The 114,685-nt window shown below is 47.3% G+C and overlaps 8 protein-coding genes, 3 non-coding genes and 1 pseudogene across 11 annotated transcripts; 2 read left to right on the forward strand and 10 right to left on the reverse strand.

The window, feature by feature from the left end:
- Positions 1 to 666: 666 nt before the first annotated feature.
- LOC137911827 (small nucleolar RNA SNORD22) lies at positions 667 to 791 on the reverse strand. The gene has a single exon (XR_011106144.1). It is a non-coding gene; the product is annotated as a small nucleolar RNA SNORD22 (small nucleolar RNA).
- Positions 792 to 960: 169 nt separating this feature from the next.
- Positions 961 to 1,025, reverse strand: LOC137911821 (small nucleolar RNA SNORD30). The gene has a single exon (XR_011106139.1). It is a non-coding gene; the product is annotated as a small nucleolar RNA SNORD30 (small nucleolar RNA).
- Positions 1,026 to 1,221: 196 nt separating this feature from the next.
- Positions 1,222 to 1,287, reverse strand: LOC137911819 (small nucleolar RNA SNORD29). Its single transcript, XR_011106137.1, has one exon. It is a non-coding gene; the product is annotated as a small nucleolar RNA SNORD29 (small nucleolar RNA).
- Positions 1,288 to 14,101: 12,814 nt separating this feature from the next.
- Positions 14,102 to 19,436, reverse strand: b3gat3 (beta-1,3-glucuronyltransferase 3 (glucuronosyltransferase I)). Its single transcript, XM_068755710.1, has 7 exons — positions 19,343 to 19,436; positions 18,490 to 18,658; positions 18,209 to 18,392; positions 17,252 to 17,413; positions 17,078 to 17,164; positions 15,832 to 16,035; positions 14,102 to 14,260 (listed from the first exon to the last, which is right to left on the reverse strand). Exons 1-7 carry the CDS (start codon positions 19,434 to 19,436, stop codon positions 14,162 to 14,164), a joined length of 999 nt encoding a protein of 332 aa, XP_068611811.1. The 3' UTR covers positions 14,102 to 14,161.
- Positions 19,437 to 25,351: 5,915 nt separating this feature from the next.
- Positions 25,352 to 26,041, reverse strand: LOC137911512 (endothelial zinc finger protein induced by tumor necrosis factor alpha-like). Its single transcript, XM_068755890.1, has 2 exons — positions 25,796 to 26,041; positions 25,352 to 25,627 (listed from the first exon to the last, which is right to left on the reverse strand). The coding sequence occupies exons 1-2, from the start codon at positions 26,039 to 26,041 to the stop codon at positions 25,352 to 25,354; spliced, it is 522 nt and encodes a 173-aa protein (XP_068611991.1).
- A 2,565-nt stretch (positions 26,042 to 28,606) lies between these two features.
- LOC137911509 (uncharacterized) lies at positions 28,607 to 33,650 on the reverse strand. The gene is made up of 3 exons (XM_068755888.1): positions 33,392 to 33,650; positions 29,783 to 30,136; positions 28,607 to 28,942 (listed from the first exon to the last, which is right to left on the reverse strand). Exons 1-3 carry the CDS (start codon positions 33,630 to 33,632, stop codon positions 28,680 to 28,682), a joined length of 858 nt encoding a protein of 285 aa, XP_068611989.1. The 5' UTR covers positions 33,633 to 33,650; the 3' UTR covers positions 28,607 to 28,679.
- Positions 33,651 to 47,520: 13,870 nt separating this feature from the next.
- Positions 47,521 to 66,357, forward strand: mep1ba (meprin A subunit beta a). The gene is made up of 15 exons (XM_068756180.1): positions 47,521 to 47,676; positions 47,781 to 47,808; positions 47,973 to 48,023; positions 48,109 to 48,152; positions 48,863 to 48,941; positions 49,024 to 49,141; positions 49,720 to 49,898; positions 49,968 to 50,186; positions 53,144 to 53,293; positions 56,755 to 56,964; positions 58,597 to 58,853; positions 59,678 to 59,888; positions 59,967 to 60,143; positions 60,357 to 60,607; positions 66,250 to 66,357. Exons 1-15 carry the CDS (start codon positions 47,635 to 47,637, stop codon positions 66,355 to 66,357), a joined length of 2,124 nt encoding a protein of 707 aa, XP_068612281.1. The 5' UTR covers positions 47,521 to 47,634.
- Positions 66,358 to 68,948: 2,591 nt separating this feature from the next.
- uhmk1 (U2AF homology motif (UHM) kinase 1) lies at positions 68,949 to 74,579 on the reverse strand. Its single transcript, XM_068755886.1, has 10 exons — positions 74,078 to 74,579; positions 72,808 to 72,915; positions 72,625 to 72,629; positions 70,360 to 70,539; positions 70,079 to 70,276; positions 69,819 to 69,913; positions 69,669 to 69,745; positions 69,493 to 69,591; positions 69,317 to 69,405; positions 68,949 to 69,095 (listed from the first exon to the last, which is right to left on the reverse strand). Exons 1-10 carry the CDS (start codon positions 74,403 to 74,405, stop codon positions 68,949 to 68,951), a joined length of 1,326 nt encoding a protein of 441 aa, XP_068611987.1. The 5' UTR covers positions 74,406 to 74,579.
- A 335-nt stretch (positions 74,580 to 74,914) lies between these two features.
- Positions 74,915 to 85,572, reverse strand: c23h19orf44 (chromosome 23 C19orf44 homolog). Its single transcript, XM_068756181.1, has 10 exons — positions 85,329 to 85,572; positions 82,304 to 82,414; positions 82,045 to 82,154; positions 80,130 to 80,610; positions 76,977 to 77,250; positions 76,606 to 76,685; positions 75,911 to 76,388; positions 75,741 to 75,830; positions 75,307 to 75,473; positions 74,915 to 75,205 (listed from the first exon to the last, which is right to left on the reverse strand). The coding sequence occupies exons 1-10, from the start codon at positions 85,440 to 85,442 to the stop codon at positions 75,131 to 75,133; spliced, it is 1,980 nt and encodes a 659-aa protein (XP_068612282.1). The 5' UTR covers positions 85,443 to 85,572; the 3' UTR covers positions 74,915 to 75,130.
- Positions 85,573 to 85,849: 277 nt separating this feature from the next.
- On the reverse strand, positions 85,850 to 89,974 carry LOC137911798 (zinc finger protein 383-like; annotated as a pseudogene).
- A 14,295-nt stretch (positions 89,975 to 104,269) lies between these two features.
- cd248a (CD248 molecule, endosialin a) lies at positions 104,270 to 106,718 on the forward strand. Its single transcript, XM_068755885.1, has one exon. The coding sequence runs from the start codon at positions 104,270 to 104,272 to the stop codon at positions 106,658 to 106,660; it is 2,391 nt and encodes a 796-aa protein (XP_068611986.1). The 3' UTR covers positions 106,661 to 106,718.
- A 4,691-nt stretch (positions 106,719 to 111,409) lies between these two features.
- Positions 111,410 to 114,679, reverse strand: LOC137911511 (zinc finger protein 16-like). The gene is made up of 3 exons (XM_068755889.1): positions 114,545 to 114,679; positions 111,916 to 112,115; positions 111,410 to 111,867 (listed from the first exon to the last, which is right to left on the reverse strand). Exons 1-3 carry the CDS (start codon positions 114,612 to 114,614, stop codon positions 111,430 to 111,432), a joined length of 708 nt encoding a protein of 235 aa, XP_068611990.1. The 5' UTR covers positions 114,615 to 114,679; the 3' UTR covers positions 111,410 to 111,429.
- Positions 114,680 to 114,685: the final 6 nt, after the last annotated feature.

The following is a 114,685-nucleotide window of genomic DNA, read 5'->3' on the forward strand; positions in this document are numbered from 1 at the left end:
CATGATGTTGCAGCTGATTCTACAGGCGACCGCCCGGTTCAGGGGTCAGGAACCTCTGGCTCGGGAGCCAGATGCGGCTCTTATGATGGCTGCATCTGGCTCAAACCAATCTTTAATGTTACACTCCTTTGCGTGAGCGAAAGCCGGCTGGCTACGAGGCAGCGATCAGGAAGTCCGGCTTATAAACGGCGTTCTGCTCTCTGGGAACGGGACAAACGGTGATTGATGGATCTGCGTCAAAAAACACACGGCGCCATCTATCCATCAATCGCCTAGGCAACGCGGATGAGACACTGTTCAAGTTGGGCCGCTGTATTTTGCTGTCAAAAATAGCGGTCAACGTGCAAAAGGGTCAGGAAGTAACTTTAGAAACGCTTTGAAGAAAAAGAAAGACTTATTGTCCTTTAAAGTGTCATATAAAAGATATTTCACGGCTCACGGAATGACATTATAAATACGTGCTGTTCACAGCTCTCAGCTAAAAAGGGTCCCGACCCCTGACCTAGCGCGAGCAGCGACGAGTCTCAGACCAGGGCGGTAGAACTCACCGTCCCAGAACTCGACCCGGTCGTGATGCTGACCCGAACCCGCCGGCCTCGTCTTCAGCCTGAAACGGAAACGGACAAACCGTCACGCTGGTAAAGAGGCGTCAGCCGCCGCTGCGCCTCCGTTCAGACGGTTGGAGCCCCAACGGGTCTTCCCCTTCTCGCCCCGGCGGCACCAGTGGGTCCACCTTTTCAGGCTCTGGCGCCGGGCGGGGCGTAAGACGTGTGCGAGCGTCATCACCAAGGAAACGCAGCGGCGGCGACAGAATCAGGCGCAACAGATGCACGGAGCGCTCACCCAAAGGGGGGGGGGGGGGGTCTGCTCAGGGACGGAGGCACCTCCACACCTGCAACACACGACGTAGAACTCAGAACGCAGTCCAGCAGGTTTCAAACCAGCAACCTGAAGCACGGCCAGCGTCAGATGTTTCCGTTTCTCAACAGCAGTTCAGACGAACGAGATTACAAATCATCATTCAGCAGAGGGAGGGGGGGGGGGGGGGGGGGGTCGGACGGACGGAGCAGGGGCTCACCTGCAGCCGTGGGCCCCCATGGTGGAGCGGCAACTCCCCACCTGTCAAGATAAGACACGTTTAATGTGCACCCGGCTCACACTGGCATCAAACTGGAGTCGCACCGGTTCCCGGTCTGGACCGGACCCGGAGCGTCCCACGCGGCTGCTCAGATGTTCGTGTCGTTTCACAGGGGGGTCAAAGTGAGCTAAGTATCATCATCAGCGGAGCTGCGTCTAACCGATGCGAGCTAACAATACAGGGGGGGGGGGGGGGGGGGCTCACCAAGCAGAGCCAGCGGTGCGTCCCTCCTCCTCCTCACGGCTGCTCTGCGGAGACAACCCACGTTAGAGGCCTTCAATCATCGTCGTCGTCGTCACGGAGATTCAGCGTCCGATCAGGGCTTTGGTGACAATCCGCCATCCGACCTCGGCCGTCCGTGCGTTGATGGGCGCTCGCCCGCTTCATCCTCTCAGACGCCAAACGGAACCCCGTTCCTAGCGGCGAGCTAACACTCACGCCTGTCGGGATGCCCGTCTGTCCACCTGGCAGAGGACAGTCCGACCTCGGAGACGAGGACGGTCCAAGTCACGCTAGAAAGGAAACGCGGCGTTAGTGGCGAGTCGGCGTGCTGATCCCGTACGGCGGCATCTTAAGGGGCGGGGTCAGACTCATAACGGCATCACGGTCATCAGGCATATGCTTGTCTATTCATGAACTCATCACTGCAGCCCGGCAGGAAACATTAAAGACATGAAGACCAAGGTCACCTCCAGACGACCATCATCAAGGTCACCTCCAGACGACCTTCATCGCCTCTTCATCGTTGACCTTCAGAGAACACAGAAGTTGATCGTTTTTAAACGGGCATGATGTTTTCACTACTGCAGGGGGGGGGGGGGCGTGTGCTACTCAGAATCTGGTAAAGCAGCTTCTTCAGAGGACGATTCAGTAAGAGAGAGTTCAGCCATTCATCACTGCAGCACTGAGCCCAGACCAGCCTACAGATCTGCTCACCTCTGGGGGGGGGGGGGTCCTCACTGCAGCACTGAGCCCAGATCAGTCTACGGCTCTGGATCTGCAGCGGAAAGAAACATCAGGAGTCATCGGGCTGAATCCAGATGTGGAGCGCTCCATTAGCATCATGCTACTCAGTACAGTTAGAGATTAGAGCGTCTTCAACAGTCAGTCAGTGAGAGAGTTCAAAGAGAGCATCACAGTAGCACGCGGCCACCAATCAGACTGATCATAATCAATAAGTGTGATTATTACCTGCGCAGCCAGCAGGCCCGGGAACTGGAACTGCATCTGCAGGCACAAGTAGAAACTGCTGTCTTAGCATGCTAAAGCTAGCAGGACAACCACGTGGCCGCGCTGCACGTGCACTCATCGATTTACTGTTTCTATATTATAAAACGTGTCGCTCGTCAGAACTTTTAGGTCCAATCACAGGCAGTCAGGACAGGTCTGTGAGTTTCATCACGGAGAGACACGCAGCCGCCATTACACGAAGCTTCCCGCTGGAGCCCAGCAGCCGCCATTACACGAAGCTTCCCGCTGGAGCCCAGCAGCCGCCATTACACGAAGCTTCCCGCTAGAGCCCAGCAGCCGCCATTACAAGAAGCTTCCCGCTACAGCTCGGCAGCCGCCATTACACGAAGCCTCCCGCTGGAGCTCAGCAGCCGCCATTACACGAAGCTTCCCGCTAGAGCCCAGCAGCCGCCATTACACGAAGCTTCCCGCTAGAGCCCAGCAGCCGCCATTACACGAAGCTTCCCGCTAGAGCCCAGCAGTCCCCATTACAAGAAGCTTCCCGCTACAGCTCGGCAGCCGCCATTACACGAAGCTTCCCGCTAGAGTCCAGCAGCCGCCATTACACGAAGCTTCCCGCTAGAGCTCATCACAAGCTACAGGAAATGAGCCATCGAGCATGTCACCAATCACGTCCGCGAGGGTAATGAGATGCAGCCGCCGCGCCGTCCGTCGGCGGCCTGCTCGGGTCACGAGCCCACCCTGAAACACTACAGGTCAAAGTTCACCCACTGGCTTCCTGTCAGAGCTCCAGCGCTACGCGTTTAGTAGTAACGCGTGTAATAAGACACAAACATGCAATAACACAGACAGAGAGAACAACACTGCTCACCTCAGACACGAGGAAGGCAAAAGAGGACGGAGAGAAAGTTCCGACTGTCTTTTATAGCCTGCCGGAAAGACTCCTCCCACTGGGAGGACCCGCCTTACTCTGGCTTTGATTGGCTTACCTCGATAGCCAATCAAGACTCTTCATCCCTCAACCAATGCAGCCAAACCAAGTAAAAAAAGAGCAAGGGAGATTCAGAGATTCAGACCTGCCACAAGCATTGGAAATATGAGGGTGGCGCAGTGGGTGGCGCTGTTCCCTCACAGCAAGACGGTCACAGGTTCAAATCCAACTTGCTGCCTTTTCTGTGAGGAGTTTGCATGTTCTCCCCGTGTCTGTGTGGGTTCTCTCCGGGTTCTCCCCGTGTCTGTGTGGGTTCTCTCCATGTTCTCCCCGTGTCTGTGTGGGTTCTCTCCGTGTTCTCCCCGTGTCTGTGTGGGTTCTCTCCGGGTTCTCCCCATGTCTGTGTGGGTTCTCTCCATGTTCTCCCCGTGTCTGCGTGGGTTCTCTCCGTGTTCTCCCCGTGTCTGCGTGGGTTCTCTCCGTGTTCTCCCCGTGTCTGCGTGGGTTCTCTCCATGTTCTCCCCGTGTCTGCGTGGGTTCTCTCCATGTTCTCCCCGTGTCTGCGTGGGTTCTCTCCGGGTTCTCCCCGTGTCTGCGTGGGTTCTCTCCTGGTTCTCCCTGTGTCTGCGTGGGTTCTCTCCGTGTTCTCCCCTGTGTCTGTGTGGGTTCTCTACAGGTTCTCCCCGTGTCTGCGTGGGTTCTCTCCGTGTTCTCCCCGGTTCTGTGTGGGTTCTCTACAGGTTCTCCCCGTGTCTGCGTGGGTTCTCTCCATGTTCTCCCTGTGTCTGCGTGGGTTCTCTCCGTGTTCTCCCCTGTGTCTGTGTGGGTTCTCTACAGGTTCTCCCCGTGTCTGCGTGGGTTCTCTCCGTGTTCTCCCCGTGTCTGCGTGGCTTCTCTCCTGGTTCTCCCTGTGTCTGCGTGGGTTCTCTCCGTGTTCTCCCCTGTGTCTGTGTGGGTTCTCTACAGGTTCTCCCCGTGTCTGCGTGGGTTCTCTCCGTGTTCTCCCCGGTTCTGTGTGGGTTCTCTACAGGTTCTCCCCGTGTCTGCGTGGGTTCTCTCCGCGTTCTCCCCTTGTCTGTGTGGGTTCTCTCCATGTTCTCCCCGCGTCTGCGTGGGTTCTCTCCGCGTTCTCCCCTTGTCTGTGTGGGTTCTCTCCATTTTCTCCCCGGTTCTGTGTGGGTTAATAATAATACACCAGGAAGTATAAAGACAACAGTCATATTCTTTATCCATCTTGTCATTGCATCGGAAAAACAAAAGCCCCGCCCATATCCATTCTGTCCAGCGGGGCGAGTCGATACCCGATCACCCGGAAGTAGCGTCACAGACAGGAAGTAGACGCGCCAACACATTTCTCTGAAACAAACGAGGGAAAGTTAAATATGACCGACGTGGACGAATTGAGAAGAGAGAATTATCAATGCAGTTTTATTTCTATAGCGCCAGATCATAACAGAAAGTCATCTCTCCGGGTTCTCCCCGTGTCTGTGGGTTCTCTCCGGGTTCTCCCTGTGTCTGCGTGGGTTCTCTCCGGGTTCTCCCCGTGTCTGCGTGGGTTCTCTACAGGTTCTCCCCGTGTCTGCGTGGGTTCTCTCCGGGTTCTCCCTGTGTCTGCGTGGGTTCTCTCCGGGTTCTCCCCGTGTCTGCGTGGGTTCTCTACAGGTTCTCCCCATGTCTGTGTGGGTTCTCTCCAGGTTCTCCCTGTGTCTGCGTGGGTTCTCTCCGGGTCTGTGTGGGTTCTCTCCATGCTCTCCCCTTGTCTGTGTGGGTTCTCTCCGGGTTCTTTGGAAACGGAGGAAAGGAAAAACTTCCTTTAACAGGCAGAGACCTCGGACAGAACCTAGGATCATGGTGGACGGCCATCTGTCTGACCGGCTGGGTAGAGAGAGAGAGAGAGAGAGAGAGAGAGAGAGAATGGCAGGTCGGCTTCCTCCCACTCCCCTGCTTTGTGAAATAAATATATTGATTTACAATTTGAGAATTCTCTGTATTTATTTTAGATTGTTTTATATTTTTGACGTTTTTTTATGTGTTGGACCCAGTAAACATTACATACATATACTTTATATAAACACAAACATTTCGACATTTAAAGCAACAATGTTTTATTTTTTAATCAGATGTTTGTTCCTGTGCAGGAATCACATGGAACATTCTCGAGATGGACAGCAGGGGGCGCTGCAAAAAACCAAACACCCAATGCATCATCAGAGTCAGACTTATTCATTACTATAACTGGGGATTACTATTTATTACTAAATAACTGGATTTTCCCAGACTTCAATGATCAATACTTGTGGTTAATCAAGTAGTACTTGTAGCCTATAATTGCCCCTCAGGGATAAATAAAGTATTTTGGATTAGAGTGATGCATAATAATATTTATGACATGGATAATAAAAAAGAGACGGTATTTGCACGCTATTCATTCTTGTTTACATGTAAATATTTTAATCTTTATTTGTTTCTGATCTCAAAAGCTTTGACGAGGATGCAAACTCTTTCCATAAATATCATCGTATACAACCAAAGCAATCCACAGGAGGTACTACAAACAGCTTATAAACAGCTTATAAACAGTTTATAAACAGTTTATAAACAGCTTATAAACAGCTTATAAACAGCTTATAAACAGTTTATAAACAGTTTATAAACAACTTATAGACAACTTATAAACAGCTTATAAACAGCTTATAAACAGCTTATAAACAGTTTATAAACAGCTTATAAACATTTTATAAACAGTTTATAAACAACTTATAAACAGCTTATAAACAGTTTATAAAAAGCTTATAACAGTTTATAAACAGCTTATAAACAGCTTATAGACAGCTTATAGACAGCTTATAAACAGTTTATAAACAGCTTATAAACAGTTTATAAACAGCTTATAAACAGCTTATAAACAGCTTATAAACAGCGGATAACAAGAAATTACTTTAATGCTATTGTAAACATTAATAAATAAACTAAAATAACAATCCTGAATCATTTAAATTGTGTATTTTTTCAATTGCTATTACTGACAGTGCCAATATCTGAGTTTTTCAAGTAAATCAAAATTACTTTTGAAATGAGAATATACGTAAGTATATAAAAAGTGTAGCTGCAGTCCTAACAGTCAAAAACTAGAACTCGAGCGTTTGCTGTTTGAAGTGCTGATTTAAAGATGGGCGTGTCCTTTCAGGTGAAGCAACCTTCACCTGAAGATAATCTGTCAAAGCCAAATGCTGATAAATCAGCAGCCAGACAGAGATAATCTGACAAGAAACAGAAAACAAACGCGATTCCATCCAGAGGTCACGTCGCCTACTTGTAGTTTCTCTTGGTGACACATCAACACTTTCATTGTTTCATGGTGTTAAACCAAAAGAAGCAAAAGGAGCTAAAGAAGCTAAAGAAGCTAAAGAAGCTAAAGAGGCAAAAGAAGCAAAAGAAGCGGATAAAATCTGAAGTTAGCCACACGCCAGATTTAAACTCGCTCCGCAGCATCATTGACTTCAACGCCGCATGAATCACAATATACTGGAATTCAAACGCACAAATGAAAAGTAATTAATCTGAATGAATTCGAGCACATCCTGTAAATGAGTTTACGTTTCTGACCCCCTCGGTGTCGTGAGAGTGGGAACATTAAAGATGTCGCTGCCCAGTTCTATCGGAACTCGGCCAACGCAGATTTGTGCAGCAGTTCCTCCTTCGGCGGCGGCGGGGACGACGTCACAGGCGCCAGCGTGACGCTGTAGAGGGCGGCGACGAAGGCCTCCCAGCCACGGCGAAAGGCTCGGTCCAAGGTCTGAAAGGGACAGAGGCGTCGCTATGGTTACCTGACAGCTGCACACGGATCAGGAACCCTGCCTTTAAACGGTACTTCCCTGCAGACAATGATCAGCTGACCCGACCGTTTCCAGGAGGCCGTTATGAACGGAAGAGGAAGTGAGCTAAAGAGTCGGTGCCATGCCCCGGCGGTTGCTGCACCTCAACCCCGGTGGCTGCCGATAGTTGCCATGGTAACGAGTGTGAGGTATGTGGATGATGCTGATCAAGGAGCTTAAACTTTAACCAGCTGGGGGCGTGTCTGCATTCCTTTCCTACAGCTCACCTTGCCGTAGCGCTTCACTGCGCTCCTCTTCATCGCCAGCCCCTCCTCCTGCTCTCTCTCCCTCCTCTCCTCCTCATCCTCCCGAGCCAGCGTGGGGTGCGTCCCACCTCCTGCTGTCCCATCCTCTCCCTCCACCACGACCTCGATCGTCACCCTGGTGTCGTCCGAGCAGTGGGGGCCGACCGGCCCCCTCCTGGAGCTCCTCCTCCACCTCCTGCTGAGGCGGCTCGGTTTCCTCCTGAGGAGCGTCTCCCCATCGTCTCCCATCATCCCTTCGTTGAAGACGAACGTCTCCGGTTTGTCCGTCTCCTCTGCTCCGGAGACTCGCACCTCTCCTGGGGTGTCGCTGCTCAGGCCACCCGCCTCCTCGCTGGCCTCCTCCACCCCCACGCCTCTCAGCTCAACCTCCTCCCTGCCCCCCCCCGGCTCGTCCAGGCGGCCGTAGAATCCGCCGGACCTGTCCAGAAACTTCGGAGCCCGCTTGGAGCTCCGCGGCCCTTTCCCGGAGTTCTTACCAATCGCCATTTTGTTTGCGTTGGCCTGTCGTCGGCTTTTCTTTATCTCGTTTCTTTGCTTTGCTTTTCGGGCCTCTCAGTTCCTAATTTTGTTATGTATGGAAGATAGAAGGAAAGAGAGATTAGAGATTAAAGGCCTTTAATACCCCCCCCCCCCCTTCATAATTTTGCTGTGTGCTTTCTTTCTTTCTTCTTCTTAGTTTAAAGAAACAGTTCTATTTATTTAATGGTGACTCGGAGAGAATTGTAAAGAAGAAGAGTGAGTTAAAACAGGAGAAACGCAGCAGCAGTGTCACTTTAGACTGTGTGTGTGCGCGTGTGTGTGTGTGCGCGTGCGCGCGCAACGTCAGGGATATGAAGATGATAATGTATCTTTAACTTGTGTTTTTTTTAATAACAAACATAAATGAGGGCGGCTCGGTGGCGCAGTGGTAAGCACTGTTGCCTCACAGCGAGATGGTCGCAGGTTCGTCTCCGGCTTGTGGCCATTCTGTGAGGAGTTTGCATGTTCTCCCCGTGTCTGCGTGGGTTCTCTCCGGGTTCTCCGGCTTCCTCCCTCCACCAAAGACATGCAGCTTAGGCTGATTGGTGACACTAAATTGTCCGTAGGTGTGAGTGTGTGTGTGGCTGGTTGTATGTCTCTGTGTTGCCCTGCGATGACCTGGCGGCTTGTCCAGGGTGTCCCCTGCCTCTCGCCCACTGACTGCTGGGATTGGCTCCAGCTTGGCCCGCGACCCGACAGCGGATTAAGCGGTTAGAAATGAACATAAATGACTGTTAAAAACTTCACTGTTTAATCTTTAGACATTTTTGTAAACATACATTTTTAAGTTTTGGCGAGTTTGAGAGGATCAATACTGAATCGCAAATATAAAAATATAAAGCAAAGCTTTTGTATTATGATGATGTACAAAATCAATGCAGTATATGTATATACAAAATAGCTGTAAGTAGGAAGTTATTAATGATTTTAATGTGTGACTGTGGTAAAAGAACAAATATACGTATAGAAATAAAAAGAGTCAAACTAAACTAAATGAATAAGAACAACGGGATGAAAAGAATGAGAAATCATTTTTGAGAAGAGCGTGACATCAATCTCTTCTTATATATATATATATACACACACACACATATATATATATACACACATTAATTTGAACTATAAAACTCTTATAGTGCAGTAAGGAACAAAATTCAGCAGCTTCTAAAAGGAGCTGCAGCTCTTACCTGAACTTTGTGCGTCGGAGCGCAAACAGAGCGAGAATGAGCTCAGGATAGTCCCGTCAAACACACACACACACACACACGCACACACACACACACACACACACACACACACACACACACACACACACACACACCTACACACACACACAAACACACACACACACACACACACACACACACACACACACACACACACACACACACACACACACACACACACGGACACACACACACCTACACACACACACACACACACACACACACGGACACACACACACCTACACACACACACACACACACGGACACACACACACCTACACACACACACACACACACACACACACGCACACACACACACACACACCTACACACAAACACACACACCTACACACAAACACACACACACACACACACACACACACGGACACACACACACCTACACACACACACACACACACACACACACGGACACACACACACCTACACACACACACACACACACACACACACACGCACACACACACACACACACCTACACACAAACACACACACCTACACACACCCACACACACACCTACACACACACACCTACACACACGCACACACACACACACCGACACACACACACACACCTACACCACACACACACACCTACACACAAACACACCTACACACACACACACACACACACACACACGCCCCTTTACACCCTTTACACACACTGATTCGGAGATTAAGTGCTGATTTTAAATCGTGGAACAAATAGAAGGATGGATGAACATGTTCCAAAAGATAAAAAGCCCTTCAGCTCACTAACCCCGCCCCCCCCCCCCCAGAGGCAAACGGGCTAATCTGACCCGCCGTCAGTTATTAACTACGTCTGAGCAGAAACTTTAACCTCGCAGGCTGAGTCGTCCTCAACGTGCACCTGAGACAGACGAGGACAGACGAGGACAGACGAGGACAGACGGCACATCTTCTAATCGCCGCACAATGGAGATGAAAGCAGGTCAGCAGCGGAGCATCGTTTCACAGTCCAACGGGTACAAGCTAAATGCTGGACCGCAACATCTTTATGCTCCTCTTAGACAGGATGTTTGACTTTATTTGTACTGTAATACATGCTACTGTGTGACTGTACTTGTACTCTAACATTCTATCTAATAAATATATTCATCATCATCATCTGGAGAAACACGTGTGTGTACTGTGGGTATTTCAATCACGTCAGAGAAACATTACGATCGAGTATTTACATAATGCAACTGTCTTTGCCTTCACGCCTCTACCTGAAGAGTGTAGAGGTCGCAGCAACGTTCTCCTGACACAGCGCGTCTGTGCTCCAGGTGCACGGTGAGTCAGAGTCCACTGTGAGTCAGAGTCCACGGTGAGTCAGAGTCCAAGGTGAGTCAGAGTCACAGTGAGTCAGAGTCCACGGTGAGTCAGAGTCCATGGTGAGTCAGAGTCCACGGTGAGTCAGAGTCCACAGTGAGTCAGAGTCCAAGGTGAGTCAGAGTCACAGTGAGTCAGAGTCCACAGTGAGTCAGAGTCCACGGCGAGTCAGAGTCCACGGTGAGTCAGAGTCCACGGTGAGTCAGAGTCCACGGTGAGTCAGAGTCCACGGTGAGTCAGAGTCCACGTTGAGTCAGAGTCACAGTGAGTCAGAGTCACGGTGAGTCAGAGTCACGGTGAGTCAGAGTCCACGGTGAGTCAGAGTCCGGAGTACAGGAAGCAGAACCATTCCTCTAAAGGACAGCGACGCGTTTCCTGATGCTCAAAGCTCAAACAGTTCATCGACAAACAGGAAAGACAGTGATTCTCATGAAATCAAGATTTAGAAGGTGTCAAGCATAATAATTTTTTACATGCCCTTGAATTTTTTTTTTGTACATATAAGATTATGGGGTGAACTCACTAAAAAGTATATTTTCAGAATTTAAAAAAAATATTGCCTTTAGATGAAGTCCATAACAAATTATCATTACCACAACTTAACATTACATGAAATATATGGTTAAAAATGATTCTTTTTGGCCATTGTTACAGTAGACTCTTATTACTCATGCTAAAACCTATATATAACTCTGGAGAGATACATTTTAAAATGTTTTAATTTAATGTAATTTCCTATTAATTCTCATTACCGAAACATTTGTGAGGATTTACAATTGTGTTTAATTACTTTTGTAAAAGATAACATACACATTTTGTATGTATCGGTCACTAAATAACTAGTGTTGTATAACTTGTCTGTATATTTTAAAACAACATATGATAATATAATTATTACTTAATTTGTAAAACAAACCAGGTTGCGGTAATGAGGATCAATATTTCAGAAATGAGAATTATATTAACTTTGGACAATGGGTCTGATACCCAACCATATTTGACACATTTAAACACATACCATTTTTAAATGAATGTTTATTTCATAAACCCCACAAAAGCAAGACCCTCCCGTGTGTTGATGACTCCTGGCTTTGAGGATGTCACCTGATGAATCTTCAGCATCCCAGGAACAGGCCCTCAACTGTTGCGGTGGATGATAATGGTGTTGCGGTGAATGATAATGGTGTTGCGGTGGATGATAATGCCGTTGCGGTGAATGATAATGGTGTTGCGGTGGATGATAATGCCGTTGCGGTGGATGATAATGGCGTTGCGGTGGATGATAATGCCGTTGCGGTGGATGATAATGGCGTTGCGGTGGATGATAATGGTGTTGCGGTGAATGATAATGGTGTTGCGGTGGATGATAATGGTGTTGCGGTGGATGATAGTGGTGTTGCGGTGGATGATAATGGCGTTGCGGGGGATGATAGTGGCATTGCGGTGGATGATAATGGCGTTGCGGGGGATGATAGTGGTGTTGCGGTGGATGATAATGGTGTTGCGGTGAATGATAATGGTGTTGTGGTGGATGATAATGGCGTTGCGGTGGATGATAATGGTGTTGCGGTGGATGATAGTGGTGTTGCGGTGGATGATAATGGCGTTGTGGTGGATGATAACAGCGTTGCGGTGGATGATAATGGTGTTGCGGTGGATGATAGTGGTGTTGCGGTGGATGATAATGGCGTTGCGGTGGATGATAATGGTGTTGCGGTGGATGATAATGGCGTTGCGGTGGATGATAATGGCGTTGCGGTGGATGATAATGGTGTTGCGGTGTATGATAATGGCGTTGCGGTGGATGATAATGGTGTTGCGGTGGACGATAATGGCGTTGCGGTGGATGATAATGGCGTTGCGGTGGATGATAATGGTGTTGCGGTGGATGATAATGGTGTTGCGGTGGATGATAATGGCGTTGCGGTGGATGATAATGGTGTTGCGGTGAATAATAATGGCGTTGCGGTGAATGATAATGGTGTTGCGGTGAATAATGGCGTTGCGGTGGATGAGTGACAATGAACGTTTATGCTAACGTAGTTAGTACATGATGTGCTAGCTAAACTATTCTTAACTGCTTATGTTTAGACCATAATTGCGTATATAATAATAATAATAATAATAGAATCATCAACTCTTTCTTTAACTTCAAAACTTCACGTTTCGGTAATGAGAACTAAAAAGTTGTGTAGCTACTTAAACATACAAACTTTGAAATTATATCTGCAAAAAAACAAATGCTTACCTGGTAGCCATCTTGAATGTTACAGTCAATACTGTCCCCTCCAACAAAATTCCTTGCAAATGTAAGTTTCTTGAGGACTTAAACAATGATTGAAAATTGTTGCGGAGAATGAGAAAATGAGTCTTGGACACATTTTTATTCCTTGTTATTTTCACCAACTTTACTAATATTCTTCAAAGACCACACGTCTCTTCACTGTAACTGTTTATAGTATAACATGCACTAAAGTTTATTCTTTTTCATCTTTCTTAATTACTAATATTTCCATCTCATAGAACCCAAACCCAGTTACGGACACGTTGCGGTAATGAGAAATTTACCCTTAAATGTAAAGAAAAACAACATCATTTATATTTATTATGGTAAATTTAAATCAGGAGCAAATAGTAGATTAGGAGGCATATAATGGTATCCTTGTTATTTTGATAGCATTAAGTTTTATGATCAAAATGCTTCATGGCTCCTTGTTAGTCTGGTTTCGTGAGAATCACCCATTTTGTTCATCAGCCTCCCTTTATTTTCAGGACCAAAACCAGACAGCATCACATGGGACAACTGAAAGGACAATATAAATACATTCACAGTATACAGTACTGTCATAAATACCCACAGTATACAGTAACACGTAAGAGGCGTGTTCTAATCTACAGGGTCGGGCTAGCTTGAGCTGCAATGCTACTGAACATTAGCAGGAATACAGCGACTGGGTCTGCTGTATTCAATAAATACTTGTTTGCAGTAGCAGCGGTACATGCAGTACCACATCTCCCTTGCCTCAGCTAAATAATTCATTGATCCATTATCGGCCGTTTCCGCCTCATCCGCGGCGCTTCCTGCACGCTCATCGGTCGTGCTCCGACCTTCGGTTCCCCTCGACCTACGAACGTTCAGAGACACGAGCAGCTTCCGGACGCTAACGCTAGCCGTCCGAGCGCTGCGTGCGAGACGAGGATGCTCCGACCTTCGGTTCCCCTCGACCTACGAACGTTCAGAAACACGAGCAGCTTCCGGACGCTAACGCTAGCCGTCCGAGCGCTGAATGACGACGACGGAGACAAAGCATGAAACGATCCATCGACGTGACCGCGGTGTCCGTAAGTGACGGGACACGAAGCCTTCCAGAGGCAGAAGTACTACGTCTACGTTTATCTACGAGTACCAGCAAGGAAGTGCAATCGCTTTGAAAAGGGGCGTAGAGATTCTCCTCTGTGGCTGCGTGGGGACTCAGGAACAGGAACAGGAACAGGAACAGGAACAGGAATAAAGTTCTCCTACTACCGTCACCGCAGAGTTCAAAGGGTGAAACTTCAGGATCACCGAAAACCGAATCCGTTGCGCTGTGCAGCACTTCCAACACAGACGTGCACGTGGCCCTTCCGACACAGACGTGCACGTGCAGCCTGGCGGAGGCCCCTCAGACCTCCACTGCCGGGTCTGAAGCCAGCCCGTGGCCCTTCAGAGACTCCTCCCTCTTCATCTTCGGCTTCTCCGTCCGCGTGTGCCACACCAGCACCTGGGAAGACACGGGCAACGAATCAGCACAGCGGAGCCGAGGAGAGGCGGAGCCACGCGGAAGAAGGCGGAGTCTAAGCGAGCAGGGTGAGCTCAAGTCGACCCGCTTTGTTCTCGTTAGCTCTTCGTCGTAGATCCAAAGAAAGGCAGCAGGGAAACTCCTGGAAGAGGAAAGAGGAAGTAAGAGAGAAACTCTGAAGGAGGAAGAGGAAAGAGGAAGGAAGAGAGAAACTCTGAAGAAGGAAGAGGAAAGAGGAAGGAAGAGAGAAACTCTGAAAAAGGAAGAGGAAAGAGGAAGGAAGAGAGAAACTCTGAAGAAGGAAGAGGAAAGAGGAAGGAAGAGAGAAACTCTGAAGGAGGAAATAACCTCCAGATATATAAACGGCGTCCGTGTCTGCAGGACGGGACGGAGAAATCAATGATTTAGACGTTACTGGAGAAAACTGAGCTAAAGAGGACTAAAAGCCAGGAGGACTCCCTTTAGAGGAATAGCCCCTCCCCCTCGACAACGCTACGTAAACAGAATAGAATAAACTTTATTGTCATTGCACAATGTACAACGAAATTACACTGAGACAGCCCTGAATGTAGAATAAGCAGCTCAACACACACACACACACCCACACCCACCCACACCCACACACACACCCACCCACACCCACCCACACCCACACCTACACACACCCACCCACACACACACCCACCCACACCCACACCTACACACACCCACACCCACACCCACACCTACACACACCCACACACACCCACACCCACACCCACACCTACACCCACCCACCCACACCCACACCTACACCCACCCACCCACACCTACACACACCCACCCCCACACCCACCCACACCCACCCACACCCACCCACACCCACACACACACACACCCCCACACCCCCACACACACACACACACACACACACACACACACACACACACACACACACACACACACACAAACACACCCACACACCCCCCCACACACACCCCCCCACACACACACACACCTACACACACACACACACACACACACACACACACACACACACACACACAGGTTCGTGTTGAACCTTTAACAGACACTTTGAAACGTTCTTCAGTTCCTAAAAAGCATTCACAGCATGAAGTATTTACGTTAAGCAACACAATAAATGTATTTATACTACATCCTAGTTTGATATTCTAACCGTTAGCGCAGCGCTAACGGTTAGCGCAGCACTTCACGCATGAATTCCATCTGACCGATGCGCCGCCCTTTAAATAGCAGAAGCTACTGGCTAGCACGGCGAGGCTTTAGCAGCACTCAGAGTCTACGCCAGGGGGGGTCAAACCTGGAGGGCCGAGACGCCGCGGGTTCGACCCCCCCGGCCCACGCTGCGGGTTCAACCCCCCCGGCCCACGCCACGCTGCGGGTTCGACCCCCCGGCCCACGCTGCGGGTTCGACCCCCCCGGCCCACGCTGTGGGTTTGACTCCCCCGGTCTATGCTGTGGGTTCGACCCCCCCGGCCCCCGGCCCACGCCACGCTGCGGGTTCGACCCCCCCGGCAGACACGGAGTCCTACTTTGGAGCAGCCGTCGGCTTTGGGCTCGAGCTCGTTCAACGTGACCAATCCCTGCAGCAAGCTGCTCTCCAGGAAGCCCGTCGGCGCCTCGCCGTCGAAACACGCCTCCGGGTTGGCGAGGAGGAGCCGGAGCGAAACGGCGAAGCCGGCCATGTCCATCGGGAAGGGACGACTGGGACGCCAGCCGGTGTGGAAGCGAACCACCTTCAAAGGCGAAATAAAAGGGCTTCAGATGTAAAGAACAGAACCGGATACTTCACTGAAGTGCTTCAGATGTAAAGAACAGGACCGGATACTTCACTGAAGTGCTTCAGATATAAAGAACATAACCGGATACTTCACTGAAGTGCTTCAGATATAAAGAACATAACCGGATACTTCACTGAAGTGCTTCAGATGTAAAGAACAGAACCGGATACTTCACTGAAGTGCTTCAGATGTAAAGAACAGAACCGGATACTTCACTGAAGTGCTTCAGATATAAAGAACATAACCGGATACTTCACTGAAGTGCTTCAGATATAAAGAACATAACCGGATACTTCACTGAAGTGCTTCAGATATAAAGAACAGAACCGGATACTTGACTGAAGTGCTTCAGATATAAAGAACATAACCGGATACTTCACTAAAGTGCTTCAGATATAAAGAACATAACCGGATACTTCACTGAAGTGCTTCAGATATAAAGAACATAACCGGATACCTCACTGAAGTGCTTCAGATATAAAGAACAGAACCGGATACTTCACTGAAGTGCTTCAGATATAAAGAACATAACCGGATACTTGACTGAAGTGCTTCAGATATAAAGAACATAACCGGATACTTGACTGAAGTGCTTCAGATGTAAAGAACAGAACCGGATACTTCACTGAAGTGCTTCAGATATAAAGAACAGAACCGGATACTTCACTAAAGTGCTTCAGATATAAAGAACATAACCGGATACTTCACTGAAGTGCTTCAGATATAAAGAACATAACCGGATACTTGACTGAAGTGCTTCAGATATAAAGAACATAACCGGATACTTGACTGAAGTGCTTCAGATATAAAGAACATAACCGGATACTTGACTGAAGTGCTTCAGATATAAAGAACATAACCGGATACTTCACTGAATTACTCCGAAAGTATTTAAAGATAAAGAAACAGCCGAGTGGAAGTTAGTGCAGGTTTATGCTTGACCTTCAAGATCCTGCTGTCCAAGGTCACGACCCGACGCGCTCCTTAGAATATTTACCTTCCCTGCTTCAACCACAGGACGCTCGTACTTCATTCCTCCCACGATCCCCACCGGCCACACCGCTACCCGCTGCGTACTTCTCATCTGAGGTGAGACCAGACGAGTTATTGTTGCCGAGCAACCATCTGCACATTTAACCCCCCCCCCCCCCCCCCCGTGGATCGCACCGACCTCGTCGAATAATTCCAAGCTGTAGGTGTTGTCGTCGTCAGCAAAGTAAACGACTCCCTGCTGCTGGTCTCCCGCCGGCGCCGCCCTCCTGGCCTCCCGCAGCCACCGCAGGCCCTCGTTTCGCTGCTCCACTCCACGAGGCTTCAGCCAGCGGGGGTCGCCCTGAGAGAAGAGCAAGCAGTTCCACTGGGAATAGGAAACTATTCCTCGTCGGGAATGAACTAGGAGCGTAGCGGGACGCTCTGAACCGGTTCGGCTCGGTTCGGTTCTATGCACGTTTGCTCATTTAGTTCATTACGAGCGCGATCAAAGCGGAACTAAAGTCCTGGGCGAGTTTCCGCACGGACGCTGGAAGCTCGCAGGCACATAGCAAAGCTAGCAAAGCATTAGCTCTGTTGCTAGTGAGCGGGTTCTCCTCTGCTGAAGACGTTGTCATGGCAACCAGATCTGTGCTTTCTGCAGGAAATGTGGAGAAGTTAATCTTTCTAGCCAAAAATGTTAAGCTTGAATATTTAGTAATAGTACTATTACTACTACTATTACTGTAGTAGTAGTAATAGTAACATTAGTCATTCAGGCTGTTGCTGAATATTTACAGTTTTAACTTATTAATAATTCTATGAAGATTTTTAAATTGTTACAGTACAATGATAAAAAAACTTGAAATATCACCCAAATGGGTAACTTTTATTTATACAAATTCTATCGTTTGCATTTTTTTATTACAAATAATGTAATTCTTTTCTGCTTTTTTTGTACTGAAAATGAAGCAAACTGAAAATGAAGCAAACTGAAAATGAAGCAAACTGAAAATGAAGCGAACTGAAAATGACATTTTAGCGTATCGTTCCGCTACAAACACCGAGATCGTAAAATGTAGTCGACTTCTATCCAACAAGACCGAAACAGGAAACGCGATTCGATTAGTTTGGTCTGCGCTCTGCGCTCTGCGCTCACCTCCTGCAGCTTGCTGTCTTTGGGGGTGAGCATGTGGAGGTGTGTGAAGGTCAGACCGCTCTTCAACAGGAAGTTCGTCACCAGCGGCGTCTTGTGTGGCGAGTCCTCGACCACGATCCAGTGGAGCTGAGCAACGTGGAGGAAGGTCTGAGCCAAGCGAGTCAGCTCCGCCTTCTGCACCAGCCTGGAGAGACACAGGCCCACGGCGATGTGTTGGGGGGGGGGGGGGGGGGGGGGCAGTAACAGTGGGGGTAGCGGGAAGGCAAGAGGAAAGGAGGGACCTTGTGTACGTCGGCGTGATGACGAAGATGGTGGGTGGAGACGGTTTCTGGGGTCGCTTGGTCTCCTCGGACCTTCTCATCTGGTCCTGAAGGTGGTGCAGCTCTCCGCGCAGTCGAGACAGGGCCCGGTCTCTGGGCAGGTCGTGATCCGTGCAGTCGCACCGCTGACCTGAGAAAACGGGTTCCCTGCCTGTTCAAACTGGAAGCACATGGTCTCCACCGGGTCCTGGGCGGTTCTAGATGGGAAGCGGGTTCCACGCGGGGACCGCCCAGGGACACACTTTAACGGGAGGCGCTAGGTCGACCCCGAGAGCAGCCAATCAGGACCGTCGTGGGCGGCAACGGGATTTCAAAAGAAAGAATCAACTGGACGTGTTCCAGTTTGATGGAACACGCTTCAGGTAGCGGGTCCGGACCCAAAGGACCGAACCCACCGGGACATCCGACTCCTCGGGGTTTTAGTTCTGTTGGGGCGGGTCACCGGTCCGGGACGGATCTCCACACGTGCCTATAAGCGTCGGTGGGTTTCCATCCGGACCCACCAGAGGACAACGTTTCAGGATGAATAGCATGAAAGTAGCTTTTATACACGCAAACGACTTCTCAAGAACAAACGGTTCCCCTCCTGATGACGTCACCGGGGTGTGATGACGTCACCGGGGTGTGATGATGTCACCAGTACACGCTGAGACACGACTAACAGGATTTGTCTCCCCGTTTAACATCTAAAACGTGCAGTTAGCCAGCGTGGAACCGGACTAAAACAGTCCGGTTCCACGCTGGCTCGGGTTCTCAGGGAACCTGAGAGACTCAACGCGGGACCGTGGCTGCAGGTTGCCTAGCGACCGCTTACCAAGCTGCATCAGAGCGTAGATGAGGCCCAGGAGGGAGACCATGAAGTAGAGGACAAACACGGTCTTCAGCTTCAGCTTCATCCTCGTCGCCATGGCGCCCTAAAGATGAGAGGATGCTCGTGGGTGCGCGTTTCGGGCGCGTGGCCGAGGACCAAAGTGTTACGATGATGCAGCTAGCACAGAAAGCTTTGTTCATAGCTTAAAAGTAGCGATTCAATAAGGAATTATAACCTTATGACCGAAGAACGTGGGGCTCTGTACGTCAGGACGAAGCGCTGCTAGCCTGGATATGCTATGCTAACTATGCTAACCCTGCCTTCATTCCGATCTGTTGGCTAACCTATGCTAACCCTGCGATCATTCCGATCTGTTGGCTAACCTATGCTAACCCTGCATTCATTCCGATCTGTTGGCTAACCTATGCTAACCCTGCCTTTATTCCGATCTGTTGGCTAACCTATGCTAACCCTGCCTTCATTCCGATCTGTTGGCTAACCTATGCTAACCCTGCGATCATTCCGATCTGTTGGCTAACCTATGCTAACCCTGCCTTCATTCCGATCTGTTGGCTAACCTATGCTAACCCTGCCTTCATTCCGATCTGTTGGCTAACTTATGCTAACCCTGCGGTCATTCCCGCGCCCTTACCTGAGGCTGACAAACGCGGATGACGTCAACAGAAGAATGTTCTCGCTGAATGTTCACGTCATCTTGAACAGTCGAGGCCAAAAATCACCGGAGGCAACTCATTGATACGATTTAAATAGCAATGCACCAACAACTTCCGGTTTCTGTACCGTACAATAAGAGGTCCCCGGAGAAACATGCACAGTCACAAGGTTCCACGTGACGCTTTCCGGGTTTCATCTCTGAGCCACATCAGCCTGGCCTTTCTCTCTGGAATCACAATTTGCTGCTCTTTTGAACAGACTGCTTTGCTCACTCAGGCTCCCTCGTTCAGTTCAGTTCAGACAACTGCATTTATCCCAAGGGCCAATTCAGTTCAAGCAGTCAATACAAACATTCACAAACATAAAAAAAATAAAAACATATTAAAAAAGAGACACTCGGTATATGGACAAATGCTCAGTAATGATTATAATGCGTCTTTAGAAGAGTTTAACAGCCTAATGGCAGAAGGAATGAACGACTTGGAGTAACGATTTGTTCTCCTACAGGGGGCGATAAAGCGGCGGCCTGAGGGCAGTAAAGCAAACTTGGAGCTCAGGATGTGGTCATGTTGGGAGATGATACATTTGGCTTTATTGACCGCCTGTTTTTCCCAGAAGGAGCGCAGATCTCTCTGCCGAACGCTGATTATTTCGGAACTATTTGCCTGAACTATTTGAAGGCTGGCCTGACCACCCCCCCCCACAAAGGCCTGGACATCCTCACCCAGTCCAGCGGCGTCCTCCTTGGACGCCGGATGTCTGGAGAGCACGTCAGGCGCTGCCAGGTTCTTACAGGGATGGATTCAGCCACTGTGATGAACTTCATGAGACAAGCAAGGAGTCTCTGGCACCCCGGGGGGGTCTGATCCGGATCTCTGGGTTGATGAGTGTAACCAGTCTCTGGCACCCCGGGGGGGGGGGGTCTGATCCGGATCTCTGGGTTGATGAGTGTAACCAGTCTCTGGCACCCTGGGGGGGGGGGTCTGATCCGGATCTCTGGGTTGATGAGTGTAACCAGTCTCTGGCACCCCGGGGGGGTCTGATCCGGATCTCTGGGTTGACGAGTGTAACCAGTCTCTGGCACCCCGGGGGGGGGGGGGGGGTCTGATCCGGATCCCTTTGAGTGTAACCAGTCTCTGGCACCCCGGGGGGGTCTGATCCGGATCTCTTGGTCTTGGTTGATGAGTGTAACCAGTCTCTGGCACCCCGGGGGGGGGGGGGGGGGGGGGGTCTGATCCGGATCCCTTGGTCTTGGTTGATGAGTGTAACCAGTGGTTTGTGGTCAGTGGGCAGTTTGTAGCTTTCCTGAAGCGCCCACACCAGCAAGACATTCTTGCTCTATCTGTGCAGAATTCCTTTCCGCTGCATTTAGTGTACGAGAACAACAGCAGTCCTCCCAAACTCGACCCATTTACACCTTTTAGAAACAAATTATTTTGGATTTACGTTAAAACCTTTACGTTTTGCCTAATGACGTGTGCTGCAGCACAAAAGCATGTTTTTACAGTCAGAACTCGTCTCCCCATAATCTCTCCTCTGATCACTAATCATAACCTCCTCACTCACTTCTGGCTCTGTCCCACAGTCTCTCAAGCTGGCAGCTATTACCCCAATACTCAAAAAACCTGGTCTTGACCCTGACAACCTCTCAAATTTCCGGCCCATATCCAACCTCCCCTTTCTGTCTAAAATTCTAGAGCGTGTCATTGCTGCACAACTTCAAACCCACCTCAACGCCAACAGTCTGCTGGAACCATTCCAGTCCAGCTTCTGTCCTAAACACTGAAACAGCTTTACTCAAAGTCACCATCGATCTCCTCTGATTCCGGCCACCCTCAGCGTCCTCGTCCTTCTGGACCTCACCGCAGCATTTGACACCCTCAGCCGTTCCTTCCTCCTGTCCCGCCTCAAGACGACCCTCAACATCACCGGCGCCGCTCCGTCCGGGCTTCAGTCCTACCTCACAAACCGACAACAGGTCATTCATATCAACCTCCTCTGTAGCCCCCCTATTACAAGGTGTCAGCGGGGGTCGTCGTCAGCGGCCGCTGAGCTCATACAAAACATTTTAGAACCGTTTTTCAATATTAATTTTAATTTAACAACAATGCAAAAGAAAAATTATCCGTAGCGTGTGCATAACTGGTTCTCTGTCTGCGTGTTGCGCCGCGATGCTCTGACAACGCTTCAGGGTGGAACCGCCTCTCACCCGTACTCCACTGGGATTGGCTCCAGTAACTCACGTGATCCCGCCTCTCACCCGTACTCCACTAGACAATCGTCTCATCGACAAGAAAATGGATTGATGGATAGAAACAAAAACGTTAGATGCAGCTCATTGGCCAGCTATTTTTAGAAGGGCTCACGGGCGACTCACAGGGTCCTTGCGGGCGCCTTGGCTCCCACGGGCACTGCGTTGGTGACCCCTGCTCTACATCCTCCCGCTTGGCAACATCATCCGTCGTCATTCCCTCCGTTTCCACTGTTATGCTGACTCCGAGGTCCACTCCACACTCACCAGCTGCTTAACTGACATCAAAACTTGGATGAAACACAATTTTCTCAAACTGAACAGCGACAAAACAGACATAATCCTCATTGTTCCAAGAATATCACAAAATCCACCCAACAGTTTGGCCTCAATATGGACAACACCCCCCTCACTCCTTCCCCACTCATCCGCAGCCTCGGCGTCCTCCTCGATTCGACTGTCATTTCATCATCATGTTAAACAAATAACCCGGACTGCATTCTTTCATCTCAAGAACAGAGCTCGCCTCCGTCCGTCACTCTCCTTCTCCGCCGCTGAAACCCTGATCCATGCCTTCGTCACTTCCAGAATCGACTACTGCAATAGTACTCTATGGTACACCATCAAAAACCCTACATAAACTGCAATACATTCAAAACTCCGCTGCTCGCCTCCTCACCCACACCCGCTCCCGTGAACACATCAGCCCGGTCCTTAAAAACCTTTACTGGCTCCCGGTCCCCCAACGAATACAGTTCAAAGTCCTCCTCATCACTTTCAAAGCTCTCCATAACCTGCCCCCCCCCCCCCACCTCACAGATCTGCTCCACCATCACACCCCATCTTGTTCCCTCCGCTCCTCCGACCCCAACCTCCTGTCCCTCCCCTGAAGGACCAAGCTCCGAACCTGGGGAGACAGAGCCTTCTCCGTCGCTGCCCCCACACTCTGGAACACGTTACCATGTTGTTTTTATATTGTGTACACTGTAAAGCAACTTTGAGTTTCCAGAAAAGCGCTATATAAATAAAATGTATTATTATTCTTATTATAACAGCGTGAATGATTTTCAGTGGCAAACAGCCCGAAACCAAAGCGTGAAACAAGGAAACCAGAAGTGACGCCTCACGCTCACCGGGGTACGTCAGTACGTTGAGCTCTCCAAAGGCAAAACATCCAGATGTGCCTCGAACTGTCTCATCCCTTCCTCGTTGTACCCGCCTTCGTCCACGCCGAGCGATTTGTAACCTTGTTCCGCCTCCTGTGGACTAAATGAACGAGCTGATCTGTTCCTCCTCCGGCTTCCTAAAGTTAAATGTAGCATCGACAAGCTAAACTATAATTCTCCCACCATGTGAGGTGTGTAGCCTACCTGTCTCTATTAATGAAGGGCAGATGCTATCGCGTGTTCTCTCTTCAACTCTACCAAGAAGCAAACTGATCTTTACGCATGCGCCAACGAGCAGCCATGTGACGTCACGCCACTCAGCGAAGTCAGGAAATAAAAGCATCGGGACAACACGCTGTAAATAAAAGAAGGGAAAACCCACCAAGTAGGATTCTCAAGGCAATGAAGCCAAGGCTTCAGCTGAAACTGTCAGCTTGTCGTTTTCCACTCGTTTTAAAAGGCGTTACTGAGTTCAGGAGTCCAACTGGAGAAGCAAATATGAAGCAGGAAACAAAAGAAATGGATTAAATGTATCTGAGCCTGAAAACTAGGCGGGAAAGTTCAAAGGTCTCACCTGATGATGATGAATATATTTATTAGATAGAATGTTAGAGCAGTACAAGGACAGTCAAACAGTAGCATGTATTACAGTACAAGTACAGGAAACAATAGTATGTATTACAGTACAAGTAAAATCAAACAATAGTATGTATTACAGTACAAGTACAGCCCCCCCCGCCTCACCATGAAATAATAATACAAATTAAAGCCGCAAGCGGCATTGTAGGCCCTCGCCGGCCGACAGGCCGTTGAGCTGACCCGCCGACGCACGCCGCTTTTGTCCTGAGTGCTTAGATTTGAGCTGCATTAGTAGCTCACAGTTTAGTCAAATCTTTATTTGGATTATATGGCCATCTGCCATCAGGAGTTTTTAAGTTTCAATCCAATATGGCCGCCTTCCTGTGTGTCTGGGGGCGTGGCCATTTTTTCTTTTTTTTGCCCTGACTTGACGCATGTGTGTACCGAATTTCGTGGCTGTCCGACAAAGTTGGCGTCGGACCCCCCATAGGCACAATGCATTGTGATTTTTGTAGGTGGCGCTGGCGTGCCACTTTTTCATGCCCAATTTTGAAACACATAGCTTGGTTCTGAGCTTGGTTCAAAGTTTGGTGAGTTTTCGAGCATGTTCAGGGGGTCAAATTGCCGTTTAAACAGCAGAACAAAGAATACCATCGCTGCGCTCGTCAACTGTGTTTGTGGACCTCTGTGTGTGTGCGTGTGTGTTGTTTAGTGTCGGGGTGTGTGTGTGTGCTGTTGAGTGTCGGTGTGTGTATGTGCGTGGGGGTGTTGGTCGTCCTCAACAGCATGGCAAAGTTGGATGCTGAGGGTTGACGAGCTGCGCTTGTCAACTTTGTCGAGGGTTGACGAGCTGCGCTTGTCAACTTGTTGTCTTCTGCGTTGCAAAAGCAATAGACCCTTACGCCTAGGATAGGCGCTCGGGCCTAATAACAAAGAAGAATAAAGAATTTTTGCAAAAACAATATAACTTTTTTTCTGAGTATGCGATTTTTACACAAAATACATTTTCGGAATGGTCTCGTCAACTCGTGTTTGTGTGTGTCTGTATGTGTGTGTTGTTTAGTGTCGGGGTGTGTGTGTGTGTGCTGTTGAGTGTCGTGTGTGTGGGCGTGGGTGTGTTGGTCGTCCTCAACAGCATGGCAAAGTTGGATGCCGAGGGTTGGGTTGACTTCCAGCCCTGTGGATTCTCGTGTGAAATGCCAGCTGGATATTTTGTTGAACAGCTTTTCCACATGTTTCACAAATTTACGGTTTCTCTCCTGTGTGGATTCTCATGTGTTTTCTCAAATTGGAATTTTCCACAAAAGCTTTTCCACATGTTTTACAAATGTAAGGTTTCTCTCATGTGTGGATTCGCTTGTGTTTTCTCAAAGAGTCCTTTCGTATATAAGCTTTTCCACATGTTTTACAAACGTAAGGTTTCTCTCCTGTGTGGATTTTCATGTGTTTTCTCAAAGAGCCATTTTCAGTAAAAGCTCTTCCGCATGTTTTACAAATGTAAGGTTTCTCTCCTGTGTGGATTCTTCTGTGAGCTGTCAAGTGGATTCCTTTATTAAAAGCTTTTCCACATGTTCCACAAATGTAAGGTTTCTCTCCTGTGTGGCTTCTCACGTGAAACTTCAATTGGGAACTTTCTGCATAAGCTTTTCCGCATGTTGCACAAACGTTAGGTTTCTCTCCTGTGTGGCTTCTTATGTGTATTTCCAAAGAGTCCTTTACTGGAAAAGCTCTTCCGCATGTTTTGCAAACGTAAGGCTTCTCTCCTGTGTGGATTCTTGTGTGAACTGTCAGGTGGATTTTTTTAATAAAAGCTTTTCCACATGTTTCACAAATGTAAGGTTTCTCTCCTGTGTGGATTCTCATGTGTGATTTCAAATTGCCATTTTCTGCAAAAGCTTTTCCACATGTTTTACAAACGTAAGGCTTCTCTCCTGTGTGGATCCTCATGTGTGTTTTCAAATTAGATTTTTCCACAAAAGCTGTTCCACACATTTCACAAACGTAAGGCTTCTTTCCTGTGTGGATTCTCATGTGTGTTTTCAAATTAAAAATTCCTGTAAAAGCTTTTCCACACATTTCACAAACGTCAGGCTTCCCTTCTGTGTGGACTCTCATGTGGACTTTCAAGCTCCCACATGTTGTGTAACGCTTGTTACATACTGTGCAAGCATGTGGCTTCTCACTGGTGTTATTTGTTCTCTGGGTTTGGAACTGGGGCTCAATCCTAACATCGTTTCTGCTTGTCTCACCTGTCTCCTCATGGCTGACAGACAGGTGAGAGCTGTTAGAGATCAGCAGGTCAACGTCTGCTGCTCCTACCACAGAGCTTATAACCGGCATGCTGACAACAGACTCTGTCGGTGCTGCACCATCTTCAGCTTTCACGTAGAGAGCCTGACCGTCACGCTGGTCATTTTCCTCATGAGTAGGAGTCAACATGACGACATCGGTCTCCTGCTTCAGTCCAAGCGGCTCTCCCTCCTGACTGAGGTGGAGAAGCTCTGGGTCCTCTTGGTCCATGCTGTACTCCATCTTACAGACACAAGGCATCTGATCTGGAGGGACAACAAAAGGAGGATGACGATGCTGTGACAATACAAACGTAGACATAACCGTTTTCACCGATAGAGTCCGCAAGCTCGTGATCGGGCTTGATTTCCGATCAGATAATCCCTAATTCTTATCACTAGTATTTTTGCACAGGACCAAAATTCATTGCAGATATTGGGATACACTGTCTACACAATAGCACAGGGGTCAGCAACCTTTTTCATGACACGTGCCAATTAACAATATACTTAAGCCCAAAGTGCCAGTGACATACTGAAACTCAAAAGGTGTGAAATGCAAAATGCAGAGACGGAGGAAAGAGAATCAGTCTGCAGTTCATTTAATACGGAAATAACAAAAAACACTCTGCCCCAAAAAATGAAAAGGGACAGGCTGGTGGTCAGTAATAAAACAAAAAAGGGACCAAGGTCGGCAGGCTGGAGTTACAAAAATCAAAAACCAAAATCACACAACTAGAGAACACAAAGATAACCTGAAACTGGGTGGGCAGGCTGGGGTTACGGGAAGAAACACAGAGCACAAAAGCAACTCAGGAAGACCACCGTTTCCTGGTTTTTAATTCAATTCAATTCAGTTTTATTTATATAGCGCCAGATCACAACATAAAGTCATCTCAAGGCACTTTACAGGATTAGCAGGGAAAGACCTGCAGGGAAACACAGAACCCAACTTGACCCACAAGAGCAACGGAGGCAAGGAAAAACTTCCCTTTAACGGGCAGGAACCTTCGACAGAACCTAGTGCTACTCTGTTTAGCATACTTCAGAATCAGAATTGATTTATTCGCCATTGACATTGAAAGGATTCACAAAGTAGCCTCCTGCCAGAGAGGAGAGGGTCAAACAGTCCGTGTCCAGGGTGAGAAGGGATCGAACCTGCATGCCTCCGGGTCCTGGGGCCGGCTTTTCAAACGTTTACATCTGGATCAAACTGATCCCGTCATGCCTCGAGGCGGGCCTGTGTCATTCTCCCATTAACTCTCCCTGTCGTCTCCTCTCCTCTGCTCCCGCAATCACTTCATTCCTGTCACCTGTGTTCCTGTCTTCACCTGCAACTCATCTCCCATTAACCCGCACTCTATTTAGTCTCTGTTCATGCCACACCTCGAATACGATTTTTAGACAATTTTAGCAATTTCCGTCAAAAAGATGGGATTTCTGAACAGTTTAGGCGATTTTCGTCAAAAAGATGGTATTTTTGGACAATTTAATGACATTCTAATTGATTATTGATTAGATTTTTGGCCATTCTAAATGTCACTAACGGCATCCAATTGAAATCGTGAAAATAGTAATAATAATAATAATATAATAAATAATAGTGTTTCTAAAGCAGTCAATATGTCCACGTTAATCATCCGTCTAGTTATAGGCTATTAATAGTATAATAAATATCAATATTAATATCAATCTGGCATCTATACGTCCGAAAGCACTTACGTCATATAAAAAACGTTTAGCAACGCTGTTTTTATGTTACGTCGACATGTAAAGCCACCATGACTTCTAAAATGTATTTAGTATTATTACTATTTTCGCGATTTTAATTGGATGCCGGAAGTGACGTGACCGGATGCGGAAACAACACGGATGGACGCGGAAGTGACGCCCAACCCCTGTGGCGTGCTGGGTAATGGTGTTCTTAGATGGCACGAGCATGTAAACAAAACATTGCTATTCAAAATGGAGGTTCACTTCTCCTTCTGTGATAAAGAATGTTTGTATTAAAAGTTCAAATTGCAAATCCTTGGACTTTATTTGTCTATGATTTCTACATTGAAATGTTTACATGTTTTAACTGTGTCTGCAACTGCATGATAAGCCCAAATAAATGCGTTTACCCTAGGTACACGCATTTTAGACATGCTTTCCTCTCATGTAAAAACACACAAGGTTAGAGGCGTTGGGGAATGTTCCGCTCTTTAAGGGGGTGAAAAGGTCATTAGACATAAACATTGAACTATAAAAGAAACAAACTGACTTTGAAGAACAAACTTTTATTAAACAAAAATAATTAACAGCTACGGAAAAACAACTGTTTGTTTGCGTGTCTAAATATCTTCCTCCTCCTCATTGACTTCTTATTCCTCATCCGCTTCCTAATCCTCAACTGCTTCCTCCTCCTCCTCCTCCTCCTCCTCTACGGGGCGCATGTTTGCGATGAGAGGAGTGTGTGGGAAGCCTAACGCCAAGCGCATCCTTTTCAGCTCACGGGCCTGCAGCTGGATGCGCTTCAGCTGCTTCCTGCCCTGCTGTTGAGCAGCATGGAGTCGGTTGGTAATTCGGACTTCCTCTTCGCGCATCCTCACGCAAGACTGACATCCCCTCTCCTTGTGCTGGCAGGCAGCTTCGAGTTGGCGATCTGCAAAGTGATTCATATTTATTTAATATGCATTTGCACACAACAAATCAAACAGTCAGACATATACAAAGGAATCTGTGCAGACATTGCGCAGACCAGGGTTATAATAGTTTTGGATTTTTAATTATAGTTTAGTTTTAGTTAGTTTTGAATTTGTTTTCTCTAATTCAGTTAGTTTTAGTTAGTTTTTAGAGTGGATTTGTTAGTTTTTATTAGTTTTAGTTTTGTTTTTATTCGTTTAATTTAGTTTTTATTAGTTTTAGTTTTTCATACTTTGTGTTATTTGTCAGACGCAGGATTAAAAAATAATAAAATAATACAACTCAACAAAAGATAACATAAAATAATTTATATTTTATATATAACAATATATAATATTTTATATATAACAGTCCGCAGCATAGCTGCTAACGTGCTACAATCTCGCAGTTAGCTTTCTTGTTTCTCTCCGTCGTAATAAACACATCCCACATGGGGCTGGAGCGCTCGGCGTTTCCTGCCGGCTTCCGTCGGTAGTGACGTCACCAACCCGAGTCTCAACGAGCAGTGACGGGAACAGCCGGACGGAGCCGCTGGCTCACGTAAAACTCCTCGAGCAAAATAAATCAATTTCAAAATCGATAAAGACGAAAACGAAGGGATTAGTGTCTTTAATTTTTATTAGTTTTAGTTAGTTTTGTGAACGGACAATACCGTTTTAGTTAGTTTTAGTTTTCTCTTTTAATTTTAGTTTTTATTTAGTTCAGTTAACGAAAATGTTTTTTCAATTCTAGTTTTCGTTTTTTCGTTAGTTTTCGTTAACTATAATAACCCTGGCGCAGACATCCCATCACACTCTACCTCTGTCGTCATCGTCCTCCATGTCAAATGTCGACTCCATGGGGATAGCTGGGTATGAAGCACGAAGAGATTTGAGCCTGCTTAAAATCACCGCCCTTCTGATGCCCTGGAGGAGAATCGACTGCTCGTCGGCAGAGAGCTCAGTGTGACTCTTCAGGTGTCTATCCAGCCGTGCCGACTCCAACCCGCATCCCTCGATGGGACAAGCCTCCCGCCGCACGTCGACGCTGAGACTGGAGAGCCGCACCAGCAATCTTCTCTCCTGGGGGTTCTGGACGTTGTGCGTCACAATCAGGTGCTGGCTCATCGCACACAACACTTTCTTGCAAAATGGACATGCATTAACCATTTTTTCTGAGGGAAGGAAAAAGGGAAAGTGTTATTGCACAGCTAAAATGATTACACACTTATTGCCAGTGTATGTCCATAAGTAGCATCATAAACAAAGATCTAGGACAGGTCAAACTATTTAGCTCTGAGATTGTGATATCATGCACAAAAGGTTAATAAAATCAATTACAGATGTGTGTGCGAGTGGCACAAAAACTGACACCCTGATACAGTGTGACTAATGGTCAACTCACAGAAAGTAAAACTTACCATTGAAGATGATCTGCAGATATATTTAATTGTAGAATGAGGATCAGCAATGGATGAAAGAGCAGCACTGCAGACTAACTGGAGGTCAAGCACACTATGTGGCAATTACTTGTAAACGAACCTGAGTAGCGAGTAGTGACGCGGAATTTCAAGCCCGCTCTCGGTGTGAAAAAAAAACATATACACGTGACCGAACATCACACCCCACCCCCCCATCAGTGCAACTTTCAGCCAACCTGAGTTAAAGGGAACAAAAATTTTCCATTGCAGTCGTCGTGGAGAGAGGAAAGAAGACATCAGCAAACTAGTTCGTGTACGAACGCATTACGTTCGCTGCATTGGCATTTAAAATAGTCAATGCAGCTCTGCCCTCAGTCCCCTCAATCCCTGCATACCTGAATAAACACCTCCACAGATTTAGTGACACCCACAGCCACAACACTAGAGGGAGCTCAAACAACAACCTGATTACCCCCTCCTATAGGACCGACATGGGTAAATCATCTTTTTACAATACTGCCCCCCAAGGGTGGAACTGTTTGACTCCTGCCCTCAAAACATGCACCTCTTTGGCCTCCTTCAAAACGGCCCTAAAAATACACCTTTCAGAGGGACAGAAACTGAGATAGTTATCACGACTCGCTCCGGATCAACCCGTCCGGCCCCTGCAAAGCTGCGGGGCCGGACAATGTTTCCCCCTCCACTCTGAAACATTGTGCCAGTGAGCTGACTCCTGACTTCAGACATTTTTAACACCTCCCCGGAGTCCTGTCATGTGTCAGCCTGCTTCAAGTCCTCCACCATTGTTCCTGTCCCCAAGAAGCCAAGGATCACAGGACTTAGTGACTACAGACTGGTGGTGCTCACATCTGTAGTCATGAAGTCCGTTGAGCACCTGGTTCTCAACCAACTCAAGACCCTCACTGCCCCCCTCCTGGACCCGTTACAGTTCGTCTACCGAGCCAACAGGTATGTAGATGACGCAGTCAGTCTGGCCCTCCACTTCATCCTGCAGCATCTGGACTCCCCAGGAACCTACGCCAGGATCCTGTTTGTGGACTTCAGCTCTGCGTTCAACACCATCCTCCCGGAACTGCTCCAGCTCGACGTGCCCGACTCCCTCTGCTGGTGGATCACCGACTTCCTGACGGACCGGAGGCAGAATGTGCAGCTGGGGACTACGGTCTCGGACACTCGGACTATCAGCACTGGATCCCCCCAATGCTGTGTACTTTCCCCCTGGCTCTTCTCCCTGTACACCAACTGCTGCACCTCCAGCCATCAGTCCGTTAAACAGATTAAGTTTGCGGACGACACCACCCTCATCGGGCTCATCTCTGACGGTGATGAGTCGGCCTACAGGAGGGAGGTGGACCGGCTGGTGTCCTGGTGTAGCAGCAACAACCTGGAGCTGAACAGCCAGAAAACAGTGGAGATGATCGTGGACTTCTGGAAAGTCACAGCCCCACCGTCCCCCCTCACCCTCACAGACTCCCCCACCCCCATCTCCATCATGGACTCTTTCCGCTTCCTGGGCACCACCATCACCCGGGACCTCAAGGGGGAGCCGACCATCAGCTCCGTCATCAAGAAGGCTCAGCAGAGGATGTTCTTCCTGCGGCAGCTGAGGAAACTCAAGCTGCCGACCCAGATGTTGGCGCAGTTCTACACCTCCATCGTGGAGTCCGTCCTCACCTCCTCCATCACCGTGTGGTAAGCTGGCGCCACCACCAGGGACAGACACAGACTGCAGCGCATTGTACGTGCTGCGGAGAAGGTGATCGGCTGCAAGCTGCCATCTCTCCAGGACCTGTATGTCTCCAGGACTCTGAGGTGTGCATGTCGGATCACAGTCGACCCTTCTCACCCTGGACATGGATTCTATGACCCTCTCCCCTCAGGCAGGAGGCTACGGACCACCCGGAGCAGAACCTCCCACCACAAGAACAGCTTCTTCCCCTCGGCTGTAAGACTCATGAACACTTAATAATTCCGTCCCGGACTCCCGAACATCTCATAACTAACAACTTGCACTGTTCCATTTGCACCGCGTGATTACACTAGTTTTATGCTGCTAGTATACATCTGTGTATCCACTCCCGATGCTGCCGTTTTGTCATGTGTCTGTACTTGTATGTTTTCTGAATTAGTCATTACTGTTACATGTAGCACGACTTCACAGAGAAACATTCCTAGTCATTGAACCCTCATTGACAATGGCAATAAACTACTTCTGATTCTGATTATATACTAGACAATCGTTGGAAAAGGTTAATTCTGTCTTCTTGGATTTCACTGTTTTTAACGATCTTTTATTCAGACGGAAGGATTGTTTACCTGCTTGGCTAGTTTCGACCACTTCCTTCAGTCTTCGGGTCCGAGGCTACAGTCAAGCCGGTAAACAATTGTCTGTCTTACGAAAAAGAACGTTTTGAAACAGTTACACAAGATAGTACCGAGTAAATTATATCTGTCTTGGGTGTTTTGAGGGAACATCTTTCCCGTTGATCATAGCCAGCCACAATATCCGCCTTTGTTTTGTCAAAAGCTTTGTCTTCTCGTGCTATGAAGTCTAATGACAGCTATACGATAAAATCCAAATTTAACTGCACCTCCAGCACGATTTGAACATCCATTGACCCAGTCGGAGACGACCATTTTCACTTTGTTTTATCTCGATACTCAGTTCACAGCTGCCCGAGCCGCCAACAACTAGCGAGCTAATGCCAGTACTAATGGCGCAGGGTCCGCAAAAGCCCTGTATGCTGTGACGTCCTGTGGAAAATATTTATTTTGTTCAACAGCTTTTCCACATGTTTTAGAAATGTATGGGTTACCTCTGCTGTGGATTCTCATGTGTGTGTTTTCAAATGAGTTTTCAGTCTGGAAAGTTTTCCACTTGTTTTACAAATTAAGGTTTCTCTCCTGTGTGGATTCCCGTGTGTTTTTTCAAAGAATGATTGCGTGCAAAAGCTTTTCCACACATTTCACAAACGTAAGGCTTCTCACCTGTGTGGATTCCCATGTGGACTTTTAAGTTCCCACGTGGTTTGTAACTCTTGTTACATACTGAGCCAGCATGTGGCTTCTCACTGGTGTTATTTGTTCCCTGGGTTTGGAACTGGGGCTCAATCCTAACATCGTTTCTGCTTGTCTCACCTGTCTCCTCATGGCTGACAGACAGGTGAGAGCTGTTAGAGATCAGCAGGTCAGTGTCTGCTGCTCCTACCACAGAGCTTATAACCGGCATGCTGACAACAGACTCTGTCGGTGCTGCACCATCTTCAGCTTTCACGGAGAGAGCCTGACCGTCACGCTGGTCATCTTCCTCATGAGTAGGAGTCAACATGACGACATCGTTCTCCTGCTTCAGTCCAAGCGGCTCTCCCTCCTGACTGATGTGGAGTTCCTCCGGTTGCTCTTTCAGGGGTAGAAGCTCTGGGTCCTCTTGGTCCATGCTGGACTCCGTCTTACAGACACGAGGCTGTGGGCGATCTGGAGGGACAACAAAAGGAGGATGACGATGCTGTGACAATACAAACGTAGACATACGACGACATGAGTAGGGATCGACCGATAAACGTCTGACTGGTTATATCTGCCGATATTCGGCATTTTGACATACATCTCGGTATTGGCCAATAAGAGATCAATGTAAAACCGGCTTCCACCTATTTTGGCGCTGATGAAGCGACGCCTCTCTGCTTGCAGTCACGACTGTCTCCAGCAATGTCCCACCCACAGCAACATTGGTTGCACGCAGAGCCATGGCACGGGTAAAACAGCCAATCAGTAGTGAGCTGTCCATGAAGGGCGCTCGTGGACACAAAGGTTTGCGAGTGAAGAAACTCCGGAGAGCATGTATGTTGAAATTTATGAGCGCAAGAGAAGCCGTTTCACTAGAGAGCGTGCAGAACTTTGATTTCGCACCACAAACTAATGCTGCACAATTGGGATTAATAATTGATGTGACTCACATTTCTGTAATAAAAAAAATATCTAACTTTGTTTTATTTACTTTATAGCTTTATTTTATTTAACATTTCAGGAAGGTATTTAATAATTCCTTCATTTAATTTGATTAGACATGCTGAGTTCCCTACACTTTGTTACAATGTTCAAACAAAGATTTGTTGATTATTGTCCAAAATGTAAAAACACAAAATTTTAAACAGTTGTTTAATTTGTATTTAAGTATTTATTCATTCATTCATCTTCTGAACCGCTTAATCTCTTACCGGGTCGTGCTGGAGCCTATCAACGGGCAAGAGGCGAGGTACACCCTGGACAAGCCACCAGTTCATTGCAGGGCCACACATTCATACACACACTCATACCTAAGGGCAATTTAGTATCACCAATTCACTGAATTTACCGCACCGCATTGGCGCCTCCCATGTTCCACAGCATGGTACAGCAGTGGCGAAGAAAGGCAGAGCAGGAGAAGCGGAGACAATAGAAGGAGAAATTGTTGCTAAACGGGGAGGCATAGCTGTAATATGGAATTGGTTTGGTTTCGATAAAACAGATGTGGAGCAACAGACCATAATATGCAAAGTTTAAAAAGCAGCGCTGACGGCAAAAGGTAGGAAGACGACAATGACGATCTACCATCTCAAGCACAACACAGCGTTCAGTAGGAAGAGTGTCATGAAGCGAGAGGCTGAGTCAGCAAGAGGCGGAGTCAGCGAGCACGTCGTCGATTACTTACAAAATAAAGTCTGAAACTAATGTTGAGATTAAGTTTACGGCATTAGTTCAGACAATATTTAGCTGTATTACTGTTTTACTATACGATACATTACCAAAAGAAATGACAATATTTGTGGGCAACGATCAAATGTTTTCAGGCAGGTAGATTTCATCTAAAAAAAAGTCAACGTCAAACCCTGAATTGGTAAGTTCGTTTGGTTCTTTCCATTTGTGTTGATTAACGCAAGACCAAGTGGAGTGTTGAGTATTTCCCCACACTGGTTCAATAATGGTTACTTAGTGTGCATTTGCTTTGTCTTGTTTTGGTGCGTGTGATTGGTTTATGTATAAATCACACATTTCTTTACTTACACACTGTAGGGAATTTCCGTATTAGATGGGATTCCACAACGTAATTACATGCTGACACCACTAGGAACGCTCCACATTTAGTTTGGTGTTGTAATGACTGATTTCATTTGAACGCATCACAACAGGTGATGGTTTCACAGACACAAGTTCTTAGCAAGTCATGCCGAAAAGCAGCAGCGACGTCGAGAGAAAACACGACAAGCCTCCACAGCGACCTTCAACATAACCACAAGGAACTTTATGCCGGATATTTGTAATCTAAAAACCCACGGCCTCCCTGCTGCTGTTCCTCTCTGAAGACTCGGGGTACGTTTAGTGAGCTTTGAGGTCGGCAGATAAGGAGATTTTATGCCTCTTTTGCCTGATTGCTTGCACGCAGTGTTTTGTTGGACATTTCTCTTGGACTGTAGAAAATAACTATGGCTCATATTCAAGATTTTATTAAAGCACTAACATTGGAGTTATTATATTTCTACACTAAGGAGCAATATCTTAAAATAGCTTTTCATGTTGGGGTTGAAATTGAGGAAAAATGAGGAAAACAAATTATCAAGAGTATATTAAAAGGTAACTTTTCAGTTAGGGTTACAAAGGATTCAGGACTTTTCATTTTAGGCTTGCCTTCAAAAACATTATCCCTGAGCACATTTGATTTCAGACTTTGTGACAAGCTCTTGTTTCTGGCCAGGAGATGTATTCTGAAACAGTGAATAAGTGACAAACCTCCCACTGTTACACAATGGTACCAAGAAGCGTATAATAATAATAAGCTTTATATATATATATATATATATATATAAAAGCTATATATATATATATATATATATATTTATTATGTATAAAGGTCTACCCTTAGAAAAGCTTACTGCACGAATGAAAGGGGACGATGGCCTGTTCGAGAGAACCTTTCTGAAGTACTTGCCCCCGTCCCTTTGGGACACAGTAAATAAGGGAAGATATGCGCTAAACTGGAGTGTTCCCACGACATGATCTAATATCATCATCTACCTCAGAACTTATTGTATTTGTTTCATGTTGACTTGATTTAATTCACTTTATGCATGTTGTTATTTTTGTTGTATTTATTTCAGTTATTTTAATATTTTAATTCTTAACTTTGTTAGATTTACTCCTTTTTTTTTCTTTTTAGAGTGGAACGGGTGGGTGGTGCGGGGTTACAGGGTTGGGTTTTTGAGTGAGGATGGTATGGAGTTATATGAAGCAACTTTATTTTGGATGGTGGTGTATATTTCTTTGTATTTTGATATATTTGTGATTACAGAGTGCTTGTTATTGTTTATGTTGTGTAAGAAGAAAGAAAAAGAATTTGATTGAAATGAATGTTGTATCTGCGCTGTTGGAATATGTGATCTCATTCTCATTTCAGTTTTGTTTATTGTAAAGTAATTGTTTACGAGAGATTAAATGTATGCAAATGTACTTTTATTTTGCAACTGTTTGGTGAACTTTACGTTTCCTTCTTTTTACGGCTGTCTGTACGCAGAAGTAGAGTGGCTCTGGTGGGAGTTCTCTCTCTTGATTGACGTACTCTGTGCATGATGTTCCCATAGCAACGAAGTAAGCAACAATAAAGTTATACAGATGAAAAGCCTTTTTATTCCTTTGTAAACCGAAACGCAGCAGGTTATGGGCCCCGACAACGAACAACAGGAGGAAGATGGCAACGGTTAGTTTTCGACGGGACAATAAAGCTCTGAACCGAGACGAAAACAACTACGAACTTTGGGAAGTGAAGTTTCTCGGACACATGAGGCTTGAAAGTTTGAAGGACACGATACTTTCAACCGCCGAACCCGACCCAGAAAGGAATGCAGAATGCTACGCAGAGCTAATTCAGTTCCTCGATGACTAAAGCCTGTCATTAGTAGGAGGAAAGCGCTCAACATCCTGCGGGATCATTACGCCAGTCAGGGTAAGCCCAGAGTGATTTCTCTCTACCACGAACTGTGTTCTCTCTAAAAGGAGCCTGATGAAACGATAACGGAGGATATTATCAGAGCAGAAAAGACAGGCACCGCTTTAAGAAACACGAAGCAAGTAATAAGTGACGAGCTGATCATCGCTATGGTTACGAAGGGACTCCCAGAGCCGTACAAGCCCTTCGTCATTCACGTAACACAGAGCGGTGAAGAAATCACATTCATTCAGTTCAAGAGTAAACTGAGAAGCTACGAAGAGACCGAAAAGTTCGACAGCAAACCAAGACCGGACAATGTAATGAAAGTGGACACGTCCACGGTGACGTGCTACGGATGCGGAAACCGTGGTCACATGGCGAAAGACTGCCGCCAGAAATCAGTAGCTAAATGGTGCAGCTATCACAGAAGCACAACCCACAACGATGAGACCTGCAGAAGAAGATCCAGGCCCAAAGAAGATTCAGTAAAACAAACGAACAGGAGGAAGATAAACTCACTTATGCCTTCAAGGTTGGGCCTGGAATCATCAAAGGAAATGGACTGATGATAGACTGTGGTGCGACATCGCACATCATCACACAAAAAGACAAGTTCACGAGGTTCAAGGAACATTTCAGCCCAAATAAGCACTACATGGAGCTTGCTGATGGAACCAGGAGAAACAACGTGGCCCTAAGAAGAGGGGACGCAGAAGTACTCCTCCAGGACCGTGAAGGAAAACCTGTCCCGGTAACGTTGAGGAATGCCTTATACATCCCATCATATCCTCAGGACCTCATCTCTGTGAAGGCAGCCACAGCTGATGGAGCCAGCGTGATATTCAAAGAAGGACAAAACAGACTCATAACCAGAGACGGGACAGTTTTCATCATAGAGGAGCACGATGGACTCTACGACATAAGAACGGTCAATAACCAACCGTATGATGATGCAGTAAATGACATAATGTCCAGAGATAAACTAGCCTGTGATGTTAAAACATGGCATGAGATGTTGGGACACTGCAATGTCCAAGATGTATTAAAATGACCTAACCTGGTAGATGGTATGAGGATCACGGGGAAGAACAAGGTGGACTGTAATGGATGCACAGAAGGGACATTTAGCAAAAGCAGAAATAGGCAAGCTGAAGCAAAAGCTGGTGCCCCCCTTGAAAGGTACACAGACCTGTCAGGTCCGATTGACCCCGCAGGCCAAGACGGGCACAAGTATGTGATATCATTTACAGACGAGGGGTTTGAACATTCCTCAGAGACGGGAGAAAAGCTGGCATGCAGCTGAAGAAGTCTCTCTACGGCCTAAAACAATCAGGAAGGAATTGGTATAAACTTCTAAATGATCTAGAAGAGTGACTGTCAGAAATCTTTCTGATCATTGTGTGGATAGAAAACAAATTGAAAACGACACAATCATTGTAATAATTTGGGTGTAATTGTAGCCCTGCGATGAATTGTTTTAATAAAGTGTAATTGTTTACGAGAGATTACATGTATGCAAATGTACTTTTATTTTGCGACTGTTTGGTGCACTTTACGTTTCCTTCTTTTTACGGCTGTCTGTACGCAGAAGTAGAGTGGCTCTGGCGGGAGTTCTCTCTCTCGATTGACGTACTCTATGGATGTGCATGATGTTCCCATAGCAACGAAGTGAGCAACAATGAAGTTATACAGACAAAAAGCCTTTTTATTCCTTCGTAAACATGGGATAGGAAGAAGCTACAAACCGAAACGCAGCATCTGAACACGTGTTTTCAAAGATGGCGTCCAAATACGAGACGACTGCCCCCCTCCCCCTGAAGTTACCGTTTGATAAAGTCTGGATTATCTGAAGGTCAAAGGTCAAATGTTCCGTCCTGTTCGTTAAAGCGACGCTTTGCTCACCGATCCTGTGGAGCTTCAGCTCGGGCTGCAGGCAGAGATCCAGCAGGTGGCGCTGACCATTCCTGGCTTTCTTGTTGACGGCAGTCTTTATAAAGGCTCCAACGACATCCTCATCAGCAGCTGTTAGTCGCGTCTGAACAAAGTCTCTCAGAGAGTCAAAGGAAAACATTTTATTCCCTCTACGAAACACTCGAGAAACTCATTTCATGTCCACTTGCACTGGCTCCACGCGCTTCAAGCTAACGCCGCTGAAAGTGTTTGCTAACTTCCGGTTGTCCCCCAGAACAACGTCCGACTAGGAACTCTCCTTCCGCTGCAGCTGATGCCATAGAATAGAAAGGAACATCAACTTCCACTTATTCCAGCAGGGTCGGAACAAATCGGGGAACACAATTCCTCTAAGTTTAGCCACATTTAGGAACAAATGTCCTCCATCAGACTCTTTGGTATTTTGTCCTACTAATAAACTGCACAGGTATTTTGTTTCTCTTTGACTGAAACACGGCGGTGTGTTTTAATTATTCATTAAAATCTAAAAATACACACCAAAATATTAGCACAAATAAAAACAAAACTGTACTGTATTTGTTCCGTGCCTGGTTTACGTCGTTACGTGATGACGAGGACGTCTGAGCCTCCGGCGGAGCTCCAGGTGATAGACGGGGCCGGGGCCGGTGCCCCGGGGACGGCGCTGCGGTTCACGGAGGGGACTTTTGATTTCGTGCGGTGGAGGAAAAAGCAGCATAAAGGTGAAGGAGATTTTGTACCAGGAGAGACAGTGCTCGCCAGAAACTACCAAGACAAAGTCAAACGGATTCCTGCCACTGTTATTGCCCAGACTGGCCCTGTATCTTACACTGTTCACACAACTGATGGAGTTTGGCGCCACCATGTGGATCAACTCTAAAAGACACCCAAACCAACCCTGAACTGTCAGTGTTTCAGCAAAGCAATGTGTTCCTTCTAGTACATATGCTATGCTAATGCTAAACCTGTCATCAGTATGCCTATTAAATCATATTAAATCACCCCTTTGCCACAGATGGCAGTCCATTGTGGACACCTCAGTTCAATTCAGTTTTATTTCTACAGCACCAGATCACAACAGGAAGTCATCTCAGGGACTTTACAGGATCAGCAGGGAAAGACAGAACCCAACGTGACCCACAAGAGCAAGAACTTTGGAGACGGAGGCAAGGAAAAACTTTCCTTTAACAGGCAGAAACCTTGGACAGAACCTCAGCTCATGGTGGACGGCCATCTGTCTGACCGGCTGGGTTGAGAGAGCGAGAGAGAGAGAGAGAGAGAGAGAGAATGGCAGGTCGGAGGAGAGTCAAAAACAAGAAGATGGATGGGAAGTGATAGCGAGACAGAGCAGGAGCAGACAAAAACAAAATGCTAATGCTAGCGATATAGAGCTATAAATGCTAATGCTAGCAATATAAAGCTATAAATGCTAATGCTAGCGATATAAAGCTATAAATGCTAATGCTAGCGATATAAAGCTATAAATGCTAATGCTAGCGATGGACATCAGTGGTGAGGGACACAGGTCCAGGTTCTGCAGCACCACGGACAGAAGGACCTGAAAGAGAGAGAGGAACAAACAGAGCGAGAGAGAACAAGACTACAGGAAGAGAGAGAGAGAGATTACTGATATATATTTATAACATGAATAACCAGTCTCAACCTGACAGTTGTAAAGTCAACAATCAATGAAACGGCACAGATATCATCGTATTTCTGAGTCCTGCTACATGAACACCAGCTAACTAAGTTTACTCAAACTCTGTTGTTGCTATTTATGTTCAACTTTCAGTGCCTGCACCCAAATGTTTGCCCTCCTGAGGGAGGATGATCCTGTGACCAGGATGTTATTGCAGGTAAATTGTGGGTTGTTGTTGTTGTTTTAATCTTCAACATTACATTGTTTTTACAAATGCAAATGTGAATGCAGAGTGTGGGGAATAGCGCTAAAGCTATAAAGCTAATATGCATAACTCCAAAGAAGCAGATTTACAGTCTGTTAATAGAGACGTTCTGTGGAAATGATCCTTTGTTTCATGTCATGTTCACTATGAAGTTAAATATAGCGTCCCCGGACGGATGAGCTGTGTGACTTCTGAAGGTCACGAACTGTATCTGAGGAAACATTCAGCAGCTGGAGAAGGATGAGTTAGTTAATGAGGAAAAGAGTGACACGTCTTCTACAGCTGTGCTTTATTCATCCAACGGTACGTAGTGAGATTATTAATACCGTATTTTCCGGATTATAAGTTGCGGTTTTTGTCATAGTTTGGTCGGGGGTGCGACTTATAAATCGGAGCGACTTACATATATATTTTTTTTTACAAAATCTGTGAGCGCAGAGACAGTAGCCTACACATTTCTATAACAGGTGTTACAGGGAACTCTGTGACCCGTCAGAATCTGTCGCGGTTTCTGGAGGTTCAGAGTTATCTGTCACACCTGTTATCTAAAAACACCAATTAGAAGGGCTGAATGAAAATGGCGCCGAAAAGAAAGTCATATTCCGCGGCTTACAAGCTTCAGATAGTGAAATATGGAGCCGAAAACGGCAATCGAGCAGCAGAAAGAAAGTTTGGAGTGAGCGAAAAACTTGTAAGGGACTGGCGAAAAGCGGAGGTTACGCTTACTGAAATGAAGAAAACAAAGAAAGCTAATCGCGGGCGACAAGCTAGGTGGCCGCAGTTGGAGGAACGAGTTCACGCATGGGTGCTTGAACAACGTGCTGCTGGGAGAGGTTTGTCAACGGTGCAGTTGCGTCTCCACGCCCAAGTGGTTGCCAGGGAGGTGAATATAAACGGCTTTGCGGGAGGACCTTCTTGGTGTTACCGCTTCATGCAACGCAAACGCCTCTCTATCAGAGCAAGGACGACACTGTCCCAAAAACTGCCAGCGGACTTCCAAGCCAAGGTTGACAGTTTCCGCGCGTTCATTGAAAAGCATGTAAGTGATCACAACGTGACACCGGATCATATTATTAACATGGACGAGGTCCCCCTCACTTTTGACATCCCCATGGGCCGAAGTGTTGCAGAGAAAGGGCAAAAAAGTGTGAATATCGTTACAACTGGTCATGAGAGATCACACTTCACAGTGGTGCTGGCATGTTGTGGAGACGGATCAAAACTGCCACCGATGGTCATTTTCAAACGAAAAACCATGCCAAAAATCCAATCCTCCTCAGTTGAAGTCGCCGTGAACGCGAAAGGGTGGATTGATCAAGAAATGATGAACTTGTGGCTTACAAAGTGCTACAATAAGCGACCGGATGGCTTCTTTAGAGCACGCAAAGCTCTGCTTGTGATGGATAGCATGAGAGCGCACATCACACCACAGTTAAAAAATAAATTAAAATTTTTCAACTCCATACCTGCCATCATCCCTGGAGGCTTAACCAAAATACTCCAGCCACTTGATATCTCCGTGAATAGGAGCTTTAAGTCAGTTTTGCGTAACCTGTGGGAGCAGTGGATGACGGACGGAGAGCACAGCTTCACGGCAACCGGGAGAATGCGCCATGCAACTTTCCTGGAAGTCATTGAATGGATCGACAAAGCATGGGCTTCAGTGACAACCGCAACCATCCTGTCGGGATTCAGAAAGGCTGGAATAATTGGAACTGCAACTGACGACGAGTCTGATGTAAGCGACGTAGAAGAGGAAGCGGCGTCTTGTCTACCTGCCGAGTTGGGGGAGTTGTTCAAAAGTGACACCGAGGATGAAGATTTCCTTGGATTTCGTGATTCGGAGTAAAACCTGATATTTTGGTAAACGTGTTAGCATGTTCTTTGTGCTATATGTTGTTTGGTGTTGGATTTTATCAAATAAATTTTCCCCAAAAATGCGACTTATCCTCCAGTGCGACCTATATATGTTTTTTTCTTCTTAATTATGCATTTTTTGGCTGGTGCGACCTACAATCCGGAGCGACGTATAATCCAAAAAATACGGTACTTTTATGTAGTAAGTATTGATGTACGTAGAGTACATAGTATAGTATTGATGTTCTTTTTTACATTGATTCCAGTGTCTTACTGCTGATGACAGATGAACAGCTAAAGGAGTCTCTGCCATCCTACGGCCACCGGCTGGCTGTTCTTGGATTTCCAAGCGGAAGAGCGATAATTCTGTTTCCCGTAAATCACGACTTTTTGAGCGGCTGAGGACCAAAGCATCAAGAAGGAGAAGTGACGGTCGTGAGCATCAGTCTCAGCAAGAACCACCGAGCAATGCTCAAAAGAATATACGGAACGCTGAGATGGGAAATGTTTGCAAGTAACGACCAAAAAAGGTGGGAGTACAAGAAAAATATGTGTATCAAAGACCTGTAAAAAAAGAGAGTTGATTGAAAAGGCAGTGGACGTGTTTTTTCCTGGTCAAAAACATGCAGAGGGCAACATCACAGATTTAGTGGTTGATTTTCAGGAGCACTCATTAGATGAGCAGATTACAGTTGGACACCTGTATGAACAAATCAAGCTAGCAGTCTTGCGTTTTTACTGAACAACTAAAAAGAAGGGCAGTAGCATTGGCACAGAGCCGGAGAACAGCAGTGGAACGACTGCACAAGAGTTTGAAAACATGGAAAATACATCTGGCACAACTGTGGTGGAGGCTGAGGAACAAAATACTGCTGATGTCATACATGTAGAACGCAGCAGTGGTGATGTTTCCTTACTGGACGCCACTGCTGACATGAATGATTGGTCCAGTGTGCAAGGTTAGCGTGGGTGTGTTCGGATAGCGGCACATCCCCGCTGGTCATGTCTCTAATGGACAGCCCCAGCCTCGATGACACTTTACCACCGTTCCCACCGTCATCCAGATCTGTGCGTTCTCTTCCACTTCCCATTCCTCAGAGGCAGAGAACAAAGACAATTCTTGTTCTTCATCGTGGACAGGTCCTGCAAGAACTTATTTCACATTTTTGTGATGAAAATGTCATGTTCCTATCCAAGTGGTGCTTCCTGACGGAAGGTTGGAAAACGCTTTTGATGCAGGCGGCGTCCTGAGAGATGTGCTCTCTGAATTTTGGCACGATGTTTATGAGCAGTGCACTTTGGGGAATGATTTTAAGGCGCCTTATCTTCGTGAGTTAATTATGACAATGACCCAGACTTCAGACATGAGATGAACAAAGTCTTGGAAGGCAGTGTGTGGGTAATGGACATAGTGTAGCAGATTAGATTTGAATTCCAACAACATTTAAAATTCTGAGATAAAAACAAATCCTGAAAATTATGGATTTGTTTTTGTTTACATTTTCTAAGCAGGTTGTTCTCTTTGTAAAACTGGTTTTGCACATGATTTTACTGGGCAGTGTTTGAGAAGAACTCCCATTGTTGCAATATACTTTATTTCTGCACTTCTTGTGACATTTGTTTTATACAGATAGAAGTACAATTGTTAGATTGTTCTGTCTGTTATTCCATTTTTATAAAAACTTGGGAACAAAATCATCACAATGCAGTAAGTAATAAAATTCTATTTTCTACTGCAAAAATGTCTACTTTTTGTTCTAAATGTGACTCGTGTTCAAATAATTCATAATAATTAACATAATTTCGAATCATACACCAAAAAAAGGTCTACAAGTTATTCTGACATCATTAGCTAAAACCACTCCTTATCAGTGCACTGGCGGCCCATTTTAAAAATAATCCATCACTAAGTAGGCCTCAAAACCAAATATGGTCACTTCTGTCTCCAACAACTCCAGATGGTGATGTCCAAATTATAAACTCGTTGGTACAATGAGCTCCTCATTGCAGCTGATCCATGAGGTCACCGTGTCCGTGTCCTCGTCCAGGTTGTCCGTAGCAGCCCTAAATGATAGGCCCCGCCCACCGTCATGTAGCAATGGTCCAGCGTGTTCTCCTCTCTGGTGGGGCCTTTAATAAACTGTATTTGATTTTAATTAATCTGGCTCAGGAACTTCCCAATAGTATCCCAACAGAGTATCCAATCAGAAAAGGCTTTGCCCGTCCATTTGCGGTGCGACTGTCCCGCGCTTCTGTCGAGCAATGTCTCTGCTTTTGCGGTAAGATTAAAATGCGGGACACACCCGCAATTTGCGTGATGCGGGATTTTGAGATTAAAATGCCGTGCCATCGGGATAATCTGGTCTGATTATCTGATATTAATTGTATTTCTTTATTAAAACCAAACAGTAATTAGCATTGTTTTGACAAGCTTTATATGTTATACCGGTAATTAAGCAATACGAAATTGAGGTTGCCTTATAAAATAATTTCATTTATTCAATGACATTTCTCAAAACAATGGTAAAATAAATGTGAATCACAATACTGTCTTTGTGCTCATGAAGAAAGATACATCATATTAAATTGTCACTGAATGCAGTGTTAGTACATGCATGAGGTAAAATTAGAAAATGTGTTTATTTTGTAATTTCCAATTAACCTTACAGAGTCAACCAAAGGGCCGTACAATGCCCAGGTCTGCCCGAGTCTGAAGACACAAAACTGCTTCAGAAGTTACTCTACCTGTGCCCCCCCGCGTCTGGGAGCATGCTGCCCCTTCCTGGCCTTGAGGTCTCTGGGCATACAGCAAGAATTCTTCCACCTCCTGCACTGGCAGCGCAACAGACCTCCACAACAGCTGGTCCTCACTGCTGTAGGCTGGAGAACCCCAGGAGAACCCCAGGACAGGAAAAGAGAGCGAGGCTCACAGAGTGCAGCCTTCGCTTTCCTTTCTCCTGGTGGACGTATGAGCTGACTGGTGGGATTTCTGCCTGCTACCTGGAGCCAATCATGTTCTCCTGAGAGCAAAACCGAAGAAACGGTCATCAATCTTGAAATATATATCGCGTGGTAGGATTCTTTCGGCTGGACATCGGGAAGACGCAATAATCACCTTAGAGGTTGGAAGTTCTTGCTCAGGGGCAGTTAAATAATTTAAATTTGAATCTGAAGCAACTGGACTTCTGTTCGGGGTTCACCTGCTTCACTTCTCATCCAAGAATAATAATTAAAAAAAGAAAGAAAGACTTGGACTTGTTTACGCTTGGTTGACGACGTTTCAGCTAACTGACTAGTGGAGTCTAGATACGGCTACTCCTGTTGGGCCGGAAACACGAGGTAAATCCAACCGTGACGCTTTTTTATTAGCTTTTACACGGAAAAGTCTTCTGCTGGAAGCCATCGAGATGAAGACGTGAAACTGCAGTCGTCATTAGTAAGTTCTCTTTTAGGACGCATCACTGCAGACGCCGCACCGACCCGTCTGTCGATCTCTCGCTCCATCCTCCCCTCACTCGTGAACAAGACCCCGAGGTACTTGAACTCCTCCCCGACCTGGAGGTTGGTTACTCTTCACCCTTTTCCGGCTGAGAACCATGGGCTCGGATTTAGAGGTGCTGATTCTCATTTCTGCAAAATTCTATACCAAATTCTCCTTGAATGTTAAGTTCCCACAGCTTTATTACACCTTGCTGTCAATCAATTGAGGATCCTGGCAGCACCGCTACATGGAAATGATGTCGAAGAGATAATCTTCAAGAAATAAATAACAATTATTTCTAAATTTGTCATGGAGTCTTTTCTGGATTTAAAAATGTTATCTTTCAATTTATTTCTATCAATAAAAATGAAACAGTTGAAATACCCAAAAGGTGAAGGATCACTTATAAACACCCACAGTCATCAGTGAATGAGCATTTTATCAGTTTTAATGTGCACCTTGTCAAGTCATATACCGTACATAGAACTTTATACTGCGCTGACCCTTGCTTCAGGTCAAAGACCTATTGGCCGAGCCAAATTACCAAAGTTCATTTCAACAGTTCAAATATGTTTTTAACGACCAACCGAACATTGTGATAATAGATGAGACAATAAAACTACGACGGCACAGTGGAGCACGCATCACCGCACCGCCTACACGTCTGTCCATCCTCCACACTTTGAAAAAACATCCCATCTTGCATATAGAGCAGATAACTGGATCCACCATGTGTCCAGAGCACAAACCAAATTGTGTAGATTTCTCCGAGATCATTTCCATCGTTCCATCACGTTTCCTGCAAAACTGTTTGCACAATCCTGCTGACCAACGACCCAGCCACCCGACAAACGATGAAAAAAAAGGTGAGCAAAAAAATGCGACTGGATTCGGTATCCCCTCTGAATAAAACTCATAATTCTGTCTAGCATCTGTTTATGTGTGAATATGGAATTAATTATTGATTTGGCGGTACTGTAATCTCACTGAACTCGAGTGCTGAATGTGATAAGATAATGTGAACTTTCATCGTAGGTTTTTTTCTTCCGTCAGTGCAGAATAAAGACGCAACATTTCTTCAGGCACAGCAGCTGGAGCCATGACACTCAGGTGGACCCTTCTACTACTGGGCCTGGGGCTGGTAAGGAAACACCTCAGCATCAACGTCCTCAGTTCATTGGTTAGAAAATGATCCGTCCTTGTCATAAATGTTCTACATTGATTATTAATGTGCTTTCCAATTAGGCTGCAGGTAAGCTAACAGGTGAAACGGGTAAGTCAAATATTTTCTTTTTAGTATAAATGTAGATATTTAAATAATAAATTCCACATTGATGAACCCCAGAACCAATCGTTGCCTTGCTGTCACTCATGTGTGTAGGAATAGAGGTTGAATTTTTGCCTCATGTAAATGGCTGCTTATTCTTATTTCTGCAGAAACGGATGTTGATGAGGGTCATGACTGGGACATCTTTAAAATCAATGAAGGTTTGTGGACTTGTTGTTGCTGTTGTTTTATTGCTTTGTTTTGTAATAATGTTTCTTCAACAACTAATACAATCTTGTTTTGCAGCGGCCGGACTCGACCTGCTGGAGGGAGATATCCAACAGGAAGAAGTAAGAGTGTGTGCCAGACCCCAAAAGGTCAAGGGTAACACCAAGCTGTTACCCCTCAAAATCTGAAGGTTCAGACCTGAATGCAAATATTTGTGCCTCAATTCTATCTGTACCATCAGAAATGGTCTGTGCATAAAGAAATCTCCTGTCCTCAAACTATTGAAGGCTTCTTTTACATTTGACTGAGCATGCAGCGGATGATTAATAGTGTCCTGTTTTTGACTTCCCAACTCAAACTGCATTGACTCCTTTCCATGCTTTTATAGTTATTATGTAACTTCTTCATTGTTTCATTTTTTCTTGTGCCCACAACAAAACATTGTAGGGACAAATTAATTATAGTCTTGAATCTTGACCACAATATTTGAAGTGTTAACTGGTGCAAGGGCGTCTCCCACGTCCATGTTTGAACCAAAGACAATCGTGAAAGTCGTGTTGCAGCTCAGTTTGTGCTGCATTTCTCTCTGATCTCCTTTTTATTTTTGTTACATGCTGTTGTGTGCAACTTCAAATCATACAACTCACAGTGAAGAACCAAGAGCAAAGCGTACACAAATATATAAGTACCTGGAAGTTGTACTTCCCAGACAGGAGTGATTCCAGGTCAGATTGTGAAACTGGTCTGACCTTCGTTTCAAGGTTTCAAGATGCAGACCACAAAAGCAACGCTCGAGAGAGTATATGTACGCATCTATTCTTCCTTCCTTCAGATATCCATCCGAAACTCTATCATAGGGGATAAATATCGGTGGCCAACAACCATTCCCTACTACCTAGAGGATAGTCTGGGTAAGATGTGAAGACTGTGGATTTTCATTCATTGACGAAACTTTGATATCTGATTATTAAGCTCCCATTTCATACCCCGTAGAAATGAATGCAAAGGGAGTGATCCTGAAGGCGTTTGACCAGTACAGACTGAAGACCTGCATCGACTTCACACCGTGGAAAGGAGAGGAGAACTACATCTCTGTGTTCAAAGGCAGCGGGTGAGCCGAGCTCCTCACCCGCTTTGCTTTCCTGGTCCAGTGTCACGGCTTCCACCGACCCACTGACGGAGCCGTGTCACCACTGCCTCCAGTGAAAGACGGATCAGATGAAAGGCAAAGCAATTCCCATCCGATCTCGAACACAAGCAGAACTCCTGTCCAGTGTTTGAGGTCAGGGAGGCGCCGTGCTGGGAATAGGAAGGCAGAAATAAATACTCGCCACAAAGCGTCTCCAATCGGAGGCTTTACAATGTGGCGCATGAAGTTTAGGAATCGAGTGGCATTAGAATTAAGCCCTATTATGTAGAGCGTCTTGTGGGAGATATTTCAGCTGTTGACATTTACATTACTGGTCTTTAATTTTCCTTGATGTATCAAAGTTGAGATATTTTCTTTCTTTTAAACACATTCATCTCTGCATCTTTCGTCTATTGACACATTCCTCCACTATTATTTCACTGAGCTCAAATGTGAAGTGCAATATTTAAACCCTAAATAATATATGCGTTGGTTATGTTATGACATGTATCCTCCTCTGAACGCTGCCTAAAACGCGAGCCATCGCTGCCTCTCTTTAGGTGCTACTCCTCTGTAGGAAACCAGCATGTTGGGAAGCAGCGGCTGTCCGTCGGGAGGAACTGTGACCGTCTAGGAACCGTCGAGCACGAGTTCCTGCATGCTTTGGGCTTCTGGCATGAGCAGTCCAGAGCTGACCGCGACGATTACGTCGACATCATGTGGGACCTCATTGAGCCCGGTAACAACCAGCTCAACACGCATTACCCTCATCAAGTAAAAACGTTATACACGATTATTTCATCCTCAGGTAAAGAACACAACTTCAGGATATATGATGACACCGTGTCCAGTGCTTTAGGCATTGCCTATGACTACGGCTCCGTAATGCACTACAGCAAGACAGCCTTTAACATCGGTTCTGAACCCACCATCGTCACCAAGATCCCCAACTTTATGGATGTGATTGGTCAGCGGATGGGCTTCAGTGCTAGTGATGTAACCAAGCTCAACCATCTCTACAACTGCAGTGAGTCCTCTTCGCTGCTCATTTTGTCACTGAAATAATAAACGAGACCTCCTCACTGCAGAAACTGAACCAGAACCTCAGTTTTATTTAGATTTAATAACAGGAAGTTCTCGGTCATCCAGGAGTTAATGTCCTTAAGGCACGTCTGAAGTCTAACCAACTGATCGACTTTGTCTGGCTGAACTGACAGGTACAATTGAGTATCGTCTGCATAGCAGTGGAAATTTATGCTGTGTTTCTTAATAATGTTACCTAAGGGAAGCATATACAGCGTGAACAGAATAGGTCCAAGCACTGAACCCTGTGGAACTCCATATTTAACTTCAGTGTACGTAGAAGATTCATCATGAACACGTACAAACTGAAATCTATCAGATAAATATGATCTAAACCAGTTCAATGCAGATCCTCTAACACCAACAGATTGTTCCAGCCTCTGTAACAGAATCTGATGATCTATTGTGTCAAAGGCTGCACTGAGATCTAATAAAATAAGCACGGAGACAAGTCCATTATCAGACGCTATTAAAGGTCATTGGTGACTTTAACTAATGCTGTCTCTGTGCTATGATGAGCTCTGAAACACGACTGGAAAACCTCAAATAACTGATTGTCTTGTAAGAATTCACACAGCTGACTGGAAACTGCTTTCTCTAGAAGCTTTGACGGGAATGGAAGGTTTGAAATTGGCCGATAGTTAGCCGAGACATCAGGATCCAATGTTGGTTTATTGAGAAGCGGTTTAATGACTGCTGTTTTAAAAGACTTGGTACATAGCCTGTGAGTAGGAAAGGATTACATTGCACAAATGCAAAATGGGTTTAAAGTTGCTGGATTTTTAAGAACAAGCTGAATAAAATATGCTCGATAAGACTTTTTCCCTTTTAGTTGTTTAGTATGTCAAATACTACTACTGTACTTTCGGCTTGTCCCGTCAGGAGTCGCCACAGCAAATCAACCGTCTCCACTTCACCCTGTCCTTTGCATCGTCCTCCCCAACACCAGCCACTCTCATGTCCTCCCTCACTACGTCCATGTATCTTCTCCTGGGTCGTCCTCTAGTCCTGTCCTTTGCATCGTCCTCCCCAACACCAGCCACTCTCATGTCCTCCCTCACTACGTCCATGTCTCTTCTCCTGGGTCGTCCTCTAGTCCTGTTCCCTGGCAGTTCCATCCTCAGCATCCTTCTACCGATATAGTCCCTGTCTCTCCTCTGGACATGTCCAAACCATCAAAGTCTGGTCTCTCTGACCTTGTCTCCAAAACGTCTAACCTTCACTGTCCCTCTTATTGTCTCATTTCTAATCCTGTCCAACCTGGACACTCCCAAGGAGAACCTCAGCATCTTCATCTCCTCCACTTCTAGCTCCGCCTCCTGTCCTTTCCTCAGGGACACTGTCTCTAAGCCGTCCATCATGTCTGTCCTCACCACTGTCTCTAAGCCGTCCATCATGTCTGTCCTCACCACTGTCTCTAAGCCGTCCATCATGGCTGTCCTCACCACTGTCTCCAAGCCGTCCATCATGTCTGTCCTCACCACTGTCTCTAAGCCGTCCATCATGGCTGTCCTCACCACTGTCTCTAAGCCGTCCATCATGGCTGTCCTCACCACCGTCTCTAAGCCGTCCATCATGGCTGTCCTCACCACTGTCTCTGAGCCGTCCATCATGGCTGTCCTCACCACTGTCTCTAAGCCGTCCATTATGGCTGTCCTCACCACCGTCTCTAAGCCGTCCATCATGGCTGTCCTCATCACCGTCTCTAAGCCGTCCATCATGGCTGTCCTCACCACTGTCTCTAAGCCGTCCATCATGGCTGTCCTCTCCACTGTCTCTAAGCCGTCCATCATGGCTGTCCTCACCACTGTCTCTAAGCCGTCCATCATGGCTGTCCTCACCACTGTCTCTAAGCCGTCCATCATGGCTGTCCTCTCCACTGTCTCTAAGCCGTCCATCATGTCTGTCCTCACCACTGTCTCTAAGCCGTCCATCATGGCTGTTCTCACCACTGTCTCTAAGCCGTCCATCATGGCTGTCCTCACCACTGTCTCTAAGCCGTCCATCATGGCTGTCCTCACCACTGTCTCTAAGCCGTCCATCATGGCTGTCCTCACCACTGTCTCTAAGTCGTCTATCATGGCTGTCCTCACCACTGTCTCTAAGCCGTCCATCATGGCTGTCCTCACCACTGTCTTGTAGACCTGTCCCTTCGTCCTATCACAGAGCACACCTGATACTTTCCTCCCCCCGTTCCAGCCTGCCTGCACACGATTCTTCACCTCCTTTCCACATTCTCTCCATCACTCTGCTCTGTTGACCCGAGGTACCTGAAGTCCTCTCCCTTCTTTACGTCTATTCCTTGTAGCTTCACTGTCCCCCCTGGGACCTTCTCATGTACACATTGTCTAAAACATAAAATATTATTAAATAGAATATGAATTAATTAATCTCTGAACTATACTCCATCAGTTTTGCTAAAAAACATAAACTAATGCTCCTCATGATCTCTTTAGGACTGTAGTTGAAAAAACTAAAGAATTTGATTTATATTAGAAAAACTCCAACCTCTTTGATTTCATGAAGTCTTGCTCTAGGAGTCTCGGTAATAAGATTTGAAATGTTAGATTCGTTCAGACAACTTGGTGATTTTTTGATTTTTTCCTTACAACCCATTTCTATCTCATACACATAACCTTTGAAGAGTACTAACAGAATAAAATACTTTGACAGTGTTTAATAGTATAAATGCCAAAGTATTGCAGTATGACCTTGTGCCATTTGGGTGCGCCTGGTTCACTGCTGTCGACTCCATCTTCACAAATGGAAAAACCAATAAATCAATTCTTAAACATTTGACTGATACTTTGATGCAACATGTGATCCAACAAAAGAACTATCAGAAGTTATACCATAAATGTAGTGGAGTGAAAAGTACTCTTGACTGTTTTCTCTCTGCAGCCAAGTCTTCCTCCTTTGTGGAAAGTTGTGACTTTGAGCAGGAGAACATTTGTGGGATGATTCAAGGTCACAGCAGCAGAAAGTGGGAGCAGCTTTCCTCTGTTAGTGGAGGACCTCAGGCTGACCACACCACCATGGGACAGTGCAAAGGTGAGCGCCGTTCTTTGCAAAAGTATGTTATGATGCTAAATGTTGCTCAGGGATGGACATTTGAATATTCTGTCTAAAAATCCACTGGAGATTCTGAAAGTTTCCAAACAACTAAAATTGTCGCGGCCTAAGGCAGGTAAGAACCCAGTTGCAAGGCGGTCGAGTGGGAATACCAAAACAGCTTTTATTGTCGGTTAGGACGGTCAGGCAGACAGGGGGCAGGCAGAGGGAAGGTCCAAGAGGCAGGCAGGGGTCACAAACCAGGGAATCCAGGCAGGCAGGCAGACAGATCCGAGGGGCAGGCAAAGAGGCAGAGTCCGGGAAGCAGGGTCGGTACACGGGAGGTCCGTTTGAAGTGTTGTTTTGCATCAATTGAGTAATTTAATATTGGTTTTAATTTTATTTTATTTGTATTGTTAAATGTCGATGATTTATGTACGAAGGACTTTCAACGGAAACAAGACCGCAAGGGCTTTTTAGAAATGCTCCTCTTAGACAAGATGTTTGACTGTACTTGTACTGTAATACATGCTACTGTGTGACTGTACTTGTACTCCAACATTCTATCTAATAAATATATTCATCATCATCAAGTGCTGGAGAGTAGTACACATCACTGACAATCTGTCCGGGCTGATTGCTGATGTGGTGCAGGTGATGACGGGAGCACAGGTGACGGGAATGAGCTGATTGCAGGAGCACCGGGGGGGGGGGGGGGGGGGGAGACAGGGAGAGTTAGTAGCGGAATGACACCGGCCCGCATCAAGGTGTGACAAAAATGTCACAAATCTTTTGTTTTTTTATTAATTTGTAGCCATGTTGGTTTTTAATATTTCAACTTTTGGCAGTGATAACATTAGCAGGTGAAGACATACACAATGACTGCTTGGTCACAAACATGTCTGTGATTGACCAGCTAACAGTTATTAAAACATTTAATTACTCCTTTCTGCCATTTATCTCGTCTGATATCTGTTTTTAATATTTAATATAGTACCTGATGTGTTTTATGACATTATCTGTGCAAAGTTCAGACTTGCAGTAAAAATACTTATTGTTTGGTAAATCAAGCAGATAAACAGATAATCTCTTTTATTGGTGATTTACTAGGTACAGTTAATAGAGAGTTTCTTTCAGTGTTTGTTTTATTATGAAAGATAATTCTGGCGTTTACTGCTCAGACTAAACTAAATCTTGCTCTGTGCGAGTTAATGAACTTCAGGGACTTTGTCATCTTCACTTAAAAAAAGTCTCATCAAACTCTAGTCAAAATGATTTTACCCTATTTTTCGGACCTTAAAGCGCAACATCAATGAGCGGGTCTATTTTCATACAGAAGGCGCACCGTGTTTTAAGGCGCAATAAGTGAAACAAAACAGTCAGATAAGTCAAACTTTATTCAACTTATTCTCAAGATGAAACTCGCCCGGCGTCGCCTCCCTGTCTTGGTGAACGTGTGTTCTTCTGTCGTCCAGCGCTCCCACGCAGCTCGCAGTTTAACGTTGAACGGTTGGAGTTCTTTGGTTAATCCATCCGGGATGATGATGATAAGCTAGTTTGCTAGTTAGCTCGTTAGTCGCAGATCGCAGGAGACGAGTTGCTGTGGGACCAACAGCCTTGAGTTGGAACTCCGCTTCGTCAGCACACCATAATACTATGGTGAAGGACAGCACCGGTACGTATCACTCCACGAGGCTCCTGACTATAATACTATGTTGAAGGACAGCACCGGTACGCATCACTCCGCGAGGCTCCTGACTATAATACTATGGTGAAGGACAGCACCGGTACGCATCACTCCGCGAGGCTCCTGACTATAATACTATGATGAAGGACAGCACCGGTACGTATCACTCCGCGAGGCTCCTGACTATAATACTATGATGAAGGACAGCACCGGTACGTATCACTCCGCGAGGCTCCTGACTATAATACTATGGTGAAGGACAGCACCGGTACGTATCATTCCGCGAGGCTCCTGACTATAATACTATTATGAAGGACAGCACCGGTACGTATCACTCCGCGAGGCTCCTGACTATAATACTATGATGAAGGACAGCACCGGTACGTATCACTCCGCGAGGCTCCTGACTATAATACTATGTTGAAGGACAGCACCGGTACGTATCACTCCGGGAGGCTCCTGACTATAATACTATGTTGAAGGACAGCACCGGTACGTATCACTCCGCGAGGCTCCTGACTATAATACTATTATGAAGGACAGCACCGGTACGTATCACTCCGCGAGGCTCCTGACTATAATACTATGATGAAGGACAGCATCGGTACGTATCACTCCGCGAGGCTTCTGACTATAATACTATGTTGAAGGACAGCACCGGTACGTATCACTCCGCGAGGCTCCTGACTATAATACTATTATGAAGGACAGCACCGGTACGTATCACTCCGCGAGGCTCCTGACTATAATACTATGATGAAGGACAGCACCGGTACGTATCACTCCGCGAGGCTCCTGACTATAATACTATGATGAAGGACAGCACCGGTACGTATCACTCCGCGAGGCTTCTGACTACGGCAGCCGTAACGCTCCGATAATCCAGCTAGCGATGCGGCTTCGACGCTTACCAAAGTCCTACTAAAACATTTGGACTGATTTTTGAGCTCCGTATAATAATCTCACTGCACTGACAATTGATTATTTTTACATGGACATTTTCTTAGACTGCTTTTGGTAGGTAACAACCAGTGCCATACCAGGAACAGCCAACAAGACCTGTACTAATGGTAATACAAGCCAGCCATCTGGTCTCAGTTCGGTCCTTATCAAAGTCGTTCAGATCCTTAGGCTCACAGCTCACCTAGTTTTTGTACTTCCAGTACATCAATTCCAACAATGAAATGTTCATTTGCTGCGTGGTGCAGTATATGTCAAGCTTCAAACGGTATGGATTCAAAACACAGAGGCACGGACTGGCGCTAAAGCAACAGAAGGGTTTACTCCAAAAAAGGGTTCGGTCCACAGGTCGGTCCACACTGGCAAAGGTTCAGAAACGAGACTACGGCTATGGCGTGAGAAAAAGGCCGGAACTTAACTGTGAGGTTAAACCAGGGGTGGGCAAACCTTTTAACTCGCGGGCCACAATGGGTTCTAAAATTTGATAGAGGGGCCGGACCAAGAACAGATGGATGGAGTATTTGTGTGAGCGAATATAAATGACACATGAAAGCTATTGCATTAAAGGATTTGACCTTTTACAGGTAGCATTACAGGGAAAAGGTCAAATGAATGAGGTTTAATTGTAATACAATTATATTTAATTATATAATTCGGACAAGTTTGGCGGGCCGGATTAAAAAGACCAACGGGCCGCATATGGCCCCCGGGCCTGGGTTTGCCCATGCCTGAGTTAAACGTACATTTTAGTTGTTTATTATATGCCAAACCTCCAAGGCCTAACATCTTTGACTGTCGTCTCCTCCTTCATCAGGAAGAGGCCTCTTCATGCATTTCAGCACAGCGTCGTCTGAACCCGGTGACTTTGGAACCCTTGCAAGTCGATGGCTGTACCCTAAACCCGGGGCCCAGTGTCTGCAGTTCTTCCTCCACAACACGGGGGCAGCTGATGATGTTCTCCATATCTGGGTGCAAGAGTATGATAAGAAAAGCTATGAAAAGGCACTCTTCAAGACTATAACAGGTAACAAATTAAACACTATATATTGTACTTATTGACACATACATCCATCTTCTACTGCTTATCTGGGGCCGGGTCACGGAGGCAACAGTCTCAGCAAGGATTTGCAGTATTTAAACATGTTCACTTAACTACAAAGTGCTTAGTTGACCGTTATACGTAATAGTGCACATCTATAAATCAGTGTTGTGTAGGACACACGAAATTTACCCCAGTCGATAGGAAAGCCTCCTTCATGTATTCTCTGTCAGTAAATGGTTTTCCTTGTTTCACTGAGTTGACTGAGCTGAACTGAAATTTGAAATAAAACATAGTCCTTTGATTCGTCCACCAAACAAGAACATCATACAACGTTATTTTATGAACCATTTACATAATTGTTTTTAACAATATGATTCTGTGACGGGGTGGTACGGACAAACTCTGTCTCTTTATATGATCTGTTGGTTTTATCCTTCATCTGACATTAGACACTTTTGTTAAGTGTTGAAACTACAGTATTACATAATTTGGACAGAATTTTGTGAGTCAGTTGAAGAAGAACCACCCCGTCACAATAAAACATGACGGGGTGGTACAGTTCATCCTAAAATGGCCTTTGTTCTCCATGTGGTCAATGTCCTGACCTGTTAGTATACTTTCAATTGATAATAACATTTTCTCTACATTAATAGTGTACATTATTTTATTAAAATCTGTTTTCCCTCTCAATATTGCGTGACGGGGTGGTTGGGTTGAGCTTGACGGACCTCATCTAACATGAAAAAACAACAAAAAAGGAATGGAAAGGAATGTCAGAACTTGCTTTCTTTGCTCCTGGCTGCTCTAGAGGTTCAAATGATGTCACTTAAAGCAACAGTTATTTATAGAGAAAACCGGTCAGTGTGACGGGGTGGTAAGACAAACTGAGGGACGCACACAAATAGTGTTATTTTTACCAAAAGGTAAAGGTTTTAAGCTTTAGAAACACACTTTGGCACATTTCTTTTGCCTTACACACTTCAGCAAACTTTGAGGACTCAAATTGAACTCGTTTTGTAGAATGACTCTACTGCCTTACAAATTAAATAAAATACAATATTTCTTGGCTCTCCATGTGTCAACATAAATATCCCGGTGTGCCAGGCATGGTTGCCCACCCCTGGTCTAGAACCTCCATCACAAGCTCCTGCCCTTTACCCCACAACGAGGTGACTTTCCGTGTCCTGAGAGCTAGTCTCTGTGTCCGCTGATCGGGTCGTCGGGCCCCCTGTCGTCGATTGCCACCCAATCCATATTGCACCCGTCCCCTATGGTTCCCTCTGCGGATGGTGAGCCACCATCGGGCCCAGGTCAACCTTTCGGGCTATGCCTTGCCAAGCCCCGTGTGCAGAGACCCCAGGCCTGACTCCAGGGTGGGGCCCCAGTTGCGCCGTCACGGCCCTTGTTTTTAATTCTCTCATAGGATGGTCTTGAAGGGTTAGGGTTTTAGTCTGACTGGTCACCCAGGACTTGCTTGCCATGGGAGACACTACCAGCAGCATAAGCTTCTGACTACATAACCCCTGAGATCATTCGGGCACTCAACTCCCCCACCCAGATAAGGTGGCAGTTCAAGGGGGACCATATTGACACCGTTCTCTGCTGTCTTTGCAGGGGGGGTCATGGGCTCCTGGGAACTGCATAACATCAATCTGAATGTGACAAAGAAGGCTCGAGTGGAATTTCAGGCCATCAGGGGAAGGAGTTTGTCAAAGGGAGGTTTCTCTCTGGATGACATTAACCTGTCTTCCTCAAAGTGCCCCCAGCACATCTGGCACATTCGTAACATCACCGGTCTACTAGCCACAACGCCAGTAGGAGAAAAACTGTACAGCCCGTCCTTCCTGTCACCAGCAGGTTACTCCTTCCAGGTAAATGCCTTTATTACAAACGTACTTATTTAACGACGACTCAGCATTACGATGGACTTAAGTATAAGTGTTCAGTAACAAGAAGTCACTGTTACGATGAGCGGAATGCACAGGCAGCGGAGTGGTGAGAGTACGCACATATGTACAGCATAAGTGGACTATGTGCGGGTCACGGTTGTTGCTGGAGCCTGTCCCAGCTTTTCGATGGGTACTCCCCGGAAATGTTGCCGGCACATCGCAGGATAAGCATTTTTGACCACATAAAATATTGGCCAAGTTGTCAGTCAATAGGGTTTTTGTTTAATGATGAAGTCGTTCGCGACCAGGTCATCAGAAAGTAACGCCATCATTAAGTGAGGACGACCAGTATTCTGTTCTCTTCATTTTGAAAACAATAGGAAACCCAGCAGGTTTTGTTTCATCAAAATATGTATTTTCAGACATCTTGTTTGTCAAAGGGAGGTTTCTCTCTGGATGACATTAACCTGTCTTCTTTTCAGACATCTTTTCATATATTTACTGAAGTAGGATTTTCAAGTATTCATTTCAAGTGAACAATTGTCCTTATGGGGTATTTGAATAAAACTGCAACAGGTCAAGGAAGTAAATCTTAATTTTCTTTCTAATTCTTGATTGTCTGTTTGTAGGGGCTAATTATCTTCTATTTTGGTTAAAAAAAATATAGACTGACTGGACAATTTAGAATCGTGGTGTTAAATTAGTTGCAATATTAAACGATGCCACTAGATGTCACTAAAGCCACACACAGCACGCTAACTACAAATAGCTTTTCAGGCTTCTTCACACTGCCCCGTGGTTTGCAGGTGGGCGTATATCTGAATGGAAGAAGTGACCGTAAGGGCTACATGGCCACCTACTTCCACCTGACCTCGGGCCCCAACGACCACAGACTCAAGTGGCCGTGTCCTTGGCAGCAGGCAACCATGGCCCTGATGGACCAGCAGCCTGACGTCAGACAGCAGATGAACATGCACCGGATGGTGACCACTGACCCTGAGAAGATGTCCTCTGATGGTAAGCGACTGCACACCCCCTCTGCTCTGATTTTATTGAGTGTCCAAAAGAAAGTGACAGTTCATCCGTTTGTCCCAGGCACCGAGTTCTACTGGGACGATCCCAACGAGGTGGGTTCTAAAGTGACCGCATCTGATGGCAGCTATTACTATCGAGGTCCAGGCACCGGAACAAGTACCTTCATCACCCACAGCAGGCTGAGGAGCAGAAAGTTCATCAAAGGAGACGATGCGTTCTTCCTCTTCAGTCTGGAAGGTGTCAATGATGAGAAAAACTAAACTGCACTATTACAGTGAACATGTTTAAATACTGCAAAAAACTGTAAAAACAGATTATTTACAAGTGATCCTATTAAAGGAGTAAGTGTTGGCACTCTGGGCTTGAGTATATTGTAAAATGGCTGGGGTCCTGAAAAACGTGGCCGACCCCTGCTGTACAACCTTTAAAATGTCGTCTTTCTGTCCTCAGATATGTCTGATATGCTGAAGTCTCAGCCTGTTCCCCGCTCTGCTGTCCATGCCGATCTCAGCCACATGAAGGCTGCAGACCGCGGCGCTCCACGGGGAGATGCTCACATCCTCACCGTGGTGATCGCTGTGGCAGGATGTGTCGTAGCCGCCATGTTTGTGCTTTCCATGCTGATTGCCTGGAAGACGAGAAAGAGTCAGAAGGCGAGCGATGAGCAGGTGGTTATCCAGGACATTCCTGAATTCACGGAGGTGAGTGATGGATGAAGAGAGACACTATCTTACGTTACGTTGCTGTGGAACTTTATAATGGTGACGTGTCTGACTTTACAGGAACACTCAACCAAAGACTTGCCGTCAGTTTGATGACGATGCCCCATCGAAGAAAGAAAAACAGCATTTACTAAACGGGTATTTTTCCAGATTATCATCTGACTTTTTGTCATGTATAATCTGAATCTGAATAAAATCTCCTCACAAGCACACTTTAATTCAATTCAATTGTATTTCTATAGTGTCAGATCATAACAGGAAATGATCTCAAAGCACTTTACTCGGGTAGCAGGGAAAGACAGAACCCAACGTGACCCACAAGAGCAAGCATTTTGGTGACAGAGGCAAGGAAAAACTTCCCTTTAACAGGCAGAAACCTTGGACAGAACCTAAGGCTCGTGGTGGACAGCCATCTGTCTTGATTGTAATAGAGAGAGATAGACAGCGGCAGAAAGACGGAGAAACAATGACAGAGCGGGAGAGACGTAGACAAGGACGTCTAATAGAGTGAAATTCAACCGGAACAACTTTAGGCAAGTAGAATAGAAAGCCTTTATCGTCATGGCATAGTAGCTACACAATGAGATTATGAGTGCACCTCCGTCCGGTGTCTAAAACAACATAAAATACAAATGATGAAAGTACCACCTTTCATAACACGGGGCTGCTAGAATGTTTCTGCGTTCAACGATTGTGTCACACATTGAATATTGCATTACATGCTGGTCGCTGGCAGGAGTAAATACCTGCAAAATCATAGAATCACTCTATAAAAACTCGTTAAAGGTCTTTGATAGAAAACCGATGTCAGTCCATGTTTGTGACATTCTTAAAAAGTACAATTTATTGAGCCTTGAGAATTTTAAAAGTTTTAAAATGGCTTGTCTAATGTACAAGGTGTTACATGGACTTGCCCCACTGGACTGTCGGACTTTCTTAAAAAAAGGGCTCACAGCGGTTCCAGGACCAGGGCCTCCTCTAGAGGGCACTGTGAGGTCCCACTCTGGAACAGTCTTCCACTCGCCATCAGGGAGCGTCCCACATTACAAACCTTCAAAACTCACCTGAAGCAGTGGTTGAAGGTAAACCAGGCCTGTAACCACCAGCTCTAAACCTTTTAGTAATTTACTGTATTTATTCGTGTTTTTATCGTAACCTCTTGTTCTGTCTTATGTCTTGTTGTGTCTTTCTTTTACCTGCCTAAATCAGCATTTCTGCTAAAATCCGGGATATTTACATCGATTAGATTATTCTGTATCGATGTTCATTAATGTGCACTGTCCCTATCAAATAAATGAATGAATGAATGAATGAAATGAAGGACAGGTAGTAGGAGACTCAAAAACAAAGAGGGAGAGAGAGTGATAGAGAGACTGAGAGAACACATATGCTGTCGAGCAGGCGACTGACTAAAGATCTGCTATATAAAACTATTAATGCTAATGCTAGCGAAAGGGATTCAAACAAAAATGTTGTATTCTTTCCATGTGAAAAATATTAGAACTATTTCATTAACTATATTTAGGTCACCTCTTTCTGCATAGCTGTCTTTTTGTGTGGAGCGGACACGCCCTGATTCTGTTACTGTGCTTGGTGACTTTAACAAGGGAAATCTGAGCTAGGAACTACTCAAATACAGACAGTTTATAAAATGCCCCGCCAGAGAACACTTTGGATCACAGCATATACCCTAGGTTAATATATTAGGGGTGCAACAATACATGTATCTGTATCAAACCGTTCGATACAGGGGTCTCGCTTTGGAATCGATTGATCTATGAATCGATCAATACACAATTTTATATTCATATTATAGACTTCTGATGAGGCGCTCTGCGCTGAAAGTTCAGCGTTGAACAAAGATCCTCTGAACGGCGCCGCCTCCCGTCATTCAGTCCAAGCTGCTGAGACAGAAGCTCAATCAAAGACCCGCCACCATCCTTCAGATCTGGCGTTCGTGTCAAGTATAACCCTAAAATAAAAATAAGTTGTAAAAAAATGCATCATGAACAAAAAAAACATATATAAGGGCGCTTTCACACTGCACCAAGAGGACTCGGTTCGGTTGGGAGCAAATCTTTGCATTTATAATTAGTTGAAAGGTCTGCTTTCACACTGTTTTCTTCGCAAAGCGAATTTTTGTGGAAGCCCCGCCCTCTCCCATGTTTGTTTTTTGAGTGGCGGCTGCTGCTCATCCAAGGAGGGAAGCTCATTTAGTTCTGGCCTAAATCATAAATGTTACACAACGCTAGTCGTTTTTAACAAACACGTCGCTGGGATCCGTAAAGTCTCCGGATCAGTTCAGAACTACGGAATGATTGGCTTATTTCACTGTCAATCAAAAAGGGATTCCACCACAGACAGATCCATCCAATCATCACGCCCCAGAGATGCTGACGGGCGGGACAAACCCAGCATTTATCCATCGACCGTCCAGTTTCTCCGCTCCGCGCTGGACTGTTAAAGCGCCATGGCGCTGCGGGGAGAAGTCGAGTTACCGGTGATAAGTAGCTGGTTCTGAACACAATATTAAAGTATTATAACGCATATTTAGTTAATGAAATCTACACACAGCGGTGCATATTTCACTACTTTGTGTTTTTTGGGAAACTGAGTTTCCCTGCAGAGCAAACTATGAAAAAAAGAGCGCCTTATAGTCCAGAAAATACGGTAGTTAGTGTTGCCGTGGGTTTCGGCCAGAAACGGTAACCCTGTTTGATTGATCTGTTCAGCTTGATGCTGGAATAAATCCTGTGATAGGCTGACAATCTGCGCCATCGGCCCTCCCGTCCTCCACCGACATTCACTCGCTCACAACATTCACACACAACAGAGTACAAACGTATGTATGAAGCTGAAGAGGTGAGTGTTGTGATGTCACCTGTGTGGGCCTGGCATTCACACTGTCCGTCCATCCATCCACCCGTTCATCCACCCATCCGTCCATCCATCCGTCCGTTCATCCGTCCACCCATCCATCCATCAGTACATCCATCAGTCCATCCATCCGTCCACCCATCCGTTCATCCTTCCATCCATCCATCCGTTCACCCATCCATCCGTCAGTCCATCCATCCGTCCGTCCGTCCATCCATCCATCTTCCATCCATCCGTCCATCCATCAAGTGTTGAGAACAAAAAAAGCATCAAACGTAAAGTTCAGCATCATTTTTATTATGAGATACTTAAACAAACAGCGTCACGTATTATCTCTCAGGTGGAAGGCCGTACAGCAGGGGTCCCCATCCACCGGTACGGCATGGACTAACAGAGTCTCACGCATTGTGCTTCCAAGTAGAGGTTCAGAAACGGAACAATCATATCGTCTCTGGGATATTTCCTGAAGCAGGACTGACGGGGAATATCTGGGATTAAATACAAGTATACAGTATACTTGAATTCAATGTATTGTAAGAATTAGTCCGGCACTTCTTCAATACCCCACAGATCATCTAATGTAAAAAAATATATTTTATTCAACATTTGAATAAAAATCTTCACAATTTACAACTAAAAGGAAGACTCCAACCAGATGGCAAACTGTACAAGCCCCGCCTCCCGATCAGATGATCAGGAGGCTTCATTTGTTGGACAGATTAGCAACCACAGTTTGGCGTCTCTGCGTCGTCTACGAGAGCAGGCGGGGGGGGGGGGGGTTTAAAGCATTGCTTCAGGTTGGCTCTTATAGGCCTCAGACTACAGATACAAAGATGACACACATATTTAAAGCTGCAGTAATCAATGGATCAATATATTTAAGCCAAACCCAGACAATCGTTTCATTTCTTAGTACCACTGAGCTCTTTATCCGTTTTGGTTTTCTGGCTTAGTGTATGAATTAATTCAGCCTCAAATCAAACTAAAGTACTCAGGATATCAGAATTACAAACCTTGATACACGACTAGTGAAAACGGAAATACGGAAAAAGTCAACACGTGGATAATGACGTCACCTGTGCAGCGTCATGACAATCTGAAATATTCTTGGGCTCAGGCGTGTCCCAGGCTGCAGCCCTGGAGACGCAAAGCGTCGTCACAACAGTGACACAAGCCCATTGTTGGTCTCGGTTCCAGAGTTTTGTGTCGGTCTCTGTTGTGCAGAATGAATCGTCTTTATATTTGAGCTTCTCTGCACTTCTCCTATATTTTACCTCCTGTGCTATAAAGATCAACATTCGCCTGAACTAAATTGTGCTTTACACATAGGAATGGATACTTTAGATATCGTAGTATAAATGGCCACCTGCTTTCTGCCTAGTAACGCCGAAGCTTCCATCAAGCTCTTACATTGTCCTCATTGTTTAAAAGAATATTCAAATAGTGTCAAACATAACGCTAACGACAAAAGCACTGGGAGAGCACAGACCTCCCCCAAGCAGCTCGCTCCCCTCCTAACTGGATCTACACCGTCCACATGGTGATCTGGATCAGCACCAGAAGGTTCTAGATTGTTCTTGGTATCTTTAAACACCAACATGAAAAGTCAAAGTGAATCAGAGAGTTTTAAACAGATTTTTGAATCAATAAATCGTGTTTTCAATGTTAAAATCTCATATTTTTTCTAATGTTATTGTGGATCCGATCCAGATGAAATTCGGTGGTGAGATAGACCCCCCCCCCCCTACATGACTGTGTCAATTTCCCATAAACATCAGTCAATAATCAACTGAGATACTGAGGAACACATTCTGAAGCTCCATTCACTGCAATGTTACAGAAAATGTCAAAGAGATCCAGAATCCAGGATCTCTTCTGGATCAGCACCAGAATGTAATCACCTGTTCCTGGTGACAGTCCCAACATCTCCTGAACATTTCATCAAGATCTGTCTAGAACATTCTGAGTTATCTTGCTAACAGACGGACGGACAGACAAACAATGGCGGCGACTCGGCGGAGGTAAATATTGATCAGACGCACACAGGTGGACGGCTCTTTGAACACACAAGCGCTGCCCCCAAAAGGACGAGGACTCTAAATGAGTACGCACAAACACTTTGTCTCAACGATCTCGACAGCCAGTCTGAAAACCAAGCCTCGAGCACAACCCTGAATCAAGGTCAGCCCGCTACGAAGCAATGAGAAGCCTGCAAGAAGAAAACAGTCATTTTGCTCTACGGCTCATGAGCAGACTCCAGCGAGTGAGACGCACACGCACACGCACACGCACACGCACACGCACACGCACTCTAAATGTTGCTTCATTCTGAGCGACCTGGTTCAAATTCAGTGTTATTCCCTGCAACAAAGACAATAACAAAATGTAATCAGTTCAAACGGCCAGGAAGATCAATAATAAAAACAAGAGACACCAGAAAATGGAGCCAAGCACAAAAAGATTACCCACGGAGTCCGGACAGGACAGAGCGCCGTGTCTTCCTGCTTGGACACCAGACGGGGCGAGTAAAAGTAAAAGGACAGAAAGGACACCGCCGATCATTGGGTTCGGCCTTCGATTGTCTACGCTGTGTGATCCTCATCAGTACAGTCTACCACAATGTCATACACACATACATTTGCGTGTATATATACACACTACCGTTCCAAGGGTTGGGGTCACCCGGACAAAGGACGGTCAGTCCCATGGACTGTGCTCAGCTGGGTTTGCCACTCGTCCATCAGAACCCTGCCGTGGTGCTGCTGGAGACGGGCCTACGAGACGACCCAGAGACTAACGGAGACCACGGAAGGATCCATTCCGTGGAAGGATCCATTCCGTGGTCGTACTGATGGAGAGAGACGATAACCTTAATCTGGTTGCAAACAACTCGCATTGCCCGTCGCACTGACCCAACACAGATTGATCATTCTGAAGTGCCGTCGGGCCGAACGATACCAAACCAGTTCTTTTCCGGTCAGACATGTTGAGTGGAACATTTGGGATTCAATTGTTTTGTGAAAATAAATGCTTTTTTTTGTAGTATTTTTGTTACAACAAAATAGCAACTTCAGATACGGTAGGATTTTACATTTTGAATTGCAGAATTTGAATTTACCGTCTCATGGAAGCTTCAGATCATTTCTTATTCCAGACGTTTTCTAGCTTTTCTCACAGGAATCTCATGAGTCTTTTGAATCGCTCTGTAATTATGCTATCCAAAATGAGTGAACCCGACCCGGAACAAACTAGACTAGCAGTTTACCCTCGCCTCGTTTTTCTTTCATCGTTTAGTGCTAAACAATACCCTTAACTAATACCATCATATTAAAAAGTTTATTCCCATTTACCTTTAATTTTCAGGACATTTGGTAAATTCATTCATTGAAATAAGTAAATATTGGTTTCGCATTTAGCTCATACCAAAAGTGTAGGATTTGTCATTTTGCCTTTATTTATTCATTATTTGGTAATTTATCATTAACCAAATACCAGCAGTTTAGATATCGTGTCACGGACGCCACATTGTCCTCATTGTGTGTATAAATTACTTGTGCAAATTACAGAAGGTGTTCTCCGGTCTGTGAGTGGCTCCAGCCGAAGGGGGCGTGGACGAGGCCTGCTGATTGGTGGATGAAGGCAGGGAAGGACGACACCAATCAAGAGGAAACTCATCCCAGTTCAAAGGTCTCATACGATGATTTCTGTTTGAGACAGAAATGAGGGACGCTGTCCTGCAGCATCTGTTTGAGACAGAAAAGAGGGACGCTGTCCTGCAGCATCTGTTTGAGACAGAAAAGAGGGACGCTGTCCTGCAGCATCTGTTTGAGACAGAAAAGAGGGACGCTGTCCTGCAGCATCTGTTTGAGACAGAAATGAGGGACGCTGTCCTGCAGCATCTGTTTGAGACAGAAATGAGGGACGCTGTCCTGCAGCATCTGTTTGAGACAGAAAAGAGGGACGCTGTCCTGCAGCATCTGTGTGAGACAGAAATGAGGGACGCTGTCCTGCAGCATCTGTTTGAGACAGAAAAGAGGGACGCTGTCCTGCAGCATCTGTTTGAGACAGAAATGAGGGACGCTGTCCTGCAGCATCTGTTTGAGACAGAAATGAGGGACGCTGTCCTGCAGCATCTGTTTGAGACAGAAAAGAGGGACGCTGTCCTGCAGCATCTGTTTGAGACAGAAATGAGGGACGCTGTCCTGCGGCATCCGTTTGAGACAGAAATGAGGGACGCTGTCCTGCAGCATCGTTTAAGACAGACATGAGGGACGCTGTCCTGCAGCATCTTTTGTTCTTTTATAATCATGTCTTTGATTTGAGCAGCAGCCATTGGCCCTCGTCTCCCTGATTCATTTGCTTGTTCCTCCTTTTCACTACATTTATGTCTCACTGTCTCACTTCACTGGTTTTTTACGTTCCCTTTGTCCGCCAGGAGCCCAAAATAACAAAGTTAAATCCAGAACCTTTGACCTGCACCTGCAGCGGCTACTCTCGACCCACTTTGCGGTTTGGTGATTGTTCTGTGAGGCGTCGGATGCGTGGAAGTGCAGCATCGCTGTCACAGAGCGCTCGGGTAGAGTAAAGCTGCAGCGCCGCAGACTGGGCCCGATGGGCCGACACAAGTACTAAAGTACTACTACTACTGTACTTTCTGCGTGTCCCGAGGGGTCGCCACAGCAACCCGACCTTCTCCACTTCACCCTGTCCTTTGCATCGTCCTCCCCAACATGCCATTAAAAGAAATATGCATAGCGTTACATCTTATGTCTTCACTTTTTAGAGAGACTGCAGATTTGTTTTCATCACGTCCTCTCGCTGTCTGATCACGCAAACCAGAATGTAATTCCAAATAAATAGTTGTTCGTGTATCCTTTCAATGTCGCAATCAAAAGACAAACATCACTGGAAGCTGGCAATAAATATATCTGAGTATTTGATTAAAGAGAAACCAAGCATAAAGCTGCAGGACGGGGTACTCGGTGTACTCGGTGTCCTCGGCGAGGGCGAGTGAAACCAGAAGAGACTACACCTGGCAGTTTCTCATTCAGGGTTCAGCATATATACCATAATACTATCATCATCTATCGTTGTGTAACAACAGGTTATCTTCAGATGATTTGGGTTTTGATCGAGAATCGAGGAAACCAATGGGATGGCAGCACATCCCTGATTTAGCGAACAAGGTGAGGTCATCACATCAAGTGAAATACTCCTTTGAAGTATTGTCCACACAGCGCTAAACTGAGTTATCAGACGAAGGCTTCTAACTCGTCAGAAGATTCTCCCCAGAGCAACAATCTCATTTTCTGTGAACGAAATGGAAGCCGGAAGAGGAGCCGCCGCTAATGTGGGGCGACCGCTCATGCCTGAGCTGCAGGGATGCATTAAGGAGACAGAGACCCCCCCTCTATGGTGTAACCCGAGCCTGGGGGCCAGCTTGTCACTGCACACTCCGGTATAAGTAACCTCTTTTGTAGGCGCTGAGAGGATAGAACGTGGCCACGACGAACTTCCCATCGAAGGTTCGGCCCGTCAGCAGCCGCTGAGCCTCTTTGGAGTCGCTGGAATTGGCGTACTCCACAAACACCTGCTGGACGCAGAAAGGAAATGCAGGAGAGGGGGGAGGAAGAGTTCAATCAAACCAGGACCTTTGTTTGAATCAGTCTCTTTGTAACTGATGAATAAAGACGACTGCTGCATGCTGGGATGGAGACTCGTTTCCTCTCAAGCAGACACACAACAGACTCCAGAAGAAGAGTGTTCACCACCTCAGTGAGACCTCCCTGTGACTCAGAACAACAGTCTCACCTGTCCTTTCCCTGGGTTCTCCTTGGGAATGAGCAGTGAAACCACAGAACCGTACTTCTGGCACTCCTCTTTCATGTCCTCCAGGATGTCTGGGACAAAGATACACACCGGCAAGCAACCAGTTGATCAAAGCCATTCAAAATGTGAAGGCGAGAAAGCGAGACGCGACGCTGCACCTTCATACTCCTCGTCATTGTGCAGGTGGTTGTCATCAATCAGATTGAGCAGACGCAGAACCGGAGAAGGCAGTAAAACCAGGTCTTCAACGTGAGGAGCTGATGCAAACACACCCAGAAAGATTCATCACTATGCGGACGATGTGTTAATGTTCATCTCAAACACCGACTCGTACCAAAGGGAATGCTGAAGAAAGGGCCCCGCAGGGCAGCTTCAGCCGTGCACCTTTGCTTCGGCTCCTTGAGGAGCATGCTGCAGACACACACAGAAGATGTTTCAACGGGCATAGCAAGGCAGGTGAGCACAGTCCTACGTGAGCTCTGACCTTTTGATGAGGTCTCGGAGGTGATAGACGGGGATGGCGGGGCACGCCAGACTGTTGCTGGTGAAAATGTGATCCACGATGGCAGCACTATCGTCCTTAGAGATGATTACAGGACATTCTCTTCCAGCACACATTTCCTTACCGAGTCAAAACTGCTGAAATATCCTTTAAGTACTTCAGCCTTGGTATTTCAAGGATGAAGTATTTCATCGTCCCAGAAACATCTGCAAATATTGTACTACTCTGGAGTGGACCTGTACCTTCCACTTCTGCGACCGGACAGTGTCTTTGAGTTTGACTCCTGAGAACATCTCCAACAGGACGACACCGAGGCTCCACAGGTCCACGGCAGACGTGCAGCCCGGGGTCCCCTCCGCCTCAACTCCAGCCTGAGCGAGGCCGTTCTGAAGCTCCGCCTCCGGGGCACGATACCCGTCTGTCTGGATGTACTTCACATCCTGGAAGGAATGAGGCATGAAGACAGTGGCAGACACATTGGACACCTTCATTGTCCCTGCTGTGAAGACCCAGAAACACCCACCTGGTTTCCCTCTCTGAAGCTGAGGCCGAAGTCGATGAGCTTGAAGCACTCGTCGTCAGCACTCCAGAGGACGTTGCGTGGTTTGAGGTCAGCATGGACGTAGCCCTCCCTGTGAATGAAGGCGAGAGCCTCCAGGACGTCTCTGGCACAGTGCTGGACAAGCCACATAGAATGTCCCTGCTGGGGTCTGACACAGTAACAGAATGCAAAGAGAAAACTTCAGTTTCCTCCCAAGTTGTCCTGACATTGAATCTGAGGTGTAGCATTAGCAGTTAAACTTGTGGAGGCCACCTCATTAGTCCAACTGTGTCACTAACAACACAGGCGGGGTAGAAAAAATATCCCCCTGGGACCCAGCTTTGGGTTAGCATGTCCTCTGTAATGGACAAATGTCCACTACAGAGGACATGCTAACTGGCTGGGTCTCAGGAGGATATAGAGATATTTCGTTTCCCCAGAGAGTATCGATACATGGAAACCCCATTGAAATCCCCGGTGCTCCGTTTAGCCCAATTAGCTCTGATTAGCTCTGATTAGCTCCGATTAGCTCTGATTGACAGCTCGGTGGGCGGACGGTGTGAACAGCGTGAGCCACGTTGACTTGGCGTCCCCTGTTGACGAGGGACATTGACATTAAAAGCCATTCGGTGATCAGTGGAGACGGTCCGCTAGCTGTTAATCGAGTTAGCTGCGATGCTAGTAGTTCGAGCTGTAATGTGTAGTATTATATGTGTGTAAATCCTTACTGAAGAAAGGCTCATTGTAAAGTCAGAGAGCTGCATCATGACTGAACGCTAGCAATGAAGGCCTGTGTGGAGGCGTGGCCTGTTTACAGGTCCGGTTCTGGACCGGTTGTTGGTTCTATCGTGTAATTCATGATTTCAGTTCAATTACTTCAATTCAAGATGTCCCTTTAAAATCTCTCAGGAAATGATGTAAGCGTGTCGTATCGAATCGAGAGCTGAATATCGTGTATCGTAACGCATCGTGAGATGAGTGCATAGCGACAGTCCTACTCAAGACAAATAGGGATGTATAAAAGAAAACACATTGTATTTGACCCTCATGCTAGGCGATATTTGATCAGCGTAATAATTTGCTGTATGGACAGGATTCTTGTATAAGATATTAAATATCATGAATGGTTAGCAACAAACATCCCAGACAAGAAACAAAGTCCACGAAGGCTCATCCATTATCAGTCGCTTTAAATACTTAAGCTATTATAGAGACACCTGGTTTAGTACTCACAATATTCAGACAGAGGTCTGTTATTTGTATCAGTACTTGTTGTTCCATTACCATTGCTGGTATACGGTTATTACCATTGCTGGTATACGGTTATTACCATTGCTGGTGTACGGTTATTACCATTGCTGGTATACGGTTATTACCATTGCTGGTGTATGTTTATTACCATTGCTGGTGTACAGTTATTACCATTGCTGGTATACGGTTATTACCATTGCTGGTATACGGTTATTACCATTGCTGGTGTACGTTTATTACCATTGCTGGTGTATGTTTATTACCATTGCTGGTGTACGTTTATTTCCATTGCTGGTGTACGGTTATTACCATTGCTGGTGTACGGTTATTACCATTGCTGGTGTACGGTTATTACCATTGCTGGTGTACGTTTATTACCGTTGCTGGTATACGTTTATTACCATTGCTGGTGTACGGTTATTACCATTGCTGGTGTACGGTTATTACCATTGCTGGTATACGGTTATTACCATTGCTGGTGTACGTTTATTACCATTGCTGGTGTACGTTTATTACCATTGCTGGTGTACGGTTATTACCATTGCTGGTGTACGTTTATTACCATTGCTGGTATAGGTTTATTACCATTGCTGGTGTACGGTTATTACCATTGCTGGTGTACGTTTATTACCATTGCTGGTATACGTTTATTACCATTGCTGGTGTACGTTTATTACCATTGCTGGTGTACGTTTATTACCATTGCTGGTATACGTTTATTATTAATGTTGGCATGATTGTTTAAGCATCTGATACCTGTGGTAACAATAATTGCGTTATTTTGTAATTTAACGACTGTTTCATCAGATATTTTGTTGTATTTTTCAAAATCATAAAGTCTATAGTTGTTGTTTGATATAATTTGGAGTTTGTAACAGTGGAGCTTGTTATGTTTATATAGGGGTGGGATTAAAGACGTTTTCTTCTTCCCACTATTATTTATTGTTTAAATGTGGCGCGGGTTGCCTGAAATAAATAACTAATTTAACGGGAGACGTTGTCTTGTTATAATCTTGTTCTTCTATCTTCAGTCAAAAATATCCATCAGTAAAACTCTTGGGAAAATACTTTTTAATGACAGATTACAGCAGATCGACGTCGAGGCCTGGACTGTGTTCGTGGTGAGATGAGGACGTCTCCGGACTTACTGCGCGCCGCCGCCGCCGCCGCCGCCGCCGCCGCCCCTCACCAGAAGGTCCGACACGCTGGCGTCCAAGAGCTCCAGCAGAAGACAGCGAGTGGCGACGCCCACGCAGCTGTGGCTGGTGAACACGCCGTACAGCGTCACTGAGGGAACAACAAATACCCAATTACTTCAGAAGAAAGTACACACAACCTTCCTACGAGACAAAACCATTCATCCATTCATTCTCCAACCGCTTTGTCCGTCATCGGGTCGCGGGCCAAGCTGGAGCCAATCCCAGCAGCCAATGGGCAAGAGGCGGAGCTACACCCTGGACAAGCCGCCAGTTCATCGCAGGGCAACACAGAGACACACAGACACGGGAGAACCCACGCAGACACGGGAGAACCCACGCAGACACGGGGAGAACCCACGCAGACACGGGGAGAACCCACACAGACACGGGAGAACCCACGCAGACACGGGGAGAACCCACGCAGACACGGGGAGAACCCACACAGACACGGGAGAACCCACGCAGACACGGGGAGAACCCACGCAGACACGGGGAGAACCCACGCAGACACGGGAGAACCCACGCAGACACGGGAGAACCCACGCAGACACGGGAGAACCCACGCAGACACGGGAGAACCCACACAGACACGGGGAGAACCCACGCAGACACGGGAGAACCCACGCAGACACGGGAGAACCCACGCAGACACGGGAGAACCCACGCAGACACGGGAGAACCCACGCAGACACGGGAGAACCCACACAGACACGGGAGAACCCACACAGACACGGGGAGAACCCACACAGACACGGGGAGAACATGCAAACTCCTCACAAGTCGGATTCGAACCCGTGACCTCCTTGCTACGAGGTCCACTGCGCCACTCTGAGACACCATTTATTTCTTAATGACAGTTCGTTTGTTCCCCGTCAGAAATCCTCGGTCCTTTGATAGCAGACAGGTCCTTTGATAGCAGATGGGTCCTTTGATAGCAGATAGCTCTACGATGATTCTGCACAACGCCCATTTCTGTTTCGCTGATTGATCGTTGTAAAAAATTATAATGAAGAATGTCAATTCTGATGAAGCTCCAACAGAATATTCTGTCACTAAACGGTGTCAGGGACAGGACAGGACAGGACAGGACAGGACAGGACAGGACACGTCCCTGTCCCTGACACAAAGCGGGGACAGGGACAGGACAGGACTGGACAGGACAGGACTGGACAGGACCTTGTCCTGTTAAATTGACGGAGTCCCGATGACCCGGTAACACTCTCCGTTTGTCCTGCATAAAGTCATATTACCGATGTTCTTATGTCCCTGGATGTCTTCGAGCACGGCCCTCTCCTTGTGGTAGCCGTAGTCTCCCCCCTGCGGGTCCGCCCGGAACTCCTTGACCGCTGCGGTGGCGGCTCGGCCGGAGCTGACCCGGAACACCGAGGCCGAGACGCCCTGGCCGAGCCGCGACTCGACGCTCCACGGCTGGCCGAAGATCTCAAACAGCACCGGGGCCGGTACCGGTGCCGGTGCCGGTGCCGGTGCCGGGGCTCCACGGACCTGCGGGGGCATCGTGCCGTCTGCTCGCGGTGTCTCGGCGGCCGCGCTGGGCTGTGACGTGCCGCAGTGAGCCATTGGGCGGGGGGGGGCAGCTAGCAGACGAGCCAGAGACACCGGAAGCGACACCCGGACACGAACTCCTGCTGGATCGATCCAGACGTTCAATTCAGCTGCTCGAAACGACTAAAAGGGTCCAATAGGATGAGCGCAGGCACAAACCACGCCCACGACGACCTCCATTACAGAGCAGAACTCCAAACGGCGGCAAAGGTCTGCTTGAGTTTGTTTATTACGCGTCTTTACTTCCGCCTGTTTTCATCGCTGAACATCTGAGTTGCATTCTGAGTCTATTGCGCCCCTGTCGGTGAGGAGTGCCACTACAGGAGTATTACTACAGGAGTAGCAGCTTGGGCTGCTGCCCCCGCGACCCGGCCCCGGATAAGCGGATGAAAAAGGATGGATGGATGGATGAATGAATGATTGAATGAATGGATGAATGAATGAATGAATGGATGAGTGGACGAATGAATGAATGAATGAATGAATGGATGGATGAATGAATGAATGAATGGATGGATGGATGATTCTCATTTTAATACATTTGAAAAGAAAACAAACTACAGAGAGGGCAGTTGCATAAATGAAGCGGTAATGTGTGGCAGATTTTATTTTATTCTTTATTCACCTCCTGTCAAAGTTGATTAAAATGTTGATCCAGACTTTCTGGATCAATTTTCTAAATAAAATGTCTTTTGAAAGGAGAGATTTGGCTGCACATTCAGCATATTCAGGAGCAGTGGTCAGACATGACGGGAGTCTCTTTTCTCCTGCAGCGCCCCCTGCAGGGCCTCCTTCGCCATCAGTCTGTGAATGCGCTGTTGAAAACAGAGAAACGGATGCGTGGATTATCAACCTGCTTCAGAAAACCGCCTCTGCTACGCGTTCCTGCAACTATCCGTGTCTTTGACTGCGCTACCTTCTCGCCGTCTTCCAGAGTGCTGTATCTGTAGTCTGGCGGCTCCAGGCTCTGCACCAGGCTGGCGTGGAGGCGTCGGCTGCTGTCGATGGACCGCCTGATCACGGCGAGGTGCTGGAGCAACAAGTCGCAGACAGCAATGACAGCTGGATGGAAGGTGCTGAGGGCTGAAGGGCAGAGAAGAGACGCTCCGGTCGGGAAAGGGCTGGAAGCCTCTCGTCTTCAACGATGACTAGACAAGACGCTTTTTTCAGGATCGGACCTCCTGATACCCAATTCAGAGTCATTTTCTGAATTTGAACTCCATCGATTTTGTCAACTGTCTCAGATTTGCAGGCTCGAATGTGCAGTTTGTGAACTTCATGAGTCGCCATGCGGCCCCAGGCTCTGGGGGCGCATGGCGCGTCCTAATTTTCTGTGCTGTCCTGTCTTACCTTCCACCGTTTCGGCGCCGAGACTATGCAGAACCGCTGGGTGGGGGGCCACGGAGGCGGCGTCCACTGCGGGGCCGGACGTGGCCCGATCTACAGAATCACGAGAAACAGAAATCCTGAGCAGCTGTACCGGCTCCAGAAACAATAACCGCCGTGGGTGGAAGACTAACCAGCGGGCCGTGCACGAACCGCCGGCTCCGCCTCCGTCTGCACCGCCGCCTCTTTGAAAGCCCTTCTTGCCCGGCAGGAAAACGTCCGGCCGCTACGTGACCTCGACTCGGAGTCTTCGGCGGCCCCGGAGCCGACGCGTCTGCTCCCGCTGAATGTTCGACTGTGATCGGAGGTCGGGGAGGGGCAGGCGTGGCTTGAGAGGTCTTCATCGGTCCTCACATCGGACACACCCGATGCCTCCTCTCTGACCTCGTCTTCGTCTTCATCTTCATCAAGTTGAAAATGTTCCGAGACCAGGCTGGCACTGTTATCTGGTTCTGTCCTGCTCTCACTCTCAAAGTCACTTTGGTAGTCCACCCCGCTGTCCTCCCCCCTGTCCTCCCCCCTGTCCTCCTCCTCCTCCTCCTCCTCCTCCTCCTCCTCCATTCTCGGTAGTTGCTGCCTGTTCTGGGATGCAGGACGGTTCCTCCACGTGACCTTCAGTGGATTCAAAGATCCCCAGTAAAAAGAGAGGCCCAATGAGAACACAAAGAACGTAAAGCTTTTACTTCCCTTTAAACGTCGGGGACTGTGGCAGATCTTGGAGCAGATATTCACTGCAGTATTTGTATTTGTGTCACGTCTCAATAAAACAGTGATGTCACTCTCCACTGTGTGAACATGAGCTTCCTCCAGGTGAACACAACAGACTCACCTGCTGTCCTGGTGCCTCCTCGCTGCCTCCAGGGTCATCAGGAGCAAGGTCGTCTAAGGTCATCACTCTTAGGTCAGAGTCTGCAAGATCAGAGCTGATCATGAATCACTGGTGAGAGGCAGCAGTTCAGATCCACAGAACAACCGACAGGTTATTTAGCATGCTGCTATTAAAGTACGTAATATCTAACGGAGAGTAAAACGTCTCCACTCAGAAGTCTAGATTTGTTTATCAGAGGCAGACGGATCGATCAGTTTAGTCTCCTCCATTGAAGGGAGGGGGGGGGGGGGGGTAGATTTATTAACACTCATTTCCGCACTCAGAATGAGATGAGATCCAGTAAACGCCGTGTTTCAGGCTGATTCTCTCACCCTCAGGAGAAACTGCAGCCGTCAGACCGGCGGGCCCGTCAGAACCAGGTCCGACCGGAAAGAGCTCGTCCAGAGAGAGCGCCTCACTGTGAGCCCCCACGGAGGAGAGGGAGTCCCGTGTCCCCGGGGGAGATGAGGAGGCACGGCGAGAAGAGCGGGATGGGGGGGGCACGGAGGGGTTAAAGTGGGGCTGAGCCTCACCGACGAATCGAAACGGGGGACTGCGGCGAGGAGGAGGCGAGGAGTCGGCCCTCTGGCTGCCCCCACCGAACATCTGGAGAGAGAACCGGGCTTTGTTACACGCTGAAATACACCCCCATCCTCTGAGCTGGCCCGAGCTCGGGTTTGACCACTGCTGGGTCCGGTCACGGTGAGATATGAACCTGATGAAACGCTACGATGAACTCAGTGAACTCCTAGTTTGGGCCAGTGGCCGACATCAAATCATTTATTTCTTAGTGTAAAAAAAGCATCGAGTGTTTTTTCCATTCCTGCGTGATGACCTCCTTCAAAACGGCCTAAAAATACACCTTTAGGGGGAGATAGTCATCACGACTCTCTCTGGATCAACCCCCCCCCCCCCCTTTGTCCACCTACGTTGTACATATTATGTGTCTTTTTAATTTATTGTTATTCTGCATCAATTAAGTAATTTAATATTAGTTTTATTTGTATTGTTAAATGTCGATGATTTATATACGAAGGACTTTCAACGGAAACAAGACCGCAAGGGCTTTTTAGAAATGCTCCTCTTAGACAGGATGTGTGACTGTACTTGTACTGTAATACATGCTACTGTTTGACTGTACTTTTACTGTAATACATGCTACTGTGTGACTGTACTTGTACTGTAATACATGCTACTGTTTGACCGTACTTGTACTGTAATACATGCTACTGTGTGACTGTACTTGTACTGTAACACATGCTACTGTGTGACTGTACTTGTACTGTAATACATGCTACTGTTTGACCGTACTTGTACTGTAATACATGCTACTGTGTGACTGTACTTGTACTGTAACACATGCTACTGTTTGACCGTACTTGTACTGTAATACATGCTACTGTTTGACTGTACTTGTACTGTAATACATGCTACTGTGTGACTGTACTTTTACTGTAATACATGCTACTGTGTGACTGTACTTGTACTGTAATACATGCTACTGTTTGACCGTACTTGTACTGTAATACATGCTACTGTGTGACTGTACTTGTACTGTAACACATGCTACTGTTTGACCGTACTTGTACTGTAATACATGCTACTGTGTGACTGTACTTGTACTGTAATACATGCTACTGTGTGACTGTACTTGTACTGTAATACATGCTACTGTGTGACTGTACTTGTACTGTAATACATGCTACTGTTTGACTGTACTTGTACTGTAATACATGCTACTGTGTGACTGTACTTTTACTGTAATACATGCTACTGTGTGACTGTACTTGTACTGTAATACATGCTACTGTTTGACCGTACTTGTACTGTAATACATGCTACTGTGTGACTGTACTTGTACTGTAACACATGCTACTGTTTGACCGTACTTGTACTGTAATACATGCTACTGTGTGACTGTACTTGTACTGTAATACATGCTACTGTGTGACTGTACTTGTACTGTAATACATGCTACTGTTTGACTGTACTTGTACTGTAATACATGCTACTGTGTGACTGTACTTGTACTGTAATACATGCTACTGTGTGACTGTACTTGTACTGTAATACATGCTACTGTGTGACTGTACTTTTACTGTAATACATGCTACTGTTTGACTGTACTTGTACTGTAATACATGCTACTGTTTGACTGTACTTGTACTGTAATACATGCTACAGTTTGACTGTACTTGTACTGTAATACATGCTACTGTGTGACTGTACTTTTACTGTGATACATGCTACTGTTTGACTGTACTTGTACTGTAATACATGCTACTGTTTGACTGTACTTGTACTGTAATACATGCTACTGTTTGACTGTACTTGTACTGTAATACATGCTACTGTGTGACTGTACTTTTACTGTGATACATGCTACTGTTTGACTGTACTTGTACTGTAATACATGCTACTGTTTGACTGTACTTGGATCGATGTCCGTACGTACCCCGGCGAGCGTTTGTGTCACTTCCTGTTTGCCTGTTTTACCGTCTGCTTGTGTGCTGCTTCTTTCGGTTTAATTCCCACATGCACTTGACAGCTGCTTATCATATTCACTGTTAGCGGATTAGCTGCTGGGCTTTGTTTAGCACTGCTAAAGCGCCTTCAGAGGCTAACTCATTTGCAGAGGATGCTACTACGCGTACAACCCTTTGACATCACTGTGATCTAGGAGAAGGGTGAGCTCACGCACCGTGCACCGTGTCACAAGCTCCAACCAGCGCTCACAACGGGCCCGATGTCATGTCTGTAAGCTTTATCTCAACGCCAGGCACCGCCCCCTGCCCGGCCACACGTCCCCCCAGAGATAAGTTGGTCGTGGAGGGCGGCATAGTTGTTAAAGCACACGGACCAGTCATTCCAAACGCATTGCAAAAAGAGTACATCCAAACCACGCAGAGGTCACTCCGGCACCGAGGCGACAACATGCAGAGCCAGAAGCACAGAGTTCTGGCCCAACATGAACAAGGACTTGGTGAAAGAGCTCCCGTCCCGTGCAGTTTGTAACCAAAGGAACGGCTAAAACCACATCCTGTCCCGACTCCGCCATGGTCTACGGCTGCCACCGACATTTTTGAGTGGCATGGACGTCAATACAGTACTCAGTACTAGTACACTCGTACTCAGGATGGTTTGACCGAGATCTCCTCCGTGACATGTCTTCAGCTGCTGCCAAATGTCCCCTTGAGGGACAATAAAGCTCTGAACTGGACTGTAATCAAAAGCTAAAAAGACACTTTTCTGTTGGTGGTGTACCGCACACCCTGACCTTTGATCATGCTAGCCGCGCTAAACCTTTCCCGTTGGTTGTGACCTCCTACCTGTCCTTGTCTCTCTCTCCCTCTCAACCCAGCCGGTCCAGACAGATGGCCGCCCACTACGAGTCTTAGGTTCTATTCAAGGTTTCTGCCTGTTACAGGGAAGTTTTTACTTGCCTCCGTAAAGTGCTCAACCCCGGTTGTTTGGATGAACGGTACCTTTTCAGATGTCCGCATCGATGAGGGGTTCCCAGGTAGTACGAGGTGGTTGTCAGCTGAATCCCACGAGTCTCCAAGCAGTTTCCTCATATCCTCTTCATCGCTTTCCAGTCTCACGCCACTCATTGCTCTCTTTGTCTCCACAACTACAGGAACTACAGCACCAGCTCTGGACCTGGACTTGACACCGATATCTGCAGCTTGTGGAGCCCGACCTGAAGCGGCGTTCGTGTTGCTCACAACCGCAGATGTGTTCTTCTTGAGGAAACGTCTCCCCTTTGAGCTCCGGTGACTGCTGGACTCTTCAACAGAGGCCTCTGGGGACGGAGCAGCTGCTGCCAGTGACACTTCCATGTCTGAGTCCAGATCCTCGGTGGGTTTTGGCTCCGGTCCGGCCTGCATGCGGCTGCAGAAGCGGCTCTGAAGTCGGGACAATCTACTCAAAGCAGCCGTCTGGGAGCCCAGCGTGGATGGAACACTTCTGAAGAGAAGGGGTACGCAAAGTTAAGACAAGTACTTTAGGGGAAACTATTCAGTCTTAAACTCAGTATAACATTTGATTCTGTCACGTACTCAGAACTAGGGTGCGATAAAACCAGGTTACTGCATAAGGTTTCATACAGTCTGCTAACTTTACTAACTCTTTATAACTTTGACCCACAAATGATGCATTACTGTTTAAAGAGTGCCACAGTAGCCACAATCTAGAGAAGGAAATCCTGGTTCACCCGTGATTCACAAAACCACAACCGAATCAGCAAGGTGTGCGTTGAAGGACTTACAGGATCATTGAACTTTACATTTCAGCATTTTATCAATGCAGACTTCAAAGAACATGAATGAAGTGCAAGTACATGAAGTACAAGTACCAACGTAGTCAGAATTTCTGTTTGAGGGTAAAAACCTGATAAACTTTATTAAATATTTCACATAAAAATGTATGCACACTGAAGTCAATGATTGATTTTTAAAAATCAAATGTCATGTAGAACTGAAAGCTACTAGAGCGTCTTTATTTTTAAATGAATGTGTTTAAATAATAAGTTTCCCAAATGAATGATTTGGTTTCTGTTGTGATATTATGAGACAAGAGCAGCAACAACCGTCGGAAGCAGGTTAGCTGCACTTTCCCATGTTTTACCTGTCGGGGCAATCCCTCTGTGTATCTACCTGTGTGAAATACCTTGGGCACATCATAACAGACAAGATGGAGGACGATGCCGACGTGTAGGCAGAGACGGATGTTGTATGTCCAAGCAAACAAGCGAACATGCTAGTCCGTAAATTCCTTTATTGTTCTGAGGATGTGAAAGTGAGCTTGTTTCGGGCTTCCTGCACGCCTCTGTACGCGGCCCCATGATGGGACCGCTACGAGAAGGGGACCCTGCAAAAACTCCAGGGAGCATATAATGACTGCCTGAGGATAGTGCTGAGGAAGCCCAGGAGCAGCGGTGCTAGAAAGCTCTTTTGTGACCCAGGACTGAGCTCTCTACAGGCCCTCTTGAGGAACCTGATGCTTAAGTTCATGTCCCGACTTGATGGGTCCTGAAACAGGTGCAGCTCGGTCAGATATCAATCGTATCCATGGAAACGTTGGTGCTGGTGTCTGTTAAGACTCTCCTGAATAAGATGATGTTTTGCTGTGTTTCTTTTGTTTAATAACGTTTAATGTATATATGTTCAAAGCACAGCTACTGTTGATTTAAAACTTAGAACGCAAATTCCTTTGAAAGTCAATTTAAGAATCTTTCATTTTACATTCAACAGTCACACGTAATGAAATCATCATCAGAGATGATCCTACCAGGCCAATAAATGTCTTCCATAAATACAGAGCTTCATTTGGAGCCTCTGGGTCGCCATGGTAACACGTTAAGGGTCGACTGTAAGGTAGGCCACACCCACAGAAGCACACCTGGCTTGGAGCACCTGCTGCGTCTGATTGTTGCTGATGGGTGTCGGGTGTCTGTCAGCTGCAGACGGCGTCTTCTTCAAGAACCTGCTTCCGACTGAACGGGGGGGGCTCTGAGGTGGGAACACACGGGGGGGCTCAGACAGCATCATAGGAGGAGGTGAAGTACAAACCGGGGGGGGGGGCTCAGACAGCATCATAGGAGGAGGTGAAGTACATTCACCGTTTATGTACTGATACTGAATCACGTCAAGGTGCTCACCTTGGTAGAACCCACCCCCCCCCTCCTCTGGCCCCCCCCAGCAGTGGAGCTGGACAACGACGAGTCGCTCACATCGGAGAACGTGACGTTTGCGTTTGGGAAAGCAAAGCCCTGAAGAAAAAGAGAAAACAAAATTATTCAGCAGCAACAGCTCGTAAACACGACGGACGTAAACACGACGGACGTAAACACGACGGACGTAAAACACGACGGACGTAAACACGACGGACGTAAACACGACGGACGTAAAACACGACGGACGTAAATACGACGGACGCAAACACGACGGACGTAAACACGACGGACGTAAAACACGACGGACGTAAACACGACGGACGTAAAATACGACGGACGTAAACACGACGGACGTAAACACGACGGACGTAAAATACGACGGACGTAAAACACGACGGACGTAAACACGACGGACGTAAAATACGACGGACGTAAAACACGACGGACGTAAACACGACGGACGTAAAACACGACGGACGCAAACACGACGGACGTAAACACGACGGACGTAAACACGACGGACGTAAAATACAACGGACGTAAACACGACGGACGTAAACACGACGGACGTAAACACGACGGACGTAAACACGACGGACGTAAACACGACGGACGCAAACACGACGGACGTAAACACGACGGACGTAAACACGACGGACGTAAACACGACGGACGTAAAACACGACGGACGCAAACACGACGGACGTAAAACACGACGGACGCAAACACGACGGACGTAAATACGACGGACGCAAACACGACGGACGCAAACACGACGGACGTAAACACGACGGACGTAAACACGACGGACGTAAACACGACGGACGTAAATACGACGGACGTAAACACGACGGACACAAACACGACGGGCGCAAACACGACGGACGTAAAATACGACGGACGTAAAACACGACGGACGTAAACACGACGGACGCAAACACGACGGACGCAAACACGACGGACGTAAACACGACGGACGTAAACACGACGGACGTAAAACACGACGGACGTAAAACACGACGGACGTAAAACACGACGGACGCAAACACGACGGACGTAAAACACGACGGACGTAAAACACGACGGACGCAAACACGACGGACGTAAAACACGACGGACGTAAACACGACGGACGTAAACACGACGGACGTAAACACGACGGACGTAAACACGACGGACGTAAACACGACGGACGTAAAACACGACGGACGCAAACACGACGGACGCAAACACGACGGACACAAACACGACGGACGTAAACACGACGGACGTAAACACGACGGACGTAATCACGACGGACGTAAACACGACGGACGTAAATACGACGGACGTAAACACGACAAACGTAAACACGACGGACGTAAATACGACGGACGTAAACACGACGGACCCAAACACGACGGACGCAAACACGACGGACGTAAACACGACGGACGTAAACACGACGGACGTAAAACACGACGGACGTAAAACACGACGGACGTAAAACACGACGGACGCAAACACGACGGACGTAAACACGACGGACGTAAACACGACGGACGTAAACACGACGGACGTAAACACGACGGACGTAAAACACGACGGACGCAAACACGACGGACGCAAACACAACGGACGTAAATACGACGGACACAAACACGACGGACGTAAACACGACGGACGTAAACACGACGGACGTAAACACGACGGACGTAAACACGACGGACGTAAACACGACGGACGTAAACACGACGGACGTAAACACGACGGACGTAAATACGACGGACGTAAACACGACAAACGTAAACACGACGGACGTAAATACGATGGACGTAAACACGACGGACCCAAACACGACGGACGTAAACACGACGGACGTAAATACGACGGACGTAAACACGACGGACGTAAACACGACGGACGCAAACACGACGGACGTAAACACGACGGACGTAAATACGACGGACGTAAACACGACGGACGTAACAAAAGCTTTGTTGTTGTTGACTAATAGATTACTACTCAACCCTAGTATCTAGTATCTGTAATACTTCGTGGAGACCCTTTAGGCCACGCTCCCATCAGGGATGAGATCAAAGCCACGCGGCTGTGAAGGCGGGTCGTCCAGGGCTTGTTCTGGAACCAATCATTGGTGGAGTTTTAGTTGGGATCATGATCATTAATGTCCGTTGATGCCTCGGCTTCCTCTTCCTCTTCGTGTAGTCGTCGTGTACCCGTGTTGTCCCCGCGTACCCGTGTTTTCCCCGTGTACTCCCCGTGTACCCATGTTTTCCCCGTGTACCCGTGTTTTCTCCTTGTACCCGTGTTTTCCCCGTGTATTCTCCGTGTACCCGTGATGTCTCCGTGTACCCGTGCTTTCCCCGTGTACCTGTGTTTTCCCCGTGTACCCGTGTTTTCGCCGTGTACCCGTGATGTCTCCGTGTACCCGGGTTTTCTCCATGTACCCGTGTTTTCTCCGTGTACCCGTGTTTTCCCCGTGTACCCGTGTATTCTCCGTGTACCCGTGTTTTCGCCGTGTACCCGTGATGTCTCCGTGTACCCGTGTTTTCTCCGTGTTTTCCCCGTGTACCCGTGTTTTCCCCGTGTATTCTCCGTGTACCCCTTTTTGTCTCCGTGTACCCGTGTTTTCCCCGTGTTTCCCCGTGTTTCCCCCGTGTACCCGTGTTTTCCCCGTGTTTTCTCCGTGTACCCGTGTTTCTCCGTGTACCCGTGTTTTCCCCGTGTACCCGTGTTTTCTCCGTGTACCCGTGATGTCTCCGTGTACCCGTGTTGTCTCCGTGTACCCGTGTTTTCCCCGTGTACCCGTGTTTTCCCCGTGTACCCGCGATGTCTCCGTGTACCCGTGTACCCGTGTTTTCCCCGTGTACCCGTGTTTTCTCCGTGTACCCGTGTTTCCCCGTGTACCCGTGTTTTCCCCGTGTACCCGTGTTGTCTCCGTGTACCCGTGTTGTCTCCGTGTACCCGTGTTTTCCCCGTGTACCCGTGTTTTCTCCGTGTACCCGTGTACCTGTGTTTCCGCTCCGGGCCCCTGACCGGACTCCGGGTCTCTGCTGCTCCTGCTGCCGGACAGCAGCGCCTGAGCCCGGTCCAGAGCGACGCTTCGACCGCCTCGTTTCCACATCTTTAAAGTAAGGACTAGCTACACAGTAACTAGCTACAGCTAACTGTAACTAAGTAGTTAAGTTACAGCTAACCCGCGTTCGGGCCGCTTAGCGGCGCCCTGGTGACTGAACGAGCCCTCCCGGCGTCGCTTATTTCCACGGAAGAACGATTCTTTTCTTCTTCGTGGCTCAAAAGCCACGAAGAAGAAAAGTCAAGATATGCGTGTCTACACTGCCATCTACTGTACAAGAGAGGAACAACAGGACTAAGACAAAACACACACCACCCTGCTAAAAAAAAAAAAGAATAAAGGGAGAACCTAAATCACACGTTATAGATCTAAATGAATTAAATATTCCAGTTAAAAATCTTTATTAGTTGCATAATCAATCAAAGAAAATTAAAATCATAAATTTATAGTCGTTTTCAGAACCCAAACTCCTCCCAGACCTGGATCAGGGCATCACTCAGCTGCGTTGGATTCAGGTCTGGGGAACCGGTGGACCAGTCCATAGCACCGAGGACCCACTGCTCCAGCAGGACTCCAGAACCCACTGCACCAGCAGGACTCCAGGACCCGCTGCACCAGCAGGACTCCAGGACCCGCTGCACCAGCAGGACTCCAGGACCCGCTGCACCAGCAGGACTCCAGGACCCGCTGCACCAGCAGGACTCCAGGACCCACTGCACCAGCAGGACTCCAGGACCCACTGCACCAGCATATGGTCCAAGGATCTCCTGCTGGTACCAACCAGCAGTGAAGGTACCTCTGTGCAGCTCTTCAAGGATATGCCTCCCCAGGCCATCGCTGACCCACCACCAAACTGGTCACACTGGAGAATGTTGCAGGCAGCACAACATAAGGTCATGTATCAGATCGGACATATTTGTAGTTTTCTTTAAATGTTAATTAATATAATTAATGGACGGCCATCTGTCTGGACCGGTTGGGTTGAGAGAGTGAGAGAGAGAGAGAGAGAGAAATACATTGTGTAACATCTAGGCTGCTGAACAAGATACTGACGGAAGAGCTGCTGTATAAAGCTATAGATGCTAATGCTAGCGATATAAAGCTATAAATGCTAATGCTAGCGATAAGGACATCAGTGTTGAGGGACACAGGTCCAGGTTCTGCCGCACCACGGACAGAAGGACCTGAAAGAGAGAGAGGGACTGTCTGCTCTTGGAAATTTTTGGAACCAAGAGCAGGCCAGCATTTTGGGACCGCAGGGTTCTAGTGGGGCAATACGGGATAATCATCTCTGTAAGGTAAGGAGGGGCCTGGCCAGTGAGGGCTTTAAAAGTGAGTAGAAGGATTTTATATTCAATCCGTTCCCTAACAGGAAGCCAATGCAGAGACGCCAGAACAGGGGAAATGTGTTCTCTCAGTCTGGTTCCTGTTGTAACCGCACAAAGTGGTGACGTCCAACCAGCCTGACTGAGTGGGGGTGGATAAACATAAACGGAACCTTGTCCTCGTCCCTCCCGGTGAGCTGTGGGGTTCCTCAAGGCAGCATTCTAGGACCGTTACTGTTCCTCCTATACATTAACGACATGAGTGCTGCCTGTAACTGCAAATTGTTCCTGTTTGCTGATGACTCAGCACTCCTGATTTCGGGAGAGGACAAAGTGCAGGTTGAGGAAGCTCTCAGCTCTGAGGTCACCAGAATCCGTACTTGGCTTACGGATAACAAACTGTCACTACATCTTGGTAAAACAGAATCTATTCTTTTTGGGTCTAAACACTCTCTAAGTGAGATAAATGTTGATGATTTCAAGGTCACAGTCGATAATACAGTAATCTCGAGCAAAGGAGAGATTACCTATTTGGGCAGTGTTCTTGACAAATACCTGTCTGGCGATAGTATGGCAACTAAGGTGATCAAAAAAATCAATCAGAGAACAAGATTTTTGGGCAGAATGTCTGCTTTTGTCTCCGGACGCTTGCTGGAGCCCTCGTTCAGCCCCTTTTTGACTATGCTAGCACCTCCTGGTATTCAAACATCAAAGTGTCCCTGAAAACCAGGCTCCAAACCTCCCAAAACAAACTGATTCGGCTACTCCTCAATCTGGGGCCCATGACCCACCTTCTTCCTGGACATTTTGCTAGCCTAAAATGGCTCAGGGTAGAAGACAGGGTTAAACAACTCAAAATGGGATTGGCATTTAAAATAGTCAATGCAGATCTGCCCTCAGTCCCCTCAATCCCTGCATACCTGAATAAACACCTCCACAGATTTAGTGACACCCACAGCCACAACACTAGAGGGAGCTCAAACAACAACCTGATTACCCCCTCCTATAGGTCTAACATGGGTAAATCATCTTTCTACAATACTGCCCCCCAAGGGTGGAACTGTTTGACTCCTGCCCTCAAAACATGCACCTCTTTGGCCTCCTTCAAAACGGCCCTAAAAATACACCTTTCAGGGGGACAGAAACGGAGATAGTCGTTAGCAGGCCCTGCCTTGTTTGCGAGATTATTGTCCATCAGCTCAGTTGAGGCCGTTGGTTTTTTGTTGAATCAATTGTATTGTACCCGCCTTCGTCCACGCCGAGCGATTTGTAACCTTGTTCCGCCTCCCGTGGACTAAATGAACGAGCTGATCTGTTCCTCCTCCGGCTTCCTAAAGTTAAATGTAGCATCGACAAGCTAAACTATAATTCTCCCACCATGTGAGGTGTGTAGCCTACCTGTCTCTATTAATGAAGGGCAGATGCTATCGCGTGTTCTCTCTTCAACTCTACCAAGAAGCAAACTGATCTTTACGCATGCGCCAACGAGCAGCCATGTGACGTCACGCCACTCAGCGAAGTCAGGAAATAAAAGCATCGGGACAACACGCTGTAAATAAAAGAAGGGGAAACCCACCAAGTAGGATTCTCAAGGCAATGAAGCCAAGGCTTCAGCTGAAACTGTCAGCTTGTCGTTTTCCACTCGTTTTAAAAGGCGTTACTGAATTCAGGAGTCCAACTGGAGAAGCAAATATGAAGCAGAAAACAAAACAAATGGATTAAATGTATCTGAGCCTGAAAACTAGGCGGGAAAGTTCAAAGGTCTCACCTGATGATGATGAATATATTTATTAGATAGAATGTTAGAGCAGTACAAGGACAGTCAAACAGTAGCATGTATTACAGTACAAGGACAGTCAAACAGTAGCATGTATTACAGTACAAGTACAGTCAAACAGTAGCATGTATTACAGTACAAGTACAGTCAAACAGTAGCATGTATTACAGTACAAGTACAGGAAACAATAGTATGTATTACAGTACAAGTACAATCAAACAATAGAATGTATTACAGTACAAGTACAGTCAAGCAACAAGTACAGCCCCTCCCCCCCGCCTCACCATGAAATAATAATACAAATTATGAGGCAATAATAATAATAAAATATATTCCTAATCTGGTGTTTTCTCTCCTGTGAATTTGAAGGTGAGAAGAACATGAAAGTATTCTGAAGGGAAGATGGATCATCTCCAAAAATAAACTTGGATTAAAACACAAGGTGTGACTAATGTAACTGAGTCGTCGCTAGTGAGGACCATCTGTATCTGATGATGACGATGATGTGGTGGTGGCGAAGATGGAGCCAAAAACAGAGGTGGTAGTGAAAGAACAATGACTCCAGTCAAGTCAGAATGATTTTTAGTATCTTTATTCTAAATAGGTCATGAATAAATCATGAACATCAACTTTATTTATTGACAAACGACACAGCAGGCTCCGAAAGACAAAACTCAATTTCCAACAACTTTGTCTCCAGAACAAAAACCTGCTTGATGCGTTTTGAACGTTTCAAAACTTTAGTTCACCTGAAATGTTTTTCACACATTTCACAAACGCAAGGACTTCCGGCCCTGTGGATTCTCGTGTGAAATGCCAGCTGGATATTTTGTTGAACAGCTTTTCCACATGTTTCACAAACGTAAGGTTTCTCTCATGTGTGGATTCTCATGTGTTTTCTCAAATTGGAATTTTCCACAAAAGCTTTTCCACATGTTTTACAAATGTAAGGTTTCTCTCCTGTGTGGACTTTCATGTGTTTTCTTAAATTTGAATTTTCTACAAAAGCATTTCCACATGTTTTACAAATGTAAGGTTTCTCTCCTGTGTGGATTCTCGTGTTTTCTCAAATTGGAATTTTCTTCAAAAGCTTTTCCACATGTTTTACAAACGTAAGGTTTCTCTCATGTGTGGATTCTCTTGTGATTTCTCAAAGAGTCCTTTCGTATATAAGCTTTTCCGCATGTTTTACAAATGTAAGGTTTCTCTCCTGTGTGGCTTCTCATGTGAAATTTCAATTTCGAACGTTCTGCATAAGCTTTTCCGCATGTTGCACAAACGTTAGGTTTCTCTCCTGTGTGGCTTCTTATGTGTTTTTCCAAAGAGTCCTTTACTGGAAAAGCTCTTCCGCATGTTTTGCAAACGTAAGGCTTCTCTCCTGTGTGGACTCTCATGTGTGTTTTCAAATTAAAATTTCCTGTAAAAGCTTTTCCACACATTTCACAAACGTAAGGCTTCCCTTCTGTGTGGACTCTCATGTGGATTTTCAAGCTCCCACATGTTGTGTAACGCTTGTTACATACTGAGCCAGCATGTGGCTTCTCACTGGTGTTATTTGTTCTCTGGGTTTGGAACTGGGGCTCAATCCTAACATCGTTTCTGCTTGTCTCACCCGTCTCCTCATGGCTGACAGACAGGTGAGAGCTGTTAGAGATCAGCAGGTCAACGTCTGCTGCTCCTACCACAGAGCTTATAACCGGCATGCTGACAACAGACTCTGTCGGAGCTGCACCATCTTCAGCTTTCACGGAGAGAGCCTGACCGTCACGCTGGTCATCTTCCTCATGAGTAGGAGTCAACCTGACGACATCGGTCTCCTGCTTCAGTCCAAGCGGCTCTCCCTCCTGACTGATGTGGAGTTCCTCCGGTTGCTCTTTCAGGTGGAGAAGCTCTGGGTCCTCTTGGTCCATGCTGGACTCCGTCTTACAGACACGAGGCTGTGGCCGATCTGGAGGGACAACAAAAGGAGGATGACGATGCTGTGACAATACAAACGTAGACACAACCGTTTTCACCGATAGAGTCCGCAAGCTCGTGATCGGGCTTGATTTCCAATCAGATAATCTTATCACTAGTATTTTTGCACAGTACCAGAATTCATTGCAGATATTGGGATACACTGTCTACACCAGGGGTCGGGAACCTATGGCTCTCCAGCCATATGTGGCTCTTTTGATGATTGCATATGGCGCGCGCGCACCGATAATGTGGTGTAACCTGTTTGAGTTACTGTTGTTTTATTGTAAAAGGTTAACCGGATGTGCCGGAACGGAAGTTGAGATGTGGTTCGTGAAGTACGAGGACGGAAATAAACGGAGTAGAGTTGCTCTACAATGTGTCGCATGAATCCTTGCGTCGTATAACACGACAGATCAAACTAGAAAGACAATCAGAGATTGCAGACCCCGCCTCCAAAAGACTATTGGATCTTGTGAGACAGTAAACAGGGCTTCCGGATCAGAGGGGCCAAACCTGCTCTAGCTTGCTGCTCCGGAACGTACTACAAGACTCCTTCTGGACTCTTTTTCCCATCATGCCATTCGTGTCCCTCCCTCTTAAAGTGGCAGTTTACAGCAGAGGCACAATTGCAGATGTAAAAATAATTCTAGAATCTGGATCCAGATCCGGATCAATGCCATTCTCGGGGAGGACCGAGCCACGGACAAAACCTTGCTTGTGTAAAAACTTCAAGTCGATTGGGTTACCGTATTTTCACACCCATAGGACGCGCCTAAAAGTCTTAGATTTTTTTCAAAATGTGCCGCGCGTCCATTGGTCCGCGCGGCCTATTTGTTGTTGTAAGGCGGACTCAGTCAGGCGCCTCGCGGAGTGATACGTGCCGATGCGCTTCACCATAGTAAACTATTATGGCGTGTTGACGGAAGTGGCTGCCGAGGCTGCCGGTCCCGCAGCAGAACACGGGAATAGAGCAGCGGAGAGAGAATCCAGCATTAATGAATCCATGGAGGAAGAGGAGGAAGCAAGAAGACGACCTGCAGCAACTCGGCTCCTGCGATCGGCAACTCCGTGCGCGGCGATCTCACCGATACGGTCTAAACCGGAGTGAAGCTAGCTAACGCGCTAACGGGCTAACTAGCAAGCTATCTTATCATCATCATCCCCGGTGGATTAACCAAAGAACTCCAACCGTTCAACGTTAAACTGCGAGCTGCGTGGGAGCGCTGGGGACAGAAGGAGAACACAGTTCCACTCAGAGTGGAAGGCAGCGCAGCGCCACAGTTTGACTGGATTGTAGCTGCTTCGGCTAACTGTCTGCTAGCATTGTTGTTCGCTTCATTTCCGAGGCGCCGCACGGCACGGAGAGAGACTCTGACAGTGAAGAAAGGGAGCCCGGCATGTTTGACGGAGATCTAGCGCAGCTGTTCACTACAGAAACGGAGGATGAGGACTTTGATGGGTTTGATTAATGACTCTGTTTTGCTCCGGCTCTATTTTTGAAAACGCGCACTAGTATGCTTGTTTGATTGATGACGATTAAAGATGTGAGTACCAAACTCAGTTTTGCTCCTGCTTTATTTTGCGCACCTATCCTGCCGGCGCCTTTTGATCCGCGCGCCCTTTGTACGTTTGAAATACCGAAAAATCAGCTGTTAATGAGACTGCGGCGAATCACCAGGTGCGTCATAAGGTCGTGAAAATACGGTACTAGTTTTTGAGTTATGCGCTCGGACAGACAGACAAACAGACAAACAGACAGACAGACAAACAAACAGACAAACAAACAAACGCACCCAATTGCAATACCCTCGCCTCCTCTTCGGCGAGGGTAACAATGCAGGAGTAATCGTCCATTATTTTAATTGGATGATACTGGCCTGCGTCTGCCGTTGCTGGGTAAAACAGGTAAACGCCCCCTTTCTAATCAGTCTGCTCGGTCATAAGTACAAAGCTTCAACGAAGAAGATGGCGAAAAGAAAAAAAGATTATGAGTATCGTACATTTCAGGACTAATGTCCAATATCGTGCAGCCCGACTCCGCAGTCTAAGAGAGGTGCCAGAAACCGCTGTGTTGTTAACTTACTGGTACTAGTCTAGTTAAAACTATCCCCAGTAGGTTGAAGGTTTTCTTTTTCTTTTGTGAGAGCTGGTGGTTAGATTATTGCACTCGGGAGCACGTCACGATTTCAGAAGGGTCACCTGTTCTAGGTTGGTGTTTTTGTATTGATGGAATACGGTGCATAAGACCCCGGCGCTGTTCCTCTCTGAAGACTCGGGGTACGTTTAGTGAGATTTGAGGTCGGCAGATAAGGAGATTTTATGCCTCTTTTGCCTGATTGCTTGCACGCAGTGTTTTGTTGGACATTTCTCTGGGACTGGAGAAAATAACTATGGCTCATATTCATGATTTTATTAAAGCACTAACATTGGAGTTATATTTCTACACTAAGGAGCAATATCTTAAAAAAGCTTTTCATTTTGGGGTTGAAATTGAGGAAAAATGAGGAAAACAAAGTATCAAGAGTATATTAAAAGGTAACTTGATTACTTGATTCAGTTCCTCGATGACTAAAGCCTGTCATTAGTAGGAGGAAAGCGCTCGACATCCTGCGGGATCATTACGCCAGTCAGGGTAAGCCCAGAGTGATTTCTCTCTACCACGAACTGTGTTCTCTCAAAAAGGAGCCTGATGAAACGATAACGGAGGATATTATCAGAGCAGAAAAGACAGGCACCGCTTTAAGAAACACGAAGCAAGTAATAAGTGACGAGCTGATCATCGCTATGGTTACGAAGGGACTCCCAGAGCCGTACAAGCCCTTCGTCATTCACGTAACACAGAGCGGTGAAGAAATCACATTCATTCAGTTCAAGAGTAAACTGAGAAGCTACGAAGAGACCGAAAAGTTCGACAGCAAACCAAGACCGGACAATGTAATGAAAGTGGACACGTCCACGGTGACGTGCTACGGATGTGGAAACCGTGGTCACATGGCAAAAGACTGCCGCCAGAAATCAGTAGCTAAATGGTGCAGCTATCACAGAAGCACAGCCCACAACGATGAGACCTGCAGAAGAAGATCCAGGCCCAAAGAAGATTCAGTAAAACAAACGAACAGGAGGAAGATAAACTCACTTATGCCTTCAAGGTTGGGCCTGGAATCATCAAAGGAAATGGACTGATGATAGACTGTGGTGCGACATCGCACATCATCACACAAAAAGACAAGTTCACGAGGTTCAAGGAACATTTCAGCCCAAATAAGCACTACATGGAGCTTGCTGATGGAACCAGGAGAAACAACGTGGCCCTAAGAAGAGGGGACGCAGAAGTACTCCTCCAGGACAGTGAAGGAAAACCTGTCCCGGTAACGTTGAGGAATGCCTTATACATCCCATCATATCCTCAGGACCTCATCTCTGTGAAGGCAGCCACAGCTGATGGAGCCAGCGTGATATTCAAAGAAGGACAAAACAGACTCATAACCAGAGACGGGACAGTTTTCATCACAGAGGAGCACGATGGACTCTACGACATAAGAACGGTCAATAACCAACCGTATGATGATGCAGTAAATGACATAATGTCCAGAGATAAACTAGCCTGTGATGTTAAAACATGGCATGAGATGTTGGGACACTGCAATGTCCAAGATGTATTAAAATGACCTAACCTGGTAGATGGTATGAGGATCACGGGGAAGAACAAGGTGGACTGTAATGGATGCACAGAAGGGACATTTAGCAAAAGCAGAAATAGGCAAGCTGAAGCAAAAGCTGGTGCCCCCCTTGAAACAGAGAAGTTCCTTGCTGACAGCGCAGCGTACGGTCGTGTAAAATGTATCGGATCAGAGGACGGCACTGAATACACAGGAAATGCTTTTCAGTCCCTTCTAATAATAATAATAATAGATTTTATTTAAAAGGCGCCTTTCTCGGCACTCAAGGACACCGTACAACACATATCAAGAATAACATATCTAAAATAAGAATGCAACAGAATATAAAATAAAATAGTAAGTTCAAAACACATTTAACGGAATTAAATGAAGATAGTGATATGGTAATGAGAAATAAAAATAAAAATAAAAACTAAAAATCAACAGTTGGCATCATATAGAGTATGCAGTTTTAAACAGATGCGTTTTGAGTTGTGCTCTGAAATGGTGGAAAGAATCAATGTTTCGGAGTCGGGGCGGTAATGAGTTCCAGAGACGGGGAGCAGAGCGGCTGAATGCTCTGCTCCCCGTCGTGATCAGACGGGGGACGGGGGGGGGGACTGAATTCTGGACTAGTTGAAGTTTATGGAGGGATTTGGGAGGGAGGCCAGAGAGGAGAGAATTACAATAGTCCAGACGGGAGGTGACAAGACTGTGGACAAGGATGGGGGTAGTGTGGGGGGTGAGGGAGTGGCGAGGGAGGGGCGCAGACGATTGATCTTCCGAAGATGGAAATAGGCAGTCCGGGTGATGCTATTGACGTGCGATTGGAAAGATAATGTGCTGTCAAGGATGACACCCAGACTCTTAACCTGAGGGAGGGGTGAGACGGAGGAGTTATCAATAGTAAGGGAGACGCTGTCTGATTTGGATAGAGTGGATTCGGTACCAATGAGGAGAACCTCAGTTTTATTACTGTTTAAAGGGAAAGGGGCAAACAGCAGGAAACATCATCACCAGACTCTGCCCATCAAGACGGGACAGCAGAGAGACAATGGAGACAGCAGAGAGACAATGGGGGACCCGTTCTGAAATGGGAAGGTGTTTGTTCATAGAAAAAGGGTTACCAAAGGCTCCATGGCCTTATGCAGTCCAGAATGCTGCCCCAAACAGACGCTACAATGAAAGGCTCAGAAATACTCCTACTTCATGCTGACGGGGAGGAGGCCTGGTCCTTCATGGGGGTGTTTGGGACTGAGTGTTATGCATACAAGCATGACGGCAAGAAATTAGATCCCAGTGAGAAAGGAATACTTGTGGGGTACAGTAGAAACAGCCCTGCAGACCCGGTCTACGATCCAACCACAAGAAAGGTGTCCAAACGGAGACAGGTAAAGTCCATCAAAAGGGGCGGAGCCGAGCAGCAGACACAGACTGATGATTATGAGTCAGAAACCCAGACGAATGAAAGAACAACATCCACAGATGAACGCAGTACCAATATTCATCTGCGTTCATCTGCATGGTGAGGAGGATGAGGGTGCTGATGCAGATGTGGCACAAAATGGAGCAGCATTCTCCCCCCCCCCCCCCCGGAGACGGCATCTTTTCAAAGATGGCGTCTCCGGGGGGGTCAAACAATGTATAACCCTATAAACAGCAGGGACGGAACAAATCGGGGAACACAATTCCTCTAAGTTTAGCTACATTTAGGAACAAATGTCCTCCATCAGACTCTTTGGTATTTTGTCCTACTAATAAACTGCACAGGTATTTTGTTTCTCTTTGACTGAAACACGGCGGTGTGTTTTAATTATTCATTAAAATCTAAAAATACACACCAGCATTAAATACACACCAAAATATTCGCACAAATAAAAACAAAACAAATCAAACCAAAGGCAACAACTAAACCACATCATATAAACATACGGTGGCACAGTGGTCAGCGCTGTGATCATCATAACAAACATGCATCATGTCCATCTGCTGTGATGCTCCTGCAGGGGGCGACAACCTCAGACACGCGTCATGCAGAGAATATTAAGAGGCAAAAGAAAATGATATTTTATTATATTTCACACTTCACAAAATAAATATAATATACAGTACGGTTCAGAAGTTTGGGGTCACTTAGAAATGTCTTTATTTTTGAAAGAAATCACGGTTTTTTTCCAAAGATAACTTTAAACCAATCATAAATACTCTCTCTACATTGCTAACGGTGAATGACTGTTCTCGCTGCACACGTCTGGTTTCTGGTGCAACACCTACGTGGGTGAATCGAGGCCCGTTCCCAGCATCACTCCAGCGTTCTAACGGTACAATGTGTTTGTTCGTTGAGTCGGAAAGCTGATGATGAGGAGAAAACGCTGCCGTCCTGTTAGCACAGCTGGAAACAGTTCAGCTGCTCAGAGAAGCTAAAGAGCTAGCATCACAGGATGCAGAAAGACCTGCAGCACAACAGAGCAGACCAGTTCAACCAGTTCTTCAATAGGTTTCACTGTAATGCTAATGCTAGGGTCGGCAATCTACGACACGCGTCATGCCTGGCACGCGAGGGTATTTATGTGACCCACGGAGAGTCAAAAAATCTAGTATTTTATTGATTTTGTAAAGCAGTAACTAAAAGACACCGCTAGGTGGTGCTGTAGCACTGCATATCAAGTGGAGGAGTTCAAGTACCTCGGGGTCTTGTTCACGAGTGAGGGAAGGATGGAGCGAGAGATCGACAGACGGATCGGTGCAGCGTCTGCAGTCATGCGGACTCTGCACAGATCCGTCATGTTGAAGAGAGAGCTGAGCCGAAAGGAGAAGCTCTCCATTTACCGGTCGATCTCCGTTCCTACCCTCACCTATGGTCACGAGCTTTGGGTAGTGACCGAAAGAACGAGATCCCGGGTACAAGCGGCTGAAATGAGCTTCCTCCGTAGGGGGGCATTCTAGATCCACTGAAGAGTTTTCAGAGACTTATAGTATGATAATAGGAAGTTCCAGTCCAGGCTGGAAGAACCACATGCTGTGGAGCAGGCCCCGGTGCCTAAAGGGTGATTAGTACTGATCCAAGTATTAATGTCTGCAAACGGAGATTTGTTAGGTGAACAGAATACTTGACTGTATCATGTGGAACTCATGTCTTTTGAATTTGGGGTTCAGTTTCTTGAAGAAGAACACTTCAACAAGGTACCGCGACTGGGAGTGGAGACATCCTCAGAGAAATGCTGTGACTGATGCTTGGATGGTGACAGAACCTCCATGGGATCCTACCGGTCCATGGAGAACCACTTGTTCCCACTCAGTTAGAGAGGAAACAGCCATTTATAGTCAGAGCAAAGTTCTACGTCTTACCCTGAGATTTGTTTGGGAAACAAGTGCGGTCAGTTCCCCGTGGGATAAAGAGGATGCTGTTTCCTCCTTTCCTTTGTCACCCCCCCCTTTCCCTCACACAGGTCCTGATTAACCCAGACACTCCTTTGGTTTATGAAGCATCGATAAAAAGGTGAAAGCAACTGTCTGAACATGGAGGAGACCCAGTGTACCCGCCTTGCCTGTTTTTGGGTTTGTCTGCCTGATTGCCCGGGCTGACCCAGTGTACCCGCCTTGCCTGTTTTTGGGTTTGTCTGCCTGATTGCCCGGGCTGACCCAGTGTACCCGCCTTGCCTGTTTTTGGGTTTGTCTGCCTGATTGCCCGGGCTGCTTATAGCTGTCAGCGCTGTAATGACTGTCGTGACGGGGATGTCATTTGAGCCTCCGTCCTCTCCGGGACCGGTTGTCTTTTCTCACGGTCGCGACACCAGCTACTGAAGGTTAGTTCATGACTACACTGCAGTAGAAATATGAAATATGCTCTCGATAGGGGAGCGCCGCCAGACCGCCAGACCGCCCCCCCCCCACACCCCCCCCAGCCAAATGTCCATCCATCTTCATGCAGATGAGACGATGTCACTAGTCTCATCTGCAGCCGCCTTGGGAGTCAATTTACTGGAGCCTATCCCAGCTGACCATGGACACAATGTCCCCCTGATACTGCCTCCAAGCTGTTATATATTTTTACCCTCAGACATGTGTCAATAGTATACATAGTTTATCTGAATATCTCATTCCATAGGGACGCCTTCCTTTTGAGTCACTGTTGGACTCGGGGCAAACCTCCAAAGATGTCCACCTTTAGCGTCCCCCTAACTGACTAGTCATATATTATTAATTAAATTAACTCATTTTGTACGAGGGACACCTCGTAGGAGGGTGAAAACACAATGTTGTTGTTGTGTACATCATTTCGATGGCGAGAAGCGCAGACACACATGGACACACGTCTGCGTCACTCACATCTCTGCATGCTGATTCGCTCCGAGCAGCCTGACCTCTTCCAGAACCTTGACTTCCTGTTGTACTCTGAGGCTCAGATGGAGCGTGAGAATGTTTTTGGAGGCAGGCTGTTCCTGCCCGCTGGTAATCAAAGGCTCCGCTGGGGGGGCAGCGAGGCCTGGGATTCAGCGGCAGCATTTATAATGACCCTACTGAAGAAGGAAGAGAGAAACATTTGCACAACCACAACGAAGCTAACGGCTTCCCTGTGTGTCACAAGGAAGCCGTTAGCGTTAGCGTTAGCGTTAGCGTTAGCGTCCTGATGAGAAGGTCACTGGGACCGTGAGTAGGTGTCTGCGTGGCTTTTCTCCGGGTTCTCTGGGTTCCTTCCACCCCCACACACCTTCAGTTAAGGTGAATCGGTCACTCCAGAATCATCTGTAGATGTGAATGCGTGTGATTGGTTGTCTGTTTCTAATAATAATAATAATAATGTATTGATTTTATATAGCTCTTTTCTGGGTACTCAAAGACGCTTTACATGGTATGTGCATTATTCATTCACTCCGTACTTGGTAAGGTGACAGGGGCGAGTCCTCCCGACCCCAGTACACATGTGCCCGAGCCGGGAATCGAACCACCAACCTCTCGATCATAGGACGACCCGCTCAACCACCTGTGGCCCCGCGATGTACCGCTGACAGTCAGCTGGGATCGGCACCAGCAACTCCTGTGACCTGCAAGGCATTATCTAAAGATGGATGGATTGATGGATGATTGATGGATGATGGATGGATGATTGATTGATGGATGGATTATGGATGGATGATGTTCTCCACCTCCATTGTCCTTGTTGTGTCCTAGTGGACCGTGTTCTCCACCTCCATTGTCCTCGTTGTGTCCTAGTGGACCGTGTTCTCCTCCTCCATTGTCCTCGTTGTGTCCTAGTGGACCGTGTTCTCCACCTCCATTGTCCTCATTGTGTCCTAGTGGACCGTGTTCTCCTCCTCCATTGTCCTCGTTGTGTCCTAGTGGACCGTGTTCTCCACCTCCATTGTCCTCATTGTGTCCTAGTGGACCGTGTTCTCCTCCTCCATTGTCCTCGTTGTGTCCTAGTGGACCGTGTTCTCCACCTCCATTGTCCTTGTTGTGTCCTAGTGGACCGTGTTCTCCTCCTCCATTGTCCTCGTTGTGTCCTAGTGGACCGTGTTCTCCACCTCCATTGTCCTCGTTGTGTCCTAGTGGACCGTGTTCTCCTCCTCCATTGTCCTCGTTGTGTCCTAGTGGACCGTGTTCTCCACCTCCATTGTCCTCGTTGTGTCCTAGTGGACCGTGTTCTCCTCCTCCATTGTCCTAGTGGACCGTGTTCTCCACCTCCATTGTCCTCATTGTGTCCTAGTGGACCGTGTTCTCCTCCTCCATTGTCCTCGTTGTGTCCTAGTGGACCGTGTTCTCCACCTCCATTGTCCTCGTTGTGTCCTAGTGGACCGTGTTCTCCACCTCCATTGTCCTCGTTGTGTCCTAGTGGACCGTGTTCTCCTCCTCCATTGTCCTCGTTGTGTCCTAGTGGACCGTGTTCTCCACCTCCATTGTCCTCGTTGTGTCCTAGTGGACCGTGTTCTCCTCCTCCATTGTCCTCGTTGTGTCCTAGTGGACCGTGTTCTCCACCTCCATTGTCCTCATTGTGTCCTAGTGGACCGTGTTCTCCTCCTCCATTGTCCTCGTTGTGTCCTAGTGGACCGTGTTCTCCACCTCCATTGTCCTCGTTGTGTCCTAGTGGACCGTGTTCTCCTCCTCCATTGTCCTCGTTGTGTCCTAGTGGACCGTGTTCTCCACCTCCATTGTCCTCGTTGTGTCCTAGTGGACCGTGTTCTCCACCTCCATTGTCCTCGTTGTGTCCTAGTGGACCGTGTTCTCCACCTCCATTGTCCTCGTTGTGTCTTAGTGGACCGTGTTCTGCTCCTCCATTGTCCTCGTTGTGTCCTAGTGGACCGTGTTCTCCACCTCCATTGTCCTTGTTGTGTCCTAGTGGACCGTGTTCTGCTCCTCCATTGTCCTCGTTGTGTCCTAGTGGACCGTGTTCTGCTCCTCCATTGTCCTCGTTGTGTCCTAGTGGACCGTGTTCTGCTCCTCCATTGTCCTCGTTGTGTCCTAGTGGACCGTGTTCTGCTCCTCCATTGTCCTCGTTGTGTCCTAGTGGACCGTGTTCTGCTCCTCCATTGTCCTCGTTGTGTCCTAGTGGACCGTGTTCTCCACCTCCATTGTCCTCGTTGTGTCCTAGTGGACCGTGTTCTCCACCTCCATTGTCCTCGTTGTGTCCTAGTGGACCGTGTTCTCCACCTCCATTGTCCTCGTTGTGTCCTAGTGGACCGTGTTCTCCACCTCCATTGTCCTCGTTGTGTCCTAGTGGACCGTGTTCTCCTCCTCCATTGTCCTCGTTGTGTCCTAGTGGACCGTGTTCTCCACCTCCATTGTCCTCGTTGTGTCCTAGTGGACCGTGTTCTCCTCCTCCATTGTCCTCGTTGTGTCCTAGTGGACCGTGTTCTCCACCTCCATTGTCCTCATTGTGTCCTAGTGGACCGTGTTCTCCTCCTCCATTGTCCTCGTTGTGTCCTAGTGGACCGTGTTCTCCACCTCCATTGTCCTCGTTGTGTCCTAGTGGACCGTGTTCTCCTCCTCCATTGTCCTCGTTGTGTCCTAGTGGACCGTGTTCTCCACCTCCATTGTCCTCGTTGTGTCCTAGTGGACCGTGTTCTCCACCTCCATTGTCCTCGTTGTGTCCTAGTGGACCGTGTTCTCCACCTCCATTGTCCTCGTTGTGTCTTAGTGGACCGTGTTCTGCTCCTCCATTGTCCTCGTTGTGTCCTAGTGGACCGTGTTCTCCACCTCCATTGTCCTTGTTGTGTCCTAGTGGACCGTGTTCTGCTCCTCCATTGTCCTCGTTGTGTCCTAGTGGACCGTGTTCTGCTCCTCCATTGTCCTCGTTGTGTCCTAGTGGACCGTGTTCTGCTCCTCCATTGTCCTCGTTGTGTCCTAGTGGACCGTGTTCTGCTCCTCCATTGTCCTCGTTGTGTCCTAGTGGACCGTGTTCTGCTCCTCCATTGTCCTCGTTGTGTCCTAGTGGACCGTGTTCTCCACCTCCATTGTCCTCGTTGTGTCCTAGTGGACCGTGTTCTCCACCTCCATTGTCCTCGTTGTGTCCTAGTGGACCGTGTTCTCCACCTCCATTGTCCTCGTTGTGTCCTAGTGGACCGTGTTCTCCACCTCCATTGTCCTCGTTGTGTCCTAGTGGACCGTGTTCTCCACCTCCATTGTCCTCGTTGTGTCCTAGTGGACCGTGTTCTCCTCCTCCATTGTCCTCGTTGTGTCCTAGTGGACCGTGTTCTCCACCTCCATTGTCCTCGTTGTGTCCTAGTGGACCGTGTTCTCCACCTCCATTGTCCTCGTTGTGTCCTAGTGGACCGTGTTCTCCACCTCCATTGTCCTCGTTGTGTCCTAGTGGGCCGTGTTCTCCACCTCCATTGTCGTACCCCCTGCTCAGACCTGTGGTCGCAGGGTTTCCGGTACCTGTCGCGGCAGCAGCCCCCCGAACCCTGTGCCCCCTGAACCCGGTGCTGGACTCCGGAAGTAAGGGATGCCACCAGGCTGAAAAAGGAGCCTTGTTGAGTTGTTGGACTCCGGAGGCAGCTGACAGGTACCGGCAGACAAAGCGTACCGCGGCCCGAGTAGTTCTGGAGGCAAATACTCAGGCCTGGGAGGAGTTCAGAGAGGCCATGGAGGAGGACTATCGGTTGGCCTCAAAGAAATTCCAGCAATTCCGTCCGGTCCGGCACCTCAGAAGGGGAAAGTGCTGCACCACCAACACTCTTTACAGTGGGGGCGCCTGCACCAACACTCTTTACAGTGGAGGTGGTCACTCTGCCCTCCCTGCCACACTCGTTATCAGTTTTATATTTTGAATTATTGTTGTGATCCTGTCTGTGTAAACTTTGTTTGAGCCTCCATCTGAATTATCTTGCGAGCGCATGCGTCCCAGCTCGTTTCCTTCTCCCCGACGCGCCCCCGTATTCCTCGTGTTCCCTACTTCCTGTTTCTTCCTTAGTGGACTAAGCTACTTAGATTGATTTGAGTATTTGAGTTGGTGGTCCTAATGGTGCCAGCCCGCCGTTACTCACAGACCCTCCTCCTATGTCAGTTGGGCTGTGCTTTCAGGATTATCCTTCTCCTGTCCTGCGTTTGGGTTCAAATCTCAGTTTATCATCGATGTTGCCGCTTCCTGCATTCTGACTGTACGACGTTGATGAAGGGAAGGATGTAACACAACGTTAAACATGAATCTGCCCCAATATGTGGCGCAAACTTGATCATAATAAGCGTATTTATTGAAGTGTGCTTGTATTTGCAAGATGAGTGTGGTACATCGTTTGATGTATAAATACATCAAACGATGTTTGATGTATGTATCTCCAGCATCGCATCATTTCCAGCTGTGTAGAGAATGTGATCAGCGGCTGCACTGCAGATGAAGTCTGCCGTCACTCATTCAGCATTCATTCATTCATTCAGTCATTCATTCATTCATTCATGCCTTCATTCATTCATTCATTCATTCATTCATTCCTTCCTTCATTCATTCATTCATTCATTCATTCATTCATTCATTCCTTCCTTCATTCATTCATTCATTCATTCATTTATTCCTTCGTTACTGAGATTAGCAGAGCATAGAAAATTATGTTAAAGCAATCCCGGACAGTTTTAACAAATCGGTCTAAAAACACAAGAATATATCTCAACTCCGTAAATACATAGACAAGAATATATAAGTATTTCTTGTAATAAATAAATAATACTGCATTTATTTTATATGTTGCTTTTCTTTCTATACAGGAACTCAAAGCGCTCTCACATTGTGCATTAGTCATTCACTCCACAGTCGGCGGTGGTGAAGCTACTACTGTAGCCACAGCTGCCCCGGGGCAGATACTGCTGCCCCGGGGCAGACTGACAGGAGCGAGGCTGCCAATTTGTGCCATCGGCCCTCCTGAACTCCACCGACATTCACTCGCTCACTACATTCACACAGGCAGTGTCTTGCCTAAGGACACAACTACAGTGCACACATGTGCCGGAGCCGGGAATCAAACCGTCAACCTCTCGATCATAGGACGACCCGCTCAACCACCTGCGCTACTTTTGCTTATAAGATTTAAAATCACCCAGGCCCCTGCTATTGTGGAGGATAGCCGTTCACATGGGAGGGAGAGAGGCAGGGAACGATCAGATAACCGATTACTGGAAATATTTAAACTGTTGAAGTAATTATCAAGACTCGTTTGGGCTCATGAAAGACGAGAAACGCTTCAGGGGCGTCGCTGAAGGTGGAAGAATGTTTGTGGATGTATATCTGTGTGGGAACGCCAGCATGAACCCACTTATGAAAACCATATGACAGGCCCTGAGAAAGAAAAGCAGTTTGCTGCACCTCCCCCACGCTCTCTATCACACACACACACATTATGTGGACACCCCCCTCCCAAAATATACAATTCTTCCCCTCTCCTTGGCCCTACCCTTTCTCTACGTCCCCCTCCCTCTAAACCCCGTTGCTTTTCTTCCCTCTGTGATTCTGGGACTGTCTACATGCACTCGAGTCCAGCGCAGATATTTTGCAACAGGATAAAGAGCAAATGCGGGCAAAAAAACATTTCGTGCTTCAATCGAGGTAGAAACGTTCAGAAGGACGAGAGAGGCAGACCAAGAGAGAAGAAACTCTCGAAAGCAGGAATGTAAAAGTCTGGACGAAGTCAGACCGGAACCGGAGAAGTATATTCATAGCTCCAAAGAATGGGCCTTTTGGTGAGCGGCGCTACAGCACTTGTCTTCAACTGTCTGCTGGCTTTGCTCTTCGGAGTTTCCTCCGTCTTCAGCCAAGACCTGAGAGAGAGAGACGCACTATGCAATACAAATGGCTGCTTCGTGGTCTACTTCCAACGCAAGACCTTCTTGGACTCATGGCGGGCATGCAAGGAGAAAGGTGGCAACCTTGCCACCGTTAAACGCAAGGAGCACGCGGGACAAATTGCCAGTCTTTTATCCACAGCAGACTTACGCCACTCGCGCACGGAGGTCCGGGTGTGGATCGGCCTGCAGCGTCAGCCTCGCCAGTGTTCCACCACGCACCCTTTGCGGGGTTTCTCTTGGACGACGGGTGACCAGGACACAGAGTATACCAGCTGGCAGAGAGAAGACTCCCCCCTGTGCTCGGTGCCATCCTGTGTGCTCATCGGCTACAGCACCCTAGAGCAGAACGATAACTTCAAATGGATGGATGCTTCCTGCTCAGTCGCTGTAGATGGGTACCTTTGCCATTATGCTTATAAAGGAATGTGTGCTGCCTTGTGGAGCGAAGGAGAAGGCAGTGCCCTCTACAGCACTCCGTTTGACCTCGTGAGCACACTGCTAACTCATATACCGCTTGGGTCTGTTGCTTCTGTGCCCTGCTCGGCTAAAGAGGAACAGTCCGCTGCGTGCATGCTGAAGGAAGACGGTTCAGCGGGGTGGTCCAGAGATTTCCCCCTCTGCTCCAAAGCTCCTGCGTCACACAGCTGGTGTGACCACGAGAACGGCGGATGTGACCATTTCTGCAGGTCAGCTGGTGTTCACTTCTACTGCGAGTGTGCTGGAGGGTATCTACTGGCAGACGACGGGCAGACCTGTGAGCTGACGGATGCTTGTGAAGATGCTCCCTGTGAGTTTGAGTGTCTGCCCCTTTCAGAAGGGTACCGCTGTGCCTGCCCTGAGGGGTACATGCTGGATCCACAGGAACGTGGATGTCTGGATGTAGACGAGTGCCTCCAGAGTCCTTGTGAGCAAATCTGTGTGAATGCTCCCGGGACATTTGAATGTCAGTGTCGGAATGGCTATCAAGTGGATGAGCAAGGTGAGTGTGAGGATGTAGATGAGTGTATGGATGAACCCTGTGAGCACGCTTGTGAAAACACTCCAGGCTCTCTCATATGCCACTGCCATCTGGGCTATTCCCCAATGCCCGAGGACTCCACCCGATGCCAAGACATTGACGAGTGCCGGATCCCTGGCACCTGTGAACAAATGTGTGTGAATTATGATGGTACATTTCAGTGCTACTGCAAGGAGGACTATGAACTGATGCCTGATCACTATTCGTGTCGCAAGCGAGGGGAGGGAGATAGCCAGTCTGCTGTCACCCCTCCTTTTTCTTGGCTCACCAAACAACCTGGACCTGTGTGGGATGCGATGGACTATGACTGGAACCCTGAGCAGGGCCACACTGACTGGCCTCTAGAAGAGGAGCAGTCTCTGGACTGGCTGACTGACCCACCCAGACTTTTTAATTCAGATGTCATTTGGGTCACGAGTGCCCCTCAGGAGGAACTGCCTGATTTAGTACCAGACCCTCCAACACAGCAGCCAGAGAGAGATGAGGGGCCCATTGAAGATGGAGGAACTGGCTGGTTGGAATGGGTGCAGAGATCTCAGTCTGACCCGGAGGTGGTACCTCTCACCACCCACGCCTCAGCTCCACCCACCACTAAGTCTTTGTCTGAACCGGAGGTGGTACCTCTCACCACCCACACCTCAGCTCCACCCACCACTAAGTCTTTGACGACTATAGACTGGTATGAAGATAATGGAGGAGAGGAGACAGTGACAGCTCTCCCGTCGTCGTCTAACTCTACAGTCTCCGACGGTGCCGGGAACTGGTGGATGGTACTCACCTCTGCCAGACCAGAGGTACTCACCTCTGCCAGACCGGAGGCAGAGGAGACAGTCATGGACCATGACACGTTAATGAGCTCCAACAATCACGATGAAGGAGAAGACGAGCCTTCCCTTGTAAAAGGAAACTCCACGATCCCAGCTAAAGGGGGAGCGGATGACATGGAGATTACTACCTCCCTAGAATCAGTAGTTCCCTCCCAGTTTGCTCCATCCCAGCCCCCGCTGGTCAAGGACAGAAAGAGAGGAGACATTGTGGATTCTGTCCAGGAAGATAAGGGGCAGACGCAAAACCGCACCGGGCTTCTGGTGGGGCTCCTAGTGCCCATCTGCATCTTCATTGTGGTGATGGTGACACTGGGCATTGTCTACTGCACCCGCTGCGCCGACCAACCTCAGAACAAGAATGCCCCTGACTGCTACCACTGGATCCCTGGGGCTCCGAACCACTCGACAGAGGTCAAGACCAATGTCTGAGCATGGGGGAGGACACTAACACAAACAGTCTCTGCTACCAGAGGGCAGCGACTGTGACTGATGGACCTGGACGGGGGACGGGGGGGGGGGCACCTTGATGTTTCATTCCAGAGACTGGAGAACATTTCATGTTTGGTTTCATTTTTCTGTTAAAAGTCAGTGAGTGAGGAGGAAGATGGGGTCGATGTGTGGAGCAAGCTGCTTTGAGTCACTGGTCACACAGCGCACCATGGGATTGTCCAACCACACCAGGCCTCATGGTCATTAATCACAAAATAACCGAGCACAATGTAGACATTCTAAAGCACGGGGCAGATGCTAGTCCACAACAGCCACGGGAGAAAGCAGGCGGTAAGCAAATGTCTCTAAAGACATTCTCCAGTCACGGCAGCGCGAGTCGAGCAGCCCTCAGCGACGTAGAGCAAAGGGAGCGTCCAGACCTTCACCCACCTTCAGCAGGAAACCCCCCAGGGGTTTGTCCTGGGAAGGCTCAAATGTGTTGGATCCCATCCAGCTGTGGGAGATGGACTCCAGATGTTTAGGAACACAATTATATCACCAAGATCTGGAGGCCTGCATGTTTACGATTTCAGAAAATAATCAAATGAAAAGCTCCACTGATGCCGTCTGAGATAAATGAACCAGAGTGTTTTCTGGATTCGACATCAATCATTGATTTTATTGATTTACTGTGAAAGATCTGACATCACATCTGTTCTTATTCTCATGCATGTTTGGAATTTGTGAATTAAATGCTCTGTTAAGGGTTGAGCTTTTTTTTTTTTTACTAAACCTTACCCTAAATTCTGACCGCTTTGAGCTCTAATTGGAGCTTACAACCACGTCATCGTAGCGTGGCGGTTGGTTAGCGGTGCTAACGTCGGTTAGCGGTGCTAACACAACCATCTTCTAATCCAGGATGAGAAGCTGCTTAGAGGTCCTTCAGTTAATTTAGTTCTGCATTATGAGCGGGGGTCGATTGCACAATGTGGATGTTGTTGTAACCCGTCTGTGTTTGTTCCCTCTGGTGATGCAGTGAATGGGGGGGGGGGGGGGGGGGGGGGACAATAAGAGTACAGTGGTACCTCGACTTACAAATGTCCCTACATCCGAAATTTTCAGGTTACGAAGTTTCTGAATGGGAAAATATTGCCTCTTGTTACGGAAGCATTTCAGGATACGAGGTGAACTCTGGGAGCGGCGAATAGCGCTATTCGCCGCTCCCAGAGTTCACCGAACGTAAACAAACTTGTAGCTGCTCTGCCATTGGCTATCGCCTAAAATCTGCCTGGCAACCCGTTGCGTATGCGTGTATCTCAGCATGCTATTCGTGTCCCCCTCGTGTCCCCCGGAAAAAGTGTTGACAAGTCGGGCTATTGCTCATTATGATGACGTCTGCCTCGCACATTTCCGACGGATTGTCAAAAGCCGGCAAAAGCAGACGTCATCGGATCAGTTTTTCAAGAAACGCGAGGCAGAAAACACCGCAAAGGACCAGTAAACAAAGAGGACAAAAAGTAACAGCTAACAGGTAGATTAATATTTAAAAAAAATATCATAATGTAGCGTCCGTCGGACGCTGGAATAAGCACACGACGGGTAACTCTCTGTGTGTGTGGGTGCCGCGGGGAGGAGGAGGGGAACGGGAGAGCTGCGGGAGCTACGCAGCTCTCCCGTTCCCCTCCTCCTCCTCGCGGCACCCCCACACACACACCGCCCCTCCTCCCTGGATGCCTTTGCGGACTCTCTGCAGCGTAGGAATAATGAACACTCCTAAAACATGAACCGTTACAATACTTTTGCGGGGCTTGGAACGGATTAGTGCATTTACATTCAAAATGCGTCTCTACTTACGAAGTTTTCACGTTACGAGGTTAGTCCCGGAACGGATTAAATTCGTAAGCTGAGGTACCACTGTACTGTGATTTATTTCTTTTAATCCACGTGGCCCCATGCACCCTCTGTTTGTGGAAAAGGCTTATACAGAAAATACACACGAATACTTGCAGAAAGGAAGAATGTGACTACTGACTGTTGGAATGCGTTTTGGCTTAGCGCACCTCTCTGGGGGGGGGGGGGGGGGGGGGTCTCTGACCTAATTTCAACATTGTCATCCCTTCTGCAGACACAGTTCAGCTGCCAGACCTGAGTCCTCTTTAAAAACATTGTTAGTCCACTATTTGTTCTTCCAGCTGAACTAAACACTTAATGCATAACAACAAGTTGTTCTTTTTTTTGGTGCATAACAGCTGGAGGGTCATTGGGGGGGGGGGGGGGGTCTGCCTTCACTCTGGCTGCACCAAGCCCAGCAAGCATGAAAGAGCCTCGGTTGATCTGCTCTGCATGCGTTATCGTTCAGAACGACGGCGGCTGCAGCTCATTTGAGTCTCTATGACAGACATCCAGGGGTTAATATGAACACACACAAAAACAAGACAAACAATACGCTGCACATATTTAGTTACACAAATCCAAAACAACTCGTCTTTCCTAGCGTTAGCGAGCCCGACGCCCGGATCCAGATGGAGGTTCTTGCAGAAACCGGTTCCGGTGCATTTCTGATGCAGCAGCTCCTCAGAGGTCACCGACTGACCTGCTCCGATGCCGACCTGCACCGCTTTCAGGACGATGCTGTGCTATGGAGGCAAAAGCTAAGGGGGCGTCGTGGCCTCCAGGGGGCGCCGTGGCCCCTCACCACTCGCAGAAGATGACGTTGTGAGGATTGAAGATCAGGATGCACGGAACAGAAAGGCAACTGTTCTCCAGGAAGTTGGACCGAGGTCGTATGAAGTGACTGAGGATGGAGAAATCAGCGGAACCTTCTGAAAACAAAAGAACTGTCCCAGAGACTGGTTCTGATGATGTACGAGGGACAGACGCCTCTCCTTCAGGCAGTGACTGACCTGCAGTCAAATGAAGACCTTAAAGCAGGTACATATACCTGTAACCAGAAACGTGTTACCGTGTTTTGGGTCTATAGAACGCACATTGTTACATTGTGTGTAAAATAATAACAATGTTCCAGTTGCTCGAGGAACTGTGAATATGTTAATGCTTCTTACTTTGATGTCTTGATATGTACTGTAACTGTGATACACTATGTGACCAGCAGAGGGCACAAGATCATTAAGGATGGAGCACGAGGAATGGTGTAATACAGACTGCGACATTAAAGTTAGAGTCATTTGTTCATTTAAGAGGTCTCATGATGAACTAAGATGAACAGCCAGGGGGGGGGGGGATACTATTCCTAAATTAACTCTTGATGAGTTCATTTGTTTCATCACTTTAATATTCACTTATTTATTTGTGCCAACTTAGTTATTTTTTCTTTGATTACTTCAAGTGCTGATTTCTCTGTTGGTTTATTTTGGCTGGCTGGTTGTGTCACGCCTCCCCCAATGATCAATAATCAGCACCAACCACGTGGTCTCCAGCGAGGCGTCATATGATGATGTCATAGATAACTGCTGGGACGAAAGCGAGGAAAGCACAACTGGAGCAGGAGAGGTGAGCTTCTCGAGGATGCAGTAACAAAACCCACCACTAGAGGTCTGTTAAATGCCTGTTCTGTACAGAATTTTGCAAATAGTTGTACTGCATACATAGATATGTATTTTTTTTATTGAGTTCTTGTATATAGTTATTGCAGTGTAAATGTAGCCTATGCAGTTATTGTGTGGAAACAGTAGTTATGTTGTATTTGTAATTTAGTACTATTATTAATACCTTGAACAGGTGCAGGAGCATCCTGGATGGGGAAGTGGACGGCCCCCCAGTGGAGGCGGCAGAGTCACGTTTTGGACCAGAATCATGGGCCGAGAGCTGGTCGGCCCCGTCAGGGTCCCTGAAGGTGTGAGATTGACCTCTGACAAGTGGGCGGAGCCTCTGGCTGACATCAAAGCGGGGCAGACAAGCCGGCGTCATCGGTCAGGTTCTCTTCTGGGCTCGCAGTAAAACTCATCACACAGTTTCCTAGTAAATTGTTTTACTCATACAAGCAATGCATGAAATGAAGAGTACAGTCTTTCCATTAGATTACACAAAACTGGGGGGTGTGGCCGGCTGATGGACGGTGTCGGATGACAAACCCTTCCATCAGCAATCAGCAGCTTCAATTACCAATGAATGAGTGATTTAGAGTGAAAGGATGAGATCGGCAGACCGTACATCCAGAGCGCGCACATGAATGGAACTTTGCCCACGAGTCATTCTCTGGCAGCCAATGAGAACGCTTTGATGTTTTATACTGATATTTACCTTTCAACGTTTCGCACATAAATCATTGATCAATAAATTGATGTCAAACGGCTGTGAAACAGGCACAGCTCACTTCCTGTACCACGTTAAACTGCAATCAGCTCACTTCCTGTACCACGTTAAACTGCAATCAGCTCACTTCCTGTACCACGTTAAACTGCAATCAGCTCACTTCCTGTACCCGTGTCCACCTGGGGCCGCTCTACCCGTGTCCACCTGGGGCTGCTCTACCCGTGTCCACCTGGGGCTGCTCTACCCGTGTCCACCTGGGGCTGCTCTTCCCGTGTCCCCCTGGGGCTGCTCTTCCCGTGTCCCCCTGGGGCTGCTCTACCCGTGTCCCCCTGGGGCTGCTCTACCCGTGTCCCCCTGGGGCTGCTCTACCCGTGTCCCCCTGGGGCTGCTCTACCCGTGTCCACCTGAGGAACACAAACGCTGGGATGGATGTTCCCCCCATGAGCAGCAGCTCAGAACCAGCACCACGCCTACCACGGAAAGCATCCCAGGGCCGGTCACTGAGCCGGGGTGCAGCGGTGGCTCTTGTACGTCCCCAGATGACGGAAGCTCCTCCCACACTGCTGGCAGCAGTAGGGCGTGACCCCGGTGTGGATCCGCTGGTGGGTGTACAGGTTCCCCAGCTCCTTAAAGCACCGGCCACACTGAGGACACGCGTAGGGGCTCTCCCCAGTGTGCACCCGCTGGTGTCTCTTGAGTCCGGAGAGGACTGAGAAGCCCTTCCCACACTGGGGGCAGGGGAAGGGGCTCTGGGCCCCGCTGTGCACCAGCCTGTGGCTCTTTAAGCGCGCAGCATGGCGGAACTTCTCCCCACACTCTGGACACACAAAGGGCTTCTCTCCGGTGTGGATGCGCTGGTGCTGCCGCAGATTACCAAGGTAGTTAAAATGGCGACCACAGTCATCGCACTTGTACCCACCCTCCATCTTAATCTCCTTTTTCAAAGGCCCTTCTCCCAGACCGACGCCAGCGGCCACCCCAGCTCGTGCATCGACCTCATGCTGTCTCCTGGGTGCATTGGGCCCCTCCCCCATGGTGGGTGCAGCTGCGCAGGTGGGCTGAAGGGTCTGGGCATCTGCACACTCTGAGTGAATGAGTTTCACGTGCTCCTCCAGGAACGCAGCGTCGGGGCAGAAGATTCCACACAGAGAGCAAATGTAGGTGTGGCTGCAGAACTGGTGATCTGAAACAAACAAACAGCATCAATGGAAACGGAGCCTCGGACACCACACCGACATGAATGGGCCGCTCTCATAGACAGGCAATAGGCCAGCTAGCGCTAGGCAATAGGCCAGCTAGCACTAGGCAATAGGCCAGCTAGCGCTCGGCAATAGGCCAGCTAGCGCTCGGCAATAGGCCAGCTAGCGCTAGGCAATAGGCCAGCTAGCGCTAGGCAATAGCCCAGCTAGCGCTCGGCAATAGCTCAGCTAGCGCTCGGCAATAGCCCAGCTAGCGCTCGGCAATCGGCCAGCTAGCGCTCGGCAATAGGCCAGCTAGCGCTCGGCAGTAGCTCAGCTAGCGCTAGGCAATAGCTCAGCTAGCGCTCGGCAATAGGCCAGCTAGCGCTCGGCAATCGGCCAGCTAGCGCTCGGCAATAGGCCAGCTAGCGCTAGGCAATGCTTTTATTAGGTTCCGAGAACGAAGGTTCAAGGAACCTATTGTTTTTTGAGAAATTATTATTATTATTATTTTCAAATGGCTTTTTGAGGCACTTCTCGGGCACCTAGAGGTGTCGAAACCATATAGGAGTGTCGCATCTGGTGTCTAGTTTCTAAATCTGGAATTTGATTGGAATTGTATATGGCTTGGGGGCTTCATAGCGCCACCTGAAGTCGGCTTTTCTCCGAAAAGGTGCTTGGATCGTCGCGAAATCCGAGTATGTCGTACCTCTGGGGGTCCCGAGGCTAGTAAATATTTTTGAGATTTTATACGCAGACAGGAAGTCAGCCATCTTGGATGGCGTGCGAAAATTTGAAATGTATGAACGCGTTTTTGAGGACTTTAGGATCGACGAAAATCCACGAAACTTTACGCGCGGGTTTGCAACGGTACTTACGGGGATTTGATTGTGTAATTTTAACGTTACGTCGTGTATTGGCTCTTTGGCGCCCCCTTGAATTTTTTTCCCTTGTAGCGTAGCTTTGACCCCCTCAACATATGCGAAAACTCTTGAAAATTGGTCGGGAGACGGACATCTCCCAACTTGACCTGCTCGTAAAGCGATTGCTCTCGGCGTGTTTCAGGGGCTCCAGAGCGCCCCCTAACGCAACGGAGGCCGTAGTTTGAACGTAGTTTGTCCGATAGTCACGAAATTTGGTGGGAACGTCCAAATCGTCATTCCAGACATATTTGTAATTGGCTTTCTGTAGCCCCGCCCACCCGGATGTCGGCCATATTGGATTATGTACGTTTTTTGGCATACTTTGACGAACTCCTCCCAGATGCTTTACCGGATTCGCGTCGAATTCGGATGACGTAATCGCCAAGTACCCGCGACGTTAAATTGCGAAGGGATTTTTGATCGATCGAACGATGAGGTCACAGGCCACGTTTGAATGTGCCATTTTACCATTTTATAGGTCTCGAACTTTGCGATACTCCTCCCAGAGGTTTCGTGTTATCGATCTCAAAGTCGGGCAACGGCCTCTCGACTCATTGACGACGCTAAATTGCGAAGCTTTTGTGTTTTCGCCAATCGCTGTTGCCGTGGCGGCCTTGCCAACTTTGCTGTTGTGCCATGACGTGCGTGGCTGTTGGAGCTTCACTTTGCACGGTCCGACCGTCTCCAAATTTTAAACGCTGGATGAGAGTCCGGACCTGAACTCGAGTACATGCCATTGACGGTGATGGTCTCAGCGCCACCTACAGGAACAGGAGCATACATTGTCCGATCGGTCCCAAACTTGACACGCTTCGTCAGGGTCACGTCTAGAGGACGTACGCGTGTTTCTGACATTTGTGGATTGCGAATAAGCGCGTACACCAACGTGCGCCAGGCCCCAACATACGCCGGGTTCGAGGAACCTCTCAAGGCTGCTCGCAGCTTTAATTAACTTTTATATTCAGTGTATGGAGGACCAAAACTTGGTACTGCGTTCATGGTCTAATGTCCATCGTGCTTCTTTGCACTCTGACGCACTGCTTTTATAGACTCGTATCTTTATTGTGGCTCATTTAGCCTTTTGTTTCACTGCTGTAATTTCTTTTATTTTGTTTTTGCAGCATTTCTTCTATCCATCCTTGCTCCGCGTATACGCGGCTAACGTACACAACAACACACCGCTATTGTAGCGCATGCTAATCCTGCAAGGAGAGAAGAGAGCTGAATTTGTTATTGTATTCTAACAATTCTGAGTGTGTACATTTATTTAGAGTATTTAGTTCGTGTTCTAACTGGCTTGCAGTCTTTTTTTTGTGGATATTTGTACATGAGAGTATTTACGGAACCTGGTCCAACGGCTAGTTTTTTCAGAAGCACTGCTTTGATTCAGCATCCGTCACCTCTTCCGGCTAGCGTTAGCACAGCGCTGATCGCATCCAGACACGCCCGGATGGCTCCGCCCTGCTTTGGCGGGGGTGAACCCCCCCCCCCCCCCCTCGATTCACACTAACCTGCTGCAGGCCGGTCTGCGTTGCCCTCCAGGGGGCTCCCTCCCTCCCCCGGGGAGCTATGGAGCTCCATGGAGAAGTCAGAGGGGTGAGAATGTGAGAGGGGGAGTCGGGCCTGCTCCAGCCGAGCCTTCGTCCTGCTCT

This window comes from Brachionichthys hirsutus, chromosome 23 (genome assembly GCF_040956055.1).
Source record: "Brachionichthys hirsutus isolate HB-005 chromosome 23, CSIRO-AGI_Bhir_v1, whole genome shotgun sequence".
In the NCBI taxonomy this organism is placed as follows: domain Eukaryota; kingdom Metazoa; phylum Chordata; class Actinopteri; order Lophiiformes; family Brachionichthyidae; genus Brachionichthys; species Brachionichthys hirsutus.

Bases quoted from the DNA above. Each gene is read 5' to 3' on its own strand.
- b3gat3 (XM_068755710.1), bottom strand. From the start codon at position 19,436: ATGGCGACGAGGATGAAGCTGAAGCTGAAGACCGTGTTTGTCCTCTAC. The intron at 18,393-18,489 runs GTCCCTCCTTTC...GTGTCTCTCCAG, and splicing joins ATCACGCCGACGTACACAAG to GCTGGTGCAGAAGGCGGAGC. The intron at 14,261-15,831 runs GTAGGACTCCGT...GTGTCTTCCCAG, and splicing joins AAGCCGACGGCTGCTCCAAA to GTGCTGGTGTGGCACACGCG.
- LOC137911512 (XM_068755890.1), bottom strand. From the start codon at position 26,041: ATGAGAATCCACACAGGAAAGAAGCCTTACGTTTGTGAAATGTGTGGA. The intron at 25,628-25,795 runs GTTCACACAAGA...TCCCAATTGAAG, and splicing joins TTAAAAAAATCCACCTGACA to TTTCACGTGAGAAGCCACAC.
- LOC137911509 (XM_068755888.1), bottom strand. From the start codon at position 33,632: ATGCCGGTTATAAGCTCTGTGGTAGGAGCAGCAGACACTGACCTGCTG. The intron at 30,137-33,391 runs GTGAGAAGCCTT...TCCTTCCCTCAG, and splicing joins CCACATGGGAATCCACACAG to AAAAAATGGTTAATGCATGT. The intron at 28,943-29,782 runs GTAGAGTGTGAT...ATCACTTTGCAG, and splicing joins GGAGGACGATGACGACAGAG to ATCGCCAACTCGAAGCTGCC.
- mep1ba (XM_068756180.1), top strand. From the start codon at position 47,635: ATGACACTCAGGTGGACCCTTCTACTACTGGGCCTGGGGCTG. The intron at 47,677-47,780 runs GTAAGGAAACAC...CTTTCCAATTAG, and splicing joins TACTACTGGGCCTGGGGCTG to GCTGCAGGTAAGCTAACAGG. The intron at 60,144-60,356 runs GTGTCAATGATG...TTCTGTCCTCAG, and splicing joins CTTCCTCTTCAGTCTGGAAG to ATATGTCTGATATGCTGAAG.
- uhmk1 (XM_068755886.1), bottom strand. From the start codon at position 74,405: ATGGCTCACTGCGGCACGTCACAGCCCAGCGCGGCCGCCGAGACACCG. The intron at 69,592-69,668 runs GTACGAGTCGGT...TGTTTGCATCAG, and splicing joins TTTCTTCAGCATTCCCTTTG to CTCCTCACGTTGAAGACCTG. The intron at 69,406-69,492 runs GTGCAGCGTCGC...TCTTTGTCCCAG, and splicing joins CAATGACGAGGAGTATGAAG to ACATCCTGGAGGACATGAAA.
- c23h19orf44 (XM_068756181.1), bottom strand. From the start codon at position 85,442: ATGTGGAAACGAGGCGGTCGAAGCGTCGCTCTGGACCGGGCTCAGGCG. The intron at 82,415-85,328 runs GTACACGGGTAC...CTTTTTCTTCAG, and splicing joins GGCCCGGAGCGGAAACACAG to GGCTTTGCTTTCCCAAACGC. The intron at 76,686-76,976 runs GTGAGAGAATCA...CTGATCTTGCAG, and splicing joins GGCTGCAGTTTCTCCTGAGG to ACTCTGACCTAAGAGTGATG.
- cd248a (XM_068755885.1), top strand. From the start codon at position 104,270: ATGGGCCTTTTGGTGAGCGGCGCTACAGCACTTGTCTTCAACTGTCTG.
- LOC137911511 (XM_068755889.1), bottom strand. From the start codon at position 114,614: ATGGAGCTCCATAGCTCCCCGGGGGAGGGAGGGAGCCCCCTGGAGGGC. The intron at 112,116-114,544 runs GTTAGTGTGAAT...TGTTTGTTTCAG, and splicing joins CGCAGACCGGCCTGCAGCAG to ATCACCAGTTCTGCAGCCAC. The intron at 111,868-111,915 runs GCTGGGGTGGCC...CCTTTGAAAAAG, and splicing joins AGCATGAGGTCGATGCACGA to GAGATTAAGATGGAGGGTGG.